The following is a 144,179-nucleotide window of genomic DNA, read 5'->3' on the forward strand; positions in this document are numbered from 1 at the left end:
TGTACTACACATTCAAACAAGAATAACCTAAATGGAGTAAAATTTTAAACCAAATGCAACATAAAATAGCTCAACACATCAACTCTGTATCAAGTGATTTAGATGAGAACAGAAGCTAAGACATGGGAAGGATTTTTCTATATATGAGTTCTTTTGGTGCTGGCTGCTGGCATTTAGTATATCAAGTGTGTGATCAGTTTGTTCCAATATATCAATAAATATTCACTTCAGAGCCTAAGCTGTCTAATCTGTCAAAGAATTGTGAGCAATTAACAGTATTCAGTGTCATTTTGAATGAAATTGAGCTGAAAATGGAAAAGAGCAAAATAAATGGCCAGGGTTCCCTATTATCACTTGCTCTACATCTCACAGACAGCTGAAGCCTTGCACTACATGGCTTCGGGAATCAGTGATTTATTAGGTAATTCCGTATTTGCCAGTATGTCTTGTGCTAATTAAATGCATCGCACTCCATTCAGAAATGTCACAATTGATTTGTCTTCTCTACACAGTGACTTTATTTCAATCTTCTGAAAAGATTTTATGAGTTAGAGATAAGTTATCTTGGCACATTCATCTCCTGGTCACAGCTGTTCTGTGTGAGGACAGCTTACAGTGAAACAATGGCTATCATTTCCCATTTCATGCATTGGACAGTCATGACTATTTGGATCAGGATGTACTGAACTGCTTCTGTCTTTATGCAATTACACAGGCCTCCATTCTAATTCTGATTGTGAGTTAATTTACAAATCTATGTTTTGTATTTTCAGTGAAATGAAATCAAGATTATCATTTGTCATCCCTTAACCTGTTTGATCCAAGCAATCTGAATTTTGTTTCACTGCAAGTTATTCTAAACGGGAATTGGACTACTTTGCTTGTTTGTACTAAACATGGACAAGAGAATTGGCTTCCAGATCTATTCACTTCTGCAAGTTTGGTTCTGGATAGATTCCTTCTGGGACAACTACTGTTTACACATTTATAAGATCATTGATGCAAAATGTTGATTCTTTTGCTCTCTCCACAATTTCAGCCTGTTATGCTATTTCCAGCAATTTCTGTATTATTATTTCCTGGTGCTGATGAGGAACAGTAAAAATACTGTAACATAGAAACTAGATTTCAACTTTGTATGGTGCACTAAGCAATGTGTAGTGCTTACACCCACCGAATTTTCCCATGAAATCGGCCACAAAGACACTTGGTGCGGTGTTAAGAGTGGCTCGTGCCTGGAAATGTGCGAAAAAACAGGACTCACACTTCTTTGAAGGCAGTTATCATCAAGTTGGTGTACACATCTCTGAGAATATCACCTGCTCTTAAAGGTATAGTCCTTTAGTTAGAGACCAGTAGCATACACTATGAGCTCTATGGCAAAGAGAGAAACTGAAGGGGAAAGACCTTAGACTTCATGAAAGGGCCCTGACATCCTCAGTCAGATAAATGCTATGAGGGTGGACCTGTGTGCCAAGTGTAGGGACAGGCTGTCTGTAAGAGCTACCAGAGGAATTACCTGGCAGGAGATAGATAGATAGATAGATAGATAGATAGATAGATAGATAGATAGAAATATAGACAGATAGATACAGATATCCCACCCTGCAAAAACTCATTTCAGGGAGGTGGCAGCCCCGCCTCCCGCAACCCCATATTCCCCACTCCCGGTTGACCTCCAAGGGTGTATGTAATACTTCGTTTAGTAATTTTGTCTAATCTGTAAACCAAGGTGGATATATGCAGAAAATGTGACATTCAAATATGTACTTATATTATATTATATTGTCATGTTTATTCTATTACAACTTTAAGCAAGTCTACAGGGAGTTTGGCCTCATCACATAGGACATCAATAGAGTACCTCCTTAGTTTAAATAACGTTAGCTATGCTAGTGAATGAATGACACCTGTTAAACTCACCTCAACATGTCTTTTACATTTTAACCCACCATGGGCAATAGAAAAGTCACTGTTGCAAACAGTGCAGCGAGCAACACTGTCATTGTTTTTGAGGTCAACTGTAAAGCCTGCCCACAGAGAAAACTGAAAGGTCTGCTTAGCACAAAGAGAGACCAATCAGGATGCTCGCTCTCCCTCTCAAAAAAATCGATTTCCGGGATATTGTATATAATTTCCGGGCATCAGGAAGCTGCTATCAATATGCGAGAGAGATGGGATGTCTGTAGATAGATAGATAGATCGAAGTGCACAGATATACATATATACACATATTAGGAGAGAAGTAAGAAAGAACAAAAAATAAGTTACCTCAAACAGTCTAATAGGAGGTGGTCATCACTTCCCCAGCTATAGGTTGTCTCATTATAGAGCCTAATGGCCGAGGATAAGAATAACCTCATATAGCACTCTTTGGAGCAGCAGAGTTGTTTTAGTCTATGACCAAAAGTGCTCTGCTGTTCAGCCAAGGTGGCATGCAGCGGGTGAGAAACATTGTCCAGAATTGCCAGGATTTTCCATAGAGTCCTTTGTTCTACCACAGCATCCAGTGTGTCCAGTTTAACTCTATAACAGAACCAGCCTTTCTAATCAGTTTATTGAGCCTGTTGGCATCATCCGTGTTGATGCCATTGCCCCAGCACACCACTACATAAAAGATTGTACTGGTGACAACAGACTAGTAGAACATATGAAGGAGAGGCCTATATTCTCCAAAGGACCTCAATTTCCTCAGGAAGTAGAGGCAACTCTGGCCCTTCTTGTACACAGCCTCTGTGTTGGTGCTCCACTCAAGTCTGTCATCCAGGTACTTGTGGGAATACCTACTCATTCAAACAATGCAGATGTCAGGATGACCTGCCTATAAAGCCACTTTGCTCATTGTGTTGCGGATGTACGTACCGATGTGTTACGATCAGCACTGCTGGTTCCCGCAAAGTAGGATGCGATTGATTATCATGTGTCATGTAGCTTCTCTCAGCTGATTACTGGTGAGCTATATTGGGCTTAAGGCTTGGAGTATGGAGAGGGTCACACTGGGGTCTATGATTTAGCAGGGTCAATACGCAAAACGTATTTCTGTCGGGGTATCATTTATTGCCAATGCTGTCAATACTGGCCTCCTCCACTTAACGAGGAAATGAGGTCATGCTCTGCTGTGACCTCCCTTCTCTTTCTCCTTTCTTCCCATTATTCATTAGCCTCCCTCTCTTGTCCCTCAAGCGCAATTGCATTTGCAGCAATTCCTCCAGAACTGGCGGTGCCTTTAGATTACCAGGTTGTGCAGTATAAAGTTTGTAACGATAAACACAAGATGCTAGAAATCTAGAGTAATGCCCACAAAATGCTGGAAGAACTGAAGTCAATCTTGGCCTCAGCCTGAAAAGTGAGCTCTTTATTCCTCTCCGTAGATACTGCCTGTCTGGCTGAGTTCCTCCAGCATTTTGTGTGAAGCTCATAATGGTGAAGTATTCTCCTGTGCTGTCTGTACTTAACTGGGAAATGAAGACAGAAGCATGCCTTGGAGTCTGATTTTCAGAAGATCAGTGTCAATTTTCACAATGTTTTTCTGGAGCTTGCATGGCTCTGTTGGTGGTGTGTCAGGTACTGCTTCGTGCGGTGATTCATCAACAGGAAAACTTTTTAGGGGCCTGCAACCACCTGCACTTTTAGGGAGGGAAAATGTTTAAGTCATTAAAGGGAGACCTCATAGGCACAAGAGCACAGGCAATGACTACCTGACTGAGCAGCCAACTCTCCTCACTAAAAATGAAGTAGATGAAATCGTGTTTGTATTTAAGTGTTGTCTGGGTAACCTAACAGTTACTACAATCAGCACCGGAGGATGAAGGTCTGCAGCTGCTTCCGAAGATCTTGCGGCAAGGAAGCTGAGAGTCAATATAAAAATCACTACTGTGTCCTTGCAGAATGTTACATATCTGAGGGATGACAACCATGGAAACCCTGAGCTTGTGAATATGTTGTTCATCAGAGAGGCCCAGCTGGGATGTGGTATCCGTGGAAACACCATGGAAGAAGATATTTTTACACATATTGTAGAGTTCAGCATTCAGGTCTTTTCCTTTTGCCAGCAATGCAGGTTAGTTAAACATTACACACAAATCAGCAATTCCATTATGGATATGTCATTGTCTGAGGCTAGGTAGCATGATGGCACAGCAGGTTTAGTCCTGATCAAGGTGCCTTGTGTGTGTAGTTTGCAGATTCTTCTCATTACCTGGGTTTTCACTGGGTGTTCTGGTTTCTTCCCACATTTCAAAGGTTAATTGGCTACTGTAAATTATTTCCCAGTTGGTAAGTGGTAAAAAGAATAAAAGGGGTATGATGAATATGTGAGAGAGAGAGATTTCAGAGCTAAAGAGAAATAAGGAGGGAGAATATGATTGATGAGATTCTTCTATCAGGAGCTGACATGGACTCAATGGACAAAGGCCCTCCTTCTGTGTTCAGGTTTAACAGAAATCTCCAAACCACATGATTAAATATTCTCATCACCAGGAATGGAGTCATTTTCCTCAAAAAGCAAAACATATTTTTAAGGTATAATTCATGTAGAATTGTTTAACATCTCATATATAATATGTATCATCTTTCTCAGGTAATGAGTTTATTTACAGGTTGTGCTTTTTTAATGTGTGCCTGCTACAGGCTTGTTCACTATGTAAAAATGTTTTTTTTCCATAATATCATATTACATCAGAAAAATAAGAGGCATTATGCAAAATAGCTACAATGATTATTCAAATTATTTCAGTTCTGGTTAATTGAGTCCGATTTAGGCATGAGGTTTTATTTTCTTTGTCAGTCACTTAAACTAGCTGTGTGCCAATTAGGAATAACGCAGACATGCTGGTAATGCCTAATTGACTTCCACTGATGCTTATAGGAAAGGACCTGAATGCTGAACTCAACAATTAAATGTTATTTCTAATTATGGACACATACGATAGTCAAGCTGATTATCAGGAAATATAGTTTTTGACCAATATATATCATGCATTCTCAGCTAGCTTAAGACACCATTTATAACTGTGTATTAAGTTTAATTTTCAAAGTAGAATTAACTTTAGACAGATATGCCATTGCTCATTGGATGCACAATACTATTAGAGGTGGAAGAAAAAAGAATAAGTGATATGCAGAGAGAAAGTGAACTGACTGAACATTATCCTTGTTATGAGTATATTAAAACTATTAGAACATAGAACTGTACAGCATAGGACAGGCTCTTCGGCTCAAGATTTATGCCGGACTAATAAAACCAACCACTCTTAATTGATCTAATCCTCTTCAAACACGTAAACTATGCCCCCCCCCCCCACTTGTTGTGCTACTGAAGGAGGAATCTCTGAACAGGTATAGACTCAGGCTTACATTTTGTAGCCAAGCAGGAGAAGCACTTCTGCACAAAAGATATTGATGATTTATACCTTCAAGTGTACGGTTGTCACAGGACAAAGAGAGCAAAATAGCTTCATTGCTTTAGAAATGACAAGTGCAACTGTTTCGCCAGCTTATCTCAAACTTTAGGAGTCCTCCTGCCTGGGCTAATAATCCTCTTAACAGAAGACATAAGTCAGGCCAGAACCTTACCTTTTGAGGGGATTCTGTGCTATCCTTTTCACTTGCTGTTGATTTTTGGATTGCAATCAATGGTACAACTGTAAGTTAAATGTAGCTTGAGAAGGGCCAATTAATAACAAATGGTTTCTAGGGCTCCTCAATGACTCTGCCTGTTCACCGATGGCTACGAAATTGATAGCAACCATAAATTTTCTTGCTGTAATATTATTTGAGGCACCGAGGGACCTTTGTCAAAGAATCATGACCACTCTCTCTCAATCTGTGACTGATACTTTGTCCGGAAGGCTGACAGTTCATCCATTTTTCTGGGATCTTGGGAGAAAGCTAACTGGAGACCAAAGAAAAATACAATGTTTCTGGATTTGAAGAAGCCAGAATAAACTAAAATAGCTGACATGGAGATATAGATGCTATTAGCTAATCAGCAGAATTTGTCAACTGCTAAGGGCCCAATTCCCACAATATATAGGTGATTTTAATTGTTACAAAAATTATATTCGTAGAAGTATCAGCTTTGTAGGGTCAACAAATGACTCATCTACTTTTTAAGTTATCTGAGCAAATTGATAAATTTGGGGACAGAAACAGCATAGTTACATTACTCTGACAATATATTTTCAAGACACAGGATTCATTCAAGTTACTTAGTTATTGTGGCATTAAATTGACCTTCCTTAATCTTGACAAGAGATCAGTAGAAATTTTGTTCTGGTTGGCTAGATTCTGCAAAAACAATATTAATGAATTCCTTCGGAAGGAATAAATTCGTCAGAAGGCCATTGGTACTGTCAAGGCACTGGGGATACAGCAGGAGAGATCATTCTTCAGCAGGTGGCAGAGACTATCTCCTCACCTAGACTGGATGCTTTCCTTGCATTCAGTCTCTTGAAGGCTGCTTGCACATCACCTTCAATTACTGAGACTAAAGGATCATTGGGAGACATGTGGGTGCATGATGGTTCCTCCCTGTTCTGGTGGTCAAAGCGAGCTTCGAAGGCATTGAGCTCGGCTGGAAGTGAAGCTATGCTGACATCTATGTCACAAGATTTAACTTTGTAGAAGTTTATGGCACTCAAACCTTGTCACAGCTGTCGAGCACCCCTCGTTGATTCCAGTCAAGTCCAGAATCTCTACTTCACCTGAGAGATCATACCTACACCTCTTGTAGCATTCCTGATCTTCAAAGTTGAATGCTTCTGATCTGTCTCTCAGCAAGTTCCGGATTTGATTGTTCACCCAGGGCTTCTGATTGGGGAAAACCCTGAAACATCTCGTGGGAACACACTTATCTACAGTAATTTTAATAAGGTCTGTTATGACACTGACGAAGTCATCATGTCCTCAGATAAATTCTTGAGTGCAGCTCAATCGATGGACTCAAGGCAATCCTGTAACCATTCCTCAGCTTCCCGCCACTACCTCTTAGTTGCTTGATCTCTGAAGCCTTGCTCTTTCAGTCCTGTCTGTATGCAGGTAGCAGGAGTACAGCCAAGTGATCTGACTTGTCAACATGTGGTCTCCAGAAGGAACAATAGGCATTCCTTGTCATAGTATAGCAGTGGTCTAGTGTGTTGGAACCTCTGGTGCAACAGCTTACATGAAGGTGATAATTGGGCAGGGCTTTCTTCAAACAGGCCTGGTTAAAGTCACTGACTATAATTTGAAGTGCGTCGAGATGGGCTGTTTCTTGTTTACAGATGACATCATGCAGTTTCGCGAGTGCTTGCTTATAATCAGCTGCTGGTGGTATGTAAACTGTGGTCAGGAACACAGATGAGAACTTTCAAGGCAAGTAGAATCGTTTATATTTAATCGTTAGCTCAGGGACAAAAAGTTGACATAACCTGAATACCTGTGCACTAATGGGAATTGACTAAAAAGCATACACCACCTCCTTTTTCCTTGCCAGAATTCAAGGTTAAGTTTATTCTGAAAATTGTAAAACCTTCCAGTCAGATAGCTGTATTTGGCATTTTTGCCGTTAGCCAAATCTCAATGTAACAAACAATTGAGATCTGCCTCTTATACAGCAGCCTTGCCCTGAGATCGTCAGTCTTATTTTTGAGTGACTGTAGATTTGCTAACAAAATGGTGGACAGAGGATGCCTCATCCCTCTGTGCTTCAACCTGGTTTGAATCCCACCTTTCCTGCTGCGTTTTCGGCCTTGGTCTTGAACCTTGACACTTAAAGGTGCTGCGCTTAACTGCTACAATGTGAGATCTGAAGATCATTGATGTATTTTTGTAGTCCATTGTTAAGAGAAAATTTACATGCTGCAGATTGCAGCGATGGTATTTCAAAAGGAGTATATTTAAGAGGACATTAGGTACAATTTCCTGCAACCCACAGAGAGTCGCTGATATACGCTGATGTCATTTCCTCTCTATGGAAAAGAATAAACAGTCAATGTTTTGGGTCAAGACCCTTCATCATGATTCTTCATCAGGTCTCAGCCTGAAACGTTGACTGTTTATTCCTTTACATCAATAGTGCCTGACCTGCTGAGTTTCTCCAGCATTTTGTATATGTTACTATGGATTTCCAGCATCTGCAGAATCTCTTGTGTTTTTGAAAACCAAAGGAATCATCCATCCAATTAATAATATTTTTGGGGGAAAAATAACATAAGACATAGGATCAGAATTAGGCCACTTGGCTCGTTGAGTCTGCTTGCCAATTCAATCATGGTTGATTTATTTTCCCCCTCAACCCCATTCTCTTACCTTCTCCCTGTAACCTTTTATGCCCTGACTAACCAAGAACCCATAAAGCTCTACTGTAATATACACATTCAGTTTTCCTCCACATTCAAATGTGGCAATAAATTCCACAGATTCACCACCCACTGGCTAAAGAAACTCCTTCTTATCTATGTACCAAATGGATATTCTTCTTTTCTAAGGTGGTCTGTCCTGGACCTATTCACCTGCTATGGCAAACATCTTCTTCACATCCACTCTTCTTGCCAGCGCACGTCATTTCTTAGGTTGTTGTTGTTGAGTACATCAAGTAGCTGTCGACTCATGGCGACTCAACAGATAATGTAGTTGTCCACAGGGTTTTTGTGGCGAGTTACAGAAGCAGATTGCCGGCATTTCTTCCACACAGATACTGCTGCTGCCCAGGTTAGGACCTGGCTGGATGCAAACCCAGGATCTTATGCCTCGAAGTCCAGCGCTGATGCCAATACACCACCAGCCAAAAGCTGCTCAGAATACTCCAAGTGTGGTCTGACCAAAACCTTATAAAGCCTCAGTGTCCCATCCTCACTCTTATATTCCAGTCCTTTCGAAGTGAATGTTAACATTGCATTTGCCTTCCTTATCACCAAATCAACCTACAAGTTAACCTTTAGGGAATCCTGTACAAGGTCTCCCAACTCACTTTGCACATCTGATTTTTGAACTTTCTCATTTAGAAAAAAGTCTACGCCGGGGCTCCTGAATTGGGGTCCACAGACCCTCTGTTAATGGTAGGGGTACATTGTATAAAAATGTTTGGGAACCCCTGGTATACACCTTTATTCTTTCTATCAAAGAGCATGATCGTACACTTGCCCACACTATATTCCATCTGCCACTTTGCCCATTCTACCAATCTGTACAAGTCTTTCCTCAGACTTTCTGTTTCCTCAACACTACCTGCCCCTCCACCTATCTTTGTATTGTCAATAAATGTGGCCGCAAAGCCAACAATTCTGTCTTCCAAATATTTGGCATATAATGTGAAAATAAATTGTACCAATACTGACCCCTGCAGAACACCTTAAGTCACTGGCAGTCAATCAGAATAGGTCCCCTTTATTCCAACGCCTCATGCCAATCAGCAGATCTTCTATCCATGTGATGATCTTTCCTGTAAAACCATGGACTCTTATCTTATTAAACAACCTCATGTGCAGTACCTTGTCAAAGCCCTTCTGAAGATCCCAAAAAACCAACATCCATTTAGTCTCCATTGTCTATCCTGCCTGTTATTTCCTCAAAGAATTCCGAACAGATTTATCAGGCAAGATTTCCCTTTAAGGAAACCATGCTGACTTTGGCCAGTTTTACCATGTACCTCCAAGTACCCCAAACTGTCATCCTTAATAATGGACCCCAACATTTTCTCAACCACTGAAGTTAGGCTAACTGGCTTACAATTTAGTTTCTTCTGCTTCCCTCCCTTTATAAAGTGTGGAAGGTCATTTGCAATTTTCCAAACTAATGTCTCCACAATTTCTTCAGCTACTTCTTTCAGAACTCTGGGATGTACTCCGTCTGGTCCAGGTGACTTAACTGCCTTCAGATCTTTCAGTTTCACAAGTGCCTTCTCCTTAGTAATAGCAACTACAGTCACATCTGGCCCTGGCACTCTTGAATTTCTGGCATACTGCTAATGTCTTCCACAGTGAAGACTGACACAAGACTATGAAGTTCTTCTGCCATTTCTTTGCCCCATTACTATCAATTCAGCATCTTTTCCCAGTGGTCCAATATACACTCCCACCTCTCTTTTACACTGTCTGTATCTGAAAAAAATCTTTTGGTACTTTCTTTGATATTTGATACTTTCTATCCTTATGTTTTTCTTAGTTGCATTCTGTTTGTTTTTAAAAGCTTCCCAGTCCACCCTAGCTTTTATGAGATTATACGCTGTCTTTTTTGCTTTTATGCTGTCCTTGATTTCTCTTTTCACACACAGTTTCCTCATCCTCCTTTTAGAATACTTTTTCATCTTTGAGATGTATTTATCCTGCACCTTCTGAATTGTCCCCTGAAACCCCAGCCATTGTTGTTCTGCTCTCATCCCTGCTAGTGTCCCCTTCCAATCAAGTTTGGAGAGCTTTTTTCTCTTGCCTTTGTAATTCCCCTTACTCCACTGTAATACAGATACATCAGACTTGATCACCTCCCTCTCAAACTGCAGGGTGAATGCTATCATATTATAATCATTGCCTCGCAAGGGCTCATTCTCCCTAATCAAAGCTGATTCATCACATCATACCCAATCCAGAATTGCCTTTCAACTAATTGTAGTGTATTTAATTTTTCAGTAATATTTGAGTAATATTGTAAATATATTGTTTGATTAAGCATTCTTTGGTTGTTTACATAAATCATTATGGGTTATATGCAAAAAAGTACCGTACATGAATGGCAAACATCATTATGCCACCAACTCATATGTGAGCACTTCACTAAAGAGAAATTAAGTACACAAGTATCATCAGGCTTCTGTGCTTTTCTTTTAATTAGTTTTTGGAGTTTCAAAACATAACTGTGGCAATGGGGCAGTTTTAAAATAATCCTGAAATGACTACCTACCTGTTGAAGTCCAGTGCATTTTTCCTTGAATATTCGAGTTTTTAAAAAAAGCATGTGTTTCTTTGGAAGAGAAGAGAGAAATTTGAGTTAAAAAAGGAAGAAAATGTATGAAATTCATGGCTGATAAACAGCGAAAACTGAGTGATAATAATAACAAATTTTGCAAAGCAGGAATGGCTGACTACATTGGAAAGGTGGAGCATATTTGATTGCACAACAGATAACTGAATGATATATACTGAAGGAATTGAGCAGTATTTTGATGCAAGTGAAATAGCCAATGAAAAACAAGTGCCAGTGTTGTGGAGTGCAACAGGTGGGAAAACATACTGTTTGCTTAACAGTTTAACTACTCAAGCCAAACTAGCCAAAATGAGCCTTAATGATATCATGGACGTAATGCCGGAACTTTTGGAACTGAAATCATTGTTGATTACAGAACACTTTAGGTTTCATAAGCAGAATCAAAAGGAAGGCAGGTCCATTTCAGCTTGTGTGGATGAATTCAAGAAGTTGGTTGAGCACTGACAGTTCAGTGTTAGGCATAGTGATGCACTGAGAGACTGCTTGGTTTGTGGAATCTTACAAGAAAGTATACAAAAACAGATCCTAACTGAAGGAGAACTCACATTTAAAAGAGCAATTGAAATCACTGTATCAATGGAAGAAGCAGCCAGAGACACTATTGAGTTGCAGTCAAGAATGAAAGTGAGTGTGAACAAAATTGCAACATCTAAACAAATACCTGTTTGACCAAATAAATTGTGTTACCATTGCTCATATATACCAGACCAATACAAATTTAAAGGCAAAAGATGCAGAAAATATAAAACAGTAAGACACATATAGGGAGTATGTCAGGCAGACGAAAATAAATGGACTGCACAGGGAAGAGAAAAAGATAAAAGTTCAAGTTGCAGTTTCAGAAGAAGCACTAGTGTGCATCCTGTAAATGACAAATCTGATAATGATGAGAATGACACAGGACTGAGTAGCCTTGACATTTACAATGTCAAAAATAACAAGAGAAAAGCGACACACACAAAATGCTGGAGGAGGATCTATGGAAAAGAGTAAACAGTAAATTCACACATGACTGTGAGTTCCACGATGTGGATGAACTGTAATGAATTGGACCAGAGAACAACTGTCTTGCCTAAATTTGGTGATAGCAACTTCTGGTGGAAAGGTGAGTTGGTTATTGACATCCACCAGCATTTTCCAATCACAGGCCATGTTCATCTGTCCTGTTTCTGGCTTAAGAGGGAGATTAGTTGGTCTTTTCCTACCCTTTTGGATGAATGCTGGTGTCAGAGTGTTGATTGTTCTAGGGGGCAAGGAGTTGGTTGCTACCCTCTTGGTCTTGATTGCTGCTGCCAGACTTTTTGAGACCTTGTGAGGTCAAATGTATCTGCCTTGTGTGAGGCTGGCTTTCTAGCTTTCCAGGATATGCTTGAGCATTGCCAGAATCAGGTACAGGGCACAATTTGGGTCCTCACTGAACCACTGGTGGAGGTTTTTGTGAGGGAAGCACATCATATGTAGCTCTGATGAGAAAGCTAACTCTGTTTGCTTTCATCTCCCGTATGTCCTTCCAGCTGATTTTCCTCCTCTCCATGCTTTCCTACCGCCCCCATTGTTCCTGTTTAGTTAGGGAGACAGCCTTCTGTCTGCCTGTTCTTGTTGCCGCACTTCATCGACAACCATCTTCTTCCACTCTGGAATTGTGGTCTTCTGCCAGGTGGGTCCTCCTGCTGCCAGACCAAAGCTACTCCTGCCTTGTTAGACTTGCCCCACAGTGACTCTATGCCTAAGGGCTGCTGTTTCTTGCTGCGCTACATCAGCTGGGGTCCATTTCCACCCAGTTAATAAGGTCTGTGCTGTGTTACTGATGGTCTTCCCACGAAAGTCTTTGAGTGTCATCTGTAGACGCACCTTAGAATACTTGAATTCCTCTGTAAGGCCAATGAAAGGTATTTCATGGACTCCTTTACCATAGGGACTGATGCTACTGATACACCTTGTGACACTGACACCTTGTACACCTTGAGACACTTCTTTACCTGATGGTTCATTCGAGCGTCTTCACAGTTGTTAGTGGGATCTCATAGACAGTGAGTTGGGTAGGAATCCAAACTGCAAGCACCAGAGCTTCAGGCACATGGTCTCATTGATGTTACCCAGGCTATTGGTGATGTGTTGCATTAGTTACTGCACCTGCTCTTTTTCCGTGAGGCTGGCATTGTACCATCTACCCAGGCTTTTGACAGGCTCTTCAGACACTATTGGAATTGGGTCATCACTGATGAAGAACTTTATGCCTTTCAGTGTTCCCTTGACTATGGAGATGCTTCATGTCTTACTGGGTTTGATTTTTATTTTGGCCCACTCGATGTTTTCCTGCAGGTTTCCAAGCAGTTACTTGGTGCATGCTGAGTAGTGGTTAGTGTTGGTATATCATCCACGTACGCCCTAATAGGGGGAAGACAAAGTCCAGCACTTGTTCTTTCACTGCCTACTACCATCTTGAAGCCCTGATAATGACCTCCATGGCCATTGTGAAGGCTGGGTGTGATATAGTGTAACCAGCCATGATGCCTACTTCCAGTCTCTGCCATGTTGTAGTAAAACCTGCTTTTGTGTCAGTGTTAAATAAAAATGCCACACCAAAGTTTTACAAAGCCCATCCAGTTCCTTATATCATCACATAAAGGCTGAACAAATTTTTTCCAAGATTGAGTGGAACTCATGGCAAATGCCAGTGGTCTCAGTAGATATGACGCATGGGCTTGGGAGGATCTGTGGTGATTTTAAGGTCACCATCAACCCATTACTGAAAGTAGATCAATACCCTCTGCCCAGAATAAAGGATATATTTTCAAGTTTTTCTGGAGGGAAAAACCTCAACAAAGTAGTCTTAGCTGAAGCCTACATACATTGAGATGAAAGAAGAGTCCAAAGTGTTTCTCAACATAATCACTCACCAAGGGCTTAATCATAACAATAGGCTTATTTCTGAGTAGCATCTGCCCCTGCACTCTGGCAGAAATCTATGGAGCAGGTGCTGCAAGGCTGCCCAGCCATTCAGTGTTACCTGGATGACATCATAATTACCTATGAAAATGATAAGGAACATCTCAACAATCTGAAGACAGTGTTAAAAAGATTAGAAGATTCTGGGCTCAAGGCACAAAGCAACAAGTGTGAATTCTTTAAACCAAGCATCACTTACCATGGTCACACCATTGATGTGCAAGATTTCACAAGTGTGTTGAAAAATTCAAGCAGTGTTGGATGCCTTGAGGCAAGGGATGTATCATAGTTGCGATCTTTTTCTAGGATTCGTCAATTACTATATCAGGTTCCTACCAAACCAGACTACTAGCTCAACCTCTTGAACTCATTACTACAGATTGGGAAGAAACGGCAATGGACATAGCAGTGTGATGTGGCCTTCCAAAAGGTAAAGGAAATGGTGCTGTCAGGCACTGAGCTCATACATTATAATCCACATCGTCCAGAGAAGCTTGCCTGTGACACGTACCTTACAGTATTGGTGTAGTCATGTAACAAGTGAAGAGTGATGGAAATGAACACCTCATAGCCTTTGCATCATGTTCCCTGACTGCTGCAGAGAAAACTTACACACTGATTGACAGAGAGGCCTTGGGTCTGGTTTAGGATATAAAGTTTTTCAGCCAGTACTTGTATGAGGGAGATCATACACCACTAGTGTCTACTTTCGATCCACAGAAGGGTGTTCCACTAACAGCAGATCAAATGCAGAGTTGTGCTCTGTGTAGTGGAGGACACAATTATAAGATCAAGCTCAAGAGGACAATTAATCATGGAAAGAGGAGGTACAGAAGCCTGAAGACACACACACACTGATTCAGGAACAACTTCTTCCCTTCTGCCTTCCGATGTCTAAATGAACATTGAACCCATGAACATGAACTTGCTTATTTTTATATTATTTCTATTTTTGCACTATTTTTATTTCACTATGTAATATACATACATATATATATACACATACACACACTTACCGTAATTAACTTACTGATTTATATTTTTCTCTATTATCATGTACTACATTGCACTGCTGCCACTAGGTTAACAAATTTCACAACGCTTGCCAGTTCTATTCAACCTGATTCTGATTCTCATTCCTGTTCTCTAATGCAAAATGAAAGTGTCCCTTTTCCAACAGAGGAAAAGCAGAAAGGATCCCACATTGTCTCGGGTCTACATGGCAACCCAAAATGGCTCAAATGTGCAGCAGATATCCCAGTACCCTGATTTTTACCAGTGCCGGGATGAACTTGCCCTTGATGAAGGTTGCCTCAGGTGGGGATTGAGTGTGGTTGTACCATACAAGCTGAGAGCTAACGTGTTGGAGAAGCTAGATACTGGTCATCTAGGCATGGTCAAAATGAAAGAGTTGACTTGAAGCTTTGCCTGGTGGCCTGGGATAGCTATTGAGTCTTCTATCACTATGGCTCTGCCTGTCTTCACCCTTCCCTGCTGAGCCTCAGAGCCAGCCACAACACAGTTGGCCTGTCTTCTGCTGTTACGCTCTGATAGCTCAGCCCCTCGCCAGTTGCAGAAATAACACCTCACTTCTTGGAAATCAGGCAAATTCATGATGATTGGCAATCCCAAGAACATCAATGGAACAGTAGTGGGGTGTTAGTGGAGTGTCAACATCGCAAATTGTGCTATTTAGTCACCCTCCTGGATGACATAGCTACAGTTTCTGTTGAAATTGCTGTATGCTACAAATTGGTCTAAGTGACATGTTCATCTTTTACTCTTTCCAGTGTTTTTATATTAAAACTGGAATAATTTCTGGGTTTACAGCTGACTGATTCAGGGTTTGAACAGAAGTTTTTAATGTCTATTAGCAGTCCAAATGATACCAGGCAACCAATAACAGTAACACAATATATTTACTCTAGAATACATTGCATATGTGACACAGGTATAAATATTACATGCCTTAGTGGTATTGAAATGTACAAATGTATATAATTGCACTTTTTCTCCTGTCCAGTATGCCTGTCTCATTATAAATATTTTTTGCTCCATCTTCAACAAAGGATTAGTAGTATTAGTTCACCATGCAGATATTGCATTTACTTCTCTTCAAAGCCTTGCTTCTTTATCTCTTGGTTGTTTTACAACAAAAATCATGACATACAGTATTTTTCTCTTGCTCTGTTTTCTTATAATAGGCTGCAACTCTTCAAATTACTCATTGATTTTCCCATATGAGTTTCCAATGTGCAAAGTCATGAATAGATTGGAATTCGCCATAATCTGGTTCTGATTGATTCAAGACAAAATATCCAACCTCATCACCAAGATCTTATATATCTCCCCTCTGATTATAAATCAAGCATTTGTTGCTCCTGGGAACCCATGGCCAAAATTTAATGTTTTATTCTTATCGTTTGTGTCCTATGATTGTTGCTTGTGAATTGTCAGTCTAGCTGCCTTGTGTTATATGAAAAGGATAGGAGCAATACTTTGCGACAGAAATAGGATGAAATTCATGTACAGAGGTGCTGCTTCTTGTCGCTCATGGAATTTATCCACAGCTTATTGCAAGAAGTATATTTTTGTGCTGGTGTTCAAGCCCTAGAGAGAGGCCGATTTATGCAAGGACCTTTTCTCACAGGAATTATTAACATTAAGTAACCAGTTTTACGGGTGATGTGGATGATTTTATTCAGAATTGTGTTTTGATTTGATGTTGTTTATAATAGCCATAATGAAAATAGAAAATAATGTCTAACAACTGCTTAAATTAATTATATAAACAATTTGAAATAGCTTAGGAATATTTATTAATTTTGGACAGCTTTCTTTAAAAGGAAAAGAGCAATTTGATAAACTACTTTGCAATGATTGCCACTTGCTAACTGGAGACAAATTTTACCTATCAGCGAACTTTAGATTGTTTGATATTTAATTAACGACATGTCTGTGTTCAGCAGAGAAAGAATTCAAGCCAACCAAGGTATCTACAAAGGTAATCATATTAATTTGGTGCTATTAAAGCACTGTACTATGACTTGTGGTGCTAGAGATGTATGTTAGGCATACAGTCTGGACTTCCGTACAGACTCTCCCATCCTATCACCGTGACTTCAGCAGAATGTCAATAAAGCCTCCAAAGAAGCAGCTCTGGGGAAATTCACTCTCAGAGCTTTGAATTACATGGACATATTGGCTTCACAGTAAATGTGATATGTTCATAAGTTACACGATAATGCGCATGTTTTATTGAAAACTCATCTATTTGCAGTCATCAAACATAAGCAACCTTTCAGTCCCATGATGATTCAGTGAAATGCCCACCGGTGTACCAGTCAGCTAAACAGAAGACACGAGCTTCCTCTGACACCCAAAACAGAATTCTGATCACAGACAAAAATTTTCCCTGGGAATCTCTAGTGATGAATTTACGTCAAACCATTCAAAAGCATTTTATACTGTATACTTTATTGTCACCAAACAATTGATACTAGAACGTACAATCATCACACCGATATTTGATTCTGCGCTTCTCACTCCCTGGATTACAAATATTAAATATTAAAAATATTAAAAATAGTAAAAATTAGTACATATTAAAGATTTAAATTATAAATCATAACTAGAAAATAGAAAAAATGGAAAGTAAGGTAGTGCAAAAAATAACGAGAGACAAGTCCAGATATTTGGAGGGTACAGACCAGATTCGGGTCAGGATCTGTTCAGCAGTCTTATCACAGTTGGAAAGAAGCTGTTCCCAAATCTGGCTGTACGAGTCTTCAAGCTCCTAAGCCTTCTCCTGGAGGGAAGAGGGACAAAATGTGTGTTGGCTGGGTGGGTCGTGTCCTTGATTATCTTGACAGCACTGCTCTGACAGCCTGCGGTGTAAAGTGAGTCCAAGGACGGAAGATTGGTTTGTGTGATGTGCTGCGCTGCGTTTACAATCTTCAGCAGTTTCTTTCGGTCTTGAACAGGACAACTTCCATGTCAGGTTGTGATGTACCCTGGAAGAGTGCTTTCTACAGTGCATCTATAAACATTAGTGAGGGTTTTAGGGGACAGGCCAAATTTCTTTAGTTTTCTCAGAAGGTAAAGGCGCTGGTGGGCCTTCTTGGCAGTGAACTCTGCTTGGTTGGAGCAAGTCAGGTCATTTGTGATATTGACCCCGAGGAACTTAAAGCTTTTGACCTGTTCCACTTGCGCACCACCGATGTAAATTGGGTTGTGCAGTCCACTACTCCTTCTGAGGTCAACAACCAATTCCTTCGTCTTGCTGACGTTGAGGGATAGGTTATTGTCTTCACACCATGCCACCAGGTTCTTAATTTCCTCTCTGTACTCAAACTCGTCATTACCTGAGATACGGCATTTCCATTCCGTTCAAATTCAAAATGTTCAATAGTAAATTTATTATCAAAGCAGATTTATGTGAGGGATAATAACTGTTCCTAAACCTGTTATGAAGGTCCTGAAGCTAGTGTACCTCTTTCCTGATGGCAGTAGTGAGAAGAGAGAGTGTGTGAGCACTCCATATAGATGTGCTCAGTGGTACTCAATGGTGGGGAGGCCTTTATCCATAATGGACTGGACCGTATCCGCTACATTTTTTAGGCTTTGCCATTCAAGAATATTGGTGTGATGTAACCAGTCAATGTACTCTCCACCCTACATCTATAGAATTTTGTCAAGGTTTTTTCACAAACTTCTAAGAAGGTTCATGCCATTTTTTCTTTGTAACGACACATGTGCTGGACCCAGAACAGATCTTCCGAAGTAATAGCACTGGGAATTTAAAACTGCTGACCCTCTCCACCTCCGATTTCTAGATCAGGACTGGCTTATGGACCTCCAGCTGCCTCCTCCTATAGTGAATAATCAACTCCTTGGTCTTGTAGTATTGACTGAGGTGATATTGTTGTGTTACCATTTTTTGCTGATGGTGATTGTGGAGGAGATGCTGTTGTCAATCCAAACTAACTTAGGGAAAAGAATCATTGACTGTGCTTAGTTTAAAATAATTTTAATACAGCATTATGCTAATTGTAGTCTGTAAACACTGTCATTAGCATGTTCTCTCTCTGCATGAACTTAGGCACAATAAATTAAGACAAACAACTATAAGGCAGGTGAATTATCTTCCACCCAACTGTAACAATTATTACTGACTTGCTTATCCTTGCTGAGTGTGGATTTTAACACATAGCTGATGAATTGCAGGAAACTGCACATAAAATCAAATATATTGGATATATTAGCAATTTCTTCATTAATTCAGTTCTATGAAATTACACGTTCTGCTATTTTAATGACAGTGTTAAGCTTTGGGAATACTGGATTAATTCTCACATTGAATTTAGCATACGGTGATGTTTTTGCCATTACCAGAGGAAAGGTGCAAGGACAGAAAATTCATCAGACAGCCATAAATGAACTGGAGAGCAAGGCTTTTAAAGTTAGAGATCACTGGTAAATGTTTTAGTTGAATTATCTAACACTAACGCCCACCCAAATATCATTAAACCACCATTTTAAATGTACCATTCAACTGCCATGACAGTCAGTTATTATATTCTCCAGATGGTTGCCCTTGAGCTCTAGATGCCTGTGAGTTATGCAGAGTAAAACTCCAGGATAGAACCATGGAGTCATAGAAAAGTACAGCCCAGAAAGAGGCCCTTTGGCCCAACTAGTCCATGCTGAACCATTTAAACTGCCTACTCCCATCTGCACCAGGATCATAGTCCTCCCTGGCCTTACCATCCATTAACCTATCCAAACTTCTTTTAAACATTGAAATCAAACTTGTATGCACCACTTGAATGGCAACTCATTTCACGCTCTCACTATTTTGTGAGTCAAGAAGTTTCCCCTCATGGTCCTCTTAAACTTTTCATCCTTAACCCATGCACTCTAGTTGTAGTCCCACCCAATAACTAATTGCTTGAAGATTCTAATAGCTTGGTATCGGGTTTGTCATTAGGTCTCTAAGTCCTTGTTATTTATGGATCCACGTACTTATAAGGGAGTGTACATCAGGCTTGCAGATAGAGCTGGGATTCAGAGTGTGGACATGATAAATACCAACTGAAACTCAACCTGTTCTGTTTCCTCTGCTCTCTTAACACTCACTGTGGCTCAGTCTCCTGCTCCCTTTAAACTTATCGGTTTCACTTGTTAATACCACTGTGTTATGTGCCACAAAAGAGAAGTAAAAGTGTGCTGGGGTAATGTGACCAGCATCTGGTAGTCCAGAAAATTTGTTTGTCCAGTATCATCAAAGTCCCACTGTGACAGATTACCTGAGTCTCACTGTAATGGTGACCAAAAGAAGCACCAATATACTACGTAGAACACAAGCAACACACATCAAAGTTGCTGGTGGAACGCAGCAGGCCAGGCAGCATCTCTAGGAAGAGGTACAGTCGACGTTTCAGGCCGAGACCCTTCGTCAGGACTAACTGAAGGAAGAGTGAGTAAGGGATTTGAAAGTTGGAGGGGGAGGGGGAGATCCAAAATGATAGGAGAAGACAGGAGGGGGAGGGATGGAGCCAAGAGCTGGACAGGTGATTGGCAAAAGGGGATACGAGAGGATCATGGGACAGGAGGTCCGGGAAGAAAGACAAGCAGTAGGGGGGACCCAGAGGATGGGGAAGAGGTATATTCAGAGGGACAGAGGGAGAAAAAGGAGAGTGAGAGAAAGAATGTGTGCATAAAAATAAATAACGGATGGGATACGAGGGGGAGGTAGGGCCTAGCGCAAGTTAGAGAAGTCGATGTTCATGCCATCAGGTTGGAGGCTACCCAGATGGAATATAAGGTGCTGTTCCTCCAACCTGAGTGTGGCTTCATCTTTACAGTAGAGGAGGCCATGGATAGACATGTCAGAATGGGAATGGGATGTGGAATTAAAATGTGTGGCCACTGGGAGATCCTGCTTTCTCTGGCAGACAGAGTGTAGATGTTCAGCAAAGCGGTCTCCCAGTCTGCGTTGGGTCTCGCCAATATATAAAAGGCCACATCGGGAGCACCGGACGCAGTATATCACCCCAGTCGACTCACAGGTGAAGTGTTGCCTCACCTGGAAGGACTGTTTGGGGCCCTGAATGGTGGTAAGGGAGGAAGTGTAAGGGCATGTGTAGCACTTGTTCTGCTTACACGGATAAGTGCCAGGAGGGAGATCAGTGGGGAGGGATGGGGGGGACGAATGGACAAAGGAGTCGTGTAGGGAGCGATCCCTGCGGAATGCAGAGAGAGGGGGAGAGGGAACGTAGAACACAAACCCATTTTAAAATGACTCATTTGAAAATAATAAATGAGCAAAGCAAATCTAAAGACAAATGTCTGCAATCTACCATAATCTGATGTTTCGATGAAGTGTGTATCTAGGCAGCTGTAGTATGGGAGGTGGAAAGGTGCTAATTTGGCCTGGCAAAGAACTCCATCCTGGAAGGTCCCTATACAACTGTTGATAAACTTGGGCAATCTGACCCCAGATGGAGAAACTAGCTGCTGGAGCCTTCTTCTCTAATGGCCCTCTGCACTGATTCTTCCGCTCTGCCCCAGAACAGTGTGCAGGAGACATAATGAATTTTAGATTTTTCTACTTGTGTGCTCTGAAGCCATGAATATGGCCTTGTTAACAGTATATCCTATTATGGGGTCTGCTTAGCAACTAGATTTTCAAACTGCGTATGGCTGTATTGCTAAGGGGAGGTGAAAAAATTCTTTAAAAAGGTAGGCATAGAACATCATTTTTATTCATTGTTTATCATTTGGAGAGTGATAATGCACCACACTGTTTAGTTGCAAGTAGTCTTCCCTTAAAAGTACCATGGATCATTAGACATGATGAGCTAAAAGCTGAGAGATTCAGTCCCCTGGTTATGAATCAGATAGGTACACACACAGTCTCAGCACCCAACTGTTAATCATGCATACACATCCCCATCTAGTTCATGTAGTAAGGGACACCTGCAGTCCTGCTGGGTTGGAAGTTCCAGACTTTGAACAGTGATGATTATAAAAACAGCGATGCTTTCTTTTGGCAGTTGGCATGTGATTTGGAAACATGACATGATGGTATTGTCATGCACCTAGTGCCTTTAACCTTTTAAGTGATGCAAGTTGTGGACTTGAGAGGTGCTTCCAAACTTTATACTTTATACTTATACATTATACTTTATCGTCGCCAAACAATGGGTACTAGAACATACAATCATCACAGCGATATTTGATTCTGCGCTTCCCACTCACTGGATTACAAATATTAAATATTAAAAATATTAAAAATAGTAAGAACTAGTGAATATTAAAAATTAAATTATAAATCATAAATAGAAAATAGAAAAATGGAAAGTAAGGTAGTGCAAAAATGCCGAGAAGCAGGTCCGGATATTTGAAGTGTACAGCCCAGATCCGGGTCAGGATCCGTTCAGCAGTCTTATCACAGTTGGAAAGAAGCTGTTCCCAAATCTGGCTGTACGAGTCTTCAAGCTCCTGAGCCTTCTCCCGGAGGGAAGAGGGATGAAAAGTGTGTTGGCTGGGTGGGTCGTGTCTTTGATTATCCTGGCAGCACTGCTCCGACAGCATGCGATGTAAAGTGAGTCCACGGATGGAAGATTGGTTTGTGTGATGTGCTGCGCCATGTTCACGATCTTCTGCAGCTTCTTTCAGTCTTGGACAGGACAACTTCCATACCAGGTTGTGATGCACCCTAGAAGAATGCTTTCTACAGTGCATCTATAAAAATTAGTGAGGGTTTTAGGGGACAGGACAAATTTCTTTAGTTTTCTCAGGAAGTAAAGGTGCTGGTGGGCCTTCTTTGCAGTGAACTCTGCTTGGTTGGAGCAAGTCAGGTCATTTGTGATATTGACCCAGAGGAACTTAAAGCTTTTGACCTGTTCCACTTGCGCACCACTGATATAAATTGGGTCGTGCAGTCCACTACTCCTTCTGAAGTCAACAATCAATTCCCTCGTCTTGCTGATGTTGAGGAATAGGTTATTGTCTTCGCACCACGCTACCAGGTTCTTAATTTCCTCTCTGTACTCAAACTCATCATTACCTGAGATACGGCCTACAATTGTTGTGTCATCAGCAAACTTATATATTGAGTTTGACGGAAACTTGGCTACACAATCATGGGTGTACAGTGAGTAAAGCAGGGGGCTGAGTACACAGCCTTGTGGGGCACTGGTGCTCAGAGTGATTGTAGAGGAGAGCTTGTCCCCTATTTTTACAGCCTGGGTCCTGTCTGTGAGGAAGTTGAAGATCCAGCTGCATATCTGAGTGCTAAGGCCCAGGTTCCGGAGCTTAGGAATCAGTTTATTTGGAATGATGGTATTAAAGGCAGAGCTGTAGTCAATGAAAAGGAGCCTTACGTATGCGTCTTTATTCTCCAGGTGTTCTGAGGAGGAATGTAGGGCCAGAGAGATGGCATCTGCCATTGACCTGTTGCTCCGGTAGGCGAATTGCAAAGCGTCGAGGTTGACCAGTAGGCTGTGGTTGATGTGTGCCATAACCAATCGCTCAAAGCACTTCATAGCAATTGATGTCAGAGTCACAGGTCGATAGTCATTCAGGCATGCCACCTTGCTCTTCTTCGGCACTGGGATTATCATTGCCTTCTACATGTCATTTAGTGATGCTGATAGACACTATAGACACAGTACACTGGTAGCATAAAGAACAGTGATTAGGCAAATTAAACAGGCTACCTTGTTTTCATTTTGGGTTGTTTTTTTTTGTAGATTCTGCATCTGGGCAAATGGAGAGTATTCAATCTCAGTGACATATCTTGCCAAGACTCCAGGAAGGTTGCAGGCAAGCCACTCATCAAGGAATATTTGGTCTCCGACCAGCTTTAATGGCCATGGCGATTTTGTGGTTTGTTTTGGAAATTTATAAGTATTAATAGTAGTGCATTTTATGACAATAATGTCACAGAATTTTAAAATAAGCTTAATTAGAGTTTCTCTCTAATTAATGCCCAGCACATGTGGGTAAGAATCTTTCATATCATTAAGTATTTATTGCAGGGATCTTGCTGTGTAGATTGCTTTATTATCTGAGGACCTGAACATAATCAGCACTAAGCAGTCCCACCTGGCATGATGACAGATGGAATTTCACTGCTAATGTTAGTTGAATCTAGAACACTGCTTTGAGGAATTCTGAAAGCGTATATAACTCAATTACATCAACCAGAACAGTTTTCTTTGTATCAAGAAATATTCCAGTTGCTGGTGAATTTCCTCACTCATCATTACTGATTTTAATTTCAATAGGACTAGAGAATGATATAACATTCTTATTATGCCACACTGTGTCTCGGTAGTGTTCAGAGCTTATGTGGCTTCTAGTCAAGAATGGATCATGGTTCTGGAGTTGGCCCATAGCTGGAAGACTATCAGTGACTGAGGGGAGTCTATACATCTGCCAGCCAGCAATTCAAGATCTGGAGATGAGATATCTTTCTTCCCAAACATATTTAGAATTCTTGAAATGCTGTGTCCTTGAGGAGTTCACATTCTATATATAAAATGAAGAAGAAACCAGGGGAATTTAAACTGATGACTTGAAGTGGCTGGAACAAATGCTTCCATGTGTGTGAGCACTTTGATTGAGCAATTTGCTCAGTAAAATACTTCCAATTAGTATCACTGAGGTCTATAAATTTCCAATGGCCTCTACTCTGCAGAGCTATATCTTTCTTTGTTAGAATGTTTTGCTTCAAAACAGTATGTTACAAGGTAAGCATTGAAAGAGAAGTGAGTTTGACAGTGGGATTTTCAGTTGCTACCTCCAGCAGATGTATATGTTCCTCTGTAATTCAACATAATAAACCAGAATACAATTGCTATTACTCTAAGAAATGAATTGTGATTTCAATGAAATTGAAACAGACAAGAACTATTCAAAGCCTATAGCAAATTTTCCTTGAGGTAATGGGGAATTTCCCTTGTAGAGTTATAGGTTGGTTGTTTGGGTACGTAATGTAGTATTGTTTCTATTAGTCATTGCTTATACTTCTGCTGGAATAAATCTGAAAGGACAATTTTACCAACCACAAAAATTAGCCTAGCCTTTCCATGTTACATAAGTATTGTTCAGTCTGGAATAAATCTCTTTCCATAAGTAATAATGTTGCCCAAGTTGGTGATTATTTTCTGTCTATGTATCCGGTTGAATTATTGTTACCACGACAGCATTGCTCAGTTAATACATTTATTTCCAATTACTTAGTCTTCATTTTAATAGATGTGTTAATATGCTTAACTCATACTTCAGTTTTACTCATTCGCCTGTTTACATAGACTGTTTTAATAAGACAGGTTTGATTTAAAATTTATTGTGTAATAAAGCTATTTGTATGGGGTTTAGAGTAATGGAGAATAAGACTTCAATTTCATCAGCTTTGAGTTCCATGATACCCACTGACAGCGGGCTTTCACATTTTTGAAGTAATCATAATCATGATTGTGACTGTGCAGTGAGAATTAAACGCTGCAAGTGGAACAGTGATGCATTTAACATTAATCCAAGAAATACGACTTGTTAGCTTTGGATCTCAGTCTGCATATAATGAGTAAATTTATTTATTTATTATTTAGCAATCAGGCACAAAATAGGCCCTTTTAGCCCTTCAAGCCATGCTACGTCAGCAGCCACCCCCCCCCCCCGCGACAAACTCGTTTAACTCTAACCTAATCACGGAAAAATTTACAATGACAAATTAACCTAACCAGTACATCTTTGGACCATGGGAGGAAACTGGAGGACCCGATGAAAACCCACACATCCCACAAGCAGGATATACAGAGACTCCTTACAGGACAACACGGGAATTGAACTCCAAATTTCAGAACGCCCTGCGCTGTGATAGTGTTGCACTAACTGCTACGTTGCCATGGCATGGCATGGGTAACTTCAATTTGCCATCATTCATTTAAAATAAATCTTCATTAATTTTCACTTTTTTTGCATAATGTGATACTAATGTTATGAAGAAACAGTTCTTTAATTAGAACACATGGAACCCAGAATTCACCGATCAGCATTGTACAAAACTGCCATAAGAAACAGGAATTAGAAATAGAGTATTTTTTTGAATCTACAATTAAAGTAGATTATCAAAATGTTGTGACAGTAATTATTTAAAAATATGATTTTATTTATGAAATGGTCATCCGCAGCTTTCCCTGATGCTTGCAATTGTGCTGAATCATCAGAAGCCAGAAAATAAGTTACATTAGTTTATTTAGAAAATTCTAACCTATTAATTAACCATTTTTCAACAGATCTGCATTTATATATCTATGAGGAAGCTTCGTCAATGTTAACCATTATCTACCATGGATAAACTTACTTATCCAAGTAATGAAGTTTCTTTCGGCCTTCAGAGATCCTGAAATGCCAGAAATGGCTGTGTTGCCAATAAAAAGGGATTATGAGAAATAGCCAGCTGGTGACGAGCGTAGAAAAGTAATCTTGTCATCCTGTGTGGAATACTCATACTAAACCACATCTTTCTCCTTTCATTAATTTAACCAAAAAATGACTATAATACATTGTAACAACACTGGACACTCTAACATATAATTGATGAGTTTTTATTACGGCACTTAAATATTACCCACTCTTCAAAAAAGAGAATAAAAGCATCACAATTTTGAAGGAAAATAAAAGATGCCTCGGGCCTATCAAGGTCCCAAATGATGAGGCTTTATCATATTCCACAGCTGCAGTCAAATTGAAAAATGATCATTTTACTTCAGGTACTTCAGCAGTAATGAAAGAATGATTCTTCCAGTGATACTTCCTACGTGAGAGCATGAACTTGTAATCATCAATGGTGTTAGGGATTGTTAGGCATGGGACTTCTTTCAGGAATTATGGCACGCAAGTAGCAATAAGTTAATATAAATGAGAACAAGCCTTCAGTCTAACACAAGATGAGCTGCATGAGTACACAGTATGATCTGAAGAGAGCTAGTTAGGTTGTCTTGATTGCCCAGAAAGACAAATATAAAGGCAAATAGGAGATTAGTGCGCAAAATTAGGGCACACGGTATTGCGGACAGAGTACTGACATGGATTGAAAATTGGTTGAAAATTGGAGTAGTGATTAATGGGTCCCTTTCAGAATGGCAGGCGGTGACCAGTGGGGTACGGCAGGGTTCAGTGCTGGGACCGCAGCTGTTTACAATATATATTAATGATTTAGATGAGGGAATTAAAAGTAACATTAACAAGTTTGTCGAGTACACAAAGCTGGGTGGCAGTGTGAAATGTGAGGAGGATGTTATACGAATGCAGGGTGATTTGGACAGGCTGGGTGAGTGGGCAGATGCAGTTTAATGTGGATAAATGTGAGGTTATCCACTTTGGTGGTAAGAACAGGAAGGCAGTTTATTATCTAAATGGAGTCAAGTTCGGAAAAGGGGAAGTACAATGAGATCTAGGTGTTCTTGTACATCAGTCACTGAATGCAAACATGCAAGTACAGCAGGCTGTGAAGAAAGCTAATGGCATGCTGGCCTTCATAACAAGGGGAATTGAGTATAAGAGCAAAGAGATCCTTCTGCAGCTGTACAGGGCCCTGGTGAGACCACACCTGGAGTACTGTGTGTAATTTTGGTCTCCAAATTTCAGGAAGGACATTCTTGCTATTGAGGGAGTGCAGCGTAGGTTCACAAGGTTAATTCCTGGGATGGCGGGACTGTCATATGTCGAAAGATTGGAGCAACTGGGTTTGTATACTCTGGAATTTAGAAGGCTAAGAGGGGATCTTATTGAAACATATAAGATTATTAAGGGATTGGACATGCTGGAGGCAGGAAGTATGTTCCTGCTGATGGGTGAGTCCAGAACCAGAGGCCACAGTTTCAGAATAAGGGGTAGGCCATTTAGAACGGAGTTGAGGAAAAACTTTTTCACCCTGAGAGTGGTGGATGTATGGAATGCTCTGCCCCAGAAGGCTGTGGAGGCCAAGTCTCTGGATGCTTTCAAGAAAGAGATGGATAGAGCTCTTAAAGATAGCAGAATCAAAGGTTATGGGGATAAGGCAGGAACTGGATATTGATTGTGGATGATCAGCCATGATCACAGTGAATGGCAGTGCTGGCTCGAAGGGCTGAATGGCCTACTCCTGCACCTATTGTCTATTCAGAGGGGTTCCTGTCAGTTGAGATGTGCTCCCATTTTAAGTATGTAATTTTGCAGAGCAATACTTTACATACTTCTATTTTAAGGATGTAATGTTGAAACTTTATAAAGCACTAGTGACAAGGATGTAATGTTGAGACTTTATAAAGCACTGGTGAGGCCTCACTTGGAGTATTGTGAGCAGGTTTGGGCCTTTTATCTTAGAAAGGATGTGCTGCAACTGGAGGAGGTTTAAAGGAGGCTCAAGAAAATGATTCCAGGCTTGAATGGCTTGTCATATGAAGAGAGTTTGATAGCTCTGGGCCTGTATTCACTAGAATTCAGAAGAATGAGGGGTGACCTCATTGAAACCTATTGAATGATGAAAGGTGTTCATAGTGAGGATATGGGGAGGATGTTTCCTGTGGTGGGAGAGTCTAAGACATGACGACACAGCCTCAGAATAGAACGGCATCCTTTTTGAATGGAGATGAGGAGGAATTTCTTTAGCTAGAGAGTGGTGAATCTGTGGAATTCTTTGCCACAGGCAGCTGTGGAGGCCAAGTCTTTTTGTATATTTAAAGTAGAGATTGATAGATTCTTGATTGGTCAGGGCATGATGGGATACAGGAGATTGGGGCTGAGAGAAAAATTGGAAAAAAGGCCTGATTCTGCTCCTATATCTTATAGTCTATGTTATAGTCTTAAGAGACTGTCTCTGTCTCTGAAAGAATGTCATACTGAATAATGACCTGTTTATAACAAAAGCTCCATTTTCTGTATAATTCATTCACAGTCACAGCCAACAGTTATATCCTGGTGGAACAGGAGGAGGTGGTAAGGTATATGACCCACCAGGTACTGCTACATCCTAGTGGAGGGCCAATGCAAAAGAAAGGTTTTGATCAGCAAAGGTTAGGGAACTTAGTGTGCACTGTGACCCACAAGGATTCAAAGAGACAATTGATGAGGCAATACTAGTGGTCGAGAATATCACCTATACACTCAATCATCATCTTAAAATAGCCCATCAGGCAATCAGAAGTAACATCTCAGGAATCGACCAATTGCTATATATGCTTGTTGCACATCAGCCAGCTCTTTTCACGCACAAAGACATATAAAAATGAGATAATCCTGTGCCTGTGCAAGTGCTTTTTTCTGTGTGCCATGGATCTCTAAACATTGTAAACTGAGGTCTGCCCAACGTTGAGTCTGGTTCAGAAATATTCTGGGTTCTGGTGTGATTAGCTGAGATCTCCAGCCAGGCATGTTATCTTAAGCCGTGAAGTCCTGTATCTATGCATCCCGCTGCAAAATGGACTTCAGGAGGAATCTCCTTTACTATAGCAGATCAAAGGGTGTGAATTAAAAAGTGGAAAATACAATTTAACATTGGTCGGATAAGCTTTCAAAAAATTCGCTGCTCTGAAGAACAGATTTTAAAATTTGTAAGTGTGCAGCAATATCCCGCTTTTACTGTGTATCTGAAAAATTAGGATAAAATTTAAGAGGGATCAGGCAAAATGTTTTAGATAATCCAGAATAGAGTTAATCTTCTGTGGCTCAAAAGAATTTTGAGAAGATAAAGGAATAAGTGAGAAGTGGAATTCACATTCATCTGAAGTGAAATGTAAATGAGGAGCTTGGAAATTCAGGAAGTTACACATTTAAAAAAAAGTCTTAAATGGAAGTAGACTTTGGAAGAGCAAAGGAATTGTGGTTCAAGTTCAGAGATTATTAAAATATATCAATAACAGCATCTCAGATTGATAAAACAATAATTGAATTTAAGATTGTATCGAGCATATGGATATGATGTTCTGATAAAAACACGATTCCTATTAGTGTGCTATGTGCAGTATTGTACTCTAAACAATAAGGGTTCTATTGAAGCATTAGAAAGAGTACAATGTAAATTTGTTAGAATTCTGCCTGACAAGAGGAAACACAAATACAAAAAAAAATTGACATGTTTTTTTAAGTAAAACTGAAATGTTTAAAGTTATGAAAAGATAATGTAATAGGAACAGAAAAAGATAAAGAACAGCAACAGAAGTTGATTTTTTTTTGTGGCTGGGAGATGACAGACTATAAAGGGAAGAATTTAAGCCTTGGTTACTTACAACAGAACTTATTTGCATATTGAACCCTGTCTGCAAGATTGAAGTCCACTGCAGAATAAATTCTGCTCTGTGTTTAAAGTTGACACCAAGAAATAAGAATTTATATCAAAAGGTGTGACATTCATTTTAAAATTTGGCATTTGAAGCAGAAATTAGTCAATATTTAAGAACAGAAGAAATTGGAGCAGTTATGGTCACATGGGTATGCCCTGTTATTCATTTTGAATATGTCTGATCTGAGCTCAGCTTTACTTTCCTACAATTGCCTTATAACCCCTGCCCCTCTACAGGCTATAACTCCATCTCCCTTTCTCAATATATATTCAGTGACTCAGCCACCACAACTTTCTGGGATGGAGAATTTTGTCAGGAAATGTGGAGGAGGCTTGAGCCAAAAACTGAACAGTGGAGACGATTCAGCAGTGACCAATAACTTTAATAATAGACCACAAGACAAGAAACCATGAGGAGACACTGAACAAGAACAGAACAGAACCTAAGCACAATGGGCAATGAGGTAACCTTCAGGTAGGGAGAGTGAAGGCTAGAAGCAACAGGTTGAGACCAACTGGTTCGATGAGTGAACAAGGACTGTGGATGAGTAAAGATGGTAATAGGCTGCAGGTGATGAGTCTGGAATGGGGGTCAGGTGACTCCTACTAGCTGGGTGCAGGAAGGGAGGTGCCTGCATGTGAAGGCTGGGAAGTATCATTGGGAGCAGACCTAACAGGACCCACCCCAATGGCTAATCCCTGACAGCCCAGGGTGATCCAGATGACTTCAGTGGAACTCATCAATGAGTGAAGGATTGAAGATGTAACTGGATGACACCCAAGACCTCTCTTCCAGACCATACCCTTCCCACTGACCAGGTACTTCACATATCATTCAGAGTGACGTGAATCCATCAACCGGCAAACCACGTACACTGGACCACCTTCCACCACCCTAGTTTCCAGAGCTTCAGGCTTAGGAAGGGTGAGTGGTCCATAGACAAAGGGCTTGAGGCAGGGCATGTGTGAGCCTGAGGAATAGTGGCAGCTAGAGATGGAAAGTGACCGGATTGATGTGAATGGGTATCCTGAAGGAAGCAACTAACTGGTGAGTAGGGGCAGATCCTGGGTGGACAGCCAGACACGTTCCCCAAGCCGGAGTAGTCTTGCTGGTCACCATCAGCAGTTGTCCTGGTGACTGCAGATGCAGTTGGTAGCTCTGTGTCTTTCTCCAAGCATTCTGGTGGTGGAAAACCAAGGCGCTGGTGGACAGGACCTCAACCATTGGCTCCTCCTTGGGGAACAAAGAGGGTTGGTAGCCATGAAGCACTTCAAACAGTGACAGATCCATGACAGAGGAGGTGTGTAGATTGTGGGGCCATTCAGTCCAGAGAAAATACTTCCTCCGTGTGGTAGTTAGGAGTGGTGAAGCATCATGGGTATTTACCCACTTGTTGAGTGCATCCTTCTGACTGAACATTAACCTGCAGATGATAGGCGGATGACAAACTCACTGAGATGCGGAGGTGGGAGCAGAAAGTTTGCCAGAAGAGGAAGATGTATTGTGAGCCCCGATCCAACACAATGTCCTGAGGGAAGCCATGGAGACAAACTACATGCTGGAGAACCAGGTGTGCCTTCTCAGCGGCTGATGGAAGCTCGGTGGGGGGGGGGGGGTGCATGAAGTGGGCCGCCTTGGGGAATTGGTCCACCGCTGTCAGAATCACCATGGCCCAATTGCAAGGTGGAAAATCCGTGGTGATGTGTTGGGCCAACAGATCCAGTGTTGCAGAAAATCCAGAGTCTGTCGAGTGCTTGGATGGCAAAATAGGGGTGAGCAGTGGGACCAATGGAGGGCGTGCATAGCCATCAGCACATACATGTGGTGTTGGCCAGAGCAGACTTGTGCTATAGGGCCTGTCAGATCTGGTTTCCAAGATCACAGGTAAGGATCTAAAAAGATGGAACCATGTGTTAAGGGTTGGTCTCTGTCTTAGCTGGGTCGAACTGTGGTGACAAGGCATCCGCCTTTGCGTTTTTGGAACTCGGTTGGTAGGAGATGGAGAAGTTGAATTGCTCAAAGAAGAGGGTCCAGTGAGCCTAATGTCAGTTGAGTTGGTGTGTCTGTTGTATAGATATGAGGGTCTGTCATCGGTCCAGATCAGGAAGAGTTTGATGGTTCCCATCAGCCAGTATTTCCATTCCTCCAAGACCCGTTTGATAGCAGATAGCTCTCTCTCCTGTGATCCATAATGCCACTGGGTAGGATTGAACTTCTGTGAGAAGGTGGCACAGGGGCGTGCCTTCCCATCCATCCTCGCTGAAAGAGGAAGGCCCTGTCGCCTACGTCAAATGCGTCCACCTCAACCACGAGAGGTCTGGTCTAGTTCGGATGATGGAGAATGGGAGTGGTGGTGATGTGTCTCTTGAGATCTTCGAAAGTGTGGTCTGCTACAGTGGACCAGGCAGTGCCTGAGGTAGGTGACTTGGTGAGGGAGGTGAGAGGAACAGTGATTTGGCTATAGTTTCTGATGAAAGAGTGGTAGAAGTTGGCAAAGCCCAAGAAGAGTTGTAACTGTATGAGGGTGCGTGGTCGGGGACACTCAATGATGGCGCATATTATCTCTGGGTCCATGGTTGTGCCTTGGGGAGAAAGGATGTAACCCAAGAAGGAAATGACTGGGGTGTGGAACTTGAATTTTTCTAACTTGCAGTATTGCTGGCTTTTGAGGAAATGCCGAAGGACTGAACGGACATGGCAGCCAGCTTCCACTCATTCCCTTGCTGGATGCAGATCAGGTTGTAAATGCTCCATAGATCCAGTTTGGTGAAACCTGGGCCTTGTGGTGTGTTTCAAATGCACTGTCCATCAAGGGGTGAGGGCATCAGTTCTTAATGGTGATTCTCTTGAGTCCATGGTACTCAATGCAGGAATGAAGACCTCCATTTATCTTTTTGACAAAGGGAAATCCTGCACTGGCTGGGGACTGGATAGGTGAATGAAGCTGCGCTGTGGTGCTTCAGCAATGTGGCTTGGACCTGAGGAGGCGAGAGGGAGAACAGACAGCCTTTTGGAGGGGTGGTGCCTGGGAGAAGGTCAATCACGTGGTCTGGGAGGTGGCAGGTTGCTGGCATCCCTTTTACTGAAGTTGATGACTAATGCTGTGACTAACTCCTGGGGGAGTTTGATGAGGTTGAGGGTTTCCTCAGTCTCCACAGATTTACAGCATGAAGTTAACTGAGGTTGCAAGTGGGCAGTATGACAGTTGGGTCCCCAGCTCAGCAGTGTACTTGATGACCAGGCAAAGGGAGAGTTGTGAGTGGAGAACCAGGTGTAACCCATGATGAGAGGAGATACGATGTGAAGTAATGGAATGGACTTGCGGTGCTCTCCACGGCTCATGTGCACCTTCTGACTAAGGGACCCTAGGAGACATCTGTAAGTAACCACGATGCTGAAGGGGCGAGAGATAGATTCAGTAGGGAGTCCAAGCCCAATACATAGAATCCAATCCAGAAAGTTGCCTGCTGTGTCAGAATCCCCCAGAGCATCCTGTGCATGTAGACCCTACGGAGTCTAGAGGAAGGCAGACAGAGTGAGGCAGCCTATGGTGCTGGGAGAGTTTGCCAGATAGAAGGCCCTCTTTTCCACCTAGAGATGCCATTTGATGCGTTGCTGGTTGGCTGTTCCACAATAGGCACATGAGTTGTTTCTTCACCAATGCTCGCATTCTTGGGGGATTAAGGGAGCTGTCCCTAATGGCGTGGGTTCTGTATGCGTTGATTTTGGGGCGTTTGCAACCTGAACTGGTTCAGGGAACAGAACTAGGGATCTGGTTGATGACTGGGAGGTTTGTTTCATAAGCCACGTGTCAATACGGAGAGCCAGACTGATGAGGCATTCAAGGTCGATGTATATCTCCTGGGTAGACAACTCATCTTTCAAGTACTCTGAGAGGCTGTGATGGTAATGGATGAACAGCCGCTTCTACATTCTGGCTGCACTCAGCCACAAGGGTACTGAATTCCAGTGTAATTAGTACAGAGCATGAATCATAGAATCATAGAAGTCAACAATACATTACAGGCCCTTCGGCCCACAATGTTGTGCCGTCCTTGTAACCTACTCTAGAAACCGCCCAGAATTACCCTACTGCATAGCCCTGTATGACGCAGGTGAATTATCAGACCTGCTGCCTCCCTTCCACTTCTCAAATGGTCGAAAACCCGGTGCATTTCAGCAGTGGAATCCTTGTATCTATTGCAAACGGTGATTTTGTTGTCTCATTTAGCAGCAGCCCAGATCAAGTCTTCCCCAGTCAAAAGAGATAAGGAAGGTGATCTTGGCCTGGTCCGCAGAATACAGGGACGACTGGAGCTCAAAGAGTAAGAAGCACTGGGACAGGAAGTCGTGGCATTGAGCTGGAGATCCACTGAACCTTTGGGCACAGGAATCTGGGTCTCAGAGGCACGGTGAGCTGGTGACGAGGTGCTGTGCCGAAGCAGAGAGTTGGAAGACATTGGCAAGCCGATGGTCATTTGTTTCCTGCTGCTTCTGAATCATGTGCTCACGTCAGCAGCTGATTTCCTTCAGGTGAGCATACCCTGCTGGGTCAATCGGTGTGACATTCATCCTGTTAGGAAATGTGGAAAAGCAGGGCAGCAGAGATGATGCAGCAGTGAACGACACCTTTAAGGAGAGACTGCTAAATAGCAAGCCATGTGGGAACACTAAACAAGAGAGAGCAGAACCTAAACACAACTGGCAATGAGGTAAACTTTAGGTAGGGAGAGTGAAAGCTAGGAGCAAGTGGTTGAAAACAGCTGGTTTAATGAGTGAAAATGAACTGTGGATGAGAAATGGCTTTCAATAGGCTGCAGGTGATGAGTCTGGAATGAGTGCCAAGTGAATCCTATTAGCTTGGTGCAGTCTGGGAGGTGTCAGTGGGCACAGGCCTGACAAATTTCAAAGATTCATGACTTTTTGAGGAAGAAATTTTTCATAACTATTTTAAACGTGATTCCTTGTCTGCAACTAAGTTCCTGGGATCGAGATGACACCTTGAGGGAAACTGACGATATCCTTCCAAGTCAGTGTGTTGCTTCAAGGGAAACTTCCATGCTTTGTCCTTCCAGCTAGTAGAGGTCAAGGGTTTCTATGGTTATATATATTTTAACCTCTCAATGGGCTCACTATGGAAGGAAAGGAATTGTTGAGGAAAGGACCTGATATTGCAGCATTTAATTCAAAACCATCAACAATTCCAGTATCTCCTCAAATGCCGCTCAACACACTGAGTTGGACCATAAGTCACAGGAGCGGAAATAGACCATTCAGCCCATCGAGTTAGCTCTGCAAATGAATTTGTCAGCAAATTGTTTGCTGCTTGGTTGTGAAACCAAGGTGACTGCTGTACATCTCTAATTCCATGGGAAAATTGTCAAGAGAAAGGAAGGGGTTGATTCAAGGTAAATTTTATTATCAGAGTACATGTATGTCACCACCTACAACCCTAAGGTACATTTTCCTGCTGGCTAACTCAGCAAAATGATTCTAACAGATGCTGTCTGAAGTGTTGAGTATTTTCCAGTGAGTGGCCATCACAGATCTATTTACCAGGAAGATCTGTGTCCACTGAAATTGTTGGCCATCCTTCAGGGACCCTTGTCCTGTTTCTGCAACTTAAGACTATCCAAACTTCCTAATTCTACTGAGGTGTCTTTGACCTGGAAATTGTTTCTCTTTCGTCTATTTTTTTTTTTTGAGAATTTTCTGCCTTCGTTTCCAGCATATGTAGTACTTCCATTTTTAGGAAAATTACCTTGTTTGAACAGTAATTTGCAAGACACAAAGCCCAAGAACAGAGAAGGAAAATCCCAAAAGCGGAATACCCCAGGTGCTGCAAATCTCAAATACAGATAGAGTAAGGGTATACTCGGGACTTTAAGCAGCATCTGCAAAGCGGGAAATCGAATTAACGTTTGAAATCGATGACTTTCTGTCACAACTCGGCCATTGGAGATCCGTTCATAACATTTCAGGGGGATTACGTTAAGCAGCAAAGTAGAAGGGAAAACTCGCGAGAGCAAACGTGGCGCCGAGTGGCGAAGCGCGGATCCGCCAGCGCTTGACAGACGGTTGGCACCGCGATACCCGGAACTGGAGATTGACAGACAAGCTGCACGGGAGCTGCCGGGAAGTGGTGATTGACAAGTGCCCCGGGACCTCGAGCTGGTGAGTGGCAGGTAAATCGAGATCTAAACTGTGCTACCGTGTTCCTACGGCAATGTTTCGTTACTTAGCAGGTTAAAGTGCAAGTTAAACACGAGTGAACATGTTCTGCCGGACTAAAATAAATAAATTGCTGATTTTTGCCTCCCTCTCTAGAAAGTTGATGCTATATGGAACAGCTATAAATAGTTTATAATACGTTTTATGACGTATCTTTAATCTGTTGCGTTCAAAGAGTGCTAAAAACTAGCCACTCCGGTTTGACATTGCATTACATTCTAGCCTTAGAATGATCTCAGGCTATCCTTTGACGTTGCGAACTCATTTTAACTGCCCCCTTTTTTAAAAATTCGGCTCTGGTTAAATCACAGAGGAATCGCAAGCTCGTGGGATTGCAAGCAAACAACGCCTAATCGATTGTTGTTGCTAGTTTTCAGGTACATTGCAAGAAGATGCCAGGGTTAAGTGGGAAAGTTCAGACTGTGCTGGGTCTGATCGATCCTAGCCAGTTGGGTCGCACCCTGACTCACGAGCATTTGGCCTTGTCTTTTGCGGTTTGCCACTTTCCACCACTCCCTGGTCAAGAAGAGTACTCGGAAATGCCGATATCCATGAATAACTTGTATTGGCTCAAACAGAACCCGTACAGTCACAAAAGTAATCTCATGTTGAACGAGGAACCTGAAGTGGTGAAAGAGGAGCTGTTGCATTTTAAGAAGATGGGTGGTGGAACCATTGTGGAAAACACAACGACGGGGATTTGCAGAGATGTGAAAACTCTCAGGCGCCTTTCTCAGGAAACTGGTGTCCATGTCATTTCGGGGGCAGGATTCTACGTGGGTGAAACTCACTCGCCTGAAACACGGAGCATGACCGTGGAAAAAGTAAGTGCACGTAGCTGGTGTACAGTCGGGTCTTTGAACAGAAATGACAATATTGTGATGGATCGCTTTGTTCTTTCAATTAATGTAACTGTTGTAGCCCTGTCAATGGGAAGCTTGGGAGATATTTGGAAGACTACCATAACAATTCCAAATAAAGTGCTATATGGCTTTGGGGCACAGAACAGGAAAATGACCCTTCGCTCTCCCAATAACTGAAATCCAAAGTTCGAAGTAAATTTGTTATCAGAGTACATGTCACCGTATACTGCCAATATTCGATTTCTTGCAGGCATTCACAGTAGATAGAAATAAGCACAATAGAATCAATTAAAAACTACACACAAAGACTGTCAAATAACCAACGGGCAAAAGAAGACAAACACAAAAAATATTTAGCACAAAACGCTGAAGATATTGAGAAGACAAGTTGTAGAGTCCCTGGCGGTGGAATCAGTCCAGTTTTGAGGGGAGCCGAGTTCTGGGGCCTGATGGCTGAAGGGTAATAACTGCTCCTGAATCTGATGGTGTGGGATCTGAGGCTCCTGTACCACCTTCCTGGTGGCAGCAGCAAGAGGAGAGCGTGGCCTGGATAGTAGGTGTCCCTGATGATGGATGCTGACCCATTTGCCTCTATATTCTCGTCCCATTTGATCAGCGGTATGTTTTACTCAACTGACTTGTTTGCTAACAATTCAGTTTTGTTTCAAATCTATGATAGATAGATAGAAATAGAATCTTAGTGTTCCTGGGAAATGGGGTTATGTATCGTACCAGTTCCGTCCTCCTCTATTGTTCACCCAGTTATGCACCAGTTTACCTTCTGCAATATGTGGGTCAGTAACAGTCAGATGCAGGTCTTGCAGGCCTATCCAAACCAACTGTGAAAAGCATTCCAACCTAAACTAAATGGATGACACATTTCCCAGAAATAGATGACATATCATCAGACAAGTAAACCTGTGCCAATTTTCGATTATCCTTAACACTAGCCAGCAATTTCTGCAGTACAGACTAAAAATGTTTTGATTGCAGAAATCTACAACCAGTTAGCATTTAACAAATGAAAATTAATTTCATGAAACTCCAAGCATTGGAAGCAACATGAGATCAAATGCAAAATGGTGGAAACACTCAACACATCCAGCTGATCTGTAGCAGGTGAAACAAGTTAATAGTAATTCTGCCCTTCCTTTCCACTTGTGCTGTCTGGCCTGAGTCTTTCCAACATTTTCTATATATTAGTATTTAGTAAAATATCAAATTCTAAGTTAGGAAATAGAGGCAATTAGGATGAAGGGAATGATCATAATTTGTAGTTAAGGTATAAATATCAGTTGTGTTTTCTAACTGAAGAGAAAGGATCCTCCAGTGATTGTAAAGTTGAAACCATTTCTTTACTGGATATATAAAAACACACTGGACTTGGGTATTAGAATATGTGTGTGGGAGTGGGAAGGACAAACAGATGGCAGATGCAATTAATTGTAGATAACCAAAAAATCAGGGACAAACAAGATAAAAAAGCAGCATAATAATATTACTCACAGAACTGCTAGAGTGAAATAGTTTCACTGTATTTGAAGGTTTCAAAATAAGTTGATAGCACAGTTAAGAAAATGTATGGGAAACTGCTTGAATACAAAATCAAGAAAGCCATGTTAAACTGAACATTACAGGTCAAGTTTCAGCTGATGTTTTGAACAATTTTGGGCTTCTTTCTTCCAAAACAATATCGAACCAAAACAATATCGAACCCAGGGATGATACTCTTTAGCTATGCCGAGAGACTGGAGAAGAATTTTACGGAAATTTGGTGAGAAATCCAAATGGACAATTCTTTCGAAGAACCAACACATTTAAGATGGGCAAAAATTGGTTCATTCTCTGCTGTAAGGTTCTATAACTTAACTTCCGTTGATTCGGGGAAAAATACCAAATGTAGTGACATTAAGCGACAAATCATAGCTCTAAAATAATAACATTCTCTTTCTGTGGTATAATGCCCTTGTCCTTTTTCTTAAAAAAAAATTCATGTTGTCCTGATTTCCTTTCAGATAGAAGGCAGCCTTACAGCCCACTCAGTTAATGCCAGATTACAGAGGAATCACATTTTCCCTATTCACTATTTTCCACGCAGTTTTATCAGTACTACCACCCGCCTACACTAGGGAGATTTGTTGGATATGGGAGGAACCTAGAGTACTTGGAAGGAAACCCACACAGTCATTGGGAAAGTATGCAAATTCTACACCAAGGGTATCAGGATTGAAACTGAGTTGCTGCAGTTGGCTACTAACTGCGTCACCATGTAGCTCCTCCACTTGCCTAGCTGTACTGGCGCAATAGCTGCTGCACCTTGCCATGAGCAATACTGCACAGTGTGTGTGTGTGTGTGTAATTGGATTTATGCATTTCTTCACACTCATACTTCCTTGTCACTTTCTGAAAAGAAGCAAAGGAATCCAACATCAGAATCAGTTTAATTTCTCTGAGATAAACAGCCTCAAATGACAAATAAACTCTCTCAGGCTTCAAGCTGGGTACAGGTGTCGACCATCTTCTTCAAAGGTGGCAGAGTTTCTTAAGGAAACATCTGTTATAATCGATACCTGTACCTGGCTTGAAGCCCAAGAAGAGTTTATTCGTCATATACGCCGGAAAAGCACTAGATCCTTTTTTAGCCTCAGATGAATTTACCCACATTAAACTATGGCACGGTGGCATAGTGGTTAGCAGGACATTGTTACCGCACCAGGGACCTGGGTTCAATTCTGCCACTGTCTGTAAGGAGTCAGTACCTTCTAACTGTGACCACATGGGTTTTCTCTGGGTGCTCTGGTTTCCTCCCACAATCCGTAGACATGTGTGTTAGTAGGTTAATTGGTCACAGGTGTAAACATTTGGGCTTGTTGGGCTGGAGGGGCCTCTTACCATGCTGTATCTCTAAATATATATTTTTAAATAGCGCTACAAGTGTACAGGAGTACTTGACACATGAGTTAGAATGCCTATAACTGCTCATTGAAATTACTTGTTAAAAAATGTAAATAAAGACAGAAATCTGACATCTATTCTCAAGGGAAAATAAACTGTGGCAACATAGAGTGCTTACTTAAAACTGAGTTTCTTGCCTTCAAGAGATTGACAGCAGCTTACGACATTGTGGAGTTCATGGAGTAATGCAACATCTAGCTTCTCGTGTACATCTGTATAAGATCACTTGGCTTGTATTACTTGACCAGTACACATCAAGGTTGCACAAAAAATTCTCTGATGCAATATTTTTTGTTTATTTAAATGCGAGTTTGAATGCAGAAAATTTAAGTCATATGGATAGAAAATATGATGCAGAAGCTAGAATATTTGGTTTTATTTGTCACAAAATAAGCTCAGAAGTTTGATTTCCAACTTTAAAACAGTTAAGTTCTAATTCTATTCATTTTATAGATGTCACAAAGTGTTGAAAGCGCCGTTTTTGTGAAGCTTTGAGATATTCTGAGGAGGTGAGATACAATACAAAGTTATTTTGGCCATTTCCTCCCATTGGTTCCAGACCTCCTATTTCTGAAGCATCTTTCAGTTATATAACCCTCCAAAACATCAATGTCCTTCTTGGTAATCTCAGAATGTATTTCATTGGCTGCCACACACGAGAAGGCACAAACCTTTCTGCTTTTACTCTTGTAAAATGCTGTTTAAAACCCAACACTGTGACCAATATTGCAGCCATTTCCCAAAGGATCTTTAAGTGCTTTGGTGTTTTATGACCACTTATGGTATTTAGTTATATTTAACTGTGCAAAGAGGTGTTATTGTTCAAAAGAGTATACGAGGCCAGTTGTTACACAATTGCAGTTGCACTGTAGACTATCCACAGGCGACATTATGGGAGAGCTGCTTGGAAATGTAAATATTTAACTCTCCAAGTTGTATCTAGTTGCTTGTTGTTTGCATAGTTCGGCATTTTACAGGCAGTTCAACCATGAGGCAAAGAAATTAAGGTTGAAAATTGACAGGAAAAGGTATAAGTAACTACCTTGCACGAAGTCCCCTGTATGTATCATGATCTTTTCTATTCATCCTGGGGAAAAAGTTACTGAGTTTTGTTATTCTAGACTGGCTTTTCAGTTTCTTGCATGCATCACTGTGTGTCGGTACAAATCACTTTAAATGACAGTATTGAACTTTCAGAATCAGGTTTAATATCACTGGCATATGTCGTGAAATTTGTTAACTTAGTGACAGCAGTACAATGCAGTCCATGATAAATAAAGAAAACTGAATTACAGTAAGTATATATGTGTATTAAAAGATTTCAATTAAAATAAGCAGTCCAAAAACAGAAATTTAAAAAAAAGTAGTGAGGTAATGTTCATGGATTCAATGCCCATTTAGAAATCGGATGGCAGAGGGGAAGAAGCTGTTCCTAAATCACTGAGTGTGTGCCTTCAGGCTTCTGTACCTCCTTCTTGATGGTAATGTCCTGGGTTTTGATGTCCAAGCATTTATAGTCAAATGTAGCTGTCCCAAATATACATGGCACTGGTTGGCGCCAAGTGTCTCAATACCAGCCTCCACAGCATGTGGTATCGCAGTGGAGTGACACCCTGTTGAGACTCTTCTGAGGAGTTATTTTTCAGATCCTAAACCAGGTTCGATCTGAAATCCAATTGATACCTCCTTCTTCCTCTATCTTTTAGGCAGTTCTTCCAGGTTAGAGATGACTTGGCTCCACTCTAGTTTTTGTGCTCTGTGGTGATTGATAAGCCTAATGTAGGAACCCCAGACTCTTCCACAATTGGGTTAGGAGGGGGCTGTTTGGCCAGGCAGATGTGTACTTTGTGAAGTGGTGCACTAATTCCACCACCGATGCAGGGCCTCTGTGCTCCTGGTGCACGGACTTAATGCTGTCAATATCATCTTGAGCCCTCCTTTTCCACTTTGAACAGACTGAGCAAATGTTCCCAGTGTCCGTAGAGTGTAACGTTATTCAAGGAAATTTTGAGCAGATCCTTGAATCTTTGAGTTGTGGTAATCTCTTCCTAGAAACACAGATAGCGTATCTGCAAAGAGTCCAGTATTGGACATGTAAAGAACTTGCCCTTTCCAAACTAGCTGCCTGGGTGTAACCAGGGCCCTATGTTGGGAATGCTGTCGTGGGAGATGACATTGATATTGGTTCACTTATTCTTCCAGGGAACTTGGAAGATTTTCCAGGTACACGATTGTTAATAATTTTTCAGTGTTTTGAGATTTGCTGTTGATAGTCCAGTCCTCAGATAATTTAGAGGGGCAGGGATCACTGCTGCTAATAGACCATAGATTTTGTACCAGACCTGAGGCCTTTATGCTCAAATGCTCTTTCCCTTGATGGACCATTGGCTATGTCACCACACTGAAGTGGTGCTGAATTCCATCATTAGTGTCTGCCTTTGCTAGCGGAATCCAGTGTGTATTTCAGAGGCAGTATAGATTTCCAAAAGGCATTCAGTAGGGAAGGTCACTGCACAGGACAGGCTTCACAGAGTTGGATGCAAACTACCTTCATGATGAAAGGGCCCTGGGGTATTGTATCCAGATAAATGAGAGTTGGTCTCAATGGAGCATGTGTGAATCTGAAGGAGATTGGTGGGGCATTTCCTCATACGCAGATCTAAAATGAGAAGTAAGCTTCAGAATAAGGAGACGTCTATTTAAATACAGAGGTAAAATCCTTGAAACTTTGTATTTCAGTAAGGTTGGTGGCTTTAGTCAAAAAGAAAAAGGAAACATATGAATGGTTTAGAAAGCTGAAATTGGAAAGGAACTTTGAAGAATATAAAGGAAGCAAGAAAGAATTTAAACAGGGAATCAGGAGTGCTTAAACAGCCATGAAAAGCCCTTGATGAGTAGGATTAAAATGTCCCAAGCATTTTATACGTACAGTTAAATCAAGAGAGTAACCAGAAAGAAGTAGGATGACTCGAGGACAAAGAAGAGAATTTATGCTTGGAACCAGTGGAAAAAGGTACTTCACATCGGCGTTCACATTGGTAATCACAAGGAAGGAGAACAACAAGATCAGGCAGGGGTAAGCTGATACTCTAGGGCATGCGGACATCAAGAGGAGGAGGTCTTGTGTCCTGAAAGAAAAACTGGCCAGTAAGTCCCTAATGCCTGATGGGATCTATCCTGGGTTACTGAGAGAGGCAAAAGAAGAAATTTGTGGAATTTTGACAGATCTTTATAGGTTCTTTTATCACAGGCGATGACCCAGCGCATTGGAAAATGCCAGTAATGTTTTTCTATTTAATAAAGACACTAAGGGCAAACTAGAAAATTATAGGACTTTAAGCTTTACAACAGTGGTAGGGGAAATTATTGGAGAATATTCGATCCACTAATATTTTGAAAATGTTGACTTATTTTGACAATCAGTATGGATTTGCATGAGGGAAGTCATATCTTACAGACTTGATTGAGTTTTTTGAGGAGATAATAAAGGTAATTGTTGAAGGCAGGACATTAGTGAAGTTTTTTGTCAAGGCCTCTCGTGGTTGGCTAATCCAGAAGGTTAAAGCACATAGGATTCTGGGAGACTTGGTAGGTTGGATTCAAAATGGACTTGGTCATGTCTCTGGCAGGGTTTGCAGGACATTACTTCTTACACGGCAAAATTCATTGGCATGAATGGCAGCAATTCTTCATGCCAGATGAACTCAATGCCTTCTATGCCCGCTTTGAAAGGGAGAATATAACTACAGCTGTGAAGATCCTTGTTGCACCTGGTGACTTGCGATCTCTGTCTCGGAGTCTGATGCCAGGCTGTTTTACAAGGGCAAACCTAGCAAGTTGGCAGGCCCCGATGGAGTACCTGGTAAGGTTCTGAAAACTTGTGCTAACCAACTAATGGGTGTATTCAAGGATATTTTCAGCCTCTCATTTCTATTGTCAGAAGTTCCCACCTGCTTCAAAAGGGCAACAATTATACCAGTGCCCAAGAAGAGTAGTGTGAGCTGCCTTAATGACTATCATGCAGTAGCACTCATATCTACAATGATGAAATGCTTTGAGAATTTGTTTATGGCCAGAATCAACTCCTGCCTCAGTAAGGCCTGGACACACTGCAATTCACCAATTACCACAAAGGTCCACAGCAGATGCAATCTCAATGGTTTCACATGGCTTTATATCACATGGACAATACAAACACCTATGTCAGGATGCTGTTCATTGACTATAGCACAGTTTAACACCGCCATTCCTACAGTCCTGATCGATAAGCTACCAAACCTTGGTCTCTGTACCTCCATCTGCAATTGGATCCTTGACTTCCTAACTGGAAGACCACAATCTGTACGGATTGGAAATAACATCTGCACCTCACTGACAATTGACACTGATGCTCCACAGGGATGTGTGCTTAGCCCACTGCTCTACTTTCTCCACACCCATGACTATGTGACTAGGCATGGCTCAAACTGCATCTATAAATTTGCTGATTATACAACCATTGTTGGCAGAATTTCAGATGGTAATGCATACAGGAGCGAGATATACCAGTTAGTTGGGCTGGTGTTATAGCAAAAACCTTGGCACTCAACGCCAGCAAAGCCAAAGAGCTAATTGTGGGCCTTAAAGGATAAAAGGAGGGATTACGAACCAATCCTCGTACAGGAATCCGAAGGGGAGAGAGCGAGCATTTTCAACTTCCTGGGTATTAAGAAGATCTAACCTAGTCCTAACATTTCGATGTAGCTAGAAAGAAGGCAAGATAACGGCTATATTTGGAGCTTGAGGAGATTTGGTTTGTCACCTAAGACACTCAAAAGCTTTTACAGATGTACCGTGGAGAGCATTCTAACAGGCTGCATCACTGTCTGGTATGGGGGGGGAAGTTGCTATTGCTAAAAACTACAGAAAGTTGTAAAATTATTCAGCTCTATCTTGGGTACTAGCCTCTGTGATCCAAGATATCTTAAAGGAGTGGTGTCTCAGAAAGACAGTGTCCATCATTAAGGACCCCCTTCACCCGGGACATGCCCTCTTCTCACTGTTACCATTAGGAAGGAGGTACAGAAGCCTGAAGGCATACACTCAGCCATTCACAACCAGCTGCTTCTCTGCCATCCGATTCCTAAATGAACATTAAATCCATGAATACTGCCTCTCTTTTATTATTTCTGTTTTTGCACTATTTTTAATTTAACTATTTATTATATACTTTAATTTATTTATTCCTATATCATTTTGTTGCATTGTACTGCTGCCACTGACAACTGCCAGAGATATTAAACCTGATTCTGATTGAGTTTTTGGAGGAGGTATTGAAGGTAATTGTTGAAGGCTAGATATTAATAAAGTGTTTTGTCAAAGTCTCTCATGGTTGGTTGATCCAGAAGATTAAGACACATAGGATCCTGGGAGACTTGATAGGTTGGATTCAAAATGGGCTTGGTCATAGAAGACGGGATAATGGTGGAGGACTGATATTCTGACCAGAGGTCTGGACCAGTGGTGTTCTGCAGAGGTCAGTGCTGGGACCTCTGTTGTTTGTGATATACTGTATAGTATATTAATAATTTGAATGAAAATGTAGGTGTACTAATTAGTAAATTTTCAGATAACTTGATAATTGATGGAATTGTGAATATTGAGAAATGTTGTTAGCAGGAATGTAGACTAGTTGGAAAATGAAGCAGAGAAATAGAAAATGCAATTCAATCCAAATAATTGTTTAGTTTTGCAGTTTTGAAGATCAAATGTAAGAGGAAAGTATAGAGTAAATAGCAGGATTTTTAGAAGCATTAATGTACAGCGGGATCTTAGTCCATAGCTCTCAAAGTGATAGGATGGTACGCAAGATGTCCAGTATACTTAACAGTCAGGACATTTTGTTGCAGTTGTATATACTTTAGTTAGCAGCATAGTTTGTGCAGTTCAGGGTGCTACTGCATTACAAAAAGGATGCAAAGGCTTTGGAGAGTGTGCAGAAACTATTTACCAGTGTTTTGCTTGGATTAGAGAGTACTAGCTATAAAGAGAGTTTGCACAAAGGAGTTTGTACGTTCTCCCTGTGACCACGTGGGTTTCCTCTTGGTGCTCCGGTTTCCTCTCACTGTCCAAAGACGTACTGGTTGGTCAGATAATTAGTCATTGTAAATTGTCCCATGATTAGGCTACGGTTAAATTAAGGGTTGCTAGGTGGCGTGGCTCAAAGGTCTGCAAGGGCCTACTCCATGCTGTATCTCAATAAATAAATAAAAATCAATAAGTCAATTTGGATTTTTTTTTTCTGAGCAGCAAAGGCTGAGGAGCAACCTGATATAAGCACAGTGCATTCCGGTTAATTGGGACACATTGGGGCCAGTACGTTTTAGTCCAATTAAGCGGTTGCCCCAATTAGCCAAAATTCATTGAAATAGTTAAAAAGGTATAGAAAAGACAAACTTCCATACCACTGAGTAACAAATTATGTATTTAAATGGATTAGAACACTACCAAACTACTACAGTAGAATAAAGCTGTATTAGCTCCTAATAGTTATTACTGCTGTGTACACTGCCATGTACTTGGGATTGACTGTAAATGATCAAGATCAGCACAAACACCCAGTGCAGATAACGGACTGCCTTCATACAATGCCTTTGATGATTGCATCCTCCAAATCTTCATTTTCATTACAGCATTCAAGATGATTGTCAATACCTTCAAATTCTTCATACTTTCTTACTTGTTGAAGTTGTGAAATCATTTCATTTGCACTCTCAACTGTTTCTGGCATCTCCGAGCTCAAATGCTTGAAACCATGGTGAGCAAATCAGTTCCAAATTGTCTTACTGCTTATTAGTCTCCGACTGTCAGTGACAAAAATCACTGCTTTTGAACACAAACAAGTGACATTATTTAAAATCTGTTCGCTGTAAGCACAATGTGGTGTCTAATGGCCACACAACATAACATGTGGCTGACGTTAGTTAGAAACTGTTCGGCATCAGTCTCCTGTCCAATTAAGCACCATAGTATCCCAGATAAATGAAGGGGATCTGGGCTATTTTCTTGATTTGTTTTTGTTCTTTAAGAGTTGACCCAAATTGTTAAAGAGCCAAAGTTTTCTTTTCCCTCTGGGTGGAAATGTCAAATACTTGCTTTAAGATGAAAGGGAGCAAGGTTGAAAGAGATTTATGAAGCCAGTGTTTAACACAGCAAGTGGTAGGTACCCGATGGCACTGTTGTGGGAAGAAGCTGAAGCAGATATGATACCAGCTTTTAAAAGGGTTCACACAAGCACATGAACAGGCAAAGAATGAAGGGATATCAACCACATACAGCCAGATAGGATTGGTCTGAATTTGCATCATGGTCAGCACAGATGTCATAGGCCAAAGGGCATGATCCTGTGCTACCCGGTTCTTTGTTCTATGAATCGTTGAATATATTCGGTGCTGAAATGGATTAATTTTACAGAAGTGTCTACTTACATATATTTGTCAGTCCTTATGTCCTTAATTCACTTTAAATAAAAATGCAAGCAGTGAAAATTTGCTACCATCATGTAAAAGGGTTGTTGCATGAATCATTGAAAACTTTTTTTGTTTCAATGTAAAACTAGAAATTATTTAATAGGATATAAATATTAAAACAATTCTAAGTGTTTCTATTAAAATTATTCTGTGTTTTCTGCTTTTGAAGATTGCCTATTTTTGGTCTGTCTGTCTTACAGTATTTTCAATGCAGTCATTCAGGTGCCAGAGTGATAACTGATTGCCCTATCACTGGCTGAGGATTTATTGGTTAATGCATCATTCAGCTGTTACTTTCACAAATAAGTTAGAAGAGAATTATTTATACCTTGAACTGTCATACAGCTCATGGTAATATTCACTTTCAGCAGGAGAGCAAAGTTAGCATCGGTGAGGTAGCCATCTTTACACAGCCAACCAGGTTTTATTTCTTCTGTGGTCTCTTTTCATTTTTGGTGAGGGTGGCAATTGAGTATGAACCTGAATGGGAAAGTTGTTGAATGGTTTCCCACTCCTCGTGAAATGAAAATATACAGTATATGCATGTTATACTTATAACACATGTATAGATCAGTAAATCCAGATTTGATCAGTTCCACTGATATAGTTAAGAGAATTTTCAAATTATTGTTGAACACTTTCGGAGGGTACTCATTACTATTATGACTTCCAGAATATAACATTGATTGGATAAACAAAATGGTTTTAAATAGTTACGAAAATACATTTTTATATTGATTAGAATAAATAATTCACCATGTTAAATTTTTCACTTGGAGTACAATTATACAAAGTAGCTACTGTCATAAAGGGAAATTTTCAGGATATATGCATCTGAAGTTAAACTAAAACATGGAAGTGCAGGAAAAAACACAGAAGTACATTGTTCATTAGGAAATTAATTCATTCTCTTTGCCCTTCTAACTTAGGAGACTTAAGTGGATATGTTCCTCAGATTAACTAAGCCGAGCTCAAAGAAAAAGAGCAATTAAATATCAGGAACAGAATGTGTCTGTGGTGGAATAATGGTATTATGTAGCTGCAGAAGTTCCTATTGCAAGTAGGAGATCTAATGGTCTTAATGACCTTGTGACTACAAAATTCATCAAGATGATATCTTCAGGCTAGATTTGCATATTGTATTTTGTTACCAGTTAGCCTGTTATGAGTTGTAATGAAATTTTGTGGTATTTATTCTTAAGGAAGTTCTAATAGGGCACTTGGAAAATAATAATAGGATTGGGCGGATTTGGCATGGATTCATGAATATAAAATTATGTTTAAAAAATTTTGTTGGAGTTAATTTGAGGTTGATGTTAGCAGTATAGTTGAAGGATAAACAATGGGTGTGATGTATTTGGGCTTTTGGAGGGGCTTTAATAAGTTGCTACTCAAGAGATCGTTAAATTATGCTTATGGAGTTGGGAAAATAACCAGGCATGGATTGAGCATTGGTTAATAAACAAAAGACGGAGTAGGTGTAGTCAGACCAATTACGGGTTGCTGTACTGAGCAGGGACCATCAACATCAGTGCTGGGGCCCCAAGTATCACTGATTCGACTAAGGAAACAAAGTGTAATGTAATGAGGCCTGGTGACTGCACAAATCTACATTGCATTTTTGCCTATGAAGAAGATGCAGAGTGGCTTCAGGGATTGTAGAGAAGTCAAGGATATAGCAGATGGAATAAAATTAGGAAAATATGAGACCTATTTTTGCCAGAAAAAAATAGATTAGTGTTGAGGGATCTAGATGTATTTGTGCGTGAATCACTGGAATATAAAAGTGTATATTCAGCAGTGCGCATGGTTTTATCCTGACATTAGTCCTGTCTCTCTTAAGTGTAAAGGGGCTAAGGCTTCCCTTATCATATGTATTGGACCTGTCCTAGTCTAGAGAAATTTTGGAGAGAAGTTTTTGCAACCCTATCTCATATTCTTAATTGCCATTTGGAATCTAACACTCTGGTTGCTCTTTTTGGCACCTTGGGTATTGTAAGTTTGCACTTGAGTGCGACTAAATGCCGAACATTATCTTTTGCCTCTCTTTTGGCTAGACGGTTGGTTCTCCTTAGGTGGAAAGATGCTGCCCCACCCATTCACGCTCAATGGCTTAGTGATATTATGGCCTGTTTAGACCTCGAAAAGATTAATTATTCACTTCACAATTCGGACATAAAACTTCACCAGGTGTGGGGACCTTTTCTTGAATATTTTCACAATTCTTCTTTAGGGTAAGTTTATCCTTTTGTGTGTGCTACAATCCCTTCCAGCTTTTTTTTGTAAGTTATACGGTTTTTTGTTGTTGAATTACATTATACCTTTGGTAGTTGGCATGATACTTTTTTTCCTATATATATTTACAGTTCTCTAGGGTTGAATGCTCCAATTGATTTTTTTTTTTTCTTTTATATGCACAGTGGTTGGCCTGGGTTTTTCTATTTTCAGTTGGGGTAGATACTAATTTTACATAATTCTCTTTTGGATGCTTTCTTTTTCTTATGAATTACATATTGGATTTGTTTGTTTCGCACTATATAAATCTCCATTTTGTTGTTGGGTTCTCCGTCTGTAGTTTCTTGTAGAAATGCATAAAAATTAATTAAAATAAAGTGTATATTCAGCTGGCAATTAGAAGGAAAACAATGCATTTGCCTTTATCCAAGTGGATTTGAACACAAGAGTCCAAGCACCTTGTTCCAGTCATAGTATGGTCAGTTCATATTTGGAGGTTTATGCATAGGTCAGGTTTCCTTCCAAGAATCTTAACAGCAGAAATAAAGTAAGCGATCCAGATGGTGCTTTGTTATCTGAGAAGATATTAAGCAAACTAGGGAGGTATTCTATGGACTTTTGAAAAACAGAAGTTTATCTCATTAAATCACATTCCTGGGTTTGATAGGAGTGGTACAGAGTTGACATTTCCCCTATATAGAGAAGGGACTAAAATCTCATAATAAGGGGCAGGACATTTAAGATATAGATGAGAGGACATTACTTCAGAGGGAAGGGTATTTTGGAATGTTCTACCAAAGAGGCTGTGGTGGACTAGTTTTTCAGCATATTCACACTGGAGATTGATAGCTTTTGGATATGAAGGAAATTAACAGTAATAGCGTTACTGCACAAAGTGGAGATAAAGTAAAACGTTTGCCTTGTTTTTATTAAAAGGCAGAGCAAGCTTGAGCAGCAGAATAGCCTAGTCCTGTTTTTCTTGTTACCACATTCTTCCCAATCCGTTTATTGTACTTCCAGGAAATCGTTCACCTCACAGAGTAATGCATGCACAATTTAAATTGATAAACTGGTAATTCGATTTATTATTGTCACATGTATGGAGGTACTGTGAAGAACTTTATTTGCAGGCCAACCATACAGATCATTTCATCACACCACTGTAGGACAAGGAAAAATTCTTATGTTTGTAAGGCCAGTAATTAGTTGAAAGAAAAACATAGGAGCCCATGAAACCATGTCAATTTCGTTTTACTTTTAGTGAGATACTCCCATATGATGTGGAGGCATAATAACAGATGCCATTCACATACTTCTTACATATAATCATAATGAATTAAGTAAACAACAAAAATGCTTAATCAAACAATATGTTTAAAATATTACTCAAATATTACTGAAATATTAAATACACCTCCCTGCTTAGCTATTAACTCTAGTTCAATATAAAATGCATCCCAACTCAAACATGTAACATAATGCTCTCTGGTTATAAGACCATAAGAATTAGACCATTTAGCCCATCGAGCCTGTTCTGCCATTTCATCATGACTGATCCATTTTCCCACTCAGCCCCAATCTCCTGCCTTCTCCTTGTATCCCTTCATATCCTATAATCAAGAATCACTCAATCTCGGCCTTAAATATACTCAATAACTTGGACTCTGCAGCCACCCATGGCAACGAATTCCAGATTCGCTACTCTCTGGCTAAAGATTCCTCGTCGTCTCTGTTCTAAATGGATGTCCCTCTACTCTGAGGCTGTGTCTTCTCATCTTAGACTCGCCTATCATAGGAAATATTCTCTCCACATCCACTCTATCAAGGCCTTTCAACATTCAATAGGTTTGAACGAAGTCCTTCCTCATTCTTCTGAATTCTAGTGAGCAGAGGCCTGGAGCCATCAAATGCTTCTCAAATGACTAGCTTTTTAATCCTGGAATCATTTTCGTGAAAGTCCTTTGAACTCTCTCCAATGTCAGCAAATCCTTTTTCAGATAAAGACCCAAATCTGCTCACAATACTCCAAGTGAGGTCTCACCAGTGCTTTATAAAGCTTCAATATTACATCCTTGTTTTTATATTCTAGTCGTCTTGAAATGAAAGCATTTGCCTTCTTCACCTCTGACTCAATCTGCAAAATAACCTTTAGTGAATGTGCACAAGAACTCCCAATTCCCTTTGCACCTCATTATTTTTGAATTTTCTCTTCATTTACAAAATAGGCTACTCTTTTGTTTCATCTACCAAAGTGCATGACCATACAATTGCTGACACTATATTCCACTTGCCACTTCTTTGCCCATTTTCCTAATCTGTCTAAGAACTTCTGTAGCCTTTCTGCTTCCTCAAAACTACTTCATATCGTTTGCAAACTTGGCCACAAAGCCTTCAATTGCATCTTCCAGATCATTGACATGTAAAAAGAAGCAGTCCCAGCAGAGACCCCTGTGGAACATCGCTAATCATCAGCAGCCAACTAGACAAAGCCCCATTTATTTCCAGTCTATATCTCCTGCCATTCAGCCAATCCTCCATCCATGCTAGAATCTTACCTGTAACACCATGTGCTCTTGTTAAGCAGCCTCATGTGCGGCATCTTGTCAAAGGTCTTCTAAAAATCCAAGTACACAACATGAATCAATTCTTCTTTGTCTATCCTGCTTGTTATTTCTTCAAAGAATTCTGAAGGATTTTCAGGGTAGGTTTCCCCTTAAGGAAACCACACTGACTTTGGCCTATTTTATCATGTGCTTCCAAGTACCCTGTAACCACATCCTTAACAATCGGCTCCAACATCTTCCCAGCCATTGAGGTCAGACTAATTGGCCTATAATTTCCTTTCTTCTGCCTCCCTCACTTCTTAAAAAATGGAGTAACATTTGCAATTTTCAGTCCCCTGGAACCATGCCAGAAGGAATTGCTCCTTGAAAGATCCTTACTATGCCACCACAATGTCTTCAACCACTTCCTTCAGAATGCTGGAGTGTGGACCGCCTGGTCCACGTGACTTACCGACCTTCAGACCTTTCAGTTTCCCAAGAACCTTCTCCCTAGTAATGACAACTTCACACACTTCTGCCCCCGATACTCGCAAACTTCTGGCACGCTACTAGTGTCTTTCATATGAAGACTGATGCAAAATATTTATTTGGTTCATCCACTATTTTGTTGTCCCCATTACTACCTCCCCAGCATCACTCTCCGGCAGTCCAATATCTACTCTCACCTCTCTTTTACACCTTATATATCTGAAGAAACTTTTCGGTATCTTGTTTAATATTACTGGCTAGCTTTCCTTCATATTCCATCTTCTCCTTCTTTATGACTTTTTTAGTTGCCTACTGTTGGTTTTTAAAAGCTTCCCAATCCTCTAACTTCCCTCTAATTTTTTGTTCTTTTTTATGCCCTCACTTTGACTTTTATGTTGGCTATGACTTCTCTTGTCAGCCATGGCTGTGCCATCCTTCCTGAAGAAAACTACTTCTTCTTTGGGAGGTATATGTCTTGTGCCTTCCAAATTGCTGCTAGAAATTCCAGCCATTGCTGCTCTGGCATCTTACCTGCTGGTTGTTGCCTTCCAGTCAGCTTTGGCCAGCTCCCCTCTCATGCCTATGTAATTCCCTTTACTCCACTGTAATACTGTTACATTTGACTTTAGCTTCTCCTTCTCAAATTGCAGGGTGAATTTTATCATATTATGTTCACCTTCTCCTTAGGGTTCTTTTACCTTAAGCTCTCTAATCAATTTCTGTTCATTGCACAGCACCCAATCCAGAATAGCTGATCCTCTTGTGGGCCCAAACACGAGCTGCTCTAAAAGGCACTCAGGAAATTTCCCCTCCTGGAATCTTGCACCAACTTGATTTTCGTAATTTACCAGCATGTTGAAATCCCCCATGACTATTGTAACATTGCCCTTTTGACATGCATTTTCTATCTTGCATTATAATTTGTAGACTGCATCTTTACTACTGTTTACATACACATACGCACACAGTGTACTATATAATACAACTAGTACAAAGGTATATAAACAGCATAGTAAATTTTAAATTGTCTCATTTCGGCCTAAACATTTAATTGCTGTAGTGGATTTCTTCCTCTTGTAGGCTCTGCGACTGCAGTAAATGGTTCTGACAGCTCCAAATATCTTTCTTCTCTAACAATTGACTCTGCTCCCCTCAAATCAATGTGTCCAGATGGCATCAGACGCAATATCAATTGTGTAAGAGAGTGGTCCAGTTCTGTCTTTAATCCTTCCAAGTAGCCACTTTTAGTCACCACTGTAGTCCCTCACAAAGACTGCTTGTCCAGGAGTGAAACATGGAACCTCCTTGTTTGAGGAGCCTTTAATTTGTCTCAGCTGCTTGCCCTGTATACTCCTTCTGAGGTTGGGTTTGAGAAGATCAAAGCATTTTCTGATTTTGTTTTAACTTGACCATATTCGTCCCCTTCCAAAGAAACACTTGCTTGTGTTTTTTTTAACTTGAATATCTCCTTCCTCCTTCCCAAGGGGGGAAAAAAGCATGCTGCACTTTTTTTCAAATTGGAACAGCTTACTTCAACAGGTAGATAATTTCCTTGGGTTTGTTTTAAAACTTCCTCATTACCACTGTTATGTTCGTAACTCCAGAGATTAATCAAAATAAAACCATGGGAGCCTGAGGTAAAAGTGTCTGCTTTGTTTTAGTTTTAGTGAGGCGCTCATATATGATGTGGTGGCATAACGACATACGCCAGTCACCTACTTCATACATATAATCATAATGAATTATGTAAACAACAAAGAATACTCAAACAATATATTTACAATATTACTCAATTGTTACTGAAATATTAAATGCACTACAAAACAATAGCAGAATGCATAATAAAGAGTTAAAACTACAGACAGTGCAGGCAGACAGTAAGATAGATTGTGAGGTCAAGAGTTAATCTTATTGTACTAGGACACCATTCCATAGCCTTATAATGGTGGAATAGAAGCTATTCTTAAGCCTAGAGTTATGTGCCTTCAGACTTTTGTCTCTTCTGACCCTTGGAATTGAGGTGGAGAAGAGAGAGTAGGGTCTTTGAATATGTTTTTTAAAACTTTTTAAAACAATTGGCTTTAATTGTCACATGTACGTAAAAACATAGATAAATGTGTCATTTGTGTCAAATCAAATCAGCGAGAAGAGAGCTGGCCGGCAAATGTCACCATGCTTCTGACACCAACATCACATGCCCACAGTTCACTAACCCTAACCATGCATCTTTGGAATGTAGGAGGAAACCCACCTGGTCACGGGGAGAACATACAAATTCCTTGCAGGTAGTGGCGGGAATTGAACCCCAGTTGGTGAGAGCTGTAATCAGAGTCCATGCAAGGAAGGCCATGATGAGCAGAGCTGTGTCCATGACTCTGTAGTTTCTTGTGGTGATGAGCAGAGCAGTTGCCACACCAAACTGAGATGTATCCAGGTTGGATGCTTTCTATTGATACAGGTTAAATTTTAGTCACCATCTGTTTTTAAAAAAAAAAAAATAATTCTGTTTACAGCGGAATAGTAAACATGAATATTTACGATGAGTGTTGGTACATTCCCAAGTGATATGTGTTAATGATGACCTTTGGTTGTTTTAAATAAGATAGCTGTGATGAGAACACAGGCAACACAAGAACACAAGTTGAAGATGATGCAGATGCTGAGATCTGGAGGAGAAAACAGCAAACTGCTGGAGGAACTCGTGCCAAGCAAAGCAATGGTTGACCATATTTTAAAAAATTCTACCTAGCATCAGGACACAAAACAGAATAATTGAGCAAGGTAAAGGGAAAATAGTAGCAGAATCTGAATAACATTTCACATGTTTATGAATGATTAAGAAACAAAAAGGCATGATCATCCTACTCCGGGTTATCTTTTGCCTTCTAAACGATGAGAAAGCACGGAAAAGACACTTCCAATCCTTCAAGGGGTGCTGCAGGCAACCCTAATTTAACCGTAGCCAAACCACAGGACAATTTACCAAGACCAACTAAACTATTAACCAGAACATCTTTGGACTGTGGAAGGAAACAGGAACACCCAGAGAAAACCCATGCATTCCTCGAGGAGGACGTACAAACTCCTTACAGAGGATGCCAGGTTTGAACTTTGAACTTCAAGGCCTTGAGCTGCACTAACCACTGCACTACTGCGGTGCCCATTATACGATATATTACAGAGAAATGTAAGACTTACAGAATGGTGATAGAGGGATTTCAGTTACACAAATATTAAATGGAGTATTATTAAATTAAGAGGGATTATGATCAGGCATTTCTTAAAACTTCAGGTAACAGTTAAGTTATTGTTATGTTATTAACCTAACTTGTATTGAGCCACTGCTGAACCTGGTTCTGGGGAATGAGTTGAGGCAAATAAAACAGATGTGGGTGAGAAGACATTCAAGTTAGTGTGCCCAACATTGCAGATTAATAATGGAGGAAAACCATAAATTATCTAGACTGAAATTTGCTCACCTAGCAAGATGAGAAGGGGTCCAGGTAACATAAAATTGAATGAAAGATCGATGGAAAACTGAACAAGGATGAGATGTTCAATTGAAAGCAATGCACGATTCCACAAGATGGAAGGGTGGGGAAACCAACATCACGGCTCTAGAAGTTAGGAAGTTCCCAGCACAGCTGGTGGAAATTATACAAAATGATGTACAGATGCAGAGGCTAGTAGGTGAAAGGTGAAGTCTGGCAGATCTATGACTCTTTTTCTTGATGGAAGAGGTAAGTGCAGAAGACTTGGAAACCACAGACATTGGAATTTGGTGCAAAAATATATATCTGGAGAAACTCAGTTGGTCAACACATTTGAGACCTCAGATGTTGCCATCTGAAGCAAATGCAAATAGTTAGTGGAACTCAACGGGCAGGGATGCAAGGAACTGCAGAAGTGAAACAAATAGTGGCAGGAACTACATTTCCTCGAGATTATTTGCTTTACACTCCAGATTCCAGCATCCACAGTGTCTTGTGTTTCTTGGCAATGAAAAAGATGTGATAATGGAATGGCACTTAATATTGGCACTTAACCGCACTTAAAATTCTTTTTACTTGCATTTAAATAATAAACATGTAATTAGAGGTGGAGTGGAACCTCTTGGAGACATTAAAGAAAAGAGATATTTGATCAGATTAAAGACCTTAGTTTCAGGTTGAATAAAATAGTTTTCAGTTTTTATATACACTCCATTGCAATGTGATAACAGTTCGATAAAGGCCTCTTTAACTGCCTGATCAATTCACCCTTTCTCATTAGACAGTGTTATATCTAAAATAGCCTAATACCTTATTGTTCCCCAACATTTGACCTAGAATACCATTTCTTATACACTGCCTGAATTCATCCTCCACAGTGTTATTACTGTTTGCCCATCCTTTATGAAAAATCCTGCATTATTGTTGCATTTCTTCAATACACCTAGAATTTTCTTATCAATATGTAAGTATTGCTGTGTGGAAAGATGTAACCATTCCCCAACAGTTCTTTTCTCTCTTTCTGGTTTTACTACTTTATCCCGTTGTTTACAATTAGGGCTCCCTGCTCCCACATATTTTTATTTAGAGTTACAGTGCAGAATAGGTCTTTCTGGCCCTTTGATCTGCACCGCCCAGCAACACCCAGCATCCAATTATTTGTCCATCTCTTTGAAAAGTTAAAACCTCTGGAATAGTTCACTCCCCATGTTGAATATTTTTCAATCATTTTGCTCTATTGGCTGTGGGATTTTTGGCTATTTATTTCTACCTGTACTATGGATTCAGCTATCATTTTACCATTCTGTGCACATTCAGAAAGAGTTTGTTTTGCTTGTTCTGACTCTAATGGGAGTGCACCTTTTCTACAGAATCTGGTTATTATTACCCATTTAGACCTGATTCTGATCCTAATCGATTTACTTCTACTTATCTATCTAAATTTCCTCTCACCTGCTGTGTACATACAGCTACTGATGCTTCTGGACACATCTTCAGTGATGTTCCTGGAATCATCGGGTGTTTCGGGTCTTTCAACAACATACAACCTCCTCCAGGTGACCCAGCCGGGGCTGATCAGACCCCAGCTTGTGTCCAGATGGCTAGCTACTTATGACTCCATGGCTCCCCTCTTTTGAGCCACAGCCATCTTGAGGCCCTCTCTGCCTCATCGGTGGTACTGCGGATGGCTCTCCTCTTCCTCTCTCCCTGGATGCCCAAAATGCTGAAGGCTCTAACTAAAGAATGGGCTACGAATCCCCTACAACCAACCTCCACTGGGAGACACCTCGCTCTCCATCCAGCCTGCTGACAGTTGCTGACCAGTCCTGCGTACTTGGAAAGCTTCCTTTCAAAGGCCTCTTCCAAGCTATCTTCCCATGGGACTGTCGGCTCCAGCAGCACCACTTGCTTAGTCAAAAAATACTCCCTCCAGCTATTTAGTGTAAAGGTTCATCCACAGATTTAGGTATGTGATTTATTAGGACATGATACTAGCCAAGTTCAAGTGAAGCCCAGTACAACTGACCTCTTTCCACAGTGTTTGTACTGGTGCACGATGGGTTGTCCCCATACCAACCTCTGAGCCACACATTCAACAAAATTCAGAGTTACTGTTTGCCAATTTGCTGTTGGTACGGTCATGCAGAGGTGATTACCTTTGTAGTTCTACTTTCAATTTAGACCCTAAATTCCTGAATCCTCTCCGCCAATCCTCTGTTTTTATTCACGTCTTTGTCTTTGTTTCCCATGAAGTGTGCAAAACCTGAATTTTCTTGCACATGGGTCTTGGCTTAGGTTGGAGAAGTTGTAACTGCTTCAGAAAAGGCTAAGAGCACTTTTGAGAGAGGTGTGCAATATTATGAAAGATTTAGGTAAGATAGTTAAAGAAGACTTTTAGCCCACGAGTTTAAGGTTTTGGAAAAGAAACACATAAGGATGTAAGGAAGAATTATTTTTACCCAACGTATGGTAATGAGCCAGAAGAAGCTGCTTATGAGAATAGGAGAACTGGAGGTGATTGATAATTTCAAAGGGAAATCGAATGAGGGCATAAGGGAAATAAATTTACAGCATAATGGGGAAAGAACAGAATGTATTTGAATAGAGTTCCGAATAGAGAGATAACATAAAGTCACAGAGCCAAATGATCTTCTTCAGTGACAATTTGTTTCTATGACCCTTTGATTTATATGATACCATTCGCACCCTCAATTCGTTCCAAAGCACTTTACAGCTAATTGTACTCACGTTTAATGTAAGAAAGATGGCAGCCAATTCAAATATGGCAAGCTCCCACAAACAGATGGCAAACTCCACAAACAAAACTTGATAATGACCATATAATCTGTTTTTAGGTATTAAAGAATAAATATTGGCCAAGGCACCGGAATAACTCCCCCGCTATTTCTTCAAAATAGTGCTGTGAGATCTTTTACATATACATCTGAGAGACCAGATGGGGCCTCAGTTTAATGCTGTGTTTTTTTTTTAAAAAAGGCACTTCTAACATCACAGCACTCCTTCAATGCTTTGGAGTGTATGTTACACTTTGCAGTAAGCTCTAGAGCTAGATTTAATTGCACAACTATCTACATTAAAGCTGAGATGGTCAACAAATGAAACACACGACAAAATTTCAGCTGTACAAGCATGAAGGAATGTAGAAGGATTGGAATTAAAGGGAACATACTAAGCAGGAGGGTTTTAAGAAAAATGCATATTATAGAAGTCTTGAAGGGAAAAACATATTCTGAGGAATCAGAATCAGATTTAATATCACTGCAGATGTGAAATTTGTTAACTTTGCAGCAGCAGTACATGATAAATATAGAAAAAAAGAATTACAGTAAGTGTATGTGTGTGTGTGTGTGTGTATATATATATATATTAAGTTAAAATAGGTGGTGCAAATACAAATAAAAAAGGTAGTGAGGTAATGTCTATTTAGAAATCGGATGACAGAGGAGCTTATTCCTGAATCAGTGTGCCTTCAAGCTTCACCGCGCTTCCTGATGGTAACAATGAAAAGAAGGCATGTCCTCGGTGATGGGAATCGGGGGCTGCCTTTTTGCATTGAATTGATTTTATTTCTTACACCCTTCACACACATGAGGTGTAAAAATGTTTATGTTACATCTCTGAATATGCAATGTGTAAATTATGGTGATTTGTAATAAATAGTCTGCACAGCCAATTTAGCTTAGAAATACAATTGTGTACCGCTCCTTGAAGATGTCTTGGTTATGAAAGAAGCTAGTACCCATGATGGAGCTGAATAATTTTACAACTCTAGCTTCTTTTGATTCTGTGCAGTAGCCACCTCCCCCCCACACCCCATACTAGACAGTTTTGCAGCCTGCCAGAATGCTCTCCGGGCTACATCTGTAGAATTTTTCGAGTGTTTTAGATGACAAACCAAATCTCCTCAAAAATCCTAATTAAATATAATCTCTGTCTTGCCTTCTTTATAGCTGCATCAATAGGTCAGGACCAAGTTAGGTCCTCAGAAATGTCGCCACCCAGGAAATGAAATTGCTCAATCTCTCCACTTCTGATCCCTCTATGAGAATTGATTTGTGGTCACCTGTCTTACCCTTCCTGAAGCCCACAATCAGTTCTTTGATTGTATTGACGTTGAGTGCAAGGTTGTTGCTGTGACACCACTCAACCAGCTGGTGTATCTTGCCCCTGTACACCATCTCGTCTCCATCTGGGATTCTGCCAACAATGGTTATATCATCAACAACTTTATAGGTGGCATTTGAGCTCTGACTAGCAACGCAGTCATGGATATAGAGGGAGTAGAGCAGTAGGCTAAGCACACACCCCTGAGGTATACCAGTTTTGACAAAGCAGCTGGCAAAGTATGTAACCTTTGGGCTGAGGAGGGTTAGCTAATGGCAGATGGATGATAGAAAATAGAGGGCTATGTAGGAAGGAAGGGTTAGATTGATCTTAGAGTAGATTAATAGGTCGGCATAACGTTGTGGGCTGAAGGGCCAGTACTGTGCAGTGTTCTATGTTCTACCTAGCTACAGTCGATCAGGATCAAGAAAATTTGGGGTGGAACTTAAGGAGCTAAGTAAAGATGGGAAGGCAAGGTACAATTTGCTACATTTTAAGTTAGTGTGGGTTCAGGAGGAGGACAGGATGATATACATGAACAGGAATTCCTTTGTAAGTATATAATAACTGTGAGCTCTAATTTTGTTTAATAACATCTTCTCTGTGACACTTCATTGAAAGCTTTCTGGAAGCCTAGGTACACTGAAGCCACAGGCATGCTCTTATCTACTGGATTCGTAACATCTTCATAACACATTAATAAATTTGTGTTTGAGACAACTAAATTTGTCAAACATGATGTCTCCTTGATAAATCTATATTGTCACTGACCAATCCAATTGTTAATATTGTGTCTCTTACCACATTTTCCGTACTACTGATGTCAGCCCAGATGTCTGGCAAAATGGTCTATGATTTCCAATTATACAAAAGATAAACTGTAGTCTTTTGGAACCATTGTGGAATCAGTGAATTTTTTAAAGTTTACAACTAGTTCAAGAGTTATTTACATAATCAAGCAATTTTGAAACCTTGGAATGTAGGTCATCAGGCTCTGGGCATGTATGGACTTCCAGCCCCATTAACTTCTATACAACCATATAACAATTACAGCATGGAAACAGGCCATCTCGGCCCTTCTAGTCCGTACCGAACTCTTACTCTCACCTAGTCCCACCAACCTACACTTAGCCCATTCTCTGATTCTATTTTGTTTCCTTTTAGTTCCCCATTCGCTCTTGACATGTTCATCTTTATTATTTCCAGTAGATTTTTGTATCTTCTTCCATGAAGACTTAAATTAGTTGTTGATGTTTCTGTCACTTATTCCCCAATACAATTTTTTCCTTTCTCAATCTGTGTGGGATCTATAATAATCTTTTCCTTTTTACACAGACAGAAACTTTTACAATTTGTTGTTTTTTAAATATTTCTCACTAGATTGTTAATAATAGCTTGGTTCTCCTTCACTCAGTTCTGTAATGTATCTGATCATTTTGTTTTCTGCTCTTTTTAATAATATTAGAAGATTTTGCCTTTAACCTCATAGTATTGTTAACTTTTATTGTTTATCAGGTTTGGAACACTGCCTGCCCGGGTTTCGTCCCTTTACAAGGATATAGTAAATTGCAATTTACCAATTACTTCATGAAATGTTAACCATTGCTTACCTACCCAACATTTTAATATAGTTTCCCAATCCGCAGAGTCTATTCAAATGTAGTTTCCTTGCTTAAGCCCCAGTTTCATAAATTACATTGAATATTTTTACAAAATTCTGTCATAATCTTTCTAAAGTAAAAAAGGCTTAGATATAAATGAGGTTGGTTAATAACTTGAGAATGATGAAAGTCACTGAAGAATTTATATGGGTTATATCTAGCATGAGCACTATTCTTAACATAATTTTCTGTACAATAATACAGCAGATTTGGTTTGTATCAGTTAACAGATATTCTAGTGAATGAAATTCTACATGGAGCAGATGAAACTGATATCAAATGTGGAGTGATTGGAGAAATCGGCTGTTCTTGGCCAATTACTGAGGGTGAAAAGAAAGTTCTTCAAGCCACTGCTGAGGCGCAGACGCAGCTTGGCTGTCCTGTTATCATTCACCCTGGCAGAAATGTTGAATCACCTTTCCAGATTATTCAGATACTTCAGGAGGCTGGGGCTGACATCTCCAAAACAGTCATGTCCCATCTAGACCGGTAAGTTGAGAAAGTTGTACAGTTTCTTAGCTCATCTGCAAAATGTTGTTCAAGTCTCATTTATTATATGAAGATTGGCTATGAAAGAAACAAAATATTTGACTAGGCTGAAATTATCTTGTTCAGAATAGACTGGTTGGATATACAGGATCAAAACAGTTGAGGAATGATATGTTTAGTAACATGTTTAGTTCTTCAATTTCTACAATATAAAATACATTCTTTATCATTAATGCTGTTTGGGAACTGAATTTGTTGACACGGCATTTTGGAAATGTAATATGGCATACTGTCCGTTTAACATTCCTGACCAGGGACACATTTCTGCTCAGTGTACATGGCTTACATAATTCCTGAGGTTCAGATTGATACTGCGGTCTTTGATTCTTCAGCTGCTTCTAAAGTGATCCATTAAGTTTCACATATTTCCAAAAACAGGAGTTCCCTTTTGGATCCTTAATAGATACAATCGGATAATCTTGAAGAAAGTAAACCGACATGAGGCAGGGCATTAAGTACAAGAACCGGGACATCATATTATAGCTGTACTAGACACTGATGAGACCACACCTGGAGTATTGTGTGCATTTCTGGTTTCCTTACTCTAGGAAGGAAATGATCAAGCTAGAGAAGGAGCAGAAAGAGGGGATGAGTTATGACTAGCACTGTTTTCCCAGGAGAGAAGTAGGTTGGAGTGGTTCCCTTACAGAGGCTGACAGAGATCTGACCAGCATAGATAGGTTGATAGTCACCATCTTTTTCCCAATCTTAAGGGAATCTAAAACTAGAGGGAAAAGTGATGAGTTAAGAAAGAGTTAACGGGAAGCCGAGGGACAAGTCTTTCACATAGAGTGTGTACATGGAAAGAACTTCCAGAGGAAGTGGGAGGAGCAGGCACAATTATGTCATTTAAAAGACAGGGTCATGGATTTGAAAAATTTGGAGGAATATGGGCCAAATGCAAGCAAATGGGAATAGCTTATGGAAGTAGCTTTTTAAAAACGCAAACACGAGGAAATCTGCAGACGCTGGAATTTCAAGCAACACACATAAAAGTTGCTGGTGAACGTAGCAGGGCAGGCAGCATCTATTGGAAGAGATACAGTTGACGTTTTGGGCCGAGACCCTTCGTCAGGACTAACTGAAAGAAGTGCTAGTAAGAGATATGAGAGGGGGAGGGGGAGATCTGAAATGATAGGAGGGGGAGGGATGGAGCCAAGAGCTGGACAGTTGATTGGCAAAAGGGGTATGAGAGGATCATGGGACAGGAGGCCTAGGGAGAAAGAAAAAGGGGAGGGGAGGGAAAAGCCCAGAGGATGGGCAAGGGGTGTAGTGAGAGGGACAGAGGGAGAAAAAGGAGAGAGAGAAAAAGAATATGTATATAAATAAATAACGGATGGGGTATGAGGGGGAGGTGGGGCATTAGCGGAAGTTTGAGACGTCAGTGTTCATGCCATCAGGTTGGAGGCTGCCCAGACGGCATGCCAATAGATGCTGCCTGGCCTGCTGCGTTCACCAGCAACTTTTATGGAAGTAGCTTAGTTGGCATAGATGAATGGGTTTAAAAGCCCTTGTTGTTCAATAGAAACATTGGTAAATTAGTGTCAATAGTTTATTCCAAATTTAAGTACCTTTTATGCAGACTTATTCTATTAAGATCTTTAAAACTAATTCCTTTGATTTATTATTTACTCTTCTCAGCCTCTGTTTAGTGTCTAATTGTCTTAAAAGCACAGTGGGATGTTTTCTATATTATAAAATATTTTGTGCATGCTGACATTTGCCCTGTTGTACTTGATAATTTTAAGTTAACTGTTCTTGAGTTAATGATGAAGTGCAAGTGTTTTATTTATTCATACTGCACACTTGGCCCTTGTTAGCATTGCCAGTATTTACTACCCATTCTTAGTTGTCCTTGACAAGAATGTAGCGTGACATCTTCTTTACCTGCTGCTGTCCTTGTATGCGTACTCCCACAGCACTGGTGAATAGGGAGTTTCAGGACTTGGGCCTTGCAGTGATGAAGGAACACGTATATATTTTCAAATCAGAATGATGAGTAACCTGCAGGGATTGTCCCCATGTTTTTGTATGGGGGCAAGTCATTTGATGGTATGGGAGATGTTGTTAGACCGGTGTACTGGATACTGTTTTGTTAAACTTCTTTGATTACCAGATCCACAGAAAGTTATTACAAAAGTGCCAAAATAAAAGTCTGGCCTTGTTTATAATTCAGAACTAGCACCTGAATATTAAAATGTCTTAGTATATTCTGAACTGTAATCTATAAGGATTTTATTCCATATTTAATAAGTTTCCTGTACAATAAAAGTAGGAGGAGGACTGTAGGTAACAATTACCTTGTAGAAAAAATCAATCACAGCTTTCAGAGTTTCCAAAACAACTGTATAAAGTACTTCTGTAAATGAGATACCATTTCATCTGCATACATCACCATCCAGCCCTGTGACAAATGACAAGTGTATCTCAATTATCCATCCCATGTATCCTTTGAAATAATAAATTGCAAGGTAACTTTTTTTCTCTGCAAACAAGTTATTTTCATATTCCACAGCATACTGTCAATCCCTTACCATCTGACATCCAGTGTAGAAGTATAGAGCTGAATGGATTCTGGGCACTTGATAACATCCAGACCTGAAGAGAAAATTCTACTTATTATTTGAAGGCCATTACCTGTATACAATATAAACTAGAAACAATCTGGTGATGCAGACAATTCAGGAAGGAGATGAACAATGCAGAAAACACAAGTTAGAACCAGAATAAGCAAAACAAATAGAAAGCAGAAAATAGAAGCAAGAAGCAAATGAACTCAAACAACAGAAATTACAGAATTGAAAATGCATTTTCAACAGGATAGAAAAATTAATGTAACATTGGGAATTAAATAGGTGTGATCTGATTGCCACTGAGATAACATGTTAGCACCGAAGGTGGGAGCTCAACATTATTCTCAATTTATGAAGGGCAGGTAAATGGAGTTGGGGTGGGGTGACACTATTGAGAAAGAATCACTATGTATCATTATTGAGAATCTGTAGCAGTGAGAATTAAATATGGCTCGGCAGGTCGTGATCTTAGAATTAGAATCAGTTTGAGCAATGCTAAGAAGTAGGAAATAATGAAAGCATCGTCAGAATTATTACTGAATACCAAAAAGTTCTTTTAACGTAGGGCATGTTTCAGGAGTAATACAGTAATCATGGAAGGACATTAATCTCAATATAGGCTGGTGGTAATAAGGTGGAGGGTGAATTCATGTAATGTAAACATGTTTTTTAGATTAATATGTTACTGAAGCCTATAGTAATGCTGCTATTTTAAATCTCATTATATTGTAGAGGGATCTTAGGGAAGGGTGATATGATATAATTTTACACAAACACTAGGAAATCTGCAGATGCTGGAAATTCAAGCAAGGTACACAAAATGCTGGTGAACGCAGCAGGCCAGGCAGCAGCAGGGAGAGGTACAGTGGAAGTTTCAGGCCGAAACCCTTCGTCAGGACTAACTGAAAGAAGAGTTAGTAAAAGATTTGAAAGAGAGAAGGGGACGGGGAGATCTAAAATGATAGAAGAAGACGGGAGGGGGAGGGAAGAAGCTAGGAGCTGGGAAGTTGATTGGCTAAAGGGAAACAAAGCTGGAGACACTGGAGAAAGAAAGGCAGAGGGGAGCATTAGAGGAAGATGGAGAGCAGGCAAGGAGTGATTGTGAGAGGGAAAGAAAGAAAAAGGGGAATAATAAATGAATAAATAAAATAGGGGATGGGGTAAGAAGGGGAGGAGGAGCATTAGCAGAAGTTAGAGAAATAAGTGTTCATGCCATCAGGTTGGAGGCTACCCAGATGGAATATAAGGTGGTGTTCCTCCAGTCTGAGTGAGGCTTCATCTTTACAGTAGAGGAGGCCATGGATTGACATATCGAAATGGGAATGGGACGTGGAATTAAAATGTGTGGCCACTGGGAGATCCTGCTTTCTCTGGTGGACAGAGCGTAGGTGTTTAGCAAAACGGTCTCCCAATCTGCCTCGGGTCTCGCCAATATACAGAAGGCCGCACCAGGAGCACCGGATGCAGTATATCACCCCAGCCGACTCACAGGTGAAGTGTTGCCGCGCCTGGAAGGACTGTCTGGGGCCCTGAATGGTGGTGAGGGAGGAAGTGTAAGGGCATATGTAGCACTTGTTCCGCTTACGAGGATAAGTGCTGGGAGGGAAATCGGTGGGAAGGGATGGGGGGGGGGGGAACGAATGGACAAGGGAGTCACGTAGGAGTGATCCCTGAGGAAAGCTGAAACGGGGGGGAGGGAATGATGTGCTTGGTGGTGGGATAGCACCCCATCGGCCTCCGGGTCCAACATATAATTCTCCGTAACTTCTGCCACCTCCAACTGGATCCCACCACCAAGCACATCTTTCCCTCCCCCCCCCCCCCCCACCCCCGCTTTCCGCAGGGATCGCTCCCTTGTCCATTCGTCCACCCCATCCCTCCCCACTGATCTCCCTCCTGGCACTTATCCTTGTAAGCGGAACAAGTGCGACACATGCCCTTACACTTCCTCCCTCACCACCATTCAGGGCCCCAGACAGTCCTTCCAGGTGAGGCAACACTTCACCTGTGAGTCGACTGGGGTGATATACTGCGTCCGGTGCTCCCGGTGCGGCTTTCTGTATATTGGCAAGACCCAACACAGACTGGGAGACCGTTTTGCTGAACACCTACGCTCTATCCGCCAGAGGAAGCAGGATCTCCCAGTGGCCACACATTTTATTTCCACATCCCATTCCCATTCCGATATGTCAATCCATGGCCTCCTCTACTGTAAAGATGAAACCACACTCAGGCTGGAGGAACAACACCTTATATTTCGTCTGGGTAGCCTCCAATCTGATGACATGAACACTGATTTCTCTAACTTCCGTGAATGCCCCTCCTCCCCTTCTTACCCCATCCCCTATTTTATTTGTTTATTCATTTATTATTCCCCCCCCCCTTTTTTTCCTCTCTCTCTTTCCCTCTCACAATCACTCCTTACCTGCTCTCCATCTTCCTCTGGTGTTCCCCTCCCCCTTCTTTCTCCCGGGACTCCAACTTTGTTTCCCTCTGGCCAATCAATTTCCCAGCTCTTGGCTCCATCCCTCCCCCCTCCGCCCTCCCCCCTCCCCCCTTCAAATCTCTTACTATCTCTTCTTTCAGTTAGTCCTGATGAAGGGTCTCGGCCCGAAACGCCAACTGTACCTCTTCCTAAAGACGCTGCCTGGCCTGCTGTGTTCAACCAACATTTTGTGTGTGTTGATATAATTTTACATTGAGATTTGAAGTCACATGGTTCAATCTGAAACTGGTGTTGTGAATCAAAACAAAAGAGGATCTGAGGGAAGAGTTTACTCTGTGTGAGAGAGAGACACACACACACACACACACACACACACACACACACACACACACACACACACACACACAATGCTGGAGGAACCCAACATGTCAAGAAGCATCTATGGAAAGGAACTGACGATTCAGGCTGAGGCCATTCATCAGGACTATTTCAGGTTCTTATTTCTCTCCATAGATGTTGCTTGACCTGCTGAGTTCCTCAAACATTTTGTGTATGCTACTCTAGATTTACAGCATCTGCAACTTCTCTTGTGTAGAGAAATCATGAGCTCTCTGGAGTGTCAGAGGCTGAGGGTGACCTGATAGAAGTTTGTAAAATTATGAAAAGGGATAGAAAGTCAAAATATTTTTCCTAGGGTGCAAGTGTCAAATACTAGCGAGAGAAAGTTTAAAGGAAATGTGTGAGGGAAATATTTTACACAGAGGGTAGTAGGTGCCTGGAATATACTGCCTAGGGAGGTGGTGGAAGTGGATATGATAATAGTGTTTAAGACAGTTACATGAACAAGCAGGGAATGGATGAAAGTAGAGCATGTGTAGGCATATGGGATTAATTTAAATTGGTATCACAGACAGCAGACATCATGGGCTGAAGGACCTTTTTTTTGCTATATTCTATGAAGAGCGTATCTTTCTAAAGGCAAATGGGAAGTTTAAAGTAACTGACTAAAAGTGATTTTTTTAAACTAGGGTTTACAATGATAAACATGAAAGTGTTGGATTTTCTTAGAAGTGATTTAGTTGGGAAAGAAATCTATATCATGCTTACCAAGTTTGGCTACATGTGACACTAGACCCATCAATATAATTCACTCTTAGGCATTGGGGATGGACTATATATCTACATATGTTAATTAATTAAATAATAAAGAATCGAAAGAGTTCTGTCCATTGATTGCCAACATTTTCTTTGTGTAAGTCAGTCAGTTTGGTCCTTGTCACAAAAATCTCTCCCTGAGCACCAGATCCATTCTTCTCCCTTATATATACCTAAGGTGGAATGAGATTCTTTGCATCTATCTTGATGTTACATTGAATTGAATTGACTTTATTACTTACATCTTTCACAGGCATCAAGAGTAAAAATCTTTACATTACGTCTCCCTCTAAATGTGCAATATGCAATTTATAGTAATTTGTAAAAAGGCTTTGGAAAAAGACTTCAAAACTATTTATCTCTTCCATCCCCAATACTCTCCCTGCTGTAACTTATCTATTGTTGAAACCTTTATCTGCATCTTTGGCTTCTCTATATCTGACGATTTTAACACTTCTACCCAAACACATTCATTCAACAATCTGTGAAGTGAGATAATACAAAATTCGGCTGCTTATGTCCCAAACAGCAGCATGCTCTATTCACTATATGTATCCTCTGACAAATATTGGCTTAAAGATCAGCTAGTGTTTATTGGTCATGATCAGTACTACAAGCTTGTAATCTAGTCTTTGTTCTGAACTTTAAAGAGCTTTGCTCTCTCTTGATATTGTACTAGAGTGTTACTTTTAACTCACACAATTGGAGCCCAAGTACACACAGGAGTATCACAATGAATGGAAACAACTAGAGATTTAAAATATCTAAATAAATCGCACATTAATTTTGTAGTGTATATTTGAGCATTGTAAATATATGGGTTCATTATTCATTCTTTGTTTACTTAATGCATTGTGGGTTATATGGAAGATGTACATGAAAGGCACAGGTAAGTACAGCATCACGTCATATGTGAGCACCTCACTAAGAGAAAAGCGAAGAAAAACTAAGAATGCAAATACCCTGGCTCCTGTGTTTTTCTTTGGATTTGTTTCTGAAGTTACAAAACATAACCATAGCAATGAGGAAGATTTAAAGTAAAATCAAGGCAACTGCCTAGCTGTTGAAGTGCAGCACATTTTTCTTCAAAAGGGGAGAGAGAGAGAGACATTAGAGTTAACAAAAAGTGCAACACTTTTCTCTTCAGAAGGGAGAAAGACCTTTGAGTTTTGAATAGAAAGGCAGGAAACAGACAAATTTAACAAGCAGCAAATATGGTCAAAGGTTCATAAGCAGTGTGTATTGGTTAAAAATAATAAATAAATAAAACAAAAATAGCTGGCTAGGCTACAACAGAAAAAAATAGATGCACTTGATAGCAAAACAGAACAAATTAGGCAGTATTTTGAAGCAACTGAAATAAACGATGAAAAATGGGGGCCAATGGTACTAAGTGCAGTGGGCAGAGAAGCATACAATTTGCTTAGAAGTTTAACTACTTCAACCAAACCAGCTTCTATGAGTTATGCTGATATCGTGAACATGATGCAGGAGCAGTTAGAACCAAAACCATTGTTGATTGCAGAACACATTAGGATACAAACATGGAATCAAAAGAAAGGGGAGACTATTTCATCCTATGTGCCTGAATTAAAGAAATTAGCCAAGCATTGTTAGTTCAGAGATGGGTTTAATGATGCACTAAAAGATTATTTAGTTTGTGGACTCTTACAAGAAAGCATTCAAATACAGCTCCTAACTGAAGCTCAACTCACCTTTAAAAGAGCAGTTGAAAACACTCTTATCAGTGGAAACAGCAGACAAGAGATGCAAGTGAGTTACACTGGGGAATAAAAATGAGCATGAATGAAGTTAACGCAAACAGCGAAGTTGCAATGTCTAAACACAACTCTAGCTGGACAAAAAAATTGTTTTACTGCTGTGCATCAGACAACAGACCAATGCAGGTTTAAAGGCAAAGCTTGCAGAAAATGCAACAAAGTAGGACACATGGAAAGAGCATGTGAGGGAGACAAAATAAATGGACTAAACGCGGAAGAGAAAAGCATAAAAAGTCAAGTTGCAGTTTCAGAAAGGGCATTAATATTCATGCTGTTGATGAAACATCTGATAGTGATAACAGTGACGCAGGACTAAATAGCCTTGAGATTTACAATGTGATAACTAACAAAAGACAAGCAATATGGCTTATACCAGAAATGAATGGCAAATTAATTAAAATGAATTTGGACATCTGCTCAACTGTTTTAGTCATTACACAAAATTAATTTGAATCCCATTTCAAAGGTATTGAACTGAAGCCTGCAGGTGTCTAACTAAGAAACTATATGAAGAAAAGTTAACTACTGTGGGAATGACATTTATAGCAGTGAAATACAACAACCAACTAGTAAGCCACATTGGGCTTGTGTATGGTAAAAAGAAGAGGGCAGCATTGTGGGGCTGTGATTGGCTGAGATAACTGCAACTTGATAGGAAATATATTCATCATTTGCATACCACATCCCCTGCAATAGAGGCAACTGAAAGCAAACTAAGAAAATTGCTATCATTCCTGAATTAGGGTTTTGGCCCAAAACATTGACTGTTTACTCTTTTCCATAGATGCAGCCTGGCCTGCTGAATTCTTCTGGCATTTTGTGCATATTACTTTAAGAAAGGTATTGGATGATGCCAGAATACAGTTCAAGAATGGCATTGAAAAACTTAAACATATCAAGGGTAAAACAGTGTTAAATGAAAATGCCACACCCCAGTTTTACAAAGCCCATCTGGTACTATCCATGATGAAGTAGCCAGTGAGCTATATCACATGGAGACTGAAAGAATTCTTTCCAAGGTTGTGTTGAGCCCGTGGTCAATGCTAGTGATCCCAGTAGACAAGAGAGATGGTTCTGTCTGAATCTGTGATGATTTTAAATGGCATCATCAACCCAGTGCTGAAAGTAGATCAATACTCTCTTCCCAGAATAAAGGAGATCTTTGCAAACCTTTCTAGAGAGAAAAACTTCAGCAAGTGGAATTAATTGAGGCCTACCTACATATGGAGATGGAAGAAGAGTACAATGTGTTTCTTACCATAAACACTCACAAAGGGCTTTATTACTATAATAGGCTTATTGTTAGAGTAATATCTGCACCTGCACTCTGGCAGAAAGCTATGGACCAGGCACTGCAAGGCTCCCCAGGCATCCCCTGTTACCTGGATGACACTGTTGTTACCAATGAGAATGACGAAGAACATCTCCAGGATCTCGAAACAGTGTTAAGATTAGACGATTATTGGCTCAGAGCACAATGCAGCAAGTGTGAATTACTTAAATCACACCTTTGATGCACAAGGATTACATAAGTGTGCCCTGAAAATTCAAGCAGTGGTGGATGTCCAAGGTCAAGGAATGTGTCACAGTTGTGGTCCTTTTTAGGATTTGTTAATTACTGTAACAGATTCCTGCCAAACCTTGCTACTGTGCTCCATCCCTTCAACTCATTTCTGCGATTGGGAAGAAATGGCAGTAGACCAATTGGTGCAAAGTGGCTTTCAAAAAGGTAAAGGAAATGGTGACATCAAACATGGTACTCACACATTATGATCCACATCACCCAGTGAAGCTTGCCTGTAACAACTCGCCTAATGGTACAATCATGTCACATATTATAAGTGATGGAACTGAATGCCCCGTAGCCTTTGCATCACATTCCCTTACCACTGCAGAGAAAAATTACGCCCAGATTGACAGAGAGGCCTTGAGTTTGCTTTGGAGTGTAAATTGTTTCAACTAGTACCTGTATGGGAGGGAGTTTACTCTCATTACTGATTATCAAGCACAAGTGTCCATTTTCAATCCACAGCAGCAGCACAAATGCAGAGATGGGCTCTGTCCTTTTTATCCTTGCAAAAGGAAATACTTGATGAATTTACAAAAGAGGACACTCTTCTTGACATATTTTCTCAAATGCAACTCAAAAGTCTCCATATTACGGCAGAGATGGTCCAAGGGGAAACCAGAAAAGACTTCATGCTGTGTCAAGTACAGATAGCAACCAAAAATGTCTGGAACATGCAGCAGAAATTCCAGTTAACCCACTTTTAACCAATGCCGGGATGAAATTGCCGCTGACAGGCATTGCCTTATGTGGAGATCGAATGTGGCTGTAAAATCCACGCTGAGAGCTAAAGTGTTGGAGGAGCTATGTGCTGGTCATCTAGTCATAGTCAAAATGAAAGCATTAGCTCGAAGCTTTGTGTGGTGGCCTGGGATAGATCAGCAGATTGAGCAGCTTGCTATGCACTGTTCAGGATGCCAGTACATCCAGAAGATGCCAGGAGCAGTGCCTCCTCAACCCTGGGAAAAGCCTGCATTGCCCTGGCAGAGGATTCATATGGATTTTGCCAGACCATTCATGGGCACAAATTTCTTAGTAGTAGTAGTAGTAACCTCCACTACAGTCTTTGAGCACTGTTGATGTGTTGAGAAGCCTTTTCTCAAGGACTGGTGTTCCAGAACACATAGTCAGTGACAATGGACCACAGCTTGTTGTGGAACAGTTTCAGTTATTCCAGAAAATGAATGGAATAAGATATATTACATCTGCACCGCCCAGCTACAAATGGCTCAGTGGAAAGGATTCTTTAGAGTCTAAGAATGCACTACAATCAATGTCAGCAGAACACATTACGCTCACGCTGAATCAGAAGCTTACCAATTTCCTTCTTGGATATCACAATGCAGCACACTCCGCAACAGCAACTTTCCAGCTATGCTGTTCCTGGGCCATCCGCTGCGATCACACTTAGATCTCCTCAAACCTAATCTCAGAAGGACTGTGCAGGACAACAACAGACATAAATTGAGGGCTCTTCAAACAAGGAGGTTCAATGTTTCCCTCTTGGACAAGCAGTCCTGGCAAAGGACTACAAAAGTGATCGAAAGTGGGTTCTTAGAAAGACTAAGGACAGATCAAGACCACTCACCTACACATGGGAGATTAAGTCAGATTGTCATCCGAAGACAAGATATCGATCAGTTGAGAGTGTAGTCAGCTTTTAGAGAAGAAAGTTGTCCAGAGTTGTGAGGGTTGCTTCCTTCAGTCCCAGAGTCAACTCCTACAACCACCACAGATGAGGCCCCAGAACCTGAGATAGTTTCACAGCCATATCTCACCTGCCAAGCACAGTGAACCAACCTGGTCAGGAAATACATTTTCCTGTGAGAGAAAGAAATTCTCCACAGCACTTAAATCTTTAGGTCTGAATGGGACAATTTATAATTTGCTAAGATGGGATGTCTATATAGTAGTTGTATTATATAGTATACTGTGTATATAGTTGAGATGCATTCAGTATTGCATTTATAGCTAATTAGGGAGGACACAGTATTTAATATTTCAGTAATATAAAAATATTGTTTGCTTAAGTATTCTTTGTTTACATAATTCATTATGGATTATATGCAAGAAGTACGTGAATGGCATGCGTCATTACGTTATTAGTGCCTCACTAAAAGAAAGGTAAATAAGAATGCAAATATCCCACCTCCTATGTTTTTATTTGGATTTGTTTCTGGAGTTAGAAACTATAACAATTTTTCTCTACTGAAAGTCATATAGGCATAGCCTTGTCAATGATGCTGGGAGAGATTTGAAAGTGGCATCAATAAATCCTTTGGAGAGAGATGTCCAGTGTTGTTGCGGCCATCTGAACTGTTTCATCCCTCCTGTAGCTCTTGTCCTTTTACTGCCTAATAGAGAAAATCTTATGGATGATTTATTGCACTTTATTTTATTTCACCTTCTTTAAATAAACCTTTGCAGGTTATTCCTATGATGGGTGTTAGCACATTCCCCTGTAGACTTTGTGCATTTTCTTACAGTAGTTCATTTAACCTTCCAGTTCCAATGAAGAATTCGTGCCTTAAGTTTAACTGTTCTGCATCTGGAGCTGCTGGACCTAGTAGTTACTTTTTCTTGTTTTTGCTTTATTTCTTTTTAAAACCAGATGCAGTGTTTTTTATTGATACTTCGCTTCCCTTTGCGACCTTTCGTTTTGTTTGACTCTGAGTATAGGAGTATTGTTGTCAAGTAATATAACCTTTCTTTAATTTCCCAATGCATCCTAAACTTAGTTTCTAAATTTTCCTGATGCAAAGAATAAAAAGTAGCTTCATCCCATGACATTATAAAGAGCAACCATGAGGGGTAAAGGGAATTGAAGTTAGAGATCTCATACCTAATCCCAAACTCCTGCTGACAATGGTAAAATACCTCACCCTGCTCGTTCACTAGTTTCTCACTACTTAAATTGGTTCTCCCAGTGTATTGCACCAGCTGAAATGGCATACCTATTGCTATTCACTGTAAATTGGAAAATTAGTTTTGAAATGGCCTCCAGTGGTAAATCTTGAATTGGTGTGTTGTTTAAAAACATTCTTTTTAAATATTAAATAAGATATAGAAGCAGAAGTAGGCCATTTGGCCCATCGAATCTGTTCCACCATTCAATCATGGTTGCTACAATTCTTCCAGTCATCCCCACTACCTTTCCCTTCTCCCTATACCCTTTGATGCCCTGGCTAATCAAGAACCTATCTATCTGTGCCTTAAATGCACCCAGTGACTTCGCCTCCACATCCACTTCTGGCAACAAATTCCACAGATTTACCACCCTCTGACTAAAGTAAATTCTCTGTTCCAAATGGATGTCCTTCAATCCTGAAGTCGTGCCCTCTTGTCCTAGACACCCCTACCATGGGAAATAACTTTGCCATATCTAATTTGTTCAGGCCTTTTAACATTCGGAATGATTCGATGAGATCCCCCCTCATTCTCCTGAATTCCAGGGAATACAGCCCAAGAGCTGCCAGATGTTCCTCATACGGTAACCCTTTCATTCCTGGAATCATTCTCGTGAATCTTCTCTGAACCCTCTCCAATGTCAGTATATCCTTTCTAAAGTAAGGAGCCCAAAACTGCACACAATAGTCCAAGTGTGCTCTCACAAGTGCCTTATAGAGCCTCAACATCACATCCCTGCTCTTATATTCTATACCTCCAGAAATGAATGTGAACATTGCATTCGTCTTCTTCACCACCGACTCAACCTGGAGGTTAATCTTTAGTGTATTCTGCACAAGGACTCCTAAGTCTCTTTGCATCTCTGCATTTTGAATTCTCTCCCCATCTAAATGATAGTCTGCCCGTTTATTTCTTCCACCAAAGTGCATAACCATACATTTTCAAACATTGTATTTCATTTGCCACTTCTTTGCCTATTTCCCAAAACTATCTCTCTGTTTCCTCAACACTACCAGCTCCTCTGCCTATCTTTGTAGCATCGGCAAATTTAGCCACAAATCCATTAATCCCACAGTCCAAATCATTGGCATACATCATAAAAAGCAGCGGTCCCAACACCGACCCATGTGAAGCTCCACTGGTAACCAGCATCCAGCCAGAAAGGATCCCTTTATTCCCATTTTCTGTTTTCTGCCGATCAGCCAATGCTCCACCCATGCTAGTGCCTTCCCTGTAATTCCATGGGCTCTTATGTTGCTAAGCAGCTTCATGTGTGGCACCTTATCAAAGGCCTTTTGAAAGTCCAAGTACACCACATTTACTACATCTCCTTGTCTACCCTGCTTGCAATTTCCTCAAAAAATTGCAGTTTTTCAAAAAAATATTGGAGGAAACAGGCCCTGTCAGGACCATACAGCAGCAGATCACGTGCATTGGTAGCGCCCTTTTCCCCAAATGGCAAAGGCAAAGTCATCTATATGCAGAGAGCCATTTTCTCAACAATTGAGCAGCTATACTGAAAAATGTAATACAAATTAGTGCTTGGATAGCTTGAATTTATTTATTGATATACTGTGCGATATAGGTCCGTCAGGCCCTTCGAGCAACGCTGCCTGGCAACCCCCAATTTACCCCTATGTTTAGTTTCAGTCTGAATTGTTTTTTTTTAAACGGCTGTTTTGCTTTGCGTCTTTGTTTAAGATGAAGATGTCTTGTTGCACCTGAGTGTTATAAGAAAACCTCTCGTCTCTCTGATTGCAACATCTGTGAGAAGTGCGCCTGCTTGCAGCTCCTTGCAGATCATGTTAGGAATCTGGAGCTGGAGCTGGATGACCTGCAGCTCATTCGGGAGAATGAAGAGTTGATAGGTAAGAGCAACAGGGAAACAGTCACGCGGGAGGCAGGTAGCTGGGTGACTGTAGGGAGAAGGGAAGGGAATAGGCAGACAATGCAGAGTTTCCCTATAGCCATTCATCTCAATAACATGATATCCCATTGGACACAGTTGTGGGATGGGGGGGCGGGCATGGTGGTTGCTGATGGACCTACCAGGGGAAAGCCACAGTGACCTGGTCTTTGGCACTAAGTCTGGACAGAACGGAAGGGAGGAAAAGAGGAGGGTGATGGAGATAGGGATTCAATAGTTATGGAAACAGACGAGATTCTGTGGACATGAAAGTAACTCCCAGAAATATGTTGCCTACCAGATTCCAGGGTCAGGGACATCTCAGATCTGGTCCACAGCATTCTTAAGGGGGAGGATGAGGTATTGGTACCAACGACATAGGTAGGAAAGGGAATGAGGTCCTGAAGATTGAATATAAGTACCTAGGTAGGAATATGAACAGCAGGACCTCAAGGGCAATAACCTCTGGATTGCGCTCTGTGCCTTGCAACAGTGAGTGTAAGGATAGGATAAGATGGCAGATGAATGTGTAGCTGAAGAATTGACATAGACAACTGGATTTCAGTTTTCTGGATCATTAGGATCTCTTTTGGAAAGATATGACCTGTACAAGGGGGATAAATTGCACCTGAATCCAAGGAGGACAAATGTCCTTGTGGGTAGGTTTGCTAGGGCTTTTGGGCAGGGTTTTAAATAAGTTGGCAGGGAGATGGGATCAAATAGGTCAACATATGGAGAAATTGGTGTGAATATAGTTTCAACTTGTAGAGAGACTGCGAGGAAGGATAGGCAATGGATGGGGCATAAATGCAGTCAGTTGGATGGTTGAAGTATGTCTACTTTAATGCAAGAAGTATCAGGAACAAGGGTGATGAACTTACAGCATGGATCAGTACATGGAACCACGTTCAATGTTGTGGGCTACAGGGCAGGAATGGCTGGTCATTGTTCCAGGCTTTTAGCTGTTTCAAAACAGACAGGGAAGGTGGTAAAAGAGGTGGGGGAGTGGCATCGCTAACCAGAGAGGAGGACATGGAGGACCCATTCACTAAGTCACTGAGGGTGCAAGTCAGAAACAGGAATGAAGTAACCACTCTGTTTGAACTATTCTGTAGATTTCCCAAGAATGACAGAAGGACAGATTTTGGAAAGATGCAAAAATAGTAGGGATGTTGTCATGGGGGATTTCAACTTCACTAACATTGATTGGCACGTCCTTAATGCAAGATGGAACAGAATTTGTTGTGTGTGTCCAGGAAGGATTCCTGACACAGTCTGTGGACAGGCTGACCAGAAGGGAGACCATACTGGATCTAGTACTAGGCAATGAACCTGATCAGGTGACAGATCATTTGGTGGGTGAGCATTTCAGAGATGGACAGGGATAGGAGGAGATGATATGGAGAAGTATTGTAGGAGGGTGAATTAAGATGTGAATAGGCAGGAACTTAGGATCATAAATTGGGAATGCAGATGGAAATGTGGAAGTCGTTCAGGAGACACTTGCTTGAAGTTCTGACTAGATTTTTCCCATTGAGGCAGGAAAAGGATGACATAACTGACAAGAGATATGGAACATCTAGAAAGGGGAAGAAAGAAGCATAATTAAGGTTTAGGAATCAAGGCTCTAGAGAGTTACAGGGTAGCCAGGAAGGAACTTCAGAATGGACTTGGAGCTAAAAGGGGACATGAGAAAGCCTTGGTGAGTAGAATGAAAAAGAACATGCACATATGTGAATAACAGGAAGATGACTAGAGTGAGGGTAGGACTGATCAGGGATGGAAGAGGAAACTTATGCCTAGAGTTGAAAGAGGTAGTGGAGGTCCTTAATAAATACATTGCTTCAGTATTCATCAGCGAGAGGGATCTTGATGAATGTGAAGACAGTGTAAAATAGGCTGATTAGTCGACATTGATAAAGAAGATGTGCAAGAACTTCTGAAAACATTACGATAGACAGTTCCCCAGAGCCAGACAGTATATACTCCAAGTTGCTACAGGAAGTGAAAGAGATTTGGCAATGATCTTTGTGTCCTCACTGGCCACAGGAATAGTACCAGAAAACAGCATATGTTATTCCATTTTTTAAAAGAAAGGTAAAAGGGATAATCCTAGGTATTCTAGACCAGTGAGCCAATGATGGGCAAACTACTGAATTACTAGAGACTTGATTTATGAGCATTTGGAGAAACATAGTCTGATTAGGGATAGTGAGCATGGATTTTTGAGGAACAGCTCATGCCTCATGAGCCTGATTGAATTCTTTGAATGTGACAAAGCATATTGATGAAGGTAGAGCTGTGGATGTGGTGTATATGGATTTTACTAAGGCAGTTGATAAGATTCCCCACAGTAGGCTGATACTGAAAGTCAGGAGATATAAGATCAGGGGAAACTTGGTTGTGTGAATTCAGTAATGACTTGTCCCAAGAAGGCAGAGGATGATAGTGGATGGGGTGTTTTCTGCCTGAAGTTCGATGACCAGTGGTGTTCTGCAGTGATCTGGGAACATTGGCCTTTGTGATTTGTATAAATGCCTTGGATGAGGAAGTGGAAGGGTGGGTTAATAAGCTTGCAGATGGCACAAAAGTTAGTGGTGCTGTGGATTCTGTAGAGGTTGTTGTAGGTTATAATGGGATATTGATAGGTTGTAGAGCTGGCTTTGAGGTGGTAGATTGAGTTCAACACAGAAAAATATGAAGAGATGAACATTGAAAGGTCAAACTTGAGGCAGAGTACAAACTTAATGGCAGGACTCTTAACAGTGTGGATGAACAGACAGATCTTAGGGTCCACATTCATAGATCCCTCAAAGTTGTTAAGCAATATGATAGGTGTTAGAAAGCCATATGTTGTATTGGTCTTCACTAGTCAAGGAATTGAACCCAAGAGCTGCAAGGTAATGTTGCAGGTCTGAAAAAGTCTGGTTAGACCATACTTGTAGTATTGTGAACAAGAGGAATTCTGCAGATGCTGCAAATTCAAGCAACACACATCAAAGTTGCTGGTGAACGCAGCAGGCCAGGCAGCATCTCTAGGAAGAGGTACTGACGAAGGGTCTCAGCCTGAAACGTCGACTGTACCTCTTCCTAGAGATGCTGCCTGGCCTGCTGCGTTCACCAGCAACTTTGATGTGTGTTGTGTTCAGGTCTTGTAGGAAGGATGTAAAAGCTTTGGAGATGGTGCAGAGGAGATCTACCAGGCTGCTTCTTGAATTAGAGAGCATGCATGTTTGATGAGGAAAGGTTGGGCGAGCTAGGGCTATTCACTTTGGAGTGAAGAAGGATGAGAGGTACCTTGATGGAGGTGTCTGAGGATAAGAAGCGTATACCTTGATGGAGGTGTCTAAGAGGATAAGAAGCGTATATAGAGTGAAGACCCAGCGACTTTTCCTCAGAGCAGAATTTGCTAATACGTACAAGAGGGTATAACTTTATGATAATTGGAGAAAAGTACAGGAGGGATGTCAGATGTGTTTTTGTTTTAACAGAGAGTGGTGAGTGCGTTGAACACCCTACCAGGGGTCGTGTAGAGGCAAATATATTAGGGATGTTTAAGAAACTCTTAGACAGATAGATGGATGAATGTGAGAGGGAAGCCTTAGATTCATCTTGAAGAACTTTAGAAGGTCGGCACAACATCGTGGACTAAAGGGCCTGTACTATGCGCAGGAAATACGAAAGTAAGAAAGCACATGCCACCAGGCTCAAGAACAGGTATTGCCTTCCTGTTATAAGGCTACTTAATGGCTCTCTAGTACAATAAGATGGGCTCTTGTTCTCCTAGTTTATTTCATGATCGTACACCCTATGGTGTACCTGCTTTGCATTTTTCGTTAGCTTTTATACTTCACTCTGCATTGTTACTGTTTTGCCTCAATGCGTTATGTAATCGCTTGATCTGTATGAACAGTATGCAAGACAGACATCTCACCGTAAGTCGGTAAATGTAGTAATAAGAAACCAATGCCAATTATCAGTTTCAAGAAGGACTTTCTCCAAGCCATGAAATCTACAGATGCTGTAAATTGGAAGGAAAAGGGAGAACGCTGCAAACAGTAACAGGAGGCAGGTCAGAGAGCTAACCTCAACTTCTTTCCCAAATGGTTTCTGGCCTGTTGAGTGGTTCGATCGTTTTCTGTTTGTAATATTAGTAATTTATATGTAATTCCAAATGATTTTACTCGTCCAACAAAATTGATATCGTCCGCGAATTCCGTAAGAAGACATTCAAACTTTGCAGTGATGTGCTTGCAACAAGCTGAAAAACTATTCGCCACCGCATTCAGTCGCAACTCCTGCAGGTGAATAGTCGGCCAGAATTCTGCTGGCTTCTGAATGAAATTCAACTTTGTATAGGGGTCTGCGAGCGCATCGGGCTGGAATTTTGATTCCTTCCGGAAAGGATGTATGCAGCTCTCACGAGGTCTGGGAGCAGTCTGGTTGAAGGTGAAGAGCCAGGGGAAGGAGGTATGGAGGGTTGTGTGGAGAGGGGTTAGAGAATTTTTGATAGCGTCTAAACTTCACCTCTTAAAAGGTCAGAACTATCAAAAACTGTTTCTTAAAAGCAATCCGGATCTAAAATAAAGTACTTTAAATCACTCAACCTCCAAAATTTAAGTAAAGAACTGTAACATACTGCAACATTTTAATAGCCAATTAAAAAGTGAGCCCCCTTGAAATAAACGAGGAGGTACTGGTCGCGGGATGTTATGTTGTAGTAGCTGTCCCTGTGCTCCAGGGGTAGCTCAAATTTCAGGCACCCACGCTTAACTCCGTGAGAAGTAGTGTCCGACTCCAAGCTAAGAAGCAGCTACGAATAGCTGACTGCGGTTGCTGGAGACATTGAAGCTGTTGGATGGGTTACACAGGGAAGTGCCCGTCGTTTCGCTGATTGTTTCCATGCGAAAAAAATCCTGCGTTATTATGTGTTACTCATCTTGCAGTTCTTGCTTATGCCAACATTTACCCTGAGTTAAGCATGAGCTGGAGAAAATATGAATTGCAATAACAATTGAGGATGAATTTCGATACAACTTAATTCAAAATACTACATATTTCATAAAAGCACACAGTGCTGAAATGACAGGAATGGGTGCGCACATATATTAATGCAGAAACGCAATTCAAGTAGAAATCATGTCAGAAGTCATGATTTCGCTGGAGAATGTATTGCTGGGGTGTACCCTTTCTTCAGTTCCGATCACTGAGATGGTCATCATTGAAGATGCAATCCAGAGAAGACTCGTGAAGTTCCTGGTATCATGGACTTGATATGGAAGGTCAAGCAGGAGAGTCACCAACTATTTTCAACCTGAACAGGAGGCAACTCGATGGTTGTACACATGCTGATGTACACAATGGAAAATGCTAGTCCAGAAGCAATAAAGTACATTTGAAAACATACCCAAAGGAGCTTGGTCCAAAGAAGTAAATTATCGCTAAATGAGCGATGTTTTAAGGTAGAAAGCTAGGGGGGCTTAGAATGGAAGACCAAAAAACAACGAGGACATTGGTAAACAATGTGTGATACGGAGTGATATCGCGACTCTGGTTCATCAATAACTTCCGCATCCCCAGTTATCATCCGATCTACCCGCAGTTTACGGGGTAATCATTATAGACTACACATCCTCAGCTGTCTAAACGGCCTGTTGATATTACCTTGTTGGGCAAATACAGATTTTTAGACAGGAATCGGCCAGCCCTAATAGTGCCAAATATTCTATATTGTAAGGAACCGAGTGATAGAGCTCGTTTATCTTGTCAGTTCCCTTGTTAAGTCCGAAAACAGTACACGCGGCTGTTAAATCTACGCCTCGTAGTTCTGGTTGTAAGGTTATTGCAATTTAATTATAATTACTCTAAAGAAAACCCGCCCATATCATACTGAGTGTTACTGAAATAAATGGCACGTTTTAATTTTTTAAAAAAACGTCTTGGTTGGGATGGTGGGAAAAAATAAAATTGCTGACTCGCGCAATGATTTTTTTTAAGTGTTTCTCATTCTCCTGAACAGGAGTTCTGAGGAACTTCGCCCGTTCTTTCTATCGTCACATCAGAACGTCAGCCGCTGAAAATTAATCTAGTTATGATAAACCTGCCTCACCATGGCCTATAGACTAATTATATATAATTTTTAGCAATCGTCGTACGCGAATTCTGATACAGGGCTTTCAGTTGCGCTTTCAAAAACAATGGAAAAATCCTTTTTAAGGTGTTGCAGTCAACCACGTTAAACATTCAAGATCTTGTAATGCTTTTGTTGTTAAGTTCCAAGAGTACTCAACCATGTAACCAGTAACTTTTCCATGTATGTAGGGTTTAAACGGGGAGAAATGGTTTTGATTTGTGGGCTTCGTTCGGGACAGCAATATTGGTCTGAAGACTTTACTGAGTGAAACTTGGTCCAATGTTTGAATTGGGTGATTCTGAATTGATTATTGAGAGGAAAGATTGGATACCGCTTGACCTTTTGAACTGGTGATAGCTTCATTCTTTTGGAGCTCCGTTTGTGTTGAAATATGAATTATTAATTATGCGCTTGAATACGATTGGCGTGTGAATGTGAACAATGAGCAGAAAGGTCACCGACATGCGGCTAGTGTATCATTGTGGGAACTAGATACAACATTTTATCTGTGATGTCTTTCCTTCAATAGGACCATATTTGACTCGGATAAACTACTAGAGTTTGCAAGACTGGGAAGTTACTTGGAATATGATCTATTCGGCACTGAATTCTTGAACTATGCGTTTAATCCCGTGGTGGATATGCCCTGTGACAATGAAAGGATCCATCGGTATGTACAATAGATACCGTACGAGCGCCACGTGAGAACTGTTTGGAAAGCCTGTGATTGTTTTGTGAAAGATAAGGTTTTCTTTAGTGAGTACGAACATAAACACTTTTGGAACTCGTCTATTTGCTATTTTTAATGTTTCGAAGATACCTTTTCGAGTTTTATCAGGCTTCCAAATGAGTCGGTTTGGTGTTCCCCTTGCAAATATTTCAAGTGTTCCTGCATTATTAAATGCCATTTCAGAATGGCATTCACACTTTACTCAGCGACATAGATTACAATAATTACGTTTTCGGAGCACCGTTCTTCATCTGCATACGGATTCTGCGCTGTGCATTGTTAACCATGAAAAGCAGAGTACTGTAACTACCTTAGGAGTCAGTTAACTTTGCGTACACGGGCTGTTATCTGTAAGTATGGCAGGTTAGTGGTTCTCGCTGATTTGTTTAGCCTGCTGCATTCAGTTCGATACACGCCAGACAAGAGCATGTAAAATAAAGATAAAAACAGGGGCCAGGTTACCAGACAAATTCACTTTTCATTTACAGTTAAAGACTCCAATATCTGAACCAAAAGAGGATTGTGTGCTTGTACATCCATTGGAAATGCAACGCCTTCTTCGTGGAACAAATGTGATACTGTGAACTGAATTAAAATATCCTTAATCCTAAATTTAATCATTGACAGTAACACATACAAAATGCTGGAGCAGCTCTGGAAATGAATAAACTGTTGACGTTTCAGGCCGAGACCCTTCTTCATTTCCAGCATCTGCAGAATCTCTCCTGTTTATCATTGAACAGGTGTCATTTGTTATTTTTGGTACATTACTAGATGTTTGAAAATACTCCGGAAAATATATTTATTGAGCATATTAAACGAGCTTCTAAAACATAGTATGCATGATTAAATTGACAGTTTCATTCTTTTAGTGCAATTTATATTCCTAGATTTTATGTGCTACTGATGGTTATGTTAATTTAGCATTACAACAAGTATTTTGTAAAGGGATGAAAGATCTAGCATTACTCTATCTTGTTTCTGATTTTGCTGCAGAGAACTAGGGGGCAAAGTAAAGATATTTCAGAGATCAAAAAAAAGTTGAGGTGTAGCTTGATGTAAGAATGAGTGGGATACTCGTCCTGCCTCTGCTCAATTGCTGGCAACATTTTGACTTCAATATTCCCATGGACACTTTTCTCACTCACTGTCTTGTCCAGTATCTATTAGCCTTTCCGAATTGCCCGTGCATTTGTTGGTTTGGCCGTTTCAAAGAGCAATTAACTACAGTGCTATCCATCTGAAGATCTCTATGTTCCAGGTTAGGCAAAGTTTTCTTTCTTGGAGAATATTATTGAATTCGATGAATTTCTTGACAATCTAGTCATCATTGTTGGCATTATTTATTCATTCCAAATATGTTTAATATCTGGATCCTAAGACTCCCAAATGCTATGGTGTAATGTAAACTCATGCCTCCAAATCAGTAATCAACACTAATAATTCAGTAATTATTGCACACCAATTAATAGTCATCAACAATGTGTACAGTATTTATACAACCATATTGGAATTTCAACATAACTTACAGAAAGATCATCGAGCATAATTCGACACTGGGGTATTTACAGTGTAACTGGCCAAGACTTGATTAATGAAGTATATTTTAAGTAGTGGCTTAATTATGAAGTTAAGCTTCTGTCTGATCTTCCATTTTCCATCCTAACAGGTCAAACAGATGACCCATCGTTAGGATCGGGAAAGGTGGTTTGCAGGGGAACTGAGGAAGATTTTTTAACATCATAAAATAGTAATGTAGTGACCAAAGCGTGATTAATGTCATAGGTTACAAGGAATATCCTAACTATGGTTAAGCCATCTGTCTTTCCTTTCATCTTAATAGGTATCAAAATTGAGTAGGTCTTTGGATAAGAGGAGATAGGGTTCAGAGGAGACAGGGGAAGAACATTTTTTTATTACCAGAGGGTATTTGGAATACTCAGGATCAAGTGCTGGTACATGGTATTAGTGTAGGTGGATATGGAAGTGGTTGACGAACAGGCCTGTCTCTGTGCTCTATGGTGAGTTCATCTAAAGTTTTGTTGTTCTAATAGTAGCAGGCACTAAAGGTAGTGCCAATTTTGCTAATCTGCACTTACTCCAAACTGAACACATCATTGTAATTTTTCTTATTTTTAAAATCATCTTCAGCCTCACTACTACATAATCTTTGGAATCTCTCCAGCCAATAATCTTCATGATAACTATACCCTTTCAGTTCTAGCCTAGTTCACATTCATAATCAGTTCTCTCTCTCTCTCTCTCTCTCTCTATCTCTCTCTCTATCTCTCTCTATCTCTATCTCTATCTCTATCTCTCTCTCTCTCTCTCTCTATCTATCTCTCTATCTCTCTCTATCTCTCTCTCTCTATATCTCTCTATCTCTGTCTCTCTATCTCTCTCTCTCTCTCTATCTCTATCTCTCTCTCTCGCCAAACCCCTTAATTTCAAAGACCGATCCACCTCTAAAACATTTCTTCAAATCTACTTTCATCGTCTTGTCGCCATTTGCTTTAATACCCCTTAGTGGCTCGGCATCAAAATTAGTTTGATAATGATCACGTGAACTAAGTAAGAAAGTTGCATAAAAAACTGTTCAGTCACGAAGTTCCTGCAATGTATGTATTTTACTAGTAATAAAGAGCTCTGAAAATGGTTAAAAGTAAATAGTCAAATGCCGAACGTTTGTCTTTTCAGAATTCGTTTTCTGGTTGAAGAGGGTTATGCAGATAAACTGCTGATATCCCACGATATTCACACTAAGAACCGATTGACCAAGTATGGAGGACATGGCTATTCCCACATTCTGACCAACATCGTTCCGAAAATGAGTCAGAGAGGTCTGTCGCAAAGTGTTATAGACAAGATTTTAGTAGAAAATCCAAAACGGTGGTTAACGTTCAAATAATTAGACATCAGATTCTCCCAAAATAATCTACAAAATCTGAAGAACTAAGTTTCCAAGTAAACCGATTTATAGTTGATTTCAGCGCAATGCTTTAGTTATAAATTCGTAATTTCTAGTACATTTAAAAGATGAAGTATTCTTTAATCGATGAAGGATGAAAAATGAACTGGCAATTATTTGAAGGACGCTTGTTTACTGTTTACTTGTGCGACAATAAAGATACGTTTAACAAACCTAATGAGGCAGATCGTATAATTTGGCACAGCGTTTACTGTAATAGGATGGGATTTATAGCAATTAAAATCCACTTGGGGCTATTTTTACTCCAACAATAATTTCTCGATTTTTTGTTTGCCTCCGATGACACGTGATCGTAGTACAGTTAAGACAAACGTCAATCATGTGTAAATTGGAGTAAATATAATGGAATATTTCTGAAATGTCATCCACTACCCTACATTAAAACTAGTGACTACACTTAAAGCATGTTTATTCATTGCACAGCACTCCTCATGGATGTGCTAAAAACCCTCTTCCTTCCATGAATTATTATTTGCATTTGATTCCAATCGGTAACTTTTATAGATAGATATTAGCAATATATTCACAAAGCAGCTACTAACTGACTACCAAGAAAGATGAATAATTCGTCAAAAGATGAATGAAGGTTTAAATCGGAGCCTACTTGTTCTCAAATACGTTATTTTAAAACAGCTTGAAAAAATATTTACTTGAAGAAAATGTTTTCTACAAAGTTTTAACCCTAAATTTAAAGCGCTATTTTCATGTACAGATCATAACTTCACTGATATTTATGGATTGAAACAACACACTGTTTACGTTAAATTTAACATAGAGTAGACGAGACATTTGAAGGTATTGCATCTTTTTTTAATACACAGCAATATTTTATAACATTAGTCTGTGTCCAAAGCAATAACGGAGGAATTGGAATGAGATGAATAAAAATTAACGTGTAAATAGAGAAAAAGAAATGGTTGCCTTATACCAGATGTCAAAATGAGTCCAATTCCTAGATTAAACCAAAACAATTACAACTGTGTAAGAAATTAAATGCCAAACGCCTTAAGTTAACCAAACTTATTATTGAGGCTAAGTGTTGGAAGCACGTTTTAACCGTATCCTAACTTCACACGATTGTTTTTCGTCTGTGATCCCATCGCAAGCGGCTGTCGGTTTTACGTGCAGTGGAATTATTCATCAGGGAAGTGGGACGTACCTGCTGTAATCTAAGAGTATCACTTACAAGCTTGGATGGCCAAATCTGTACAATTTAGTCAGGCGGTCTAATAATGTATGAAAAATTAACTGATAATCAGTGTTGACGAAATTTATTGTTATAAAATCAATGTCCTGATGATATTTATGTGTGACGTGAAAACATTCAATACCTTAATCTTATATGATTAAAAGATTTATTTTAAAAATCTATTGCATCTTATTGCATATACATATATATCGAATTTGAAATTCATGCCACAGCAATCAGAAAGCTGCACATTATCTATTGCGCACACATTATCCTTTATATTAAAGTGTAATTGTTAAATGAAAGATCAACTCCGATAGAAGGCGAACACTGACCTTATTAAAGACAGCAGCATACTCATTTAACATTGCAATTATAATCGTTGTCAGAAAATCGTTGCTCACCACGGCGAGTAATGTGGAATTCCAAGCAGAGAAATGGTTAGTCGCTACAACCAAAGAGATGCTGAATGGATAAAGCTGAAATTCAATACATCAAAGCATCTGAGGATGAGAACACCTGCTTCCCCCCACATGATCTTGAGGCTTTATAGAGAAATTGACCCCTCTGCTCAGAACTGGGTTGACTTCCTCTCACAAATACAATGCTAACATTGAGAAATTGCTTTGGGCAGAAAAGTCAGAATAACCCAAAACTGAGCTTATTTATATGGACATCGTCTTTTGTGCAAGTATATTTCAAATAGCTTTTCTTTCAACAAATAAAAATGGCTGACTGTATCCAGAAGTACCGTGCACATTCGGAGACCGTCCATTTGGTGTTTGCAGTGATCTTTCTTGGCCGTGGGGATCTCGCCCTCAGACATCCCCGCAGGAAGTGATTCGATTTGGTTCTTTATCTGTTCCTCCATTCCTCAATCGGCGTAGACTATAAATCCAGAGAAGGTGCTGTACTTATTGTTGTTACCGCCGTGGGCCTTGCCACCATCCAGTTTAATATAAACTTCATCCCCTGCATCCAAGTGCAGCACGACGCTGTTACTGGCATAGTCGTAGTTCTGGTCGGCGTCCTGGGCGATGGCGCTGGCTCGAACCTACAGAAGGTTGAGGAAAGTTACGAAAAGTGCGAGACCAGTTTGAACACTAAATTCCAATAGCAGCAATGGGCAATGAGCTATTCGCAACAGTTTTCAATATTCATATCGTCATATATTTTGCCATATCTGTCTTGCTTAGCCTGTCCTACTTGAGTTTATATCTATTTATTTCATTACAGTTATCATTGTTTTAGGCAATTATTCAGGTCCAAGCTTCATAGTTCTCATGTTAATCCTAAATTTCAACAACCTCTATCCCCCCGACCCAACACCTCTGGACAATATCTCTCTCTCTCTCTCTCTCTCTCTCTCTCTCTCTCTCCCTCTCTCTCTCCCTCTCCCTCTCCCTCTCCCTCTCCCTCTCCCTCTCCCTCTCCCTCTCCCTCTCCCTCTCCCTCTCCCTCTCCCTCTCTCTCTCTCTCTCACACACACACACACACTCCCTCCCTCCCTCCCCCTTCTCTCTTTCTCACTCACACACACAGCATGGTTGCATTCCTTTGTTTTTTATACCCTTTACTCGAAGCCTGTGACAAAAGATAATGGGTTTAAACATAACGCGGTAATCACGCATTTTATTCAACTGCCTAGCTAACTTCTTTTAAAAAAAACCTGGAAAACTCTCCTTTGCCCATTATGCCAACACTTCTCCCATTGAGTGAAAAAGCACAAATGCAAACGAAGGTGCAGTGCCAACTTTTGCCCTCAGCTACTGAAACTTGTTTGAAGGATCGCTCACCTGGCCATTTTTACACAGATCTGCCCACATGCTGGTGCCGTCGCCACCTCTCATCAAAACGTGGTAAGTGAAGAAGTAAATCCCCGGAATGGAACAAGTAAACTTGCCGGTGGTCGGGTCATAGTGGTTCCCGAGATTAGTGACCACATCGTCGAACTTGAGCATCTCGTAACCCTCGTGTGGTCGCTTGAGGCCGGCGTAAAAAGCGATCTTCGGCACTGTGCTGTAGGTCGCAGCGCTGATGGCTCCGGCGTTTGGCCCTGGAGGTCCAGGTAAGCCGGGGAGTCCCGGTCTGCCTGGCTCGCCCTTTCCTCCCGGTGGCCCGATAGAGCCCGGCGGTCCTGGTTCTCCGGGCGGACCCCTGGGCCCGGCCTTCCCCGATCTCCCCGGCTCCCCTTTGGGTCCTTGGATGAAAGTGGGTAAGGGCATCACACTGTGATCCCGCACCGTCTCCGCCGCCGCCGCCGCTGTGGTGGCTTTCGTGTCATAGGGGTCGCAGACCATCCTGCAGGTGCCCAGCATCTCGTAGTGGGCGGACGTACCGGCTGTGTTCACCAGCACCGGGATCAAGATCACCAGCAGAAGGACCATGACGACTCCCACCGCCGCAGCGATCAGTCTCTTCTTACGGACGACCCGCGTGAGAGGGGGACGATCGTCCTGTCTGCCTTTGGAAGAAATCGTGATGGTTGTGTGAGGACCACGACCAGGGAGAAAATAAGGGATACTTGCCAGAACAGTTTCAGCCTCGGCTCGACTTGACCCTGACTTGGCCAGTTCTTGGCAGTCTGGATGTGCTCGAGCTCGCTCTGGGGCTGTTGAGTGAGACGGCTGCTGGACGATGCCTGGAATTTAAGTACGGGCAGGGACGGCAAGAATCTTCTTCTCACGCCTCCAGCCAGATGCCACCTGTCCCGATCCTGTATTCACGTGTGAGCAGAAGAGCAAATCATCTCAAAGCACACAGAGATACACACACGCATGCACACACACACACACACACACACACACACACACACACACTCCTCACTCCTCATCGAATTAGTTGCAATTGACTCTTCGATCGGATATGTCACTCCAATTCGGCAGCAAAACAAACGCAAGATGAGCGGACGGTTTGGACAACCTGTTGGCCCAGGCGGATTCCCGTTATTTATTAAGACTCACGAAAAGTTGTTTCCAGCAGCTTCGATATTCAGAATGACTGGGGGGTGGGGGGTGGGCACAGAAATGCGCTTCCAAACTGTTAGATTGAGAAATTGCCTCTCGGTCCGCATGGAAGGAAGCCGAACCGCAGGCTGTCGCTGGGGAAGGAGTAATTTGAAAGTCTAATGTCAAGAGAAGCATCCTTGCCATTCGTGGCGGTGTCTGTTTTAAAATAAAATGCCTGCCAAATCAGTGATGAATTCGAGTTACCGTAGTGCAGAGGATACTAGGTTCAGAAATATTTAACACTCTCCAAGCTACTTCACCTGCGCTACCTTTACACTTCTATGTACTATGTTAAGGTCATGTACCATGGCGCTGGAAAACAAAAATGAATCGATCGTTCATCCTTAAGAATAAATGTCAGATCCTCTGTTTACTAGCGCCGGGGTGAGCTGTAAGGCTGCTCAGACCGGCAGGCAGAACAGAAGAATAGTACAGCTCGCCAGACCGAAGCCCGTCGAAACTGATAATACTAGACAGATTTTTAGATACGCTAATGTGTCTTTGTACTGTAGGTGTACTGTTTATAACATATTTAAGTCTAAAAGCTTACGACTACTTGCTGATCATTTCGTGTAAAACGCAATCAGAAAATGCCTCGTCTAAATTAAGCTCTACAAGACTCACAATTTTGTTGAAATGGAGATAATTGGGTATATCCGTGTAACGAGCAGATTCTGATAAATCTCCTGAAAACTGAAGAAAACCGAGAATGGCAATGCAATTTTAAAGACGTTGAAGCATGTAATGCAGTGTTTGTCAGAAATGGCACATTAAAGTTACCGTTGTGCTCCATCAGTGGATGATTACTGTTTGCAAATTAGAATGTAGTTTGAGTTTCAAGCCGCACCCATGTCATTGTGAACCAAGGTAACAATTAAGCCTCATGCTAACCATAGCATATAACAAAGTTCAAAGTAAAATCTTTTATTGGAGTACAAACAGGTCACCCCACAATTTAGGGAGGAACACCTCACTGAAGAATTTTCTGACCTAAATTACTACTTTTCCTGAAACCGACAACCTAGTTTTGATCTTAGTCAACTAACATTCAGTAAATTACACTAAGTGATCACTTTATTAGGTACCTCCTTCTCCTAATAAAGTGGTCATTGAGTGTATGTTCATAGCCTTCTGCTGCTGTAGCCCATCTGCTTCAAGGTTTGACATGTTGCACATTCAGATATGTTCTTCCACACAGCAGTGTTGAAACGTATGGTCATTTGAGTTACTGTCACCTTCCTGTCAGTTTGAACCAGTCTGCCCATTCTCCTCTGACCTCTCATTAACAAGGCTCACAGAAATGCCACTCACTGGCTGTTTTTTTTTGTTGTTTCTCAGTAGACTTGCGTGTGAAAATCCCAGGAGATCAGCAGTTTCTGAGATAATCAAACCCCCAACAATCATTCCACAGTCTAGCAACATGCATAAAAGTTGCTGGTGAATGCAGCAGGCCAGGCAGCATCTCTAGGAAGAGGTACAGTCGATGCTTTGGGCCGAGACCCTTCGTCAGGACTAACTGAAAGAAGGACTAACTTAGTTAGATATGCTTCTGTCACTTTGATAATATTTCTGAACAAATGAACATCTTGCCCATGCCTGCATGCTTTCATGCATGAGTTGCTGTCATCTGATTGGCTGATTAAACATTTGCATTAACAAGCAGGTATACAGGTGTACCTAATAAAGATATCACTGAGTACACAGTTGTAGCATAGACACTAGTTAACGGCCAGAACCCAAAACCTTGAAGGATCCCTTCTCCTTCTCTTGTCTAACACACTAAGGGAAGTTGTAACTCTACAGTCAGCTAATTCAGCACAAACCTGGAAACATTCTGCCCAAGCATTTGTAAAAAAAAACTCCTCAAGGCTTTTCACATATTGTGCTTGGTAGCAATTTTGAATGACAGCTCTTTTATTCTTTTCCTCAATATTGCATTTTTTGCCATGAAAAGCAAACGTTCCAACAAAATCATCCTTAAAAAATTTCAAACTCTAGAAACAATTAGCCTATTCCTCAAACTAAGATAGGTCAGCTTACACATAGTTCATGAGTTATGAATATCATAGGAAAAGTAGGTGTGTATTGTATTTCCCCAATGCCCCTGAACTGAGGACACAGTTAAGAGTGTCTCCAGAATCATAAATAAGCCAGATTGTCTGAAGATGGCAGAGGTCCTTCCCTAAAGAACACAGGGAATCAGATGAGGATGAGAGGAGACATGATAGAGGTGTACAAGATAATAAGAGGAATAGATAGAGTGGATAGCCAGCGCCTCTTCCCCAGGGCACCACTGCTCAATACAAGAGGACATGGCTTTAAGGTAAGGGGTGGGAATTTCAAGGGGGATATTAGGGGAAGGTGTTTTACTCAGAGAGTGGTTGGTGTGTGGAATGCACTGCCTGAGTCAGTGGTGGAGGCAGATACACTAGTGAAGTTTAAGAGACTACTAGACAGGTATATGGAGGAATCTAAGGTGGGGGCTTATATGGGAGGCAGGGTTTGAGGGTCGGCACAACATTGTGGGCCAAAGGTCCTGTACTGTGCTGTACCATTCTATGTTCTATGTTCATGTACAATCCAATTGTTTCATGGTTATGACTATTGAGAGAAGGTATTTTAAAAGAAAATTCAGATTTGAACCTCATAGTGAGATTCAAACATCAATGTTCCAGAACTATGGAACAGATCAATATTTCAATTATGAATCTGTACCTTGTGTTATAATTATTGCTGAGGGTTAGTGGGTTGGTCTGAAATAGGACTTTGTGAGTTTGTATGGATTTCTATTAATGAGTTTTCCTAACTTAGTGGTCAAAATTCAAGGCAAAGGCTGAGCAAAGCAAGGAGGAAAGTGGAGACAAAACAAAGTGTGGAAGCTGGATTCTGAATCTTAAACAATCTGCTGGGAGAAATCTATGAGCCAAGCAGCACCTGTGGAGGCAAAGGGATGGTGAATATGTTAGATTAAAACTGATACAGGATCTCAACATGCAGGGACTACCTCTAGAGGTCATGAGTTAAGGATGAAAGGTGAAAAATTTAAGGAGAACATGGGTGGAAACTTTCTCACTCAGAAGGTTGTGAGAACGTGGAATGATCTGCTAGCGCAAGTGGTGTATGCAAGCTGGATTTCAGCATTTGAAGTTTGGATGCATACATGGATGGTAGGAGTATGGAGGGTTATGGTCCCAGTGCAGGTTAATGGGAGTAGGTAGTTTAGATGGTTTGGCATGGACTAAATGAGCCAAATGACTTGGTTCTGTGCTATACTTTGGTATTAATCTATGACTCAAAGTGAAATGCTAACTATCCCTTTGCCCCTTTGCCTCCAAAAAAAGCAGCTTGGCCCATTAAGCACTTCCAACAGTGTGCTTTAGTAGAAGGCATGTAAATTTATCTAGTTTGGAAGCTGAGCTGGGAACCATACAGATCTGCAGACAAAACCTGAAGTCAAAGAGCTGATGAAAGAAATAACTAGCAACCACATCCAGGTCATTCTTCAAAAATGTTGTTTGTTGGCATCTAAATGATTTAGGACCCAGAACACATTTGATTCTCCCACTTGTTGAGATTATTTCAGAATATTTCAAATATGGATTACCTATGTTTAGCATAACTCTGTCAGGTCACCTGCATTGAATCCTTATTTATTTACTTAAATCCTTCTTAAATTTCCATTTTCAACAAATGTTCAATTATTATTGGACATCAGAATCAGAATTACAATCAGGCTTAATATCACCGACATATATCGTGAAATTCATTGTTTTGCAGCACCAGTACATCACAATATATAATACTAAAAATGATAAATTAAATAAATTATATATATATATAATTAAATAGAATATGTAGTGAAAACAGAGAGAAAAAAAGAAAGAAATTAGTGAGGTAGTATACATGTGTTCATTGTCCAGAAATCTGATGGCTGAGGCGAAGAAGCTGTTCCTGAAATGTTGAGTGTGCGTCTTCAGGTTCATGTTCCTCCTCCTTGATGGTAGCAATGGAAAGAGGGCATGTTCTGGGTGACGGGGTTCTTAATGATGGATGCTGTCATTTTGAGTCATTGCCTTTGATGATGTACTAGATGCTAGGGTGGTTAGTGCCTATACTGGATTTGTCTGAATTTACAACCTTTTACAGATTTTTCCAATCCTATCAGAGATGTTGATGCAAACAATAGGATGTTCTGCAGCGTACATCTGTAGAAATTTTCAATAGACTTTGGTGGCATACCAAGACACCTCAAACTCCTAATGAAATGCATGCTACTTTTGTGCCTTCTTTGTAATTGCATCAATATATTGGGCCCAGAATAGATCCTGTCTTCCAGGAAATTGAAACTACTCACCCATTCCACTTCTGATCCCTTGATGAGAATTGGTGTGTGTTCCCTCAACCTTCTCTGCCAAAAGTCTACTATCAACTCCTTGGTCTTACTGACGTTGAGTGCAAGATTGTTGCTGTGACACCACTCAACCAGCTGATCTATCTCGTTTCTGTACACTTCCTCACCATTATCCGAAATTCTGCCAGTAATAGTTGTGTCATGGGCCAATTTATAGGTGGTGTTTGAGCTGTGCCTAGTCACACAGTCATGGGTGTAGAGAGAGTAGAACAATAGGCTAAGCATGCATCATTGTGATGCACTGGTGTTGATTGTCAGTGAGAAGGAGATGTTATTTCCAATCCACACTGACTGTGGTCTCTTAACAAGGAAGTAAAGCATCCATTTGCAGAGAGAGATACAGAGGTCCGGGTTTTGGAGCTTGGTAATTAGAAATGAGGGTATGATTTTGTTGAATGTTGAGCTGTAATTGATAAACAGAAACATGATGTAGGTAACACACAAAAAACACTGAAGGAACTCAGCAGGCCAGGCAACATCTCTGGAAAAGAGTAACCAGTTAACGTTTTGGGTCCAGACCCTCAGCCTGAAATGTTGACTGTTTACTCTTTTTCATAGATGCTGCCTGGCCTGCTGAGTTCCTCCAGTATTTTGTGTGCATTGCTTGGATTTCCAACATCTGCAGATTTTCTCTTGTTTGTGAACCTGATGTAGGTATTGCTATTGTTCAGGGCCAAGTGCAGAGCCAGTGAGATTACATCCACTGTAGACCTTTTATGGTAATAGGCAAATTACTGAGGCTGGAGCCGATTCTGGCCATGACCAGCCTCTCAAAGCACTTCTTGACAGTAGATATGAATGCAACTGGGTAATAGTTGTTCAGGCAGTTCACCCTGCTCTTCTTGGGCACTCGTATGATTATCGCCCTTTTCAAGCAGGTGGGAACCTCTGTCTGCAGCAGTCAAAGATTGAAGGTGTCCTTGAACACACCCATCAGTTGGTTGGCACAGTTTGTCAGTGCTCTACCAAGTACACTATCAAGGTCTGATGCCTTGCAAGGGTTCTTCCTCATAAAAGATGTTCTGACCTTGGCCTCCAAGACAGGGATCATAGTGTCACCAGATTCTTCAGGGATTTGCACAGGTGTGATTTTATCCTCCCTTTCAAAGCATGCATAAAAGGCATTGAACTCATGTGTGAGTGAAGCATCCCAGACATTCATAATATTAGGTTTTGCCTTGTAGGATGTAATGATCTGTTGCCCCTACCAGAGCTGAAGTACATCTGATTCCATCTGTAATCTCAATCACACATGGTTATTTTGCTCTTAAAATTGCCACAGTCCTAATCGGTTATTCCCTGCGTCCCTTTAAATTTACTTTGTGTCACAATCAGGACAGTTGACTCCTTGTTTTCCTTAATTCATTGTTTCCCCTTGTTTCTTGGGTTCTGTAACTAAAGGCACTTGAGTCTCAGCTGAACGAGTAGTGTTTAGTGTCGGGCTTACAGCTACTCGGGGCTAGATCGTCATCGGACGTCACTGAAGTAAGTGTGAGCAAGTCACCCTGTTGGAACGAGCCAAGTTACATCGCAACTTGCCCGAAGCGAGTGCCAGTAAGTCGCCTCTCCTCACTGGAGCCAGCCTGTTAAGTTACTTTGCCTGATCGAGCTGCTAAGCTACCTCGCTGGAGTGGGTCCGTCAATTTAACCCGCCTGAGTGAGACTAGAGCCGCTGTCTGTAGTTCCTGGGCCACGTCAAGGGCTTGCCACTACTTGGAGCCATTTCATGTCAAGGTATGAACTTTTTATCATTGTGTGGTACCGTCTCTTTGTGTTGTCCTTGTCTCCGCTGAGTAGGTCCGGCCGTTTTGCCGCTACTCTGAGTTAGGAACTATCTCCTCATGTTCTCGTCTCCACTGAGTAGGTCTGGCCATTTGCCACTACTCTGAGTTGGGGAATCCTGTCTCTCTACGTCCTGTGTCCAAGGAGGAGCCCCGGCTCAGTGTTCCATGTCCTGTATCTAAGAAAGGTCCATGTTCCGAGTTCCAAGTCCAGGTCCCGGGTTCCATGTCCAAGTCCGGGTCCTGAATTCCATGTTCCGAGCTCCAAGTCCAAGTCCGAGTCTAGCCATGCTTATTCCTGCTTCTGCTTTGCTCACTCCTTGCTTCCCTGCTTTCCTAGTAACGATTAATAAACTCTATTCTTGTTAATGCTACAAAATGTGTTTGTGTCCTGCTTTTTGGTCCACCCATGCTCTGCACTTGTGACAAAAATAGCCTTCTGTAGGCCATTCATGGACTTCTTTTTGGATCACTGGTCTTGAATGTCACAGGTCAATAGACTTGGTTCATCCACTACTTTTCGTTTGGGTATGTTTGGGGTGTAAAATTTTCTTGATTAGGTTTGTATTTGCATTTGGACCAGTAACAGATGATCTCACAACCAAGGTGTAAAGTAAAAAAAAACAAGCATGCACTCACAAAGAATTCTGAGTATATGTTTAACCATTCCTCATTATGAATGACTTTCCTTATTCCTCAATAATAAAACTTTGCCTCATCAACTGATGAATCAAATACATGAACTTCCTGCAACTGTTTTGGATATAAAATAAAAACAGCAAAAAAATTGTCAGCAACAGACAGGATTAAAGTGCTTTACTGTGTTTTCTTTCCCTTCCAAAAGAATGTTTTACTGAAGCTTGTATGGTATCAGTATATGCAAGGTTGGATCATGAAAGCTTCCACAATTTTGAGTTCCTAAGCCTTCCCTAAGTGTATAATTGATAGTTAGATGACTGAATTTTAATTTTCAAGTGTAAAGATGGAACATATGGTGTGAGCTGAATGTTTTACAAAGGTCCATATTGTTTACTCAGTTACGATTTGATTATTTCAATCTTACATTTTGAGATTTGTTGTTCTGATTGATTGCTAATTTGGATCTAAATGACTATTGGCACAATAAGTGCATAAATAGGCATAATCTCTTGTCATTTTCCAAATACCTCAGCAAAGCAAATTCCATCTTCTAGATTTTCATGAAGTGGCATATGCAATATTTCCTTCCAAAGTAGAGATGTTCAATCAAGGTTAAAAACTATTCATACAGATTTGATACTACTTCCATAAAAAAAAGCTAAATGCTCAAATGCAATAAATTGCCAGAGCTTTTTTTAAAATCACAGATTGCTGAAAAATGCCGCGAAAGAGATTTGTGAAGCGATAATATTTATTATAATTGATAATGAAGAGACAAATAGAATATGGATTATGAGGACAGCTCAGAGGTTCACTAAGATCTCTCTTCAACCCATCCAAGATACTTATCAGGAGCACTACCTACATCAGGCCCTGAGCATCGTCAATGATACCTCTCATCTGTCCCACAATCTCTTTGATCCCCTACTATCAGAAAGAAGGTACTGTAGCATTAGGACCAAGACTGTTATGATGGGAAACAACATCTTTCCCGCTAGACCAAGAGACTACTAAACTCCCTGCCACCACTCTGCCACCACTTATGAAGTTTTATGCTGCTTACTTTTTAACTTGTGTCTTAAATGCACTTTATGCTAAATGTCGATCTTCTACAATATGTTTTATTATTTGTTAATTTCTTTGTGTTAATCTTACTTTATGTGTTGTGTGAGTTATATGTACTGTGTTGTGTATCTTAGTCCAGGGGAACGTTGTTTCATTTGACGGTATATATGTATACAGTTGAATGACAAACTGTGTGAACTTGAATTTGAATTTGGGATTGAACATGAAAAGGAACAACAAAAATGTTCAGTCAGTGGCGCATATCCAATTGTTTTTTGCAATTTTATGGCATTGAGTATCAGATGCAAACTTGAAAGTTGAGATTTTTAAGTTGTAGATTATAACTGCTGATATCTTTCATGTCTTTGAGGAGGGTAGGTACTTGTCTGCTGAGGCCTTTGATAATATTCTGCAAAGAACTCTTAAGCATTCAGTCTGAGTTTTGGATGTGCTTAATAGATTGAAGGAATAAGAAAGGACTCTTCACATTGGGAAAAATAACAGGTAGAGTCAAATAGTTTACTTTGTGCTGTAGATTTCGCTAACTTTATGCTTTAATGTCAAGGTTTAATTATTGGATGGGTTATTTCTGGGAATGGCCAAAGTACTTAATAGGATGCTTTAGTGAATGGCCTCAGAACTCTGTTGACTCAAGTTCAATCTTGACTTCTGATAGTCTTTGTGGAGTTTTCACATTCATTCTCTGAATCCTCAGTGCTCTGATTTCCTCCCACATTCCAATCACAAAATGGGTAGGTTAATTAACTTTAGTAAGTTATCTCTGGAGCAGATTTGACCCTGATTAGTAGAATCAGGGTCGAGCTGATGGGAATGTGATAGTGATTATGTTACAAGGGAAAGAACGGAATCGATGGGATTACACTGAGAGTTGGCACAGACTCATTGGGCTGTTTGCCCTCTTATATTGCAAGATAAAATATTAAATAAAGATTAATGCAAGGAACTTTGCTGTTATGACTTATACCAATGACAGAAAATGGAAATCCATTGAGTTATTGGGAAGGTTTCAGATGACACCTATCCAGGAGGTAAGAGGGAACTTGAAATTGGAAAGTAATTTGAATAACATATAAGGAAGAAAACTAATGAGAGATGAATATTTCATGAAAAAATGAAAGTACTAAAGGAAAAAAGTGGAAAATATATCTGCTCCATAATCAGAGATGAAATTGCTAATAATATAGTCGTTAATTATCAACATACACAACCAGTGCTGAGAAACAATTAACAAAGCCAGTGTAACATTGAAACAAATTGAGTCATGAAGATCAGACTCAATGGGCCATGTGACTTAAATCTGCTCCAATGTCTTATGGTCTTATGGTCAATTTATCCAAGAGAACTGAGAGGAAGACAAAATCAAGCTGAATTTTGCTCTAGTTAGATTATACGATAATTCTGTATTTATATCTGGTTACTGAGTCATGGAAGCAATACAAAACTCAATTCTATATTTGATGCATCACCCATGAAGCCAAAACACTGAATCTTCAAGGTGATTGTTAACCTATGATTTTCCAAAGTTAGCTGTGAAATCTTGTATGTCCTAGAAAAGAGGGACACAATGGAATAGCTGTAACTTGCTATATTAGCATAATCAGATATTAAGAAGATCAATAATGCTTTCAATGAGTTGTCTTTATTAAATAGATTGAATTTTGGATACCAATCATTACACTATGAATATGGAATGGTCTAATATCAATACTTTTTGAAGGAAGGCCCATAATCCACTACCAATCATTTATTAATCTTCATTGCTCAAATCCAGTTTAGACAGGAGCAGTGCGATTCTTTTATTGGGTTATCTAATAATTTAGGAAAAAGTAGAAGCAAGCCCACTCCCACACTAACTCCATTGGGTTTATGCTGTAAGCAGTGTTAATTAATGTAGTTTCATAAAGTTGAATTGCAGAGGATCGTTTTACACTCAATGTAAGCAATAAAGCTTTTCAATTCCAGATGGATTTTACTTTCCCAAAACTATCAGGATCAGGAGCAATGAGCCAGAAATTCCAATGTCAGAAAGGCATATCAATTGCCTAAGCTCTAAGAAGGTACAAATAAATATATATTGCTGATCAGATTACAAAGTAATTGTAGAGGGAAAAGGCTTTCCAACTTATCAAAATATTATGAAGGAAATATAATGTGCCTTTCATTGCAGCATTTAATTATTTTGTAATTAATTCTGGGGTTATGCCTCCACTACCCAGCAGATGCCTATTTATCCATTGCTTTAATCATGACGTGTGAAAATTAACCTATTCGTGCTAATCCTATATTTTTCATTTTTCTAATTTGTAAGTGTGCCCCTCTCCCACTCCAAATAGGAGACTGTTTTTGGTTCAGGGTTTTTAGTGTTTGGCAAATTTGTACATATTAAAAATAGGGTAAATAAATGAAGGTTGTTGATAGCAGTAATATGGACTGGTTGCAGGCTTACTTTAATTATTTTTGACAAAGCCTTTATTTTCTTTCATGCAACTGCCATCACCTTCTATTTTGTATTTCACTTCTACTGGCCCTTTTAATATTTTGGCCTGTCCCATTAGGTCACAATTATTATGCCATTAACCAATGCATCCTTCGTACAAATAACTTGCTCAGTATTTTGTGTGAGCGTTTTAAAGGCAAATGTAACATTTTTATGGCAAAATGAATAAAGATTGCATGATTGACACCCATTCCTTGCACAGGTTTTTCTCAGTAAAATAACTATTTTATGCAAAGGTTTTCTTTTCTATTTAATTTTCAATTAGTTAACACGAAAATTCAAGCCCTTCCTATAGCTTAGGTGAAAAGAGTTTTCTGTATTTACATTGCTGCATCCTGTACTATCTGATGAATCTTTGAGAAATCACCTTTCAGACATTTCCTTTCCAGTGTAAAAAGTCCAACGTTGGTAAAAGCTTTATTTTTCTGATGAATCATATCTTTGGTGCTTGAAAGTACCATGTTGCTTTATTTAACACCGCCTCCAGTAACAATGTGTATTTTGTATCACAATCATTAAAAACTGCACAACTGGGCCAAATTATCCTCCGATTGTACATTTCAGCATGCACTCATTTGTCTTGACATCTATGTTTTATGCTGAGGGTCAACTCCACTGAAATCTCTAGATCTTTGTCAATTCAATGCGTCCAATTGATAAAGTCCAGCGAAGAGCTGAGAGAGTACAATGCTGCCACAGATGTAATCTTTCCTTTCTTTCTGTTGCTTACTGTTTGACCTAACTTAGAGTACCACAGAAGAATGAGCTAATGAGTTCAAAAATATACTTACAGATTGGATCCACATCTAAATATTTTTCATGTTCAGATCTTTTAAAAAGGCAATTAATTTAAGATAGATCACAGTGGTATCAGTAAATTGGCTCAGGCACCTACTTGTGAGATTTAGCTCAGCATAGATCATTTTTGCTTGCATTTTATACTCTGAAGATATTATAATATATTGCGTCCTCACTCTTAACAGAAATTGGATCCCGTGTGCAACCATGTTTGTATGGCTTGGCCTTCAAATTTGACTACAATAGCCTTAAGTGTGGCATTATATTCTTCCATGGAACAACCACTAAGCTTAGTCTTCAATTCTTGTGGTGTAGGAATCAATATCAGTGATAGCGCCTTTACTTTTCAGAGCTATTTTTCACAAACTGGATGCTAGCTGCATGCTGTAATGTTTAACTCCCTTGATCATCTTGAACCTCAGAGAAGCAGGGTCACTTGCAGCACAAGATTTGAATAGGAAAGACCATGGCATGGAATTGCCCAAATACACAGAATATTGCGGTCTGCCCTTTCCGTTTCAATCCCTTTCCCATCTATAACAGCTTTATCTGCCATTATACTGCGGCTGCCATGGGGAGAGTACATAAAAGTCCCCAGCTACTTTCAGTCGGATTCATGTTGTACGCATGTCTAACACCAGATCTGTTCTGAGTTCTTTTATGGAAGGATATTACCAGGCATACAGAGGAAAATGATGCAAGGACATGCACACAGTTTCCTTGAAGATGTGGAAAATGCCCATTTATTCCTGGAAATCTGTGGCTCATGACCACTCAAAGTGAAGAAGAGGTGTTTGGAATGGTCTAAAGAACTTCACGATCATCCACCAGGGGGACCCTGAAGTCTGTGGTAAGCAGTGAAGGGAGTAAATCACCTCACAAAACTCACCCCATCAGCTACTACAGCTTCATCAGTGGAAGAGTCTGTATTTCCTACATTGGTATCATTAGCTACTGCAGAACACACAAAACCAGAGAGGAAGCAAGTCCCTCGAACCTGAGGAACTGCTTAAGAAGAAAGAAGAGGCTTTCAATGTTTGACTTTCTTCTCAATAATCAGCTATTTCTGTAGCTTCTGAGGGGAACTGCAAAGGCCTATTGTAAAACCAGGTTCCTCAAGTCCCTCAAACCTGAGGAACTGCTAAGAAGAAAGAAGAGACTTCTAATGTTTGACTTTCTTCTCAATAGTCAGCTATTCCTGCAGCTTCTCAGGGGAACTACAAAAGCTATTGTAAAACTGGGTTCCTCAAGTCCCTCAAACCTGAGGAACTGCTTAAGAAGAAAGAAGAGGTTTCTAATGTTTGACTTTCTTCTCAATAGTCAGCTATTCCTGCAGCTTCTGAGGGGGACTGTAAAAGCCTATTGTAAAACCTGGTTCTATGCACAAACTGCCAGAGGTTTAGCTTTCACTGGATTTATGTGAATTATCCAACAGGATAGCATGACTATATGCACAATATATTGTTATGATTATTTTGTCATGGATGATTTATGTTAATTTGTTTATGTTAACATATGTTAGTCATGTTTGCAATGCACTCTGTTGCTGTAAAAAGATACTTTTTATAGATTTTATACCCTATTAATTATGGCTATGGCAACACATTTGAACTTGAACCTGAGAACATCCAATGAAGGTAAAATGCATTTACCAGGCACTACAATAGATTTCTAATAACTAGCAAGGAAAAATTACTGTGTGCAGTTTACGAGAGGGATATTATAATTTGGCTTTTGTTGAGTGATTAGTATTCAGTGTTATTCACAGTGAATCTATGAACCTTGGGATTTTTAAGCAAGTAAACTTTACATGCATTGTAAGGCATAACTTGCAAATCTTGAGATTGCTGCAGGTGATTTAGCACAACGTCACGGGCTACACTATTTTGTTACCTTCTCCACCATCATGAAGGGAAATCAATAAATTGCTGAAAAATTCAGTTAATATGAACTATTCTCACTATGAAATACTTTGAAAACACAAAGTTCTATTGCTTGAGATGTATGCCAATTTCAACATAAACAGAATGATCATTGTGCACTGAAATACTGCGGCCTTAAAATATGACTTATTTTTTGCATGTGGATTGTCAATTCTTCAGATTAATATTTCAAAATATAATAGTTACTTTTAAATTTTAAAAAATAAATAATTGATTTATTTACTTGGTTATTCATTCACCTGAACATCACTGGCAAGGGTAGCATTTATTGCCCAATACTATGCGCCCAAAATGAGCTTCCTGCTTGAACTTCCACAGTCTTTCTGCTTAAGGCACTGCCACAGTACTGTATGGTAGGACATTCCATGACATAGACACAGTGACGATAAAGGAACAGCAACATATTTCCAGGCAAGAGTTCTGTGTGACTCGGATGCAAACCTGCTAGTAGTGGTGTAACCATATTGCCTGCTACACTTGACCTTAGTGATGGAGGTCATAGGTTTGAGAAGTGCTGTTGGAGTAGATTAGCAAAGTAACTGTAGCATTTTATGAATGACAAACTGTACATTACCGTCACTCTGTGCCAAAGAGGAAGGGAATAATGTTTAAAATCTTGGATGGAGGCCAGGTTGCTTTGTTCTGGATTGTGTCAATCTTCTTGAGAGCTTTGAAATCACACTATGAAGGCATCATGCTCCATACATACAATATGTATCTGGAGGAATAGCTTTCCCTAGAGAATATGCAGCTTGTGATATGCTCTTAAAATCGAAAGGTCTTAACGAAAACCAATTTCCCCCGGGATCAATAAAGTATGACTATGACTATGACTATGACTATAAAATCACAGTTCTTACCTGGCTGGTACAAATGAGCTTCTTGTCAGGATATTAATTATATGGATTCAGCAGATGTAACCCTATTGACTCTCAATGGTAGGTGGATATTCACTCAGTGACGGACATATTTGTGGTACAAATGCTATTAGTCACTCATGTCTGAATGTTGTGGATGGGGGAGTTTTCTGAGGAGCTGAGAGTGGAATTGAGCATTGTGCAATCTTCAGTGAATATCCCTACTTCCTCCATTTTGCTGAAAGGAAGTTTATTGAAAAAGCAACTTAAAGTGCTTGGGCTGAGGAAACTGCTTGAAGGAAATCCTGCATTAGGGCTAGGATGATGGATTTTCCTTTGTACACGGTAGGATTATAATCATTGGAATACTTTCCTCTTTATGTTTATGAACTTTCGTTTTAGTTAATCGATACCACACATGGTCAAATGCTGCTTTGAAATCAAGAGTTGTCACTCTTATCTTACCACAGTGGAGTGCTCCTAGTGAAATTCTTAATAGTGAAAAGAATATTGATGAGTAATTACAACTTGTCAATGACAACTTTAGTTGAAAGTAGACTGACTAAGAGGTGATTAGTAAATTGGCTATGTCCTGCTTTTCTGTGAACAGGACACACCAAGACATTTCTATATACTGGGGACACAAGAGACTGCATATGCTGGAATATGGAGCAGAAAACAAACTGCTGGAGGAACCCAGCAGGACAGGGTACATCTGTGGAGGGAAATACGGAGTCTACATATTGTGTTGATCTGGATGGTGGAGCCCTCAAGGTGTGGTTACCTTGAAGAGAGTGCAGAGGTGGCTCAACAGGATGTTGCCTGGATTGGAGGACTGTGGTTATGGGTAGAGATAGGCTCGGCTTGTGTTTTTTTTTTGAAGCAAAGGAGATTTGAAAGGAACTGAGAAAAGTACTTAAGATTATGAGAGCGCAGGTAGGAGAGACTTACAAAATCTTTTTTCCATGGAAGAGGGTATCAAATGCAAGAGGGCATAGGTGAAAGGTGAAAGAAAGCAGTTTTAAGGTGGACTTAGAAGTATTTTGTTTTACACAGAGTGGTTATGCATGGAATGCACTTCCAGGGGTGGAGTCAGATGCAATGACATAGAAAGATACAGTGTGGTGACCTGAAGTTCACATAACATTCCTATTATGACAAACAAATATTTTGTGATGTTGTACCAATACCACTCTGCTCTTTCACTCTGTAATCCTGCTGATGAAGGCAAGCATCCTAAATGTGCTATCACTGTCAGGAATCTTTGGAAAGCCGTTTTGGTCCTCGAGACTCCATAGGGCCTTCCGGTCATTGTATTTGCCCTATCCTTATTAGATCCCCGAAAAAGGGTAGGTGCCAGTATTGTGCCTGTACTGGATGCTTGGCTAGAGAATCAACTAATTCTGGAGTGCTGATCTTGCTGTCTCAATTGTTCCCAATTATTTCATCATATCATATGAAGTGAACTGAATTGTCTGAAGACTGGCTTACTAGGAATCACAAAAAGAATCTCAGAGATTTTGCTTTTGAAATTTTTATTTTTCATTATTTCAACTTTTGCCTTAACCTTGTACATGTTCCAGTCTCTACAAAAATGTTATCGGCTGACTAACTGCCTTCTTCTTTCTAATTCCAAAATATACATAATACTTAATGTAACTGTCTGCACACCTATCTTGATGAATGCATTGTTGCTGGATTCTGCATAACAAATGGGTCTTTGCAAAAGTGTCAGTAATGGGGAAGTTCATATCATTGAGATATCATTGCTTAAGGAAGTAGCCCAAGAAATAGTGGATGCATTAGTGATAATTTTTCAAAACTCGTTAGATTCTGGACTAGTTCCTGAGGATTGGAGGGTGGCTAATGTAACTCCATTTTTTAAAAAAGGAGGGAGAGAGAAACCGGGGAATTATAGACCGGTTAGCCTAACGTCGGTGGTGGGGAAACTGCTGGAGTCAGTTATCAAGGATGTGATAACAGCACATTTGGAAAGCGGTGAAATAATCGGACAAAGTCAGCATGGATTTGTGAAAGGAAAATCATGTCTGACGAATCTCATAGAATTTTTTGAGGATGTAACTAGTAGAGTGAATAGGGGAGAACCAGTGGATGTGGTATATTTGGATTTTCAGAAGGCTTTTGACAAGGTCCCACACAGGAGATTAGTGTGCAAACTTAAAGCACACGGTACTGCGGGTAAGGTATTGGTGTGGGTGGAGAGTTGGTTAGCAGACAGGAAGCAAAGAGTGGGAATAAACGGGACCTTTTCAGAATGGCAGGCGGTGACTAGTGGGGTACCGCAAGGCTCAGTGCTGGGACCTCAGTTGTTTACAATATATATTAATGACTTGGATGAGGGAATTAAATGCAGCATCTCCAAGTTTGCGGATGACACGAAGCTGGGTGGCAGTGTTAGCTGTGAGGAGGATGCTAAGAGGATGCAGGGTGACTTGGATAGGTTGGGTGAGTGGGCAAATTCATGGCAGATGCAATTTAATGTGGATAAATGTGAAGTTATCCACTTTGGTGGCAAAAATAGGAAAACAGATTATTATCTGAATGGTGGCCGATTAAGAAAAGGGGAGGTGCAACGAGACCTGGGTGTCATTATACACCAGTCATTGAAAGTGGGCATGCAGGTACAGCAGGCAGTGAAAAAGGCGAATGGTATGCTGGCATTTATAGCGAGAGGATTCGAGTACAGGAGCAGGGAGGTACTACTGCAGTTGTACAAGGCCTTGGTGAGACCACACCTGGAGTATTGTGTGCAGTTTTGGTCCCCTAATCTGAGGAAAGACATCCTTGACATAGAGGGAGTACAAAGAAGGTTCACCAGATTGATTCCTGGGATGGCAGGACTTTCATATGAAGAAAGACTGGATGAACTGGGCTTGTACTCGTTGGAATTTAGAAGATTGAGGGGGGATCTGATTGAAACGTATAAGATCCTAAAGGGATTGGACAGGCTAGATGCAGGAAGATTGTTCCCGATGTTGGGGAAGTCCAGAACGAGGGGCCACAGTTTGAGGATAGAGGGGAAGCCTTTTAGGACCGAGATTAGGAAAAACTTCTTCACACAGAGAGTGGTGAATCTGTGGAATTCTCTGCCACAGGAAACAGTTGAGGCCAGTTCATTGGCTATATTTAAGAGGGAGTTAGATATGGCCCTTGTGGCTACGGGGGTCAGGGGATATGGAGGGAAGGCTGGGGCGGGGTTCTGAGTTGGATGATCAGCCATGATCATAATAAATGGCGGTGCAGGCTCGAAGGGCCGAATGGCCTACTCCTGCACCTATTTTCTATGTATGTTTCTATGTATTACTGTGGTTTTCAACTTAAGGGTTCAGTTTGAATCAGCTTCTTAAAACCTACGTATACCTACTTTTCCTTTTTGACTTAATATGCAACATCTCTCATCATCCGTGATTTCCATCCTCGTTTCTCTTCCTCACGATTTTCCTAAATTCTAACCCCACCTGTTAGATGTGAACCTATTCAATAACAGTGGCTTCCAATCTATTCTCCCTAGCTCCTGCCAAGTACTGTTGTAATTAGCCTTTTCGCAGTTGTAGCTCTCTGCTTCAGTCCAGTCTTATCCTTATGCATGATGATCAGGAAAATCTTTGGAGTTATGATTATTGTTCCACAGAAACTAAATCACCTGGCCAGGTTTAATTCCCAAAATAAATTCTAGTAATACCCCTTCCCTACTTGGATCATCCATATGCTTTATCAAGAACCTCTCCTGGACACAGGTAACATATTCTGTCCCATATAAGCTTGTCTTTCTACTAGTTCAAAAGTTAATATTGTCATAATTCAAGCTGCACTTTACAACCCATCTCTCTTCCATCCAGTTGCCTGCATTTGGCTTGCATCCCTCTAAAATGTTTCTATCCATGTACTTGTTCAAATATCTTTTAAACTTTGCAATTGTACCATCTCTACTTCCTCAGGCAGGTCATCCATATATCCACCACTGTCTATGAGAAAAATTTATCCCTCAGGTCCCCTTTAAATCTTTCTCTCTCACCTTAATCCAGTGCACTCTTGTTTTAGATTCCTCTACCCTTGGAAAAAGATTGTGACTACCCATCTTTTCTATGTCCCTCATAATTTTATAAATCTCTATAAGGTCTCCTTTGCTCCAGTGGAAATAGCCCAGTTATTGAGTCTCACTTTATAATTCAAGCACTTCAGCCTGGGCCATATCCTTGTGGATCTTGTGTAAGCTCTCTAGCTTAATCATACCCTTCCTAATTGTGTCGCGATGACAACTGCACACGATATTCTGGGTACAGTTTCATCATTGTCTTGTACAGCTGTAACATGACATCCCAAGACTTATACTAAACTCTCCATCTAATAAAGGCAATCATGCCATTTACTTCCTCTTTGCCTTGTGTGCTGCATCTCCACTTTTAACGAACTACTACATACATGTATGCTTCTCTTTTCTAGAACACATTCCAGGGCTCTGCCATTTACTCTGAACTAACTTCCCAAAATGCATCACTTCACATTTGTTTGCATTAAATTCCATTCCAACTGCACTGCTCCATAGAGTGCTACATAATATTATTTTTATGCTCGGCCATCAGGCTCTATAATGAGTCAACCTTTAGCCAGGGAAGTGATTTTGCAATCTTTGACATGTAATTCTTCTATATTTTACTTTTAAGGTAACTTATTTTTATTCTTTCTTATTTCTCTTCTAATATTTGTATATCTGTGCAATTGTAATGCTACTGTGACACTGTAATTTCCTTTGGGATCAATAAAGTATTTATTTATCTTTGCCTAGATCCTGTTGAAACCTTAGATAAACTTTTTCACTATTCACTACACCACCTATTTTGGTATCATTCGCAAAACTACTAATCATGCCACCTATATTTGCATCCAAAGGACACCAGTATTTTTATCTATAAAAGTTGCAACAAGGTAATGTGAATGCTTAACAGGAAAATGCTGCCCAGTTATCTTCACAGCTACACAAAAGACCTTCAGCTCTGTTGCTACATGCCAATAACGTATGGAAGACCCTAAAGGGAGAATTGAGATGATAACAGCATTTTGCCAAGGGCATACAATGACATCCAGACTGATCTTCAAAGCTACCAGCAGAAGTAAATAATGAAAAGACATACAACCTGCCGTCTGCCTGATCAAAGGAGAAGTTTAAACAAATCTGTAAGGAGGTGAACACTGTTGTGTTGGTTTCACGAATGTAGTGAGGTGCAATAAAGCATCGGTATTAGTGTGGACAATTTATGATTTTATATTTATAGCTTTTTTCACAATTTTAGATTCTTCACAACTATATGAAGCAGGTTTAAAATAAAGCAAGAAATGCACAGCAAATCAGGCAGCAACCTCGGAGTGAGAACAAGAACTAAACTTTCATGTCAATAGTTTTCATCCATGCCTTTCCAGCTTCAGCGGTATTTTGTATAAATGCTCTGGAACTGTTCTCATAATTAGAATAATATTAAAAAAATACGGAGTCACCCAATACATGTTTAGACCTAGACTGTTTCTTTGTGAAATCACTGAACCATGTTGTGCAGACTTGCTTCTTGTTACAATATAAATTACAAAACCCTGGAGGAAAGCCTCAGTCACAGGTGTAAGTGGCTTCGTCCTAGGTAAGTCAATTTGGATGCTGTTAGACATCCTTGAAGAATGCAGCATTGTCTCAGCTTTTTTGTCAGACATCTCCATCATGTCCCTGACATGCAGCGATCCTGAGTATTTATAGAGGGATCCAATCCATGCTCGATTCAAAAACCATAAATCATTGACTGAAAATCAATGCATCTTGGTCAGAATGGATTTCTGCACCCTTGCGATGTAAACCGAGTAAATGAAAATGACAATTTTCCAAAAAGACTAAAGCAATTGAATAGATACAGTGTTGACTCTTGTTTGAAACTGAATCACATTTGAACACATTGAACATTTTCCATTGACTGAGCATGAATTATGTTAAGTGCGGCATTTAACTTGATGCTAACTGTTATGTTTGTGGTACTGGGAAGTTGGGCGGCTGTGAATAACACAGATGAGAGACAGAGAGGTGAGGAACAAACTTGTTGCTATTTATTTTATTTATAAATCATCTACCCCGAATGTCCTCTCACATTATGTTCAGTTCGTAACACACAGGGAAGATCAACAGCAACTCATAAGGGTCAAAATATATATGAATACATAACAAATCCCTCCCCGCCTACCTTAAAAGTTTCTCTCTTTCCCATACACAGACCAGCTGCCAAACTATTAACAGTCAATGGAGTAATCATTAAATTCAACCAACAATAGAAAGCTTTTTTTTTCTAAACTAGGGAAAGAGGGTAGTCTGCCTCTATTCCTAGGCAACACATTGTGGATAATTCTGCCCCATGTGCTGAGGATAACTCACTACACTAGAGATTCAATCTGTCTGGAGGCCGCCTGTTCCTGTGAAGATACCAATGACCTGTGGATGATGCCAGAGTAATTTTACCTCTTGGTGATGTACATATGGATCTTGGCTTGGGTACTGCATTGTCAGTAGGGGCACCTCAGAAAGCACAGGTGATGGGGGACTGCTGATTAAGGACTAGCACATGATGACTCTAGCTGTCCAGCAGATCACCTCAAATATGTGAGGATGGAGGCCACATTAGAGGGGGCAATCAAATTTCAGATAGCTTTTGATTGCAAAGGCAAGCTTCCTCTTGCCCTCTACTGTTAACTAGCTTATTGAAAGCAGTCATATCTGTGTCTTTGTTTTTGTGTTTGTTTAGGACCAGCTGATGGAATTAGAGTTTGTTCCAGATGTTCCACCATGAATGGGATGGCAAGCCTCCTCTCAGATTCCATTTTGAGACCTTTCAGTTCTGCTTCCAGCTTTTCCGCAGACCAAACCACTCTGGTCTGAATTCTACTTTAGGTTCTCCTTGTTGGCAGTGAGACTGGACAGCATTGGTTTCACATCCCCATTTGCTTTTCGTAGTAGTTTTAAAATATCAATCTTTTTATTAATCTCCTTATTATTCTCTCCTGATGGAATGGGAGCAAGGTGTTTTCCAAGCTGTGAAACAGGAGCTGGAATCCTCTGCTCCAGACCAGCAAGTCTCTCAAGTTTTCATGTGGGCAGGCTACTAGAGGATTTAACTAGTCTATGTGAGTTACTTGAAAACCATTGAGTGAACAGGTGGGTTGACACTGATCCTTCACCAAGCATCTCTTCAAACATCGATAGTAGTCTAAGTACACTTTTCTCCATGTTGAAGAACTCAGTGAAGTCAAAGTCCCCAAATGAGAGCTCAGGCTGGACTGCTTCCTGAGGAAGTTCTTGGTCAACTTTTGATACAGAAACAGTACCTTTGCATTCTAGATTTTCTTTAAGCATTTCTGATCATTTCATCCATCTCTTTGCAAGTCTTGGATCCTCCAATGGCACTTTATTATCAGAGCCCACCAGCTCTATTTTTTCTGATTGACTAGTGGAGCCAGCACAAAACCATTCTGTTTCCTCATCAGTATAGGATTCATGTCATCTCTGCTCACCAAAGATGTGTTTGCCATCACCAAACTCTCTCCAAGGGCACTTCTTGTAATAAATATATGGTTTCTTCATGTCACACCGTTTTATTGTATCATTTAATTGATCTTTTTCTTCAATCCATTCTTTTTTATCCATGCTGCCACAGAGGCTCAGCAGCCAGCTCCACTGCTCTGCGAAGAACCCGGGCTTAACAGTGATTCATTTCATACTCTGGTATGTTCGCTCTTATGATGTGAGGCATCTTCCCCCGATTGCTGTTTGTGGTAGTGGGCATCCAGGTGGCTGTGAACAGCACACACAGGAGACAGAGCGAGGAAATGCAAACATGCTGCTGTTTATGCTACTTGTAAGTCATCTACCAAGAATGCCCTCTCACATCATGTTCAGTATGTAACACGTAGAGAAGCTTGACATCAACCTGTAAAGGTCAAAATACACATGAATACATAACATTAACAAAAAAATTTGTTAAAAATTGATTGAAGCTTGAATATCAATGAATCTTTAGAATGATTCCTTGTAAATGCATTATGAACTAAATCCCTTGACCATATTTTTCTATGCATTTGTGTGAGGAGTTCAGCAAATATCAGAAGCTCTAACTAAAATCAGACAATGCTTAGAACATACATTGGCTTCATTTGTTCTTCCACAGAAGAAAATACAATTTAAATCTACTTTAGTTCATGGTACAGTAATACAACCCTGCCAAGATTGCTTTAGATAGAAAAAGTGGACAATCAGTCTATCTCCAGTCCAATTGTGAAAAGACAGCAACCTCACAACCGAGACTACTGAAATACCAAGGGAGTAAGTATTTTCACACAAAACCTAATAGCCCATAATGTTTTAAAAAATTCCCTGCTAATGCTGGAAATCAGAAATAAAAATAAAGAAAATATCAGAAGTTGCAGATCAGATGACTGTGGAGATTAAAGCATTTTAGTCAAAGCATCGATGTTCATTAGGTCAAAGGTCACCTGATGAATGTTCTTACGCTCTGTTTCTCTGCTACAAATGTTACCTAAACTAATGAGTATTTTAAGAATGTTCTGTTCTTATTTGGGAGAGCATTTTGGGACCGAGGCATAATTCTATTAGCGTTAAAATAGTTATGGAAAAAGATTGACTTGCTCCACAAGTTAATGTTCTAACACACACAGGAACTTGCCCAGGTAGACTGGCAAATGTGGTTAGTAGGTAAAGGAATATCCGGCAAGTGGGATAGGGAGGATTCAGGGCCAATATACAAACATATGTAATACTGTTAGACTGAAGGGCAAGGTTGGCAGGAGTAAGGAACCCTGGTTGACAAGGGACACTGAGGCACTGGTCAAGGTAAAGAAGAAGGCATATGTCAAATACAGGCAACTGTGATAAAGCAAATTCCTTGAAGAGGATAAAGCTTACAAGAATACATGAAAGAAGGAAATGAAAAAATCAAAAATGGGACATGACATATCTATGAAAGGTAGTGTAAAGGAGAATCTAGGGAAATTCTTTCAATATATCAGGGTATCAGGGTAAAAAGGTGACTAGTGTGAGAATAGGTCCCCTTAAGCAGGACAAAATCTGCAGATACTGGAAATCCAGAGCAACACACACAAAATGCTGGAAGAATTCAACAGACCAGGCAACATTTATGGAAAAGAGTAAACAGTTGACGTTTCCGGCGGAGACCCTTCATCAGGACTGGAAAGGAAAGGGAAGGAGTGGGGAGAGGAGGAAGAAGTACAAGGTGGCAGGTGATAAGTGAAACTGGGAGAGGGGAGAGGAAGAAGTAAAGAGCTGAGAAGTTGATTGCTGAAAGAGATAAAGGACTGGAGAAGGGGGAATCTGATAGGAAAGAACAGAAGATCATGGAAGAAAGGAAAGGGGAAGAGCAACAGAGAAAGTTGAAAGATGGGTAAGGAGATAAGGTGAGAGAGGGAAATAAGAAAGGGAAATTGTGAGGGAGAGGAGGGGGGCAATTACAGGAAGTTTGAGAAATCGATGTTCATGCCATCAGGTTGGAGGCTACCCAGATGGAATATAAGGTGTTGCTCCTACAACCTGAGTTCCTGAGTGTGGCCTCATCATGGCAGTAGAGGAGACCATGGACCAACATTTCAGAATGGGAATGAGAAGTAAAATTGACTGAGTGGCCACTGGGAGATTCCGCATTTTATAGCAGACAGAGCAAAGATGCTCGACAAAGCGTTCTCCCAATCTACGTCTGGTCTCACTGATATACAGGCGGCCACACCTGGAGCACTGAAATATCGCATCTCCTGGAAGGACTGTTTGGGGCCCTGAATGGTAGTGAGGGAGAAGGTGTAGGAGTAGGTGTGGCACTTGTGTTGCTCAGGTCCCCTGAAAGATCAGTGTATGATCCATGTGTGGTGTCATGGCAGGAAGGCAAGGACTTCAATAGATAATTCTCATCTGTATTTAACATGGACCCAAGGAAATCAGGTAAGAGGACAATGACATCACAAAAGGGGAGTTATTGGTTATCGTATAGTACATAAAGTGGATAAACCCTAAGACAGGACCAATTGTATCCTAAGGCGTTTTGAGAAGTAAGGGAAAAATTGTACAAGTCAGTGGTGAAAGCACATGGAATAATGTGTGCTGGTTTGGTTGACGTACTATAGGAATGATGTGATTAAGCTAGAAAGAGTCAGAATAGATTCTCAGGGATATTGCCAGGACTGGCAGGCTACATCTTTTACGAGAGATTGGGTAGACTGGAAATATTTTTTCTTGGACTGAATAAGGCTGAGGGTTGACCCTGTGGAGGTTTATAAAATCATGAGGGCCTTAGACACAGTCTTTTCCCCTTAGGTAGGACAATTTAAAGCTAGAGAGCAAAGGACTGAGGTGAGAGGGGAAATATTTAAAGCAGACTTGAGGAGCAAGTGGCACATATATAGAACAAGCTTCAGAAGAAGATGTTGAGGCAAGTAGAATTACAATGTTTAAAAGACATTTGAATAGATTCAAAGATAGGAAAGCATTAGATGGATATGGGCCCAAAGCAGGCAAATGAGATTAGCTTAGGAAGGCACCTTGGCTAGTATGGATGAGTTGGATCAAAGGGCTGGTTTGAACGCTTCTAACTCCATGACTCTATGATCCTGTGACCAAATATCCTATGGTGCCAGGCTGCACCAGGATGGAGATTGCCAATATTTAACTGTCACATTATAGTTTTCTGGTTTTCATTGTATTGTTTAAACTTCACATACAGTTCGCTCACCTATTTGTTTGAATCATGTACACTTTGTATTTTCTGTGACTATAGATAATTATGAGGAGCCAACTTATCTATCAACTTCAATGCAATATTGGCATAGAGGATGTGAGGCTATTAGGTAAGCATTGGAAAACTTGATTTGGATGGTGCATCTTTCAAATTGTCTTGTGTGTAGTAATTTTCCTTTCTTGCTTTCAACAGGGACAATGATAAAGCACTCAAAAAGAAGGCAATTCTGAAACATAAGGAAATGAGGTTGCTGTACTGTCTTGGAACTGGGATCTCTGTATAGTTCACAAAGATTTCTGTATTTTATATGGATGAGCATTTCTGTATTCTGTCTAGAATATCATTTCTGCATTATATGTCGCAGGATTTTCGTATTGTAAATGTTGTATTATACAGTGGGATTTCTACTGTAGTAGATTTTCTGTATTGAACTTGGAGCAATATTTTCCACATTGTCGGAGTTCTATAGTACTATATGGATCCTTATTGAACTTGAAGTGGGACCTTTAATTTGGACTTGGAGTTGGTTTACTCTATTAAATAGCACAAGTTCCCTATATTTTGCATTATGAAAGCTTGATATACTATACAATATAATATGTAAACATAAAATCTTTCCATCATTACCTGTTTGATTAGTTCTGTTTGATGGACATTATTTGTGAATCATATTATGAGTTAATTTTGCACAAGGGTCAATGCTTTGCTGAGGTATTTTGTTACCTTGAAGTTGGGGCTGACATTAGATTGAATCTACTTAGAGATCTCAGCTTCAGGAATAGGAGAAATTTTCCACTATTTTATCCTGCTATGTATACTTGCTCTTTAACCTGTAATCATGGGAAGACTTTGGGGGAGGAAAGTCCTGGTGACTTGAATTCTGATTTTGGATTGCGATTATTTTCAGGTTCGGAGTTTGTTTGTCTGAAATTAATATAATGCTGACAAAAGAACAAAAAGTCATTATAATAATTGTATAAAGTTATTCACAAATCTCTAGATAAAACACCCATTACCCTTTTTTGTAGTATACTGTATGATTGGACCCAGCTGGTGGCGTAGTGGCATCAGTGCCAGACTTCGGGACGAAAGGTCTCGAGTTTGAATCCAGCCAGCTCCCCTGCACGCTTTCCATCTGTGCTGGGTTATGAGCTGGTGATCTCTTTGGAAACTCACCCAGCAACCACTGCTGTAACTTGCTTCATACGCGGTTCCCCACTATGTCAGAGAGGCATGGAGGGAAATCATCTGCTAACCAGAGAAACTCCAGATGCAATGTACCTTTCCTTTCCTACTATATGACTGCAGATAGTGTTGGATCAATTCAATGTATTCATGTTAACACCAGTGCTTTGTTGATACCATGTGAGGACTGGTTATCAGTAGTAAAAAATATGTTATTTTATACAGTGAAAGAAAGGCACAAATTTTTCCTACCAGATTTATCTCTGGCCTGTTTTAGAAGGTTAATGTTGTGTTCCTATTGGAACATAATGAAGTTCAACATCATTCCATAGTGCTGATTTTATAAATTTTATGATAAGATCCATTTATTCATTAATTTCTTCTTATGCTTCAGCATGTCAAAAAGCATCCCGTGACATAGACCTTGATAAAGTATATCTCTACAATCCCATACATAGCCCTATTGAAAGCTATATGTGGAAATAAATCAGAAATATTTTCAAGCAATGCCATGCCATTATCGGACACAGTAATGTTCACTGAAGTCCCTTTGTTGCTCAAGACCCTGTCAGGTCCTGCCATTCATTGTATACATCTATCCCTATTAAATCCCCCCAAAAGGGTAGTTCAGGTTACAGACACCACTATGTTTTTGAGGTTAGTGGTGAAGAAAGTAATTTCCTCCCTAACGGCAATACTCAGGTCATATCCTCTCGAAAATCCAGACCACAACATTCTAAGTAGGCTCTCTTGGTAAATTTAAGATCATTTGAAAGCACTTCTGCTCATGTACAAATTTGTAAACTTTTTCATTTGACCATCATTCATTTTATAACTGTGGGTCAAGTTACAACCTTAAATTTTAAAATGTTCTTGCTTTGTTTTCAAAACTATCTCCTCAATTTTCCCTGTGTCTGTAAACTCCACCACTCAATCCATCCTCCAGAACATCTGTACTGCTCCTTCTCCAGTTGCTTAAGCATCATTGAATTTTATCACTACTGACTTTTATAGTTAGCCCAGTCTTCATGTGTAAAGGTTCTAGACTCCATCATTTCTTCCCTAACCCTCGCTGCCTCTCTACAGTAACACACAAAAAGCTGAAGGAACTCAGTTCATCTTGCATCGTCTCTGGAAAGGAATAAGGAGTCCACATATTAAGTCGAGATCCTTCATCAGGACTCTGCCTCTCTATATCTCTTTCCTACTTTAAGTTGCCCTTTATAGCCGATCTCTCTTCCAAAGTTTTGGGCTTAAACAAAGAAGGCCCAAGGAAACTACTCAAGAAAGGAATTCATTACAAGCTAAGCCAGCGCTGATATCCACTAATAAGATGACAGATTATGATTGTGGTTAAGATTTTAGACTGCATGGAGTTCAATGAAATATGCTGACTTAAGAGTGTATAGTGATAAAAATCGCAGAGAATCAAACTAGATATAAATAAAACGATGCCAATCCCTTTGGGCGTCAAAGATATAGCAAGGTTATAGAATCATAGTCAGATATTCATAGAGGTATAGAAACAGACCCTTTTAGCCTAACATACCATCTAAAATGCAACCTGAGCAAGTCCCATTTGCCTGCATTTGATACAATACCTCTGAACCTTGCCTGACAATGAACCTGTCCAAATGTCTTTTCAAAATTGTGATTATACCATGTCTGTCACTTCCACTGGCAGCTTGTTCCATATACCCCTTATGCTCTGTGTGAAAACCCGTCAGCTGCAACAAATTTAACTCTTTTCTATCTCATCTTAAACCTATAGCCTTTCATTTTAGACTCTCCTACTCTGGGAAAAGATTGTGACCATCCGCCTCACCTCACAATTTTATGAACCCTTATAACATCACTCCGCAGCCTTCTTCGCTCCAGGGAAAATAGTCGCAACTCTCTTATCTCCGCACATAACCCAAGCCCTCAGTAACATGTTTTAGGTAAAGTGAATCTGTAACAGAAAAATGCTGCTCAGGTATCTTCACAACTACATAAACAGTTGATAAGACCTTTAGCTCCGTTGCTATGTGCCAGTAACCCCACGGAGAAATCTGAAGGAAAAATTGAGATAAGAGCTACATTTTTCCAAGGGCATCCAATGACATCCAAACTGCCTGATCTTTAAACCTATGAAAAGAATTAAATAATGAAAAGAAATACACCTTGCCCACTGCCCTGATGAAAGGAGAAATTTGAACAACATTTGTAAGGAAGTTGGAGGTTAACGCTTGTGTTCACCAGGCAGTGCAATGCAATGAAGTATAGAAATTAGACTTGCTAATTTATGATTTTAATGTTGAAAGTATCCTGACTGGTTGCATCATGACCTGGAACAGCAATTCCAATGCATAGGAATGTAAGTGGCTCCAGAGCATAGTGGATGTAGCCTAGTCAATCACAGGCACAATCCTGCCCACCTCAGGAAGCCAGCATTATCATCATGGGTCTTGCACTCTTCTTGCTGCTACCACTGGGTGGGAGGTACAGAAGCCTGAAGTCCTACACCATGCGGTTCCAGAATAACCACATTCACAGGGCCATCAGGTTTTTGAAACAACCTGCACAGCCCTAATCCTATCTCAACAACAGAACTCTAGGGATTACCTCTTGTAATGGTTCCAGTGGGATCCCACCACCAGGTACACCTTTCCCTCCCTTCCACTTTCTGCTTTCCGCAGGGATCGTTCCCTACACAACTCTCTTGTCCATTCGTCCCTCGCACTAATCTCCCTCCTGGCACTTATCCTTGCAAGCATAACAAATGCTACACCTGCCCCTACCTCGCCTCCCTTACTATCAATCAGAGTCCCAAACAGTCCTTCCAGATGATGCAACACTTCACCTGTGATTCTGTTGGGGTCATATACTGTGTCTCATGCTCCCAGTGTGGCCTCCTGTACATCGGTGATACTCAACATAGACTGGGTGACCACTTCAGTAAACACCTGCCCTCCAACTGTCAGAAAAAGTGGGGTCTCCCCATGGCCACCCATTTTAATTCCGATTCCCATTCCCATTCTAGCATGCCAATCTGTGGCCTCCCCTACCTTATATTCCATCAGGGTAGCCTCCAACCTGATGGATTGAACATCAGTTTTTTGAATTTCCGGTAATGGCCAACCGCACCCCCCCCCCCCCCCCGCACCCTTCACCATTCCCCACCCCCTTTTTCCTCTCTCACCTTATCCCCTTGTCTGCAATGTCTAGTGCTCCTCCCCTTTTCTTTCTTCCATGGCCTTCTGTCCTCTCTGATTAGATTCCCCCTTCTCCAGCCCTGTATCTCTTTCACCAATCAACTTCTCAGCTTTTTACTTCATCCCTAACCCCTCCTGGTCTCACCTATCACATTGTGTTTCTTCCTGCCCTCCCCCAACATTTCAACTTTGACCCCTCATCATTTTTTTCTCCAGTCCTGAGGAAGAGTCCCAGCTCGAAATGTTGACTTTTCCATAGAGGCTGCCTGGCCTGCTGACTTCCTTCAGCATTTTGTGTGTTGCTTGGATTTCCAGCATCTGCAGTTTTTCTCTTGTTGGTGGTTTATAATTGTCTTTACTTTGCACAAATGTCTTACTTTATACTGTCTTTTCTGCACTGTGCTGTATAATTTATGTATAACGTATAGAGAAATGAAGTCATAGAGAGCTATAGCACAGAAGCAGACCACTTGGCCCATCTTGTACATGCCAGACTGTTGCTCTGCCTAGTCCATTTGACCCACATCTGCTCCATAGACCTCCATTCACCACTCATCCAAGTACTTATCCAAACTTTTTCTTAAACATTGCAATTGAATCTGCATTCTCACTTTTTGAATGTTACTCACTCTTTTTAAGTTTGCTTGCTATTTTGAATGTTCTGCACCTTGGCGCCCAGTGGAATGCTGTCTCATTCAGCTGTATCTATCTACAGTTTGAATGACAATTAAGTCTGATTTGATTTGCTACTTCCACAGACAGCCCACACCACTACCTTAGTGAAGAAGTTTCCGCTCAGGTTCCCTCTAAATATTTCTTGTTCAACCTTAACCTATGACCTCTAGTTCTAGTCTCAACCACCCTCAGTGGTGAAACCCAATTTGCATTGAACCTATATATGCCCTTGTGTACGCCACTACAACTCAGGTCGTCAAGTCCCAGCAACATCATTGTAAAATTTCTCTGTACTCTTTCAATCTTACTGATTTTTTTCTCTTACAGGTAAGTGATCAAAACTGCACACAATACTCCAAATTTGGCATCACCAGCATCTTGTACAACCTCAAAATAACATCCCAACTCCTGCACTTAGTACTCTAACTTATGAAGATCAATGTGCCAAAAGCCTTCTTTATGGTCTTGTCCACCTGTGACACAACTTTCAAGGAATTATGGATCTGTATTCCCAGATTCAGTTTGTCTACAGCCCTCCTCAGAGGTCTGCCGTTCATTGTGTAACTCCTACCCTGGTTGGTCCTCCCAAAATTCAACACTTCACGCTTGTCTGCATTAAAATCCACCTGTCATTTTTAGCCTTTTTTTTTCCAGCTGGTCAAGCTCCTGCTAAGGCTCTGATAGTCTTCCTCGCCGTACACTACTCCCCCGATTTAAGTGTCATTCGCAAATTTGCTGATCAAGTTCATCACATTATTATCCATTCATCAATATAGAATCGTTATATGTAACATACGTATATTCTGCGTGGTGCTGCTGCAGGCTTTTCGTTTTATCAATACTTCATAGTACCTATGCATATGACAATGAACTCGACTTGACTACGTTTATTAAGCGTCTTTCACGGCTTGAAGACCTCCCAGTGCGCTACACTAATGCTCCATTAAGCAGCTTTAAAATAAAACAGAAGACATTGGGAATGCAAGGCAAATCAGACAGCAATCTTGAAGTGAGAACGAGAACTTGTCGTGTCACTGGCCTTCATCAGTGCTTTTCCAGCTTCTGAAAGCTTCAACGATATTTTGCGTAAATGCTTTTGAAATGTTTTCATAGCTGGAATAATTTTAAAAAAACTGAGCCTCGCGACATATACTTGGACCTCGACTTCTTCTTTGTCAATGGTCGCTGGACCATTTTGCGCAGATCTGCTTACTGTTGCAAAAGCCCAGGTGTAAATGGCTTCATCGTGGATCAGGCGATTTCGCCGCCGTTAGCTACCCTTGAAAAAAATGCAGTCGTTGTCTCAACGTTCTCGTTAGACTTCTCTCTCCATCGTGTCCTTGACATGCAGTGATCTTGGGGATTTATGCAGAGGGATCCAATCCACGCGCTATTCAAAAACCATAAATCACCGACTGAAAATCAATGTATCTTGGTCAGAATGGATTTCTGCGCTCTTGCAATGTAAACCGAGTAAATGAAAATGACAATTTTCCAAAAAGACTTCGGCAATTGAACAGATATAGTGTGGACTCTCGATTGAAGCTGAATCATGTATGAACACATTGATTATTTTCCATTGACTGAGCATGAATTATGTTAAGCGCGGCATTTAGCTTGATCTTAACAACAATTTCTTGTTAAAAATCGATTGAAGCTTGAATATCGAATTTGATTAATGAATCTTGAGACTTTTTCCCAAGAAGTACATGATGAACTAAAACCCTTGACTATTTCTGTGAGGAATTCAGCAATTATCAGAAGCTCTAACTAAAATCAGACAGTGCTCGGTTTCCTTGTTCTTGGAGTCACAGCGCTGAAACAGGCCGTTCGACCCATCTAGTCCATGCTGACCCATTTAAACTGCCTGGTCCCATCGACTTGCACCTGGACCATAGCTCTCCATACCCCTCCCATCCAATGACCTATTCACACTTGTCTTAAACATAGAAATTAACCCTCACATGCACCACTTGTACTGGCAGCTCATTCCACACTCTCATGACCTTCTGGATGAAGAAGTTTTCCCTCATGTTCCACTTAAACTTCTCAGCTTTCAACCTTAACCCATGACCTCTCGTTGTAGTCCCATCCAACCTCACTGGAAGAAGCCTGCCTGCATTTACCTTATTCTATACCCCTCATGATTTTGTATACCTCTATCAAATCTCCCCTCGATCTTCTACATCCCAAGGAATAAAGTCCTAACCCATTCAATCTTTCCTTACAACTCAGGACCTCTAGTCCCAGCAACACCCTTGCAAATTCTCTCTGTATTCTTTCAATCTTATTAACATCTTTCTTTTAGGTAGCTGACCAGAACTACACACAATACTCCAAATTAGGCCTCACCAATGTCTTATACAATGTTAACATAACATCCCATCTCTTGCACTCAATAATTTGATTTATGAAGGCCAATGTGCCAAAACTTTCTTTACGACCCTATTTACCTGTGCTGCCACTTTCAATGAATTATGGACCTGTACTCCTGTATCACTTTTTCTGCAGTGCCCTACCATGCACTCTGTAAGATCTACCCTGTTTGGACCTACCAAAGTGCATCACCTCACACTTGTCTGCATTAAACTCCATTTCCCATTTTCCCAGCTGGTCCAGATCCTGCTGCAAGCTTTGATAGTCTTCCTTGCTGTCCATGACACCCACAATCTTGGTGTCATCTGCAAGTTTGCCAATCCATTTAACCACATTATCATCCAGATCATTGATGTAGATAACAAACAACACCAACTCCAGCACTGATCCTTGCAATACTCCACTAGTCACAGGCCTCCAGTCAGAGAGGAACCATTTATTACAACTCTCTGGCTTCTCTCAAAGCCAGTGCCTAATCCAATTTATGACCTCACCTTCAGTGCCAAAAGGCTGAACCTTCTTGACCAATCCCCCATGCGGGACCTTGTCAAATGCCTTGCTAACGTCTATGTAGACAACATTCACTGCTTTGCCTTCATTAACGTTCCTGGTAACTTCCTCAAAAAACTCTATAAGTTGCTGAACGCCATGCTGACGATCCCTAATGGGTCCAAGCCTATCTAAATACTCATATATCCAGTCCCTTTGAATACCTTCCAATAACTTTCCCACAACTGATGACAGAATCACCGCCTTATAATTTTCTGGTTTATTTTTAGAGCCTTTCTTAAATGGCAGAACAATATCAGCTTTTCTCCAATCCTTGACTACCTCTCTTGTCACTAAGGATGACATAAATATCTCTGCCAGAGCCGCTGCAGTTTCTGTACTTGTCTCCCACAGGGGCTGAGGGAATACTTTGTCAAGCCCTGTGGATTTATCCACCATAATTTGCCTCGAGACAGCAAACACCTCCTCCTCTGTAATCTGTTTAAGGTCAATGAAGTCAATGCAGCTTTGCTTCATTTTTATAGACTCTGTGTTCATCGCCCGAATAAATACAGATGCAAAAATTCATTTAAGATATCCTCACATCTCTTTTGACTCCATGCAGGGATTACCATTCTGATCTTCTAGAGGATCAATTTTGCACCTTGCAATCCTTTTGCTCTTGACATATCTAGAGAATCCCTTGGGGTTCTCCTTCACTTTGTCTGCTAGGGCAATTTCATGCCTTTTAGTCCTCCTGATTTTTTTTCTTAATCAGGGCCTCAATATCTCTTGAAAACCATGGTTCCCTAAATCTGTTATATTTACTTTTTATTCCGACAGACATATTCAAACTTTGTACTCTGAAAATTTTACTTTTGAAAGCTTCCCACTTACCAAGTATTTCTTGCCAGAAAACAGCCTGTCCCTATCCACATTTACCTGATCCTTTCTGATACCATCGATATTGGCCTTTCTCCAATCTTGAATCTCAACCCTTGGACCAGACCTATCTTTTCCCATATTTACTTTGAAATTAAAGTCATTATGATCACTAGATACAAAGTGCTTCCATGCACAAACTTCTGTCATGTGGCCTCGTTCATTTCCTAATAGCAGATCTAATATCACACCCTCTCTCATTGGATCATCTACTGATTAAGGAAACTTTCCTGAACACATTTGAGAAACTCTCTCTTGTCTAGTCCTTTTACAGTATAGGATTCCCAATCAATATGTGGAAAGTTAAAAACATAACATGTTGCTTGCAAGCCTGCAATCTCTCTACAAATTTGTTCTTCTAAATCCCATAGACTTTTGGGTGGTCTATAATATAATCCCATTAACATGGTCATACCTTTCTTATTTCTCAATTCTTGCATACAGTAGAAGAAAACACAGTTTCAGTCTTCTTCTTTATTTCATTACAATGCAACCTTGCCAGGATTGTCTTAGGTAGATAATGCTAGTAGCAGTCCATTTCCATTCTAATGGAAATAAATTACACTTTCAGAAACAGTAATTACCCCATCAACCATTAAGCTCCTTAACCAGAGCAAATAATTTCACTCACCCCAATGCTGAACTGTTTCCACCTATAAACTCACTTTCAAGAATTCTACAACATGCTCTCAATACTTCTGAGAATTAGAATCAGGTTTAATATCACTGGCATATGTTGTGAAATTTGTTCTTTTGCACAGCAGTACATTGCAATACATAATAAAAACTATAAATTACAATATGAAGTATGTCAGTAAAGATAAAATTAAATAAGCAGTGTAAAACAGGGATAGAATACTGAGTTAGTGTTTGTGGGTTCATTGCATGTTCAGATACCTGATGGTAGAGGTGGAGAAGTAGTTTCTGAAACACTGAATGTATGTCTTCAGGCACCTGTACCTCCTCCTTGATGGTAGCAATGAGAAGAAGGCATGTCCTAGGTGATGGTTGTCTTTGATGTTGGATGTTGCATTTTTGAGGCATCAGCTTTTGAAGGTGTCCTGGATGCTGGGGAGACTAGTGCCCATGCTGGAGCAGGCAGAGTTGACAGCCTTCTGTAGCTTTTTCCAATCCTGTGCATTGGCCAGTTGGAATGCTTTCCATGGTACATCTGTAGCAATTTGTGAGTGTCTTTGGTGACATGCCAATTTTCCTCAAACTCTTAATGAAAGATTGTCACTGTCATGCCTTCATTGTAATTGCATTAATATGTTGGGACCAGGATAGATCTTCAAAGATGTTGGCATACAGGAAACTGAAACTGCTCACCCTTTCCACGTCTCATCCTTCAATGAGGATTCATGTGTGCTCCCTCAACTTCCCTGCCAAACGTCCACAATCAATTTCTTGGTCTTACTGACATTGAGTGCAAGGTTGTTGCTGTGTCACCACTGAACCAACTGATCTATCTTGCTCTTGTATGCATCCTCATCACCATCTGAAATTCTGTCAATAGTTGTGTTGTCAGCCAATTTATAGATGACACTTGAGCTGTACCTAGCCACACAATTATGGATGTCGAGAGAGCAGAGGAAAGAGCTAAGCATGCATCCTTGGGAAGAACCAGTAATGATTGTCAGCGAGAAGGAGATATTATTTCTGATCTGTACAGAATGTGATCTCCTGGTGAGGAAGTAGAGGATCCAGTTGCAGAGGGAGATAGAAAGGCCCAGGTTTTAGAGTTTGTTGTTTAGAACTGAGAGTATGATTTTGTTGTACACTGAGCTGTAGTCAATTTACAGCAGTCTGTCATAGATATTGCCATTGTCCAGGTGACTCAAGGCTGAGGGTAGAGCGAGTGAGATTGCATCCGCTGTCGACCTATTGTGCTGACGGGTAAAGTGCAACAGGTCCAGATCTTTGCTTAGGCAGGAGTTGATTCTAGCCATGACCAACCTCTCAAAGCACTTCATCACAGATGATGTGAATGCCACTGAATGATAGTTGTTGAGGCAGCTCACCCTGCTGTCCTTGGACACTGATATTTCTGTCACCCTTTTGAAGCAGGAGGGAACTTCCTATTGCAGCAGTAAGGTATTCAATATGTCCTTGAACACTCACACCAGTTGGTTGGCGCAGGTATTGGGGCCCCACCAGGTACACCAAGAGAGCCTGTGAGGGTTCATGCTCTTGAAAGATGTCCTGATGTCAGTCTCCAAGACAGAGATAATAGGGTTACCAGATGCTACAGGGATTTGCACAGGTGTAGTTTTATTCTCCCTTTCAAAGATGCACAAAACTGTTCATACTACTATAATAATTATGTATTTAATTATTATTATTTTGCTTTGCTTTTTGCATTTGCACTATATCTTGGCTTTTGAATATTGATTATCTGCCCATCTTTGTTGTGTGGGGTTTTTCTATTGATTTTTATTGTGCCTCTTTGCATCTACTGTGAATGCCCACAGGAAAATTAATCTCAGGGTTGTATATCATAACATATATTACATTTAGCTTGAACTTTGAAGCAGAGACAACCAAAATACTGAGGTGCTAAGTATTTGAGCACAGCAACTAACAAATCATATATATAAAACCTGCATACGCTGGAAATCAGAAATAAAAATAGGAAATGTTAGAAATACTTAGCAGATTAGACAGCATCAGAGGTGATGGAAAAAATATCTGGTCTACACGTGAAATTTCATTAAGTTGAAGGTCATCTGATGAACAATTGTCCATTTACTCTGTTTCTTTCCCCGCAAATGTAACCTCACCCGATTGCTATTTACTAGTTCTTATTTCCTGACATCCCGTGTTACCGGGACTGGGGAAGGGGCGGCTGTTGCCAATTACTAAGCTATCGCATTAAAATGGAGGAACGTTCCTGGATCTGTTTTGTTAATTTTATGATCTCCCTAAACATCCCTTAACAGCTCACTCGCAAAGTTGTAGAAAATCGTATTTTCAATGGCTATATCTTTACATGATTGGTAGAAGTCAACTTGTCTGTTGTAACTTCTAGCGATACGGAAGATGCGAGGTTTTCAGGTAAACATTGGAGGACCTGACTTTGTCGGAGTATTGTTCAAGTTTTCTTGTGAGTAAAAAAAAATCTTTCCTCAGCCAGTGATACCTGTCGTGGCATTGCTGAGAATGATTATCAAAGAAATGTGATCATGATGCACATCAGTTATGTGTGGAGGACAGTTCCGGTGCGTTTGCTGTCAACAAGGACTTATGTGATGGGAAAAAAAACAGTTGAAATGTAGGGTGTTTCTTAAACATGGAGAAGAGCACAGTGAGTTTATATTTTTCAAAATACTGTACTGTATTTAATAGAATTTACAAAACATAAATCACTGCTTAATTTCTATGAAGCTATAATGCTTGGAGTATGCTTTCTGGATTGTGTCATAGTTTCTGTTATATACTTGAAAGAGGATTCCTGTGTTTTATTAGAACAAGGATTACTACACAGTTAAGGAAGATGTCTGTATTTTATTCAAATGAACGTTTCTGTGTTCTGTTTAGAATATATTTCCTCTATTATATTTGTAGGGCTTTATAGTATACAAGGAGCAGGCCTTCTACATTATTCTTGGAGTTGAGTTTTTGCATTGTAGTTGGGTCAATGGGTTTCACATCGCACGATTTCTGTATGAGTCCGGTTTCTTTATTTCACCTGAAACAAGATCCTTACTTTGGATTTGGAGATTCCCACCGCCCAGCACGAGTTAGGATGAAATGTAAGAGTTTTCTATCTTATAATGTATAATATGAACTAAAAATCTTTCCTTCGATGACTGATTAGTTCCCTGCGTTGGAAGTTTGTGAGTCCCATAACAAGTCAATATATTTGTATACGAGTAAATGCATTGACGAAGTGCTTTGCTTTGCGTTGGAAATTGACTTTGGATTGAATATAATTAGCGACCTGAGCTTCGGGAATGTGAGTAATTTGTGTGCCACTTTATTTTGCTATGGGTATTTGCTCTTTAACTCTTTAACTTGCATCTGCACGGGAAGACGTCGGGGAAAAATACTGGTGTCTGGAATTCAGTTTTTTGTTTGGATAATCGAGAGCACATGTCTGAGATGAATGCAATTCGAGTAAAGAAACAAAACGTTAACGTAATTATGTAAACAACCTAATATAATTCACACAACTTTTAAGTAAAGTGCTTTCCGACTGCTGATAACGTCACGTTAATTCAATATTCAAATTTATTTATTTATTTTATTTATTGAGATAAAGCGCGGAATAGGCCCTTCGAACCGCGCCGCCCAGTAATCCCCCGGTTTAATCCGAGCCTAATCACAGGACAATTTACAATGACCAATTAATTTAATAACCAGTAAATCTTTGGACTACGGGATGGGGAACCCAAAGCACTCGGAGGAAAACCACACGGTCACTGCGAGAACCTACAAACTCCTTACAGTCAACAGCGGGAATTGAACTGGGTCCACTGTACTGTAAAGCGTTGTGCTAACCATCATGTTATGGTGCCGTCCATTTTTCTTTGCTCTTTAACCGCTCCCGGATTCCTCCTCGTCTCTCCGGCTCCCAGCCGCCCTGATGCCCGCAGTCGCCCTCGGTCTTTCTCCGAACTTCCAAACCAGTGTTAGAGCACTAGTGTCTTGTTGATAACCGGGTGGGCTCCAGCTGATATTGACAAGCCGGTGGAATTTTATACAGTGGCCAATAAGATACAAGTGATTTTCAAGTCGCCTTGTTTCAAAGGGGTTAACGTTATATTCCAACTGGGATTTGAGGAAGTTCAAGACCCCGAGTTTGTATGTTTATGACTTTTTTTATTCATTAACTTCTCCTTATGTCTCAGTAGATTGAAAACCATCGGCTGACATTGAACGAGGATGACGGTAAAGTAAATCATTACATTGTTGGAACTATGTTGACACATATATGTAGAAATAGACCAGAAAGGCTTTCAATGTCCCGCTGTTTTAGGGAGGAATACTTCCAGTATTAACGTGCTCTCTAAACGTCAGTACATATCCAGCATGGGATACTGGATGGAGACAAAAAGAAGCATTTCTGACTAACTTTTTCCTTATGAAACCAGTTCATGTAGTCGGTACTCATGAACTGTATTTCTTTCTCAAAACATCAAAAGACATTAGATCCCGGAATTGGCACAATTCAAAGTTCCTGGAAGCTAAAATGCTCGTATTGTTTTCAACAAAAACAATCAACTGTGGTATAAAACAAAAATAATAATTTTCTATTAGATTATTATGGACTCATTTTCAAAAATATGACTCGGGTAGCCAAGGAGCTGTGATACTTGACACAACACTGGGTAGTTAAATTTACTTCAGTCGTGTTGGTACAACTTCCCCCATAAAATCTGCTTCATGTCAGTAATATTTGTGGTTGCATGTGTGATACCCGAAAGAGCAAGGGACGCCGGAGTTCACTGCATTTTCATCAATGTAAATTCGATAATGTTATGGGACCTTTTTTCTCGTTCTGTATATGTACAAGGTGAATATTTTAGCTACCGTTAATATCGTTGTTGGAGCAATTTATTATAGAGATCAGATTGCAGAGAAACGTTAAATTGGGGAATGCGAGGATTCACTGTTTATAATGTTATACTTTGCAAAGTGTTAATCGCTAGTTTTTTTTTAATTATTTATCTGGATAAAAGTGTTTTCTGTGGAATAGGCAGGATGTGTCAGTCGTTGGTCAGGAGTAATACCCGCGTTGCAGGGTGATAGGGTCGCATCCGCTCAAGTTCGACCGGTAAAATAAAAAAGAGAAAAAGGGGAGGTGGGTAATATTTTAACCTGAAAGATTATCCTGTTTCGCTTTTGTGCCTGACTTGATGCACATTTACAGTGTTTTGTTTTTGCTTTACTTCATGATTCCCGCATCCACATCATTTTGCTTTGATCGTACTTGCCGAGTTTGTGGGAACGACGGCGACCATTCTGACCGAGATTAAAAATCAAAATGGAGAATCCTAAAGGTATTATTTACTTCGGGATATAGTAAAGTAAAAGGATCTACCAGTCCAGCAAGTCTGTGCCGCCCAGTTACAATGTGACCAATTAATCTACAAACCCGTACGTCTTTGGAACCCACGTGGTCACGGGGAGACTGTGCAAACTCTTTACAAACGGCGAAGGAACAGAACCCGGCTCGTTTGCGCTGTAATAGCGTTACGCTCACTCCTCCCTCCCAGCAAGTAAAGTAGCATCTGTGGTAATGCTTCAATTCAGTTTCACCAATTAAAGGTCGTACTTTAATATCAACCAATTTCCCCCGGGATCAATAAAGTACGACTATGACTATAAACCCAAGTGAAGAGTTAATACAAATAAGAACAAAGCTTACGACAAGAAGTTCGGAGGAGTGATACAAGTGGAAATGAGAGTCAGCGAAAAATAAGGATTAAAATACTGTTGATAAATTTAAAAGGGAATCTAAACGTGTTCAAAGTAAATTTTATTATCAAAGTACAGATACGTCACCATATACAACCCTGAGATTCATTTTCTTGAGGGCATACTCAACAAATCTACAGAATAATAACTTAACAGAATCAATGAAAGACTGCCCAACTCAAGCATTCAACTAGAGTGCAGAGGACGACAAACTGTGCAAATACAAAATGAAGAAATAATAATAAGCAATACTTATTGATAACATGAAATGAAGAGTACTTGAAACTGAGTATCATTTCAATGATGAGGCAAGTGAAGTTTTCCCTTTTGGTTGGAGCCTTGTGTTCCTGATGAGAGTCCTGAGTTTCTTGTACTTTCTCCCTGGTGGCAGCAGCAAGAAGAAAAGAGCATGTCATGGGTGATGAGGTCCCTGATGATGAATGCTGTTTTCCTGTGACAGATAGATGTGCTCAGTGGTTGGGAGGGCTGGGCTTTACCCAAGATGGACTGGGCTGTATCCACTTCTTTTTGTAGGATTTTATATTCAAGGGCATTGGTGTTTCCATACCAGGCTGTGATGCAGCCAGACAATATTGTACCGAAACATGACAGGAAAATGTTTATAAGAGAGGAGACTGTGCAGATCAAAAACCACATAGGAAACAACAGGCAGACAGCATTGCTGAGGTATTGGGAGTCTTTACATCAGTCTGCTCTAAGCAAGAAGATACTTCTGGTGTTTCTGCAAAGGAAAATATAATTGAGATTTTGTATGTGCCAAAAATCACCAAAGTTGGGAGTGTAGAAAAGATTTGGGGTGTTTCCAGGACTTGACGGACTGAGTTACAGGGAAAGTTTGGAGAGGCTAGGACTTTATTTCCTGGAGTGTGGACTGAGAGGTGATCTTGTAGGTTGTACAAATCATGAGGAGCACAGATAAGTTGAGTACACACAGCCTTTTTCTCAAGGCTCAAGAATCAAGAAGTTGAGAGCATAGGTTTAAGGTGAGAGGGGAAAATCCCACACAGTGTGGTATATGTGTAGAATGACCTGCTAAAGGAAGTCAGAGGTAGGTACAACGACTTTTCAGAGACGTGGACAAGTACACAGATTGGAAAGGTTTGAAAGATTTTGAACCAAATATTGGCAAATGGGACTAGCTTTTTCAGCATGGATTAGATCAGTTGAAAGACCAGTTTTCATGTTGTATAACTCTGAACTCTATGAACTACTAGAAAGCTGAGCATCATACAAAGCTTACAACATAGAATGGAGCCATTTAGCCCTCCATGAAGGGTACACAACATAGTCATAAAGTCACAACATCATAGAGCACTACAGTACTGAAACAGGCTCTTCTGCCCCAACCCATCCATGCTAACCATGTTGCCCACCAAACAAGTCTCATTTGCCTGTATTTGGTCCATACATTCCTTTGGATCTCTCCAGTTCATACAGTCTCCAAATGACTTTTGAATATTGTTACTATACCTGTCATGGTCCTGTCTGGCAATGCCCCATCTTGCTATTATCTCCTTGATTAGGTCTTAATCCCCTCATCTGATTTCCAATTGTTCCTAGTTTTAATTAATTACAGCACATCTGCTTTCCATCAGCAAACTGAGGATAAGAACCCTGGTGTCATTGTCATGATTCGCCAGTTCGTTGGTCTATTCTAGTGTGTGTAAACCTTGTTTCCTGATTCCTTTGGACTGTCAATTTTAAGCTCCACACCATTCCCTGGATAATCTACGCAAACCTTATCTCCGTGTAAAGATTCTCCTGAATACCTGTTCCACGTTGGCGGCCACGCTAACGCCTCACGACCCTGTCTCTGTGCCTGTGTCCTGCCCTTGGTTTTGTCCCCAGCCACGTCCTTGCAACAATACCTGTCTGAACCATTTTCTCTGGCAACACATTCTATATTTGCACCACCTCAAGAAGCTGCCCCTCAGGTCCCTTTTAAATGTTTCACCTCTTCACCTCTTACCTTAAACCTATGCCCTCAGATCTTAAGTTCCTATTCATTTGGTGGGGGGGGGAGGGGGTGAAAGACCATGCATGCCTCTCATGATTTTGTACATCTGGAAGGTCATCTTTCAATCTCTCAATATCCTAGACACCAAAATCCTAGCCTATGCAATCTCTCGCTAGAACTTGGGCCCTTAAATCCTGATAGCATCCTCATAAAACTCCTGTGTGCTTTTTCCACTTTAATGACATCCTTGTATAACAAGGCAGTCTGAACTATACACAATATTCAAAGTGTGGTCTCACTGTTGTCTTGTACATCTGTGACAAAATGTTCCAGTTCAGTGCCCTGACAGATGATGGCCAGCATACCAAATACTGCCTTCACCACCCATCTATATGTGATGCCACTTTCACTGAACTGTGTACCTGTACTCCTAGGTCCTTCTGTTTCACAACACTCACCATGTTCTGATCATTCACCATATAAGTCGTACGCTGGTTTGAGTTGCAGAAGTACATCATAAAAGAAAAGGTGCAGAATAAAAAGTTTCTGAGAAAGTGCATTGCAGACAGACAATGAGGTGCTGGGTCGCAATGATGTAGACTGAGTCAGGAGTCCACTCTCTCGTACTAGGAAACAGTTCAATAGTCTTGAGACAGTGGGGCAGAAGCTGTCCCTGAGCCTGCTGGTACATGCTGTCAGGCTTCTGTATCTTCTGCCCATTGTGAGAATGGAGAAGAAAGAATGTCCAGGCTGGTGGGGTCTTGGATTATGCTGACTGCTTTACTGATGCAATGAGAAGTGCAGACAGACTCCATGGGGGGGCGGGGAGGCCTGTTTCTGTGATGTGCTGAGCTGTGCCAACAACTTGGCACTTTCTTGCACTGTTGGCTAGATTATGTACCACACTAATAATCCATGACGCATTGGAATAGGATGCTTTCTACAGTGTATCGATTTGAAAACCTGCTGAGAGTCAAAGGGGACATGTTAACTTCCTTCAGCCTTTTGAGGAAACAGAAACACAAGCGAACCTCCTTGGCTGTCACATCTATGTTTGGACTATCACAGGAGATGATTGTGATATTCACCCCGAGGAGCTTGAAGCTCTCAGCCCTCTTAACTTCACTATTGATGAAAATAGGAGCACCGTCCCCCCCCCCCCACCAAGTGCACATCCAAGTCATTTATATAAATAACAAACAACAAGGGTCGCAGCACCATTCCCAGTGGTGCACCATGAGTGACGGGTCCAGTCCGACAAATCACCTTTGAACATCACTCACTAATTCCCACCATTGAGCCAGTTATAAATAAAATCAGCTTTCTCTCCCGGGATTCCAAACCATCAAGCTTTGAACTTTGTCAATGGTTACCATCATAGAATAGTATTTATTTTGTAGCAAGTTAGCATAAAGGCTAGAGTGTAACATTTACTGTATATGTTGAAAGTTGTAACACCTCAGTTGAGATAAACTGGGCATTGTTAAATTTAAAAACTCCAATGCACATGCTCATGTTAATTCCTTTGAACTAGTAGAAATGGCAGAACTAGTTTTCTCTTCACTTCTAGTAATTGTTCTTTCTTATCAGTCATGCCTATTTGATGGCACTAGCATTCATTACTATGATGAGTGATCTTAGTGTACTTTCCTGACTTACTGATTGAAGGACGTCTGTAAGAATGGAATCTGTTGATACCTGGATGTATTTTTTTTTAGATGTGATCAGGTCTGTTTGACCAATTGTAGGACTTTCACTCTGGGTTTTCAACTACTGCTAACGAACTTGATATAAAGCTGACACCTTGGAGTTTCCTGATGGAAGGAGGGGCGTGAGATATCTTTGGCTATTAACTATGTATAATTGTTCCTTGCTTTTATAATAGACTGGGTACTAGTAAAACCACTGCTAGTTTCTTCTTTCATCAATATTGAGTTCCAAGCCATAAATAAGTAATGTAACACAGCTCACCTTCATAAGTTGTTCTGGAGGGCAGCTAGTTCCACACATTGGTCCTTAATTAATGGATATTTCATTTCCCTATATATTTATCAATACCCTGCAAACATGTATGGACTGAGGAGGTGCTAGTGTAATGGCATTGTCAAAATCAAAAAGCTGTATGAATAAAAGTAATGAACTGTAGACCAGACAGTTAAACCTGGGTCAACACGAAATGCTAGAGGAACTTAGTGGGTCAGGCAGCCTCTATGGAGGGAGATGGACAGTCAATGTTTTGGGTTGTCATCCTGAGAAAGAGTGGAGGTCGACAGTATAAAAAGTGAGGGAAGGAATAGAGCAAGTGCTGGTGGATCTAGATTTGTTTGTTTATTGTTTTATTGAGAAGCAGCGCAGAACAGGCTCTTCTGGCACTTTGAGCCGTGTCACGCCACCCAGCAACCCCTGATTTAACTCTTGCCTAATCACAGGACAATTTACAATGATCACTTAACCTACCAACCAGTAGGTCCATGGAATGTGAGATGAAACCAGAGCACCTGGATGAAACCCATTTGGTCACGGGGAGAAACTACTAACTCCTTCAACACAATGGCGAGAATTGAACCTGGGTCTGTAAACTGTTGTGCTTACAGTTACTACTGTTCTGATGAGAGAGATGAGGAGGGATGATAGGCAGGTGGAGGGTGGTGGATGGGGGGGGGGGAGTTGGAATGGTGTAAGAAGCCTGGAGATAATAGGTGGCTAAAGAAGGTGGAATCTGATCAGAGAGAATAGTGGACCATGGAGAGGGAAGGAGTTGAGGAGGGGAATCAGATAGAAATAATGGGATATAGATAGGGCAATGGAGGGAAAGAGGGTGATGAAGCCAGTGGGATAATGTCAAAAGGGGACAATGGGAGTGGTTACCAAATGTAAAAGCAATCAATGTTCATGCAGTCAGGATGGAGACTACAAGATAGACGAAACCATCTTTTAACCTGGGTGGCCGGCAAAGTTTTTTAAAACAATAGTCAGGGATAGAATTACTGATCAGGTACACTATGATGTAAAGATTATAGAAAGCCAGCATGGATGTTTTTGAAATGGTGTACTAACTGGAAGGGTTGATGAGGTAAAAGTAGCTGATGTGGCTTCCAAAAGTCAGAATAAATCTGTGATTAAGATTGAAACATGTGGAATAAAAAGTACTGTGTCCAGTTCTGAGTTGCTACACTTTATAAAAAATCCAGTCTTGGAGAAGGTGCAGATGAGAATGAACAAAACAGTTTAAGATATGACAAATGCATACATCAGGGTACTCATTTATTGACTACAGCTCGGCTTTCGATTCTATTATCCCCTCAAAACTAATCAATAAGCTCCAAGATCTTGACCTCAATACTTCCTCGTGCAATTGGATACTCTATTTCCTTACTTGCAGACTCCAATCAGTTCAGATTGTCAACCACATCTCCTCCACAATCTCCATCAGCACAAATGCACCACAAAGCTGTGTGCTTAGTCCCCTGCTCTACTCACTTTACAGTGAATGGCTAAGTACAGCTCTAATGCCATATTTAAGTTTGCTGATGATACCACTGCCATAGGTTGAATCAAAGGTGATGCTGAGAGAGGAAAATTGAAAATCTGACCGAGTGGTGCCTCATCAACCTCTCACTCAATGTCAGAAAGACGAAGGAGCTGATTATTGACTTCAGAGAAAACCAGTCGTCCATGAGTCAGTCCTTATCGGGAGATAAGAGGTGGCGAGGGTCAGCAATTTTGAATTATTCAGTGTTGCCATTTCAGAGGACCTGTCTTGGACCGAGTCCAATTATGAAGAAAGCACAGCAGCACCTCTACTTCCTTACAATATTTCAAAGACTCAGAATGACACCTAAAACTTTTACAAACTTCTATAGATGTGTAGTGGAGACTATACTGACTGGTTGCATCACAGCCTGGTATGGAAACATTTAATGCCCTTGAATTGGAGATCCGACAAAAAGTAGTGAATATGGCCCAGTCCATCACAGGTAAAGCTGCCCTCACTATTGAGCACATCTACATGGAGCACTGTTGCAGGAAAGCAGCATCCGTCATCAAGGACTCCAAAGTACCATGCCATGCTCACTTCTACTGCCACCAGGTTCAGGAATAGTTATTACCCCCTCAACCATCAGACTCCTGAATTAGAGGGGATATCTTAACTCAACTCCACCTGCCCATCACTGAACTGTTCCCACAAACAATGGACTCACTTTCAAGGACTCATTTCATGTTCTCTATATTTATTACTATTTTATTATTTTTTTCTGCATATTTATATTGTTTCTCAGCTCAAGCTGGTAAAACCTGAGGTACAGGCACAGTCAAGCCCATCCATTTCTCAATTGCTAGAAAATTTTAGTCAATTTTAGTAGTGTTTAGTGTTGTGGCTTTCTGGAGATTTGTATAAATATTGCTGTTTTGGCCTAATTGTTTAATGCTACTGTGTAGTGACTTCAGGATGATACCAGATGTAGATATTACTGTTGGGACAAAATATACCCTATTCATGTTCCATAATTTTTCAATTTCCTCTTTTAACTGCATATTTCTGGTGATTTCCTTTTGTTGATTTCTGTATATTATGTGTGTTTTGAATGGCTATATCTATTAAGTAAATTCTTTATCCTGTAATATTATGTCCAGACAGTTAATACGGATTGTCCTATCTGTAATGATGAATCATTCATAATATAATTTGCAGATTTCTGACTCTAAAACTGGATCAGGCTTGTATTTATAGTAAGGTATGGTGTTGTATGATTTTGGTGTACAATATTTGCCACTTGATTGTGCCTGTGTAAGCAATCAATTGAGTTGATCATCTTGAATTTGTTGGTCTTTTATGTATTTTTGATAATTGTTGTCTTAACCACCAGGTCCAGTATTGCCACAAGGAACCCCTCTGATTCTGGGAGGAGATGTCCAACTCTGAGCCAGGCAGCGGATGCTTCCTTGTCGACACCTAGCCTGCTCGCCTCATGGGGATGTCTTCCATGAAAGGTCATGTTCTTCAACTGGTTAACATTTTCTTCTATAGTGATAATTTCTTCATTTTTCTGGGTTGTGCTTTCATTTAAGTTTAGTGGTGTGTACTTATCAGAATTGAATATGCTTACATAGAATGCTGAATCCTGTTTTTGTTAATGAAAATATAAAATTAGAAATTTTACTTGACTGTTATGAAAATATTTGTCTGCTAATTCTCTTCCCCCTTCTGTCCTAGGTAGTGTTAATCTAAATGCATTTTAGTATACATAATGTTTCCTGAAGTCATGTCATTTCAATGTATTTTTCTTTGTAAATTTTCCTGATTGATTTCGAACCAAGCTATTATGCCAAAGGAATACAATAATATGGGACAAGCAGAAGAGTTTATTGCCTTTGTTATAATTTAACTGCTGAGCTCTGTTTGGCAGATTTTCTTAAGCCTTGAAGTAAATCCTGACACAAGTTTTTCCTTTATCACACTATGATCTATTTTCTTGTTGATATAACTATATAACAATTACAGCACGGAAACAGGCCATCTCGGCCCTTCTAATCCGTCCCGAACGCTTACTCTCACCTAGTCCCATCTACCTGCATTCAACCCATAACCTTCCATTCCTTTCCTGTCCATATATCTATCCAATGTTTTTTTTAAATGACAACATCGAACCTGCCTCTACCACTTCTACTGGAAGCTCGTTCCACACAGCTACCACTCTGAGTAAAGAAGTTCCCCGTCATGTTACCCCTAATCTTGCCCCTTAACTCTCAACTCATGTCCTCTTGTTTGAATATCCCCTACTCTCAATGGAAAAAAGCCTATCCACATCAACTCTATCTATCCCCCTCATAATTTTAAATACCTCTATCAAGTCCCCCCTCAACCTTCTACACTCCAAAGAATAAAGACCTAACTTGTTCAACCTTTTTCTGTAACTTAGGTGCTGAAACCCAGGTAACATTCTCGTAAATCTTCTCTGTACTCTCTCTATTTGGTTGACATCTTTCCTTTAATTTGGTGACCAGAACTGTCCACAATACTCCAAATTTGGCCTTACCAATGCCTTGTACAATTTTAACATTACATCCCGACTCCTATACTCAATGCTCTGATTAATAAAGGCCAGCATACCAAAAGCTTTCTTCACCACCCTATCCACATGAGATTCCACCTTCAGAGAACTATGCACCATTATTCCTAGATCCCTCTGTTGTACTGCCCTACCATTTACCATGTAAATATCACAGATATTTATGTTTCATATTCATCCATCGATTGTATTGTATCCTGCTGCTCTGTTTTGTATTTGATTAGTTTGGTGTCTTTCTTTGTTAATGTTCTGTATTTTCCAGATTATTATTATTTCTTCTATAGTCATAGTCATACTTTATTGATCCAGGGGGAAATTGGTTTTTGTTACAGTTGCACCATAAATAATAAATAGTAATAGTAATAGTAATACTATTAGTAAATAGTAATAGTCACGGAAATAATAAATAGTAATAGAATAGTAATAGAAAAATAGTAATAAACAGTTAAATAGTAATATGTAAATTATGCCAGTAAATTATGAAATAAGTCCAGGACCAGCCTATCGGCTGAGGGTGTCTGACCCTCCAAGGGAGGAGTTGTAAAGTTTGATGGCCACAGGCAGGAATGACTTCCTATGACGCTGTGTGCTGCATCTCGGTGGAATAAGCCTCTGTTTGTATAGTGGTCATTCGCTGTGTTAGTGCAGTCTTTCATTGATTCTATTATGCTTATTGGATCTATTGAGAATGCTCACAAGAAAATGAATCTCAAGGTTTTCTGGTGACATATATTTTGGCAATAAGTTTACTTTGAACTTTAATCGAGAGCAGCTAGGCTGGTTGCGAGGAGAATAGTAAAAGATAAATAGTTAACACTTCAGATCTGCGGCCTTTCACTAGAAACAAAAAAAGGGCAAAGTCAATTAATCCAGATAGCGGAGGAAGTGGGGGAGGGATGGGTGGAACAAATCATAAACATAAGAGAGTCTGCAGATGCTGGAAAAAGTGGAGCAACATACACAAAATGCTGGAGGAATTCAGCAGGTCAGGCAACATCTATGGAAAGTAATTAACTGGATGTTTTGGGCTGAGACTCTTCTTCAGGACTGGAAAGATAGGGATAAGATGTAAGAATAAAAAGATGGGGTGAGGGGAAGGTAGAGAGATGGAAGAGGTGGTTGGGAAAAGTAAAGGACTAGAGTTGAAGGAATCTGATAGAGGAAGGGAGGACTATAGGAGAAAGGGAAGTAGAATGGTCACCGGGGGAACACGTTAGGCAGATGAGAAGAGGTCAGGGTGGGGAATAGAAAAAGAGGGGAAGGGAACTTTTTTTTAACTGGAAGGGGAAATTGATATTCATGCCATCGGTTTGGAGGCTACCTAGATAGAATATAAGATGTTGCTCCTCCACCCTGAGGGTGGACTCATCATGGCACAAAAGGAGGTATTGACTAATATATGCAAATGAAACAGTTAACATATACAGCATTTGATGGTTCTGGTCCTGTACTCACAAATTTAGAGGAATGAGTGGGCGGATCTCATTGAAACCTACCAAATATTGAAAGGCCTGGACAGAATGGATATAGAGGGGATTTTCAAGTAGTGGGAGAATCTAGGACAGGGGGGACAGTCTCAGAATAGAAGAATGTCCCTTTGGAACAGAGATGAAGTGAAATTTCTTTGGCCAGAGTAATTATTGCCACAGATGGCTGTGGAGACCAAGTAAGTGGGTATTATTTGAAATGGAGGTTGATACATTCTTGATTAGTGAGGGTGTCAAAGGTTATTGGGAGAAGGCAGGAGAAAGGGGTTGAAAGGGAAAATACATCAGCCATGATCGAATGGTGGAGCAGACACAATGGGCCGAATGGCCTAATTCTGCTCCTACGTCTTATGACCAATAGCCTAATTTTGAAGCTGTGAAAAAGTTGTGGAGGATTTGTGGAGCGCAAGTGGGGAGCACTGATAAAGGTAGTTAAAATCAAAGAAGTCATAGAAAGACTCAAAGGAAAAACTAGTACAATGGGGTTAGGGGTCATTGGTCAAGGCTGATACACTTGTGGCATTTAAGAGACTCTTTGATAGGCATATGGATGAAAGAAACATGGATAGTTATGGGCTAAAGTGCCTAAATTTTAAAAAAATTCGCCCTCTTGGAAGTTTTCATGTTTTACTGTTTTACAACATTGAATTACAATGGATTTAATTTGGATTATTTTGACACCGATCAACAGAAAAATACTCTTTTGTGTCAAAGTGAAAACAGATCTCAACAAAGTAACCTAAATTAATTACAAATATAAAACACAATAATTGATTGTGTAAGTATTCACCCCCTTAATATGATGCACTAAATCATCACTGGTGCAGCCAATTGGTTTTAGAAGTCGCATAATCAGTTAAGTAGAGATCACCATGTGCAGTCGAGGTGTTTCAAATGATTATAGTAAAAATACATCTGTATCTGTAAGGTCTAACTGCTGGTGAGTCAGTATCTTGACAAAGGCTACACGATGAAGACAAAAGAATACCCTGAACAGCTCCATGAAAAGGCTATTGAAAAGCACAAGTCAGGAGATGGATACAAGAAAATTTCTAATTCACTGAATATTCCTCAGAATACAGTTGTCAGTCATCAGGAAATAGAAAGAATATGGTACAGCTGTATATCTGCCTCGAGCAGGCTGTCCTCAAAAATTGAGTAATCTTGCAAGAAGGGGTCTAGAGAGGGAGGCCACCAATAGACCTTTGACAACTCTGGAGGAGTTACAAGCTTCAGTGGCTGAGATGGGAGAGACTGTGCCTACAACTGTTGTCCTGGTGCTTCACCAGTCTTATGGGAGAGTGGCAAAGAGAAAGCCACTGTTGGAGGGAAAAAAAAAGCTCACATGAAATCTCAGCTAAAGTTTGCTAAAAAGCATGTGGGAGACTCTGAAGTCAGCTGGAAGAAGTTTTTATGGTCTGCTGAAAGCAAAGTTGAGCTTTTTGGCCATAAGACTAAATGCTAGGTTTGGCCTAAGCCAAACACCACACATCATCAAAAACGCACCATCACTACCATGAAGCAGTGATGCTGTGAGGATGCTTCACTGCAGCAAGCCCTGTAAAATGAATGCAACAAAATACTGGGAAATCCTGGAGGAAAAATTGATGCAGTCTTCAAGGGAACTGTGACTTGGGAGAAGATTTGTTTTCCAAGAAGACAATGAGTCTAAGCATAAAGCCAAAGTGACACGGAGATGACTTAAAAATAAGAAAGTTAATGTCTTGGAGCAGCCAAGTCAGAGTCCATACCTCAATCCAATTGAGAATCTATGGCTGGACTTGCAGAGATCTGTTCACTCATGATCCCCATGCAATCTGACACAGCTTGAGCAGAATTGTAAAGAAGAATGGGGAAAACTTGCGGTGCCCAGATGTGCAAAGCTGAGGCCTATCTCCACACTTTAGGCTGTAATTGCTGCCCAAGGTGCTTCGACTAAATACTGACTTGAAGGAGGTGAATACTTATGCAATCAATTACTTTGTGTTTCACATTTGTAGATCACTTTGTAGAGACCTGTTTTCATTTTGATATAATGTTGACCAGTGTCAAAGAAGCCAAATTAAATCCACTGTGATTCAGTGTTGTAAAATATTAATACATGAAAGCTTCCAAGGGAGGTGAATACTTTTTATAGACACTGTATGTCAGAGGGAGCAGTTAGGTTGATTGTAGAGTAGTTTTATATGGGTTGGCACAACCTAAGTACCTGTACTGTGCTATATTCTATGTTAGTAATCAAAAACTAAGGAACTAGAATGAACAAAATTGATAAAAAGAGCTAATAGTGACATAATGAAAGTTGTTTTTAACAGGGCTTGTTTAGAGACTGGAATGCATCGCTTATTCAATCACAACTTTCAAAATAGAAATAATTAAGCAATAGAACATTACAGCACAGGAACAGGTCCTGGGTCCCACAATGTCTTTGCCAGTCATGGCACTGAATTAAGCTAAATCTCTTCAGCCTGCACACAGTCCATATCTTTCCATTCCTTGCATATTTATTTGTCTAACGGCCTCTTAAATACGGCTATCATTTCTGCTTCCACCACAGCGGAGGCAACATTTTCCAGGCACCTATCACTCTGTGTAATAAAACTTGCTCTGTTCATCTCTTTAAAATTTCCCCCTCACCTTAAATGTACTTGATATTTCTGCACTGGGAAATTTTTTGATTTATCTCATAACATTATACACTATCAGGTCTCCCATCAGCCTCTGATGTGACAGTGAAAGCCACCCAGTTTTATCCAATTTTTGCCTATAGCTCATACCCTCTAATCTAGGAAGCATCCCAGTAAGCCTCATTCCCGCTCTTCCCAAAGCCTCCACATCCTTCTGGACGATCAGAATTGCATATAACATTCCAAGCACAGCCTAACCCAAGATGATATGGTTGTAGTACAGCTTCTTTACTCTGTAGTCAATGCCCTGGCCAATGGAGGAAAGCAAACCATGTGACTTTACAACCCATGTGAATTCTTTGCAACCCTATATACTTTCGTGACCACTTTCAGTGAACAATAGACTTAGATCCCAAGGTTTTTTGTACACCATTGCTGTTAAGGATCCTGCCATTGACTATATACTTTCCCCCTACAGTTAACATCTCAAAGTGGAACACTGCCATTGCAGAGCTATAGAGGGAGACCAGGGGCTGTGTGGAGTTTGCATATTCTCCCTATGACCCTAGAGTTTTCCCTTGTGTGTTATAGTTTTCCTGCACAACTCAAAGGCGTGCTATTTTGTGGGTTAATTGCCTTTTG

The 144,179-nt window shown here is 40.5% G+C and overlaps 2 protein-coding genes across 5 annotated transcripts; one reads left to right on the forward strand and one right to left on the reverse strand.

Annotated features, from left to right (window-relative positions):
- Positions 1 to 36,273: 36,273 nt before the first annotated feature.
- pter (phosphotriesterase related) lies at positions 36,274 to 88,405 on the forward strand. 4 transcript variants are annotated; one of them, XM_072253777.1, is made up of 5 exons: positions 36,274 to 36,427; positions 36,844 to 37,297; positions 62,567 to 62,832; positions 83,890 to 84,030; positions 86,788 to 88,405. In XM_072253777.1, exons 2-5 carry the CDS (start codon positions 36,866 to 36,868, stop codon positions 86,996 to 86,998), a joined length of 1,050 nt encoding a protein of 349 aa, XP_072109878.1. In that variant the 5' UTR covers positions 36,274 to 36,427; positions 36,844 to 36,865; the 3' UTR covers positions 86,999 to 88,405. The 4 variants fall into 4 exon arrangements, with proteins under 4 accessions (XP_072109878.1, XP_072109882.1, XP_072109879.1 ...); XM_072253781.1 differs by having other exon boundaries at positions 36,851 to 37,297; XM_072253778.1 differs by having other exon boundaries at positions 36,274 to 36,416.
- A 66-nt stretch (positions 88,406 to 88,471) lies between these two features.
- LOC140195459 (complement C1q-like protein 3) lies at positions 88,472 to 90,876 on the reverse strand. Its single transcript, XM_072253782.1, has 2 exons — positions 90,065 to 90,876; positions 88,472 to 89,322 (listed from the first exon to the last, which is right to left on the reverse strand). Exons 1-2 carry the CDS (start codon positions 90,653 to 90,655, stop codon positions 89,143 to 89,145), a joined length of 771 nt encoding a protein of 256 aa, XP_072109883.1. The 5' UTR covers positions 90,656 to 90,876; the 3' UTR covers positions 88,472 to 89,142.
- Between the last annotated feature and the right edge of the window lie 53,303 nt (positions 90,877 to 144,179).

Source organism: Mobula birostris, chromosome 3, assembly GCF_030028105.1.
Source record: "Mobula birostris isolate sMobBir1 chromosome 3, sMobBir1.hap1, whole genome shotgun sequence".
In the NCBI taxonomy this organism is placed as follows: domain Eukaryota; kingdom Metazoa; phylum Chordata; class Chondrichthyes; order Myliobatiformes; family Myliobatidae; genus Mobula; species Mobula birostris.

What these genes read in the sequence shown, in the direction of transcription:
- pter (XM_072253777.1), top strand. Translation starts at nt 36,866, where the DNA reads ATGCCAGGGTTAAGTGGGAAAGTTCAGACTGTGCTGGGTCTGATCGAT. An exon ending in GGAGCATGACCGTGGAAAAA is followed by an intron (nt 37,298 to 62,566) that starts GTAAGTGCACGT and finishes GGTTTGTATCAG; the next exon opens with TTAACAGATATTCTAGTGAA. An exon ending in GACAATGAAAGGATCCATCG is followed by an intron (nt 84,031 to 86,787) that starts GTATGTACAATA and finishes TTGTCTTTTCAG; the next exon opens with AATTCGTTTTCTGGTTGAAG.
- LOC140195459 (XM_072253782.1), bottom strand. Translation starts at nt 90,655, where the DNA reads ATGGTCCTTCTGCTGGTGATCTTGATCCCGGTGCTGGTGAACACAGCC. An exon ending in ATCTGTGTAAAAATGGCCAG is followed by an intron (nt 89,323 to 90,064) that starts GTGAGCGATCCT and finishes AACCTTCTGTAG; the next exon opens with GTTCGAGCCAGCGCCATCGC.